The following is a 140,848-nucleotide window of genomic DNA, read 5'->3' as shown; positions in this document are numbered from 1 at the left end:
GGGGTGAAGATTTCTCATCGTGGATGTCTGCATTGCCGCTCAATAATCTGACGGTCCTGAGATTGACAGGCTGCAGCAAGAGCAGACAACTCCCAACACTTGGATGTCTTCCTCGCCTTAAGATTCTAAAGATGAATGGAGTGCCTAATGTGAAATGTATAGGCAATGAGTTCTACAGCAGCAGTGGCAGTGCAACTTTACTATTTCCAGCACTAGAAAAACTCACTCTATCCAGTATGGAAGGTCTTGAAGAATGGATGGTACCAGAAGGAGAAGTTGTTGCAGTATTTCCTCGTCTTGAAAAGTTGAGTGTTAAGAGTTGTGGCAAGTTGAAAAGCATTCTGATATGTCTTCTTTCATCTCTTGTAGAATTTAAAATTGACGGATGTGATGAACTTAGATATTTGTCTGGTGAATTTCATGGTTTCACGTCTCTTCGAGTTTTAAGTATATGGAGGTGTCCAAAGCTGGCATCCATTCCAAGCGTCCAACGTTGCACAGCCCTGGTGGAATTGAACATATATGAAAGCCCTGAGTTGATCTCAATTCCTGGTGATTTCCGAGAATTGAAATATTCTTTGAAGAAACTGACTGTTGATACTTGTAAATTGGGAGCTCTTCCAAGTGGACTACAATATTGCACATCTCTAGAGGAATTACTGATATGGGATTGTAAAGAGCTTATCCATATCAGTGATTTACAAGAATTGTCTTCGCTTCAAATATTACAGATTAGAGGTTTGTGATAGCTCATCAGTATTGAATTGGCATGGTTTACGACAACTGCTTTCTCTTGTTGAATTAGAAATCACCATGTGTCCCAGTTTGAGTGATTTCCTAGAGGATGATTGCTTGGGCAACCTCACCCAATTGGAGTATTTGAGCATCGGTGGCTTGTCAGAGGAGCTGGAGGCTTTTCCTGAAGGAGTTTTAAACTCAATCCAACACCTCAACTCGAATGGCTCCCTTAAAAGACTTGAGATACATGGATGGGATAAACTGAAGAGTGTACCGCATCAACTTCAACACCTCACTGCCCTTGAGGAATTGTATATACTTTATTTCGAGGGAGAGGGATTTGAGGAAGCATTGCCAGAATGGTTGGCCAACCTTTCTTCTCTTCGATCTCTTTGGATTCATAATTGCAAGAATCTCAAGTTTCTGCCCAGTTCAACAGCCATTCAACGCCTCTCCAAATTAAACAAATTGCATATCTGGGCATGTCCACTTGTATCAAGAAATTGTAGAAAGGAGAATGGTTCTGAGTGGCCCAAGATTTCTCATATCCCATCAATCTATATAGAGGGTACACGTGTACAGGTAAGTTGGTATTTAAATACTTTTTTTTTTGTTACTTTGTATGCAAAGGATTGTTTTTCTATGATAACCTAAATTTGATTCCGTACACTATCACATGCAAAGGATGGTATTACTTGGCCAGCACCGTAGACTATCAGCTGTAAATAGATGCATAGAAATCCATAAGAACAAAGAGAAAATTATTGTAATAAAAGAAATGATTATTCATCCTGATTTGTTTTTTATATTATAGAAACCATGTAGAAGCCCCGTTTTTTGTCTCCTCAATCGATATCATCCTTCATTTTGCAGTTTAGCGTTGTTTTTCTTTCCTCCACTAACAAGAAACTGGTTGTTTTAACTATTGTACGTGCAGTGGAACCCCAAATACTGAAGGAAGTCATGGAATGGTTATTCAAAGCTTTTGCAGAATAGTGTTTGTCAGTCTAGATGGTGGATAAATGTGTGAATTCACGAAGATAGAAGAGCTTAATACGGGCATGGATGTGAATTTTTATCTGTATGCAGTGTAACTTCTATTACTTTATATTAGATTTTGTTTTTTAACATTTAAGAAATCTATTTTTATGAGTTTATATATGCTGATAAATGTTTTTCAAAGCTGAATTTTCAAAATGTAGAATGACCATTGTTCTTCATGGATAGATGGTTATGCTGGTGTACTGTAAATTTCTGAAGATTTATTCTACCTTCTACCTTGTAATTCTTCCGTCAATCCGTCCCTCTTTTTTTTCCTCTTCTAAGAACTTAAACAGCTGAAATAAGTCATAAAGGCCATGATAAGAAAAATGTTTCACTTCACAAAGTATATTCAAACATTGATAAGTGACATAAATCTCAAAGTGAAAGCACATGAATCTATAGAAAGGCTTCTGCCGTACAAGTATCGATCACTCCAAATAGACAGAGGTTATTGCTTAGGAACTAGGATTGCTAACTGATACGATCACAATTCACAATTTCAAAAACTAAGGCTTTATAACTACACTACCTGGAAAAAAAAAAAAAAAAAACCAGAAGTGTTTCAAGGATAATCCTGATCGCCATGGTATTGCTGTGGTAAAATACCAAAGACCTACTCAAAGTGGATGCAATGCTCAGCATAATGACACCCAAGATTAAGAATATAAGACGATATAAGAAAATTGCAGAACAATAGCAAAACAAATTGCTAGCATAAAAATAAAGTAACGAAAACTTGACTTGTTAATCCTGAAAACAACAAGAAGAACAGAAATGGTAAAACCAACCCTCTTCAATCGATAGCTCAAGGGTTTCTGAGGATACACCAACCATTCTTATATCTAATGACTTGTGGTCAAAAGGTGGCATGGATCGAACCCACCAACCACCCTTATCAATTTTCTCCCACTTTTCCTGCGGACACATCCCTATCGCACAAGAGGCATTCCAGCAAAGAAAATACATCAATGGCTCTTAAATTTCCAGTTCAATAGCTAGTGCCTAATGCCTAGGTAAGAAAAGGCAGTCAAACACATTGCCATTTTCGTAACAGAAAAACTCACATGTGAAAACATGCCTTAACATGGGGTCTGCGAAAACTGGAGTTAAAAGGTGAGAGTTTGAGCTTCAAAGAATGGGAGAACTTGTTCAAGTGTTTAAGCCTTGGCATCCCATTGATATAAATTCTTTGGTTTCAGAGGAGAATAAATGCAGCAGCAGGAGGGGATCCCCCACAAGAAAACATGTGGAAAGGAGCTTGGAGGATCTTAGCATGTTAGTTTTGGCTTATAAAGAGGAACACAATCACTTCAAAATTGCATTTCAATCTCCCAATATGATGCTTCATATTTAACAACCAAATCAAACCATAGGACAATAGTATTTTCCAAGCTAGAACTGTTTGCACCAGCAAAGTAAGTTTCTTCTTCTGCTCAATGTTCCCTTCAAAAAAGATCCCATGATTTTTAACTTCTAGGTTATTGCTTCTTCCTCATCAATGTCTCATTGTATGTATGCTCTCTCAAGATTTTCTAATAGAGGCTTATTCGCTTCATGCACGACTGAATTTCTTAAGTCTAGTTTTCCAATATCTTTCACCTCAAAGAAACAAAGATCACAACAGAAGCACATGTGCTACACAACAGGCTGGAAAATTCAAGGAAAATAACCAAAAAAAATGAAAAAAGAGAGAATAAAAGCCTCTTAAAATAAGTACATTGATGCAAGTCATATCATTCTATCTTTATATGTTGATGACATGATTATTACTAGTGATGGCATTGATGATATTTTAATTTTGAAGACAGATTTGACTAGATAGTTTGAAATGAAGGATTTGGGTTATCTTCGATATTTCTTAGGTATTGAGGTAGCTTCCTCACCCAGAGGTTATCTTCTTTCTCAATTAAAATATGTTGCAAATATTCTTGAGTGTAATAGACTTAGTGATAATAAGACTGTAGATACTCTCATTGAGGTTAACGCAATGTATTTTTCTTCGGATGGTTTACCATTGACAGATCCTACTTTATACTGTATCATTACTCGTCCATATATTGTATACGTTGTTCATGTTATTAGTCAATTTGTTTCTTTTCCTACCATTGTTCATTAGACAATTGTTCTTTGTATTTTATGATATCTTTAAGGTATAGTCTTTTGGAGTCTTTTACTTCAATCCACCTCTTTCTTGGAGCTGAGTACATACTCTGATGCTGATCATGGTAGTGATCCCACATATCGTAAGTTTATTGCCAGTTTCTATATCTTTCTAGGTGATTATCTTATTTCTTGAAAGAGCAGGAAATAATATATTATTTCTCAATCCTCAACCAAAGCAGAATATCGTGCCATGACATCTACTACCAAGGAGATTGTTTCGTTACGTTGGTTACTTATTGATATAAGAGTTTTCATTTCTCATCATACTCCTATGTATTGTGACAACCAGAGTTCTATTTAGATTGCTTACAACTCGATTTTTCATGAGTGAACTAAGAACATTGAGATTGATTGTCATCTTACTCATCATCATCTCAAACATGTCACCATTACTTTGCCTTTTATTCCTTCTTCCTTGCAGATTGTAGATTCTTTTACCAAGTCGCATTCCATCTCTTGTTTTTATTTTCTAGTTGGTAAACTCTCGATACTTATAGCTGCTGCATCGTGAGTTTAAGGAGAGATGTTAAATAATACACTTACTTTTTTATTTATTTATTAAGGGTAGAATAATATTTTTAGTTTAACCTATATATAATCTCTTTTATATTAGGTTAACTTGAACACTTTAGAATAAACAGATTAACGAGAATTCTAATCTTTTTTTCTTTTATGTTCATATTTTTTTGTGTTAATCCAAATTAATTTAATAGAGATATTTCTCATGTGAAACCAAAACAAGATAAGAAGTCTAAAGGTAAGTATTTCCTGTTGTTTTCAGTATCTTGATTCTAGATTTTTGATGAATTAGGATAATTGCAATTAACCCTTTGAAATAAAAGTATTTAGAAAAATTATAATTTTAATATTATTATATTAAAGTTGATGGAAATAAATTTTTGATTCATATCATATACTTTTCATATTTGTATTATAGAAGAAATTTTTTAAAAATAAAATCCATTGCAAAATAATTTTTAAATATTATCATATAATATTATGTTGGGTAATAAAAGATATTTGGTGAATTGAGATTGGGATCCACTCCCTTAAATCTCTATTTATTTTCTTTATTGTAAAAATAAAATTCCTAGAAAGCAACTGGCCGACCAACTACTTACTTTCATCACAATATGTTTAACTCAAATATATATATATATATATATATATAAAGAAAGAAAAGACTAATTGACTATAAGATTAGTATGGCTAGCTTACTCCAAAAACACAAACATCTAAGAAAATGCAATTAATTGTTTTTTTTTTTAATCCTTCATTATCAAATTCAACAACTTGCTTCATTAAAAAAAAAAACAATAAAGAAAGACTTCGGCAGAGAGTAGACATAAAGTAATTTTTAAAATGAAGGACCCGAGCAATGATGATGGATATGATAGGTTGTCAAACTTATATATGCTTGGGCTCAGCATTTAGCTAGGTCCAAGAATATTGGGTCTAGCAAATTAATAGACTTGAATATACTTGAGATCAACGTTTAGCTAAGCCTAAGAATGCTAGATCTTGCAGATTATCAGACCCATATATGTTTAGATTCAGCACTTGGTTGAGCCAAATAATGTTGGATTATTATCCTGCCTCTAGTCCCTTTAAATAAGGATTTAGATAAAAATAAAACATGTTGATCCATCAAAAGTGTTATCATAGCTTGCTTATTAGGTACATAAACAAATAGAATTTTATCTCACATTGAAAATGTAAGAGGTTTTATTATAACTTATAATATGAGGGACACCAAATCAATTGATTTAGATGTTGGAAGGAAGATTTGAAGGGAAAGCCAAAATTTATATATACAAATGATGATACTCGGCATTTAGCACTATGTAAAAATATATAATTTTTTATTTTTCAGAATTAATTAATTAGACATGATACCTCATGTCAAATTATTCAGTTAATTTTTTTTGAAATGTTGTATTTTCAATTCTATAGACACATTGATCTGAATATATATTATTTTTCTTATAAATATTAGTTTGATACTAACAAAAATCAATTTAGAAAACAATCTTTTTCTCTCTTTATTTTTTCTATACAAACTCTTTATTTATATTTATCATAAAAAAATAGAAATTCTTAAAAAAAATTATAAAAAATGATTTTTATAAGTTTTTAAAACTTTATTATATTTTAAATGTATATTACTTTAACTATAACAACAAATATAGTTAAAGACAATTAATATTTTATAAATAATAATATTCACATCTCAAAACCTATTTATTATACTCCCTAACTTAGCAAAAAGTTTATTATTTGTATAGATTTGATGTACTTAAGAACAATTATAATCAGTGTGTTAATTTTAAGATTCGTAGTCAAGCAAAACTTATCATACAACTTGATAAGCAAAACTTCTTATTCATGCCTTTGAACGACATTAGAGAGGACCATCTCTCATGGAGACTTTGATCTTGCTCTAATTTCGAATAAGATGGAGTGATTGTTTGTTTACGCGGCTGCAGCACCTTGTAAACGTTTGGTTAGGGAACAAAATTATTTACTATTTATGGATCCCACAATAAATTGTGTGTGAAACACAAGAAGAAGGAAAGCAGCTAATTGTTGCTTTCTTGCACAGATGAGAAGTTCAACCATGCTACACTATTCAGTGAACAGTGGAGGCATGCTCCACTGTTCCAGCCAGACTAGGTCCAGACCAACTCATAAAATGCATTGAACTGGGTCCAACCCAGTAAAATAAAAAAATATTTTTTTATTTTTTTTAATTGTGTTTTATTTGAAAAACAAGTGTTTAATGTTATTCAATGACACTTCATAAATTAGACGAATATCACTTGATAATGTAGTATTTGCAGAATTTGATCGCAATCCTAATTGTGTTCCTAATTATATTTTTACGTGATGTTGTTGCGCGTTTAAGAAACCAAGAAAATTGTCTGATGTATTTTAGACATGATAGAATTGTAGATAGTTTAATGGAATAATAAAAAATATTTTATATAAAGTATTATTTATTTCATGATATAATAGCAATAGTTAAATCTACAATATTTAAATTAAAAACCATCAATATTAATATATATATATTTTTAAAATTATTTTGTAGCCTCAATTTCAAAAGTATTCTTAACCAAACATATTAAACTATTTTTTATTCAATCTCAATTTCAACCACAGTTTTAACCAAACATACATAAATACAAAATCAATCTCAATCAAAAATATTTTTTATAAAATAATTTTTTTTTTAAAATCGTTATCACACTATCAAATATACTCGGAGTTTTTAAAATTCTCGCTGCCAAAAGTCAACTTTTTTACTGTTTCAGCAAGGAATTAATGCACTCACTCGTTTCTCTCTCTTTAAGTTCTCGACATTAGAGACATGCATGATCTTCCTCTATATATATTTGTAATTTTGGATTACTTGTTTGATTGTGATTTTTCTTAATGTCGTTCGTGAATCTCATGCTTTAATTTCTAATATAATACTTTGCTCGAAGTCGATAGATAATTTTTCAGAGAACATGCTAATGCAATGTCAACAAAACTAAGCAAAAAATAAGAACAAGGTATGGTGCCAGATCTGCTTATGAAATAAGAACGTATTATAAATTTATAACGCCAAAGCTTCCCACGATCCATGGAGTTTGTCTAGCTTGGCTCCTAAGCTATCGAGTATGAAACATGCCATCAAGATGTTTTTGCCATCAATGTCCGCGAAGAGGCACTGGTTCTATAATTTGTGATGCACTCTGATCTATGCTCTGCATACCATTTGGTCTCTGGTTCAAATGGATTTCTTTTAGCCATGGATACAAGTATAGTGAAGCAATATACTAGGACTAATCTTTGCATAACTTCAGTCACTAATATGGAGGAATGGGTAGACCCGATTTAAGATTGGGTTGATCCAACAAGATGCCAAACATGAAACTAATCAACTTAAAAACTAAAATGTGTTAATGTCATATAACTTTAAAAATAACACAAATTATATGATTTAAGTGTTTTAATTTTTTTTTAAATTCAATTTTAGTACAAAAAGGTTTTTATTATTATTATTTAGTCACTAATTGAGAAAAGTGAGAAAGAGATAACTAGATTTTAGTGATAGAGAAAGAAAAATATTATTGATATCGATTTAGACCATTAAAATGATCGATGTTTTGGTCAAATGGTTCCATTTGACGAGGAGAGTTCATATTAGATGTTTTTTTACTTTTAAAATTTGTGAAAAAACAGATCCAAACTCTATTTGATTTGTGGTTTCGAATTGATTTTGATTTTTGAGATGGTTTTTTTATTATTATTTTTTTTTAAGTCATGGATATGTTTATCATGGTTCATAAGGTGTTTTGAAAAAAAAATGGATTTTTGGGTAAAAAAAACTGAAGTTCTGATTTTTCAATCACCATATTGGCCAAAATCTGAGCAAATCAAATGATATGTTGTCTGATTCTTTAAAAAAAAAAAAACCAATTGCGCACGGGCTTGCTAGGGAAGCCCGCGAGTGGGACTTAGCAAAATGGGCCAAGCGGGCTTGCCTGGCCTTTGCCTTTTTTTTTTTATTCTAAATTATGTTTTTTTTCTATTTTTTTAAATTAATGCTTTTTATATGGTTTTTTTTTCTATATATTTTTTTATATTTAGATTAATACTCCTTCTCTCTTACATTTTGTTTAAAGAGCATCTTTTAAATAATGATTATTATTAATTGTTATGCATTTAAATTTTGAAGAGTTTTTCTAATTCATCTATTTTTTTATGTTTTGAATGTATGAACTTTAATTTTAAAAATAAATAAAAAATTCAAATAATATTTCTAATATGTGCAGTCTTGCATTGTTTTTTTTTATTATTATTTTATTCAGTCAATTTAATTTGTATCTCTATTTCTATTATCATTTGCTTAAAAAAAATATTATTTTAGTAAACAAATTTAGCATATATAACCGAGTAAATGTCACGACTTGCAAAATTAAATATCTTAATTTATATTCATCTCTCAATATTTTATTTTTATTTTTAGTTTTTTTTATGTTTTTTTTTTCATTTATTAACATACATAATTTTCAATTTATTTAATAATATGTATGTATAATTTTTTTTCAATTAAAAAAATTTTAACTACAAAAACATGTTGAAAAAACTTATATATATAATTTTTTTTATTTTAAAAAATATCTAGTCCACGACAAACCGCCGGTCAAGTATCAAGTTTGAATAGATATTATTTTATGAATTTTATTACTAATTTGAACAATCTTCAATGTAATCAAAATTCAAGAATTACGAGGCAAAGGTCACCGAAGCAGGATGAGGCATGCATTCGTGAACGTTAAACTTTGGAGTAATAAGTGGGGTTTCCTATGACAAAAGGATCTAGAGGCCCAAAACGTAACTGTGATGTCGGCCATACCATGGGCCAAGCCCATAAAAGCCTCGATAAATCTTGCACCTAATAAAAGTTCTTGATTTCATCATTATTTTCAGCCCAAAGTCCACCATATGAAAAAAGTATAAAGTTAACAAAAGTTTACATATCTCCGACACCTCCTTTTATTTTTATATTTTAAAAGAATTTTTTTAAAAAATATTTTTTTTATTTTAAATTTTTTTAATGTGTTAATGTTAAAAATAATTTTTTAAAAAATAAAAAAATATTATTTAATACATATACAAAATAAAAACTTTTCTTAAAATAACCATTAATACACTCTCACTCTGGTAATTTCAGCTTCCACTTCCACCAAAAGATCGAGCCACGCAGAAATACCATTTTATGAATAAATCATCAAATTCTCGAAAGCATTTTTCACTGTATCCTATATCATCAGCTCAAAACCACTTGAATTTAGTGCATTACCATTTAATTTCGGCAGCTTGTACTTTAGAACACGTTTTTTTTTTTTTTCTTTTCAGTAAAAAAGCTTTATTACTGCAAAAGATAACAGCATGGCTGTCTTTTTTAAAAAAAAAAAAAAAAATGAAAAGAGAAGCCAGACTGGTCTTCATGTAAGGCTGCAGGGGCCCTTGCTCTGAAGATTGCCTTTGATGATAGCAATGAACACGGCCATATAGAATGCAGTCCTAGACAAGGGCCAGCACTTTACAGGTCCCATTAAACGGGACGAATCTGTTAATATGGATCACAGCAGCCTACTGTGTGAAAAGAGGAAACAACCTTTCTATTAAAAAAGGTACATGTTCTGATACAAGGCAGTTCGCAGTACAAAGAAGAACATGATAAATTTAAGATCAAATAGGGGCTGCTACAGAAGAAAAACATCTACTTAATGGTGATATAGCGATTTGTTCCATGTCTAGCCCAGTAATCCTTGAGATCAAGAGGGATAGAAAGATCATGACCTTCTGCTGCCAGCCGACTAAGCAATCTTGTGAAGACATTACCGCTCATCTTCCGGCCACCAACTCGGGCACGTCGCTTATTTGGCATCTGTGGTAGTGGATATGATGACACGGTTGTTGTGCAACAGGCTGACTGCCACCCACCACTACCCCATTTGTAGCATTGCCTGGGAACTCCAGTGCATGAACACACAGGTGCTGTCATGGTGGTCTCATCAAAATTGATGAGGTTTAAGCCCACATCCTGACTGTCCCACTCAACCTTAATTTTCTTCCCATCAGATGCACCTTGCTTATTCAGATCCTCGCTCACTCTATTCCCCTTCCATGTTGACTTGGCTGCCTTCAATCCAACTGCCTTATTTTCCTTTGATCGCTTTGTCTGGCGTGACTTTGCATTTTCAGCAGGAACAGATGATATAGGCAAGGCATTGGTGACGTGCATTTCCCCCGAGTCAAGAGCTTCTGACATGTCACTTGAGTGGTAAACTGGATGGGGTATGCGCTTTGATCCTCTTTGGCTTCCACCACTCAACGGATAGTTCATTGCATTTTCCTGGTATTGAATCGCCGCTAGAGCATTGTCTCGCTCCATCAAGGCTTTATCCCGTTCAGCAAGGGCCTTCTCCCGCTGCTGGATTGCTTCATCTCGTGCAACCAAGGCTTCCTTCTTTTCAGCAAATGCCAAATTGCGTTCTCGAATGGCATCATCCCTCTCAATGAGGATGGTCATTATCTTCTTATTCATCACTAAGGCATTAGTTTGCTCCTTCACTTGATTTCGAGGCATCATATTCCACTGAAAATTACATTGTCTTAAGCTTATATTCATCTGAAATTTCATGGCAAAACAATCAAAAAAATCTACAAGGATCTGAGGCAAATATCTTCTTACCGGAGGGTGAGGGTGAGCTGTCTTGTAATAGTCTATCTTATACCTTCCATTTTGATGTTGCCCGCCATCCTCCATCTTGAACCCACTTAAATATCAGTTAAGCAGGAATCAGTATCAACCTACCACTCACTGTTGAATGTTCAGTTTGGGCATCCACTAAGCTTCCGGGAAGAAAATATATCTCCTATTTTGGAAAAAAAGAAAACCAAAAGTATGATTTCAAGTCTTCTACAAATTGCATCGAGAAAAAAGAAGAAAGGACCGCACAAAAGTAACAAAGAAATGCCAAAAAGTAAAATATCACAAGGCTTCTTCAAAAAGACGAAAGTAGCTTTAGATAAGTTGAAAAAAAAAATCCAAATAAATCAAGCATTATCCAACTCTACACACACGGACACACATACAAATCAAGTATCACAGATAAAAGTGCCACCATAAATCCAGTTCCACCTAGACTGCTAAGCATTTCAAAACATCACAAGAACAACTACAAGTAGCCTATTCTCCAGCTCAATGCAGCATTGAGATAAAAAGTTCAGGGTGTATAGTGTAAACCGTATTTTCTGCAATATCCACAAACAGACGAGCAACAGCCATTCTTACCACAAAGATCCTACATCAGTAAACAGCAATCTAACAATAACAAGCAGCGACTTGATCAACGTCGAACTCTTGACACTCGAAAGAAAACATCAAATACTTGCAGTTCCTCCTTACGAGAAATAAACACAAAACCCATGCAATCTCCGCACTCATCTTACAATAATTTTCTTAATTAAAAAACTTTCTTCGCCGGAAACCTTAGACCTATCACTAAAAAAAAAAAAAAAAAAAAGATAGCCCTCGAATAGGAGAAAAACATCAAGCTTCAAACATACCTGATTCGAGCAAACAAACCTCAATAGCTTTAGCAGCTGAAAAGAATAACTCAAAATCTAACAACAACCCATTATTAATCTAAGAAAAAAAAAGTAACTTAATTTAAGTAAAGTAACAAACTTTTCTATGGACAAGTTCAAATTTGAAAAAATCTTACTATAAAAATAGGGTTTTTAAGCCAGAGATGAATGTCAAGATCAGGAACATACAGCATACGAAACCTCATAGAAATTAGAATGAATGATGACGTTAAAGGGAGACACAGATCAAAGAATAAATTTATGAACTTACTGATTTATGTTATCGAAGAAGTTACATAGATTTTGAAGAGAGAGTTTCCTGTCTGGCTTGGGAGGGAGGGAGGGAGGGAGATGGCCGATGGGGTTAATGTGGTGAATTTTAGAGAACCGAGATGACCACGGGTTTCTCTCGCGCTCTCACGGCAAAAACTGTCGTATTTAGCGTTTGCTTTATGTCGTTTCAGTACAGAGGATAAAACGCCAATTATGTAATTCACTTTTTTTTTATCACTTCACGGCAACTTGCTTACAATTACGTTCTTATTGAAGTGAATATTGTTTCATAATTAATAATAATAATAATAATAATATCAAATGTAACAAAATGTAAATCACCCGTATTTAAAAAGGAATTATCCTGGATATCTTAATCCTGGCTTGCATCTTACCATGTCGTAATTTTATGGTTTCAAACTCGAAATAATTCTAAATTACGGTCCATTATCTAATAATATTGTCGTATTTTATGATAGTTTTAATAGTATTTTAAATAAAATTATAAAATTTTTCATGATATAATTTAAAATAATATTTTTAAAAAATTAAATTAAATTTGAACATCCATTAATTTACCTTAAAACACAAGCCATGTTTATTTTTCAAGTGTTTTGAGTTTATAATTATACATGGAAAAAAAAAAACCAATGGAGAGTTTCATAACATTTGTAGTACGGTTTGCTTAATGGAATAGCGGTGTAATTTAAATAAAATAATTTTTAAGAGGATAATAATAGTTATTTTTTAAATTATTTTAAATTTAAAAAATATATTAAAATATTTTTTATTTAATTTTTATAAATTATTTTTAATTTAAAAATATGTTTAAAATAATTTTTTTATTTAATTTTTATAAATTATTTTTAACATCAATACATTAATACATCAAAACGATCTAAAAACACAAAAACATTAATTTAAAATAAAAAATAAAATTTAATTTAATTTAATTTTAAAAAAAATATTTTTAAAACATAAAAATAAATGAAGTCTTGGTAAAATCATTATATTATAGAACAATATTAAAATATTATAAATATATATACATGTTTTTTTATTAACATGGGTGTCTGAGTCAGCTTATGTTTACTTAATCAAATATATTATTATTTATAATGTATTTGAAGATTTTACAATCATGATTTGCCGAAATACATGTATAATAATTATTAACTTAGTATTAAGCTCGTAAAAAAAATATATATATATTACTTGTATGGTTGAAAAATAAAGTCACATGTATTTAGATATAATCTCCTAATTTTTTTTCTATATTATTTTTTAAAATATAAAAAAAATTCTATTTTAAAATCAGCTACTTATAAATTTTAATGAAATAATTTTTTTTAATAACACTATTTTAATTTCTACAATAAAATATTGGAGTAAGAGTATCGAACCATGAATTGCATGGCTTCAGCTCTTTTTTTTCCCTTACAAACTCTTCTCAATTGGTTTTTTATTAAATTTTATATAATAAAGTAATGCAAATTTTATAGATTTTTTCTAATATATATATCTTATAGATTTTTTTTTTATAGAATCACACGGTTGAAATTACCTTGAAAATGATTTCGGAAAGAATCTAAAGCTAAAACCAATAAATATTATAAATGACTTTGGACGGTCCTCGTGAATGGGTCATGGACGAGTGCTATTACTACCATGTGAGTCCCGCATCAATTTCTCTTGAACAACGTGATTCCTTAAACTCCCGATTTAAATACCGATTCTCTGTTTTGGTCAGATTAATGGTTCACAACTCTTAAAGCTGAGTTCTTTAATCTGGGTTTCTGTTAAAAAATGGAACCTGGGCTTGTGGAGTTGTTGAGAGCAGCTTGGATTGCTGGGACATTGCCTATACTCATAGCTTCACTGCCATGTTCCCGGCTGGGTTCATTTCATGGACTTGTTTTGGGGTTTGCAAGAAGAGGAAAGATCATGAAATCATCATCTCATCACGTAAGTTCTGAGATTTTCCTGTTTCCTTGAATACTATGATTTGTTTAACCTCTGTGAGATAGATTTGTTGGGTTTAGTTTGGTCGGGTCGTTTTCTTACGTTTAACTGGTAATATAAAGATAATTACTGTTTATGTAGCCTACGTTGCATGTTTTCCCCTTCTAATGCACTGAAAAATAATACAGAAACCCATTTTAAGATGAACGTGGATTGAATTTAATGATAGCTTGTAGATTATCGAGGTTTGTAATGACTGGTTGGAAATTGATTCATCAAAGTTTCTAATTTACTGTTTTTTGGTTTGTAGAAATTCACTGTTCCTCAAAGATTCTTTTCTCATTTCTATGTGGTGGCTGTGGTGTGGACTACTCTCTTGCTTATTGCAACATGGATTTATGCACATAGAATGGCACCGATTGCTTCTGAGCCGTTTTTCTACTCTGATTTAGGCAGCTACTTGGCAGGACGTTCAAACACTTTTTCATTTCATCGATCACAGCTGATTAATTCAGAGAATAAATTCAGGGTTTGGCTTTCTGTGTTTCTGCTCCTGTTAATGGAAGTTCAAGTCTTGAGGCGTCTTTTTGAGACGTTATATGTATTTAAATACAGCCCCTCAGCTCGGATGCACATTTTCGGCTATCTTACTGGTCTATTGTGAGTTTCTTGAAGCCCTCTGATCCAGTTCTTTTGCTGCAGCCTTTCTGCCCATGACATGCACACACAATGTCAAATTGCTGTTGGAAACATTTTTTTCCTCGAATATTTTATACTAGATCCGTGCTGGTTAATATGCTTTCTACCATATTGCCAAACAGCCTTGTGAACAAATCAAATCACGTCATAATCCATGTCTGTGATCTAAGCACTTTCCAGTACAATCTGTTTCTTCCTTTTGGTTTACCATGAATTTGTTATTCATGAAGACATGTTCTAAAATGTTGTATTGGTTTATATTTTCCTTTTGAGCTTAGTTTCTACACAGCAATGCCCCTGACACTCTGCTGTACTTGTGCGCCTAATGTATTCAAATTTGGCACAAGTGAAGTGACGGAGTTCATTGTTAAAGGCAGAAGCTTAATGCAAGCCATTGAATTTGATTGGTGGGACTTTGTTAATCCTTTTTCGAAGCTTGGATGGTGCCAATGGATTGGTGCAGCTATATTTCTCTGGGGTTGGATTCATCAGCATCGTTGCCATGCAATTCTTGTGAGTATCACTGTTTCATGATCAGTCACTAGTCAGATGGCAATATCACTTCTCTTAAAAAAAAAAAGGGGAAAGCAAATTAATTGCTTACTTTTCTGGCAGAATTTGTCAAAAACGTTATGCATGTAGCTATATTATGACCAAGGTGAGGTTCTAAACTGGTGGTTAATAGCTATAAGTTAATTAAAAATGAACGAAGATATAGTGGACACTGGACAGGATACTTCTCCTTGCTTTGGATGGGAAAGTTGGAATGTTTATAACTCATCTATTCAAGAAATATTACCTTGTAAACATTTGTAACTAATTGATACCATAAAAGCTTAATCTGATAGGTTGGTAGTTACAGCTACAAAAAGGAAGTTTGTGGAAATCAGATGATCTTCCGTGAAATGAGGTCAAACAACTATATGTTTTCAGGTGGGCGTCACTTCCCTTCTGATGCTCGTATGAGATATGTGATTCATTTATTGGTAGTGTGTGTTGCTGTTGTCGTGGTGATACCAAAGCTTGAAACGTGGTTGAGTGTTTTGAGTTGCAAATCCAAACCAAATGGCCAAGGAGCTTTGGATATTGGTATTGTTCTCTAGTTGTATGATGAAACATGCTAGTTTCCTGAATGTTCTACCTCTTATCTCTATTAATGCACTGTGGAACTCATTTGACTTGATGCACTGTTTGACTGGTCTTAAGACCATCTGACTTTACAGTCAGCCATGAGAATGAGTTAATAGAAAACATTGTATCTGCATGTGCAGGCCCTGAACTCTATTCTCTGTTTCTTATAATCCTGTTTATCAAATCAACTTGTTTCAAGTATCATCATAAATTGGGTGATATCAGCTTACCAGGCACCCATCAATGTCCAGCTATCTTTACTTTTTTTTTTTTTTTTTTTTTGAGGAAAAGGGAGGCCAAGTTGTTGCAAAATTAAGAGACTAGCATACATTCTCACCTTCATTATCATGATGGTTAATTAGGGCTCACTAAGGGAACATGTGGGAAAGGTTGATGAATATGTAATACCCCGTGGTGATTGGTTCGAGATTGTTTCATCTCCACACTATTTGGCAGAGATTGTACGTTCCTCTCTCTCTCTCTCTCGAGCTCATTTGTGATTTACACACAGTAATTGAGTGAAATTGAGGTGCAGAGGGCTCACACTTCATTTTTATGCTAATGATACAGGTTATATATGCTGGCATAGTTTTTGGTAGTGGAGGGGCAGACCTCACCATTTGGTTGCTTTTCAGATTTGTGGTATCTTCCTCTTTACATTCACAAGATGTCTCTCTTTTTTCCCTCATTGTAGCTTTCCTTATGTTCTACGAGAGCTGAAAGTTTGTGTAATGTGTTGGATGCAGGTGTCAAATCTGATATTTGCAGCTGCAGAAACACATAGGTGGTATCTTCAGAAATTTGACAATTATCCAAGCAACCGTGTTGCAATTATTCCATTTGTATGATAAAATTTCAAAGAACACGTTTCCCATTGTTGCATGTTGTTGCCATCATGGCTACCACAAATTCTTGACATGTGATGAGAAAATTTTCGTAGAGAATCAAATTAGTTTGATTGGTGAGTATTTGTATCACTTGAAAGACGGGGTTTTGGTGAGTGTTCATGGGATGCCTAGATGTCCTTGCAGAAGCATTGAATTCTATTTGATTGTGTTTTTCCTGTAAGCTGCTGACATCTCGTCCAATTCGATGGTGCAAGGACTAAAAAATTGAGCAATGTGATTTCCTGATCTGTTCATACAAATTGTTGCTCGACTATAATTTGATAAAACCACCAATGAAGTGAATCAAGCAGGCTGTAAAGGAAGAGGTCATGTAAATATATGCTATGAATCTTCCCTTGACCACGATGTCAACCACAGTTTCACAAAACCAAGTACAGTAAGGAAAATATCCGGACTGCTATTATTCTGAGCAGGACACAAGGGAACGTTTTCCAAGGATATAATCATGGACATGATTAATCTGACAAATTTATCCCCCAAAACTTGGCAAGTTGGTTGGTCCTGTAGCTTCTGTCCAGCTCTTTCAGCAGGTCCGTATCCTCTCTGGATAATTCAAAGTCGAAAACACCATGATTTTCCTTCAGTCTCTCGACGACTGTGTTTCGTTGGATGCCCACAGGAGAACAATCCAGGCCATGGTTTTCTTATACTTTTCTGCCAGACCCTGATCACAGAAACAAAAACAGAGAATTTAAGACTGTTGATGAAAAGCACCAGAGAAGAATATTTTCTTCTGAGGTATTGATAATCAGTAATCCACCCGAAAAGAAATAACATGCCTTCAGAACATGATCATCCAAACATGATAAAGAGCCAAACAATTCAGTATTGGCTACAGCACCTCCAAGAGCAGTATGAGCCGTCACCCAGATGCCCTGCTTCTGACAGAATTTGATAAGCGAATCACGCTGGAAGTAGGGGTGAGTTTCAATCTGATTCACAGCAGGCTTCACTTTAGAGTAGGCTAAGCAATCTCTAGTTAGAAAGATGTCATAGTTGCTGCAGTGGAAACTTTGTATCGGACCACAATTCTATAGCAGCCATATGAACAAATTCAATTTTTAGACATATCCATACGAATGATAAAGTGAATGATTAGGATACCACCTGCAAGTGCTGCACTACAGATCCAGTCCGTAATTAAGTTTCAATTAATGTAATTCAAGCAGACGCGACAAGAAGAATGGATATATTCAAAATAAGGTTCCAGGTTACGGGTATCCAGCTATCCATAGTATTTTTTTGATGAATTGTATCCACAGGTTAGCCTTATAGGCTGTGTCAACTCACCTGATTCCAATGCTACGAACTAAGACCGTGGAAACCAGATCTTCCATGGCCTGCTAGGTGGTTTCCATGGATATGATTGTGTCAATGCCCTGCACTCCATCCTCATCCGTTGCACTGCCAGTCTTACCAACTCCTGTGTGCATGCAAACACAGTAAGAAGTTTGGCATTTCCTTCCAAAAACTGGAGTCTACATTTAGAGTTTCATCCATTTCCTTCCAAATTCAGTATTCAAGACAACATCTTTGGCATTCATATTTTCATCATAAGAACCTACTGTCATTGTCTTAAGGAAATATAGACTGATTTGTATAGATATATGAAGTAACAATAAAACAGAGTGTTATAAGCACCGATATGCTTTGTGGCTATGGGGAAGTGAATAAGGTAGAGATCAAGGTAATCAAGCTGAAGCTTCTTTGAACTATCCCTGCACGCCTCAACAGCATGTCCTTGGTCTGAATTCCATAGCTGCACCCATGTTCAAAGCGAGGAAATGACAGCAACATAAAATGAGATGTTAGCCAACAAGAAATTGCATTTGTCCTCTTGAACCACAGATCCTCTTTTTTTTAACCCAAGAAATGGGCTAGGAAAACATCTATGATTAAAGTAAACCTTGGTGGTAACAAAAAGATCCTCCCTCTTGACAAGTCCGGTTTTTATAGCTTCAGCAAGTGCCTCCCCTGCTTCTGCTTCACTCTTGTAAGCGGCTGCAAACAAACACATTAACTGGTCAAATCCCACTTGCCTGTTAAACACCTTTTAAAGCATAAGAATATATAGCAACTAGCAGTACCTATTCATGTAAGAAAACAAAAACTTCAGCATTGGTTCACGCAGGCAATCAATCAAAACTTGTTTGTTGGATCATTTTTGGGTAAAACAAATGTATAAATGCACATATAATATGTATGAATTAAACTTAATTTCATTCAAAAATGCTTTTATATATATATATATATATATATATATATATATATATATATATAGCTACACCTTTTCTTGTTAAGTACTCAAAACTCGTAGTTTTTAATTTAGTGTTCGATGTTATGATAACGATTGTTTTTTAAAGTGTTTTTTACTTGAAAATGTATTAAAATAATATATTTTTTTATTTTTTTAAAATTTATTTTTAATATCAGTACATCAAAATGATTCAAAAATACTAAAAATAATTAATTTAAAAATTTTTAAGTTTTTTGAAAAATACACCACACCGTAATAACAAACACTTTGGATTGCTATCTTTCAAGTATTTCAAATTATTAGATTGAATTTAAACTTAAACAAATGTTGGGGACTAATTTGTAGTTATGCCCATTTTCTTTAATGGACCCATCAAAATTGGCCCATGCTACACCATTAAAAAGCCCAAGACTATTTATTTTCTTATAGCAAGCTCAATCCAATAGATCCGATTGGGCTTCATTTGATCGAAGCTTGGATTTAAAACGCCGACATTTTATATACTTCTATTTATTTATTACCTTCCTCTCGCTCGTTTTTTCTCTAGCAAAGCACAGAACAGAGAGATCCAAGAAATTTTCAACTCCAAGAATCTCTGTTCGGTTCAGATCTAAACGACACCGTCTCAGATTTAGTGATCAATCATGTCTACTTTCAGCGGTGACGAAACTGCTCCGTTCTTCGGCTTCCTTGGCGCTGCTGCTGCCCTCGTCTTCTCATGTAAACAATTGCATATCTTCCTTCTGCTTCTATTCTATTTTTTCATTATTTCGTTATTTATTTGCTTTAATTTTCATGTCCTTGATCGGTTCCCGAGAAATTGAATTGCTAGGCTTATGATTATCAGATCGATCTTGATGCAATTTTACGAGTCTCAAGTGATTTAATTTTAGTTTGATATTATATCAGTTGCAATTATTCGTTAAATTTGAAGATTAGCGGTTGTTTATCCGTAATTAATAAGTGCTATTGATTTTAATATTTTTTAATGACCCTGGAAAAGACGTGCTTGATTTAAATTTTGATTCGATAAGCTTTATATTACAGAACCATTTTGCTTAATCAATATTAGATTTTTGACTAATTACTTAGATCTGGGGAACTTTTGAACCTATCCATGTGTTTTGTTTGTTTGGTGTAAATATTGGTGTTTGTATAGGTATGGGAGCAGCGTATGGAACAGCTAAGAGTGGAGTTGGTGTGGCGTCGATGGGAGTGATGAGGCCCGAGTTGGTGATGAAGTCGATTGTTCCAGTTGTTATGGCTGGTGTGTTGGGTATTTATGGGTTGATTATTGCGGTTATTATTAGTACTGGAATTAACCCAAAGGCCAAGTCTTACTACCTTTTTGATGGGTATGCACATCTCTCGTCTGGTCTTGCTTGTGGCCTCGCTGGGCTTTCTGCTGGGATGGCCATTGGCATCGTTGGTGATGCCGGTGTCAGGTATGTTAGCCATCTTTTTTTGTCTAGAAGATATGCTACAGCGTTTGATTTCTGTTGTTAACTAATAAAGTGTTGGTATGGTTAAAATGTCTCAACCTGTATTTATTTTTGACAAGCGTGGTACATTGTTATTTAGTTTTGTTGCTGGGGTGCTGTCCTGTTCTTCAGTTTTTTAACTTATGATCTGGGTGCAACTTTTATTCCCTTGATATGATGCAGTGGTTCTTAAATCTTTGAGATTTGTTGTCTAGTTTTGCTGCACAAACCTTACAATGTCTGGTTGTTTTTCTGTAAATTTAAGACCATGAGAATTCTTGGATGAGACTGCATGGTACTTGCACAGGCAAATTTTCTGTTCTTGTGTAATATCTCTTGTACTTGCAAGATTGCTGTTTAGGGAGAATAATCGTTTGATTCGCAATCCATTCTGATACGTTTTGCTGTTTTTTTCACAGAGCTAATGCTCAACAGCCTAAACTTTTTGTTGGAATGATCCTTATCCTCATCTTTGCTGAAGCGTTGGCACTGTATGGCCTTATTGTTGGCATCATCTTGTCATCCCGAGCTGGCCAGTCCAGGGCAGAATAAGAAGGGTGATTGCTAACTACTGCTATTCATTTATAGCTTGTCAGTGTCGCTTAGGAGAAAAAACTGTGGTTTGCAGATTATTGAGGGTTGGGCAGCACTTTCAGCATCCTCAAATATCTTCTCATGGAAGTGTCTGCTCTGCCAAGCATTTGGTGGTTTCGTTGTGCTGTTTGCAGGAGTAGGCTTGCGATTTATCCGCAAAATAAAAGCTTTTCAAGCTCGCCATGTTGGGTTCTGTCAATGATTGTATTTTGCAGACCATAAAACTGTTATACAAATTTCCAATCTTGACTTTTGTACCTGTGATCATATTATTTATTGAAGTCTTATTTTACAACTTAAAAGTTTGGTTGCCTGCAAACCTAGTGTGTGCTTACATAACTTCACTCCTCTTCTCCACGGAATGAGAGGCTCGAGGCAGTGTTTTTCCCTACAATCATTCTCATTATTGACAGGTTTTGAGATAGGAAGTTTCTCGATATGATTTAACATGCTAATGGCTTAATGCTGAGTTATATTTGCATGTCATATCACTGTTAACTTTGCAAGAGTAGATGTGATCTGTGATGCAATTGGATGTTTCGTGGAAATTTCTCAAGGGAAAGTTCATTCGTGCCAGGATCAAGCCGTCAACTGTCGACAGGACAAAACCTGTGCACGTGATGTTATACCCAACATGTTCCCAAAGTGTTGTTCAGTGTAATGGGCTCTGCCAGTAGAACATCTCATCTGTAAACAAAATACGTGCAAACGCAATCTGAAAAGCAATAATTGAAGGAAACGTGCATCCAAGTAGGGAGTTGATAACACAGACTCAAATGGTGGTCATGATGGTTTTGGAGCCCATTTCCATAGCAATCTATCTCTGATTCTCACCAGAGATTGTTAATTATACAGCTAAACTGCCCCCGCAATGGAAAACTGTATTGAGATTTTACAATTGGGCTCAAGTGAATAGAAATTGTTCGATTCCTTGAGATTCGATTTTACATTAGAGGCCCAATATATACTCAAGAGGGTGAACTACCCGGCCCAGGAAGTAAAACGACCCAACCTATCCAAATGACGAGCCCAAAAACCCGCACCAGTCACCAGGTTCGGCATGGAAGATTTGAATGCAAAAGGATCCCACGTCGGATGTCAAATGCACTAGTTACCGGTCATTTACAGTACCTTAGAAAACGCGTTTAAGGAAACATTAACCAGCAGTTTCATGTACTTCGAAAAGTCCAACTATTTAGAATTCACATAAAAACGTGTAAAATGGGCTTTGACTGAAGCCGAAGATATTATGTATTGTACTCCTAGAAGAGACTTCGAAACTGGTGCCTTCAAAGAACCTGTATTAGTGATTTGTGCAAGAACCCTAGAGTCAAAACGCGTTTATGTGCTGATACATACACATATCAAAACAATGCGAACGACATTTATTGGGGGAGGGAAGTTTCCGACCGAAACAAAACTGTGCTTTCACAAGTTTGTTTCGAGGCTTGGATCAACGTAAATTTGGGGCAGATAAGGATTAACTGTCACTGCTACATCGGGCCCGCTATCACCAGCCCGTGTTTTAAACACGGCTCGGGAGGGACCTCTCCCCTTCCAAATAACTGGCGAGAAAAACGTCCATGTTTTTTTAAAAAAAAAATTGGATTTTCATGTTTAATGTTGTTATTTATCTTTAAATATTCATGTAAAATTAACCATCAAATTAATGGTACATATTACAAACAGGATGACCCGAATTGATGAACTTCACATTACGCCAGCCATTATATATTTAAATTGTTAAAAAGAAAAAACTGCAATCGGATTAGATGTTTTAGGATGGATAACATTAATTTTTATTTCATGGTTTTCCTTTTAGCACTTTTTTTTACTTTTTAGGAAGAAAAAATGCTCTGTTTTTCTTTTGGGTGGACAAATAAAGAATGATCCAAAAGTCGTTTGTGGCTGAGAAAAATCGGAAGAGGCACATGATTCTTTTTGAAGGATTATGTTCTTGCCCACCTCAGGATTCATCTTGGTTTGGAAAGGTCCAGCGGAAGATGCATAGCGTTAACCTTTCAAATGATTGGGTTTTGATTAGATTATTGTTTCTATATTGAAAGTGCCCTTTAAAAAGATTTATCAACTTAGGAAAAGTGAGGTGAAGATGCCTAATGCATGAATACGACATGGGCGTCTCAAGTTATGAGATGTTATGGGTTTTCCAATCTATCTCATGAAAATGGTTAAGTATTTCTCGTTTGCTTGGTAAGAGTTTTGATTTTTCATGAAAAAGACGACTATATTTTTATTGATGGAAAAAAAAAAAAAAACGATTGCGGGACCAGATGGTGATAAACTAACAGTTAATTTGATTTTTTGGAGTTGTGTGAATCTGTGTTAGATTGCTCAATGCTATTGAAGAAATTAAACTCAGAACCTAACATAGAGGAATCAAAAGGAAGAAAGAAAGATAGAGGTCACCAAGAACAAGAGGGGGGAGGGGCTGCATTGAAAATTAAAATGTAAGGATGAGAGGTTGGGATTAAATTTTGATTTCTATGATTTAAGGATTCGATTGATGTTTATCCTAACATGAGGTTGGATTCTTGCCCTCGGAAACTTTGTTTGATTTTTAATATATAAAAAAAAAACCCGATTCAATTAAGATCCATCAACATAATTCATGCTAAAAAAATATTTTTTATAAAAACTCTTAACTAAAAGAACCAGATTAAAAAATTAAAAAAAAAAAATTCAGTAAAAGCCTAGGTCTAAGATAAAAAGATCAGACAAAGATATTGCCTTTTTTTTTTTTGGCTATATGCCCAAAGCATATTTTGATCTGAAATCTTGCTGGACTTAATTATCTTGAACTCGGTTATGTATTAGGCTCAAATGTTTGTGAATCTAATACTATGCTAGACTCAATTTTATTAGGCCTAGATACACACCAGGTCTAAGTGTCTGTGGATTATTATCTTGTCAGACCCAACTTTCTCTAAACCAGAATTTTTTTAGGAGTGAGTGCTCAAAGTGGAAATATATGGTCATCTCCATGATTCCTAGCAAGTCAAAAAGTCATTGCTTTAAATCAATATTAATATTGATTGTAAGGAATGATCGTATTGACATTAATATTGTGTACATATTAATATAGAATGTCTTTCATAAAACAATGTAATATTTTAAATATTGGGTAAGAAAACACTAACCATCAATATTAATATTGATTATAAAGTTTACTAGCACTTAGCTAGTCATTGCTGTATCTGCACTCCTTGTTGGTTGCATCTTTCCTATCTCTTTGTTACAAGCACTTTTTTCAGAGTAAAAGACAGGCTTCTTTTTTTTTTTTTTTTAAACTTGGTTAGATATATAAAGAATGACCCAGGGGTCGTTTGTGGTTGAGAAGATAACGAAAGAGGCACCGATCCCTTTTCAAGGATTATTTACAATTACTTTCATCACCGCCGAAAAGAACAAAAGGATGCACTTAATTGCCCCCCCTTAATTTGAAAGGAGCCTATGGAAACTTTGTAGATGCGCATCGTAAGCCCTCTAAATGAATGGTTCAATAAATTTTTTATTATAATGTTTTCAGATTAAAAGTCCCATAAAAAAAGAAAATAATTTAGGAGGCCTAATGCGTGATCACGATTGGAGCATATCATTTTGTGATCAAGACTTGTGGGTATGGCGCCAAGGCTTTCTAATTTAGCACTCGAGATGCGTATGATTTAGCAAACGTCAGGTTCGAGAAGATCAAGTTCGAGTTACTGATGAATCGGCAAAGAGGGATAAGCTATAATAACTTATCTTACCGCAAGATGGAGGCAGCATCTTTCGAGAAGTCATGTTCTCGAAGTAGGTTACCAGAAAAAATTAGGTAATGTTTTTGGAAGCCAGTGAAGTTCGAGCTCCTTAATGCCAATCCAGCTCCATCTCCTTTCGGCCTTTTGCACATGAAAGTGGAACTCTCTGTTTTCAGCACGGGGTCCTTGGTTAGTTACAGACACGTGCTTTTGTTTACAAGACACCAACGTTAGCAACCAAATTTCTCCATGTCCTTTATTGGTCGACTAGAATCTTTATTGGATTCTGCGTATCATGTGTTGTTAGCTCGAAGAATAGATAATTAGAGAATAATTAATTAGTTAATCGAAGGGGACGAAAGACCTAAATATACATGTCAGATGACGACCTACATGTACCCCTTTTCGAATAAAATACAGACCCTTTTCTTCGTGCATGGAACAAGTCCAAGCTTTTGCCGACCTCGTTTTAGAGCTATCAAATTTCACTCTTACAACTCCGACTCTTTTTTTGTTTTTATTAATGTGGATTTCAAGCAAATTTACACAAATCTTAACTAATCTCATGAATTTTAAAATTAATAATTATATAAATCTTCAGTGGTCTTAAAATTTGTAAAACTCGAACTAGTAATTTCTACAAAACAAATCTAAAATGTGACTAGTTAAGCAATTGTTCTCCGGATTTCAATTTCTTATCAAATTATCAAAAACGCTCAGGCCAGGTAGTGAATTGCGTGAGGACTGTGACGTTGGAAGCCATTTCTGCCTCTTTTCTGGAACATGCATCGAGTATGAAACAAGGAGGTTGAAGGGATAACATTCCTTTTAAGAGCTGAGGTAATTTTAGTGCTCTTTTTTTCACGTGATTTGCTAAGGTTTTTGGCTTCTTTCTTGTAAAGTGCCTTTAAATATTTGTGGTCCAGTTAGGTCACAGGATCATGCCACGAAGAAATGCAATTTGCAAATGGACTGTATGGCCTCAGATCCTGAGATCAAGCTTATATCATCAAGCTTTTTTACTCTTAATCAAGTTTTACTCGCTCCTCGGTTTCAGCAACAGAAGTTCTAAGCAGGCTTTGTGAGATTCAAGGGCCGGGATAACCATGCATGGCGTCCCTTCGGGCTATCCATAAAATTGAAGCCATGCCACAGCAGGACGGCAAATTTTGTTGTTTTATATATCCATTCTATATTTTAATTGTAAAAGAATTGATTAATTTGTACTCTTTGATAATCACCTGCAATCAATCAAGGTTGAAATTACATCACAGGTAGCCAATTGTCCACCGCTATGCTGGTGGCTTGTATTCTTTTATTGTTTTAAAAAATTATATTTCTTCAATCAGATCGATTCCAGAGTGCCCGATCTTTCAAAGATGCTTACAAATACTTAATTTCATGATTTTTTTTATATTTAGTTGTCCAATCCTACTATCTGATTGATGATGCTGGAAATATCCCCGGTAGAAATATTATGATGTTTTCCATATGCTAATAAAGCTAGATTAGAAAACTTTGTGGGTCCAGTGATACCCGTAAAAAACACTGCTGTTTAAGTTGGTATAATATTTGTACAAGTACCAGGAAAAATGGTTGTATTTGTGTATAAAGAGAAAATAAATTTTTCTCTAGACTTAAATGTTTTTTATTAGACTTGTATTGAGTAAAGTGTTGACTAGAGAGATAATAAGTTATGCCCTCCTATGCTCGTAGATAAATTGATATTTTTTTAAGATAAATATCTTAAGAAATATCTAAGTTTTAAAATATTTTATATGAATATCTAAATTATAAGATATTTACTAAGATATATACATTATATAAAACATCATAGTTTTTTCATATATTATCAGAGCCCCCAAGTCTTGCAAACATATATATTTGAAGGACTTGACATAGCAATAGTGGAAAAGAATCCGTTTCGTAGATAAACTTATTTTTTATGTATCATTAGAGCCTCCAAGTCCTGACGACACCTTTTACGTGTACAACCAACCATAAGAGTAGTTTGTAGGTGTAATTGTGGAGCTTAGTCATGGGCAAAGTTGGGAAGTGTAACCATTGACGTCGTTACGGGTGTAGCTGCTAGTATACCCATGTGGAGCGTAATCAGGGCAAAATCAGTAGGCGCCCACATAACCATGTAGAAGTAGTCATAGGCCTAGTTGTTGGCATGTCAGTGGCGTAGCTATAAATATAGCCACCGTTGTGTTTGAGTTTCATCATACATAAAAAAAGGTTTTGAAAAACAAAAATGAGCTGGCTTTTTGTTCAGTTCCCACAAATGACGTCAATGGTGAAGCTGAAAAATATCCTCAATAGAAATATTAGAGAACCTTTTCATAAGCTAATAAAACTAGATCTAGAAGACTTGGTGGGCCAAACAAAACCTACAAGAAAAACACTAAGATGCTTTAGTCAATATAGTTTTTAAACATGTAATAGGAAGAGTGAGTTATATTAATGTGTAGAGAGAGAACAAATAATATTTTCTGACTTAAATGTTTTTCAAGTTTTATTTAAGCCTTATATTACATTTGTGTTGGGTCTTTTGTTATCTATAGAAATGAGCTTCCCTCCACGTATAATCTTAAATAGATATGTTAATATAGAGTTTTTTAAGATAGATTATCTTTAAAAATATATTTAAATTTTAATATATTTTATGTAAATATTTTATAATTATCTAAGTTATAAGATATATATATATATATATATATATATATATATAAACACTCATAGTTCCTTTCATGTATAATCACTAATTCTTCCTTATAAATTCTTCACATTTCATTACAAAAAAATATGTGCAAAAAAGAAAAGACTGAAATAATTTTAATTGATTGGTTCTATTCGGTTGCATACAACAAATCAAAATATTAACTGAAAAAATACTTACAGATCAAGAAATAGTTTTTATAGCAATATGTGGTCATAGAAATAGACATAAAGAAAATTCTATAATCTTGCGAAATTTCATCAAACTATATATATAGGAACCTTGTATCAACATAAATAAATTGTATCCATCAAAATAAGTAATTGTGAACAGAAATCAAGTATATATTTGGTAATGTGATATAAAATAATTTAAAAATCAGATTGAAGAACAAAAATAATGTATCCGTGAACGGAATAAATAATTTAGGGATCTTTGAATATTTTTTGAACTTTTCGAGACCTCAGAGGCCAGGAATATTGAAAAAGAGATCGCCGGATCTTGAGAACCAAGATATTCATTGAGAAGGAAGGAAGGAAGGAAAGATGGCCCTGCCTTGACGAATACTTTTGTCAAAATGTTCCCTCAGCTACAAATAAAATAGCGATTATTATAAGTTATGAATGTTGTTTTTTGCAAATTAAATAGTCAATGCTATAAGTAGCTAGATATATTCACGGATATCAATAGATTGCTAGAGGAGACATGATCACATATATTTCGTTAATTGATTGCTAGAGAAGACATGATCACATGATTGATTCTTTGAAACTCCTTTGCAGGAACAGAACGAGACTACCTAGGTTCAAAGATTTTATATAGCTGTTGATATTATTTTAAAAAAAATATTTTTGATATCAGTACATCAAAATATCTAAAAACAAACATTAAAAAATATATTAATTTAAAGTAAATAAAAAGATAAAAAAAATTTAAATTTCTTTAAAAATATTTTTAAAATGTAAAAAAGCAAACGGGAAATAAAAAAAATGAAACACCCTGTTTTGTTTTGTTTTAGTTATAAATATAAAAATATTTTACATAAAATTTATTAAAAAATGTTCTTAAGAGTGCCCTCGGTTTTTGGATTTAAGAGCACACGTTTAAACAAAAACACCATGGAGTAGATAATAAATTAATCTTTTTTAGTTTTGAAAAAGATGAATTAAATAGTTTCTTTAAAAAAAAAATAAAAAAATTAATTAGTCTCTAACTATACATGATTTAGTAATAATTTATTAGAAATATATCTTATTTTCTCATCAGTATTTCCATTTTATTTACTTTTTTCTCCTTCTCCATCTCATTAAAAAAAGAATAACTCCCTCTCGATCTCGCTGCTTGAATAAAAAAAATCACAACAATTCAATTTATCTATTCAACATGGTGAGTTTCTTTTTTCTCATTTCATTTTATATATATTTATTAAGACAGTAAATAAATAATAAACTAACGTGAAATGGATGGAAAGATTTCAATTATAAATAGATTTGAAAATGAAGGAATTTAATAGATGATTTGTGGATTAGTTTAATAAACTATAACTACTAAGTTATAATCAACTCTTGGTTGATCTCACTCACTGAACCAAAGAAATCACAATAATTCAATTTATTTATTAAACAAGGTTATTTAAGTCGTAATCAACCCTTGCTTAATCTTTTTTATTATTTTTGGATAACATAGCAGGCTGTAAATAAGAATTACTCATTTTTTCTCAAAATAATGGGATGATTGAAGTAAAAAAATATATATATATTACTTATGTCCTGTTTGTTTGCTAGAAAATAGTTTTTTTTTAGTGGTTTTCTTGGAAAATAAATTCATAAAAAGTAAATTATTTTCTGATATTTAGTAATATTATGGAAAATAAATTAAAAAATAATTTTCAATGTTTAACTATTCATGAAAAATGAGCTGAAAAATAAATTATTAATATATTTTTTTAAAATTTATTAAAATATCGAGGAACAAATCTTACAAATTAAAAAGTTGAATGTAAATAAAATTGAAAAAAAATCTTATTTCATAAATTATCTTAAATAAAATAAATAACAATCAAAATAATAGAGATCAAATCTAACAAATTAAAAAATTGAAAGATTATGAAATTAAAAAATATATATAATTTTATAAATTATTTCAAATAAAATAAATAACAATCAAAAGAATGAGGACAAAATCTGATAAATAAAAAATTTCAATTAAAAAAATAATAAGAGAAAAAAAAATCATAAAAATAAAAACCAAAGTTGAAATAAAAATTAAATTAAATCAAATTTTAAAAGATGAAATTGAAAGAAAAAAAAAAGAACCAAAACAAAATATATAGAAATTAAAAGTTTGAGAATTAAATTTGATATAATCAGTAAATAACATGACATTTCTAAATTTTTAACAACTTCTAGAATGTGTTTTTTATTCAAAATAAAAGAAAAACACTTTTATGAAAACTAAATTAATTTTTTTTTAATTAGAAAGTAGTTTTTATTGATTAACTTTTTTAATAACAAATAAGCACATGAACTGATAAAATTTTAAAAAATCATTTTATGTGAAACAAACATGTTTCGGTACTTAATCTCAAATTATCATCTAATCATTTAAATCATCACTCAAACAACACTTCTATTATTAGCGTTGTTGCTATGGCCACACCAAGTTATGATCTCCATCGTTTTTTATTAGTATTTATTGCTACTAAAAGTATTATCTCCATCTTCTTGGTCGTCGCTGTAAGATTACAAGTATCACCAATATTCCATTTTTCAATATCATTATTTATCAATTTATTGTAAAATGTTCTATCCTAAATAAATACCCTTAATATTTTTTTATTCTTCTTATCCAGAAATAATTAAATATCATGTCGCACAACTAATCCCAAGCGGTGAATGATTAGTCCATGTCTCATTTCAACTTATATATATATATATATATATATATATATATATATATATATATATAAGTGAGACTTGCAAACAGACGTATTCCATTACTCACTTCCATGAAGCTTGGGAACTGGGACAACAATTTATATTTATTAGTTTAATAAATTTCTTCCTTTTGTTTTAATAATTAAAGAAGTTGCCCGTGGTTATTCTGGTGGTGGTGGTTGATGCTGTGGTAGTGAATATTTTTTAAAATATATTTTATTTAAAAATGTATTAAATTAATATTTTTTATTTTTTAAAATATATTTGTTTGTATTTGTTCTTCAAAATAATTAAAAAAATATTAAAAATATAATTATTATTTTTTTAAAGCAAGGCAGGACCGTGATATCAGACAAGCCTACACATATAACCATAACATGGCAACCATAGCATGGAAATCGCCAATTATGTCATCACAGTAACAATATATATATCATCTCTTTTCATTACATGCGATCAAACAAAGCACTCTTATTATTATATATAAGTGTAGTTGTAATTATTTTTTAAAATATTTTTTATATTAAAATAATAATTTTTATTTATTTTTAAAATCAATGTATAAAAATAACCTAAAACATATAAAAAAATAATTTTTAACAAAATAATTCTTGAAAACGATCTAAAAATAGTTTTGAATGAGAAAAATATTAGAAGGAAAAAATGATTATTGGATTAATTAACAAGTGAGAAATTATTTGAGAGTTTATAAATAGTGGTTTTTTTAAAACGATTTGTATGATATTATTTTAGTTTTTTTTTAAAAGGTCAAACTTGAAAAATAAAACTTCCTTTTTGTTTTCGTTAAAGAACTTATTAAAATATATATATATATATATGTATTATTTTCTATAATAAAATAAAAACTAACACGTTACCGAACCGTATTAAAACACCTCCTGTGGTGCGTGTAAAGACTTTGGGAACAAGTGTTCGGACCCACAACGGAACAATTATCGGGACCATATTTATTGAGAGAGGATACGCACGACCCGGTGGCTCTTACTTTGTTTTCAAGGCAGGGATGGAAGGAAAACGCATCGTTTCAGTAAGCAACAAAGGGCATGTCTAGTGAGTCGCACGCACATGCATTATGTCTAGAGTGACAAGTCTCCCTAGGCGAGCATATCTAATCAAAAGTAAGGGAGAGTAGGTTTTGAACAATGAAAAAACCAAAGGTTGAAAAGTAGATGATTAAGAATCTTGAAGACTCTTCGCCGTCGCTACATTGCTCCAAATTTGAACAACTGAAACTAATCATTCAGAAGTCTCAGCATCCCTCCATGTTCAATGTGGCTTTAATATTGTATAATTTCTTCTAGTACTTACATTTAAATCATAAAATAATGATGTCTAATATTTTTAGAAATGAGATTTTTTGAGTTTTTTACTTCAATACACCTTCCTATAAAGTTTTAGAAGTTGATGATTAGTGATAGAAAACTTCACATCAGCAAAACAGTCTTTTTTAGTGGGATTTAGAGACCCTTTTTTAATAAAATCAGTAATTTTTAATAATTAATTATAATAAATTAAAGAATTAGTTTTAAGTTCTAAGAACAATAGTATTTATTCTTAGTTGTGTATGATAAATACTCTGAAAATAAAAGTATTGATACTCTAGAGAATAAAAAAGGTGTGAACTATTTACCTGGATGGTTCAAATGGTATATATACAGCCTATGCACTTTGTCATTTTGCTTAAATGGAGGGGTTGGAATGTATTCTCCACCTGACAATATTAATAAGAAATAAATATTCCTTACACAATATTAATAAGGGATATATATTTTCATCAACATTAATATTGTGTAAAGGATATATATCACTTACAGAATATTAATGTTGATGAAAATATAATAGGCCCTTAGAATACTTTTATACACCTACAGATGTAGAGAGATTGTTACTCTTAACTTTTAATATTTTATATCAAGAAACATAAGAATAAACAAACAAACAAATCCGCGTGACCTATTATGGGGCCTAAAAAGATTATCAACTCCATATGTATTTAGTTCATAATGATTCCAAGCTCAAGGGTAATGGATCTGACATGATGCTAAACTCATATGCATTTGGGCTTTGCACGTAATTGAATGCAATGATATTGCTCGGCACCCTACCAAACTCACATGCACTTGGGCTTAATGTGTAATTCAATATAAGAATGTTGGGTCTGGCACCTTGCCAGACTCATATGCACTTAAGCTCAACGCATTGTTGAAACCAAAAATGTCTGGATCTAGCACCTTGCCACACCCACATGTACTTAAGCCCGGTGTGTAGCTGGACCCAAGAATAACAGGCTTGGCATCTTGTTAGACCTACATGCATATGGATTTAACGTGTAACTAGAATCAATGATACTAGGTCTGACACCTTGTCAGACCCAGATACACGTGGGCTTAGCAAGTAGTTGATCCTATATATATTGGGCATGGCACATTTCCATACTCACATGCATATAGGCTCAACGCATAGTTGATCTCAATGATATTGAGTCTCAGACCTTTCCAGACCCACATGCATTTAAGGTCAGCACGTAGCTGAACCTAGGAATATTAAAACTGACATCTTACCAAAACTACATGTAATTGGGCTTAGCATGTAACTAAACCCAAGGATATTGGGTGTAGAAGTAGGTTAAGCTCATGTCATCAGGGCTTAACGTTCTGCCAAATCTAGATATATTAAGTTATTACCCTGCTTTTAGCTCTTTTAATCATTGGTTTTTAAACAAACATCAAAAATATATTGATACATCATAAAATGACTGTTTTCTATGTACCTATATATTTTTAAAATGAACAATAATTGGAGTGGAATGACAAGTTTTCTAATTCTCAATCAAAATAGAGTGAGTTAAATTTAAAACTTTAATTTTATTATAAGACTATCATGTCTCCTCCTTTTCGAGTCTATTATTATAAATTCAAATAGCTATTAGTTGAAAAGGTATTTGTTGTTGTTGCATTTTGAATTATGTGTTGGGTGTATTTTAAAAATGCATTTAATTTGAAAATATGTCAAATTGATTTTTTTAGTATTTTATGAATTATTGATGTCAAAAATATTATTTTAACATATTTTCACATAAAAAAATCATATACACCACAATACACACATAAAAACTTGTTAAACTAGGTAATGATTCAGTAAGGTGTTTTTTTTTTCTTTTTCATGTTAAGAATGAAAATAATGATAATCCATTTGAATCGTTAAAGATCACAAAAAATTAAAAAGATGAAAGTCAACTAGCCTTATATTAGAAAAAAAAAATGCAAATATAGAATCCTTGATCTTTTTGTAAAACAAAATTACATCTAATTTTTTTAGGTAGTGATTGATATTGTATTAGTAATTGCTTTTTAAAGTATTTTTTACTTGAAAATTCATCAAAATAATATTTTTATTATTATTTTTTAAAATTTATTTTAAATATCACCACATCACAATAGTTCATAAATACTAAAAAACTTATTTTTAATTAATTTAAAATAAAAAATAATTATTTTTAAAAGTACGGTATCACCGAAAATACATTGATGCTCATAATCTTCATCCATGCTTTCACCATTCTCCAATCAAATGGGAGTCTAAGACATCCAAACCATTAAAGGTATCTGTATCTTTCTATCCTCTACAAAGAAATCTTTTTTAGTCCCGTTTGTTTTTGTGTTTTAAAAATATTTTTGAAAAAAATTAAATATTTTTTTATTTTTTTTATTTTAAATTAATATATTTTTTTGATATTTTTTATTATTTTGATGTACTAATATTAAAAATAACTTTTTTAAAAATATATATATTTATATTTTTTTTAAATAAAAAACACCTTAAAAAATAATTATAAAAGGCAATAAAGTTACAAGTTGAAGAGCCACTCAGCAATCTATAGATTCCATACAAAAGCCACTAAGCCCCTTCCACGTCCTTGCCTGCTCTAGAGTGGACCATCCTATGTTCATGCAGTCCCCCATAAAGGTTTGTGCAGATCCTCCATGAACATTCTGGACCCACAAAAGTGGGCCCGTTTATGTGGGTCCTTGTTTTAGTGGGCCCGTCCGATACATAACCCCGGAATAACCGCTTGTCTAGCACCAAGGCCTAGCACTAATCAAGCAGCTGAGTTTGCTGTCCTTAGATTTATGCCGACCAATAAGATTCTGCCATCTCAGAAAGTGCCGTTAGGTACTCTCATAAAGAACAATATCACATTCTCGTTATCTTAACATGGGTTGTTGGTCGGCTAGCTTAAAAGACGGAAATGCCCTCTATCACTCAATATTCTGGTCAATCATTGAATTCGAGACGTGGCAGCATTTGGGAGCATGATCAAGAATGTGTGATCGTTTTTAGCTAAGAAGTGTTTATTCCGTGTCTTGTCAAGAACTCTTGATTTCCAAGCAATTGCCTCTCTTTTTTTACGTCACGATGATCTTGCAGCATATCTCGGACATCAAGATCAAGCCTCTATTTAGAGGATGTTGGTTTTATGAGCTTCAAAATATCCTGACATCCTCGTATAATATTTTCCAGCAGAAAAACAAATATTAAAAGCAAATTCACAAACACAATTTTAAAGGTTAGCGATGGCAGAAAAAAAGTTGAAGAAAAGGGATGGTTGATAAAAGTAGTTTTTGGTGGGAAGAATGAAACAGTTGAAGAAAGAAACATGTCTTATGTGTAATCATAAAAAAATTGAAGAAGAAAAAAAAGCAGCATATTATTGATGGATTATTTTGTTGGTATTTAGATATTAGGTTTAATACTTTTACTAATAGATTCACAAATAGTTATTGTTAATCATTAGTTATTTTTATTCTATCGTTTATTACATCAATAATATAATTATTGATAAAATTATAGATAGACAAAGCGTGCAAAAAAAAAAAAAAACTATGGGCATCATTTCTTCGATAATTCCATCGATGAGTGTGGCATATCACAAACATCAAATATCTCTTGCAATTCTATCAATATTTTACTTTTATATGACCGACGAAATGAACCTGTCGGTGAGTACATTTAGTCAATGACATTTGCTGTAATTTATTTCAAACTCTCTGGAACTCCTTAAGGGATATTGTATGTCTGTGATTTCGTATGCAATAATGAGTGGCATTTCATTCGATTTTTTGTCAATTCTCTAACACTTTCTAACTATACTTAGTTAGTCAATAAGTTTATCATTGATCAATTTAATTTTATTTTTTTTAAAATCTAATCAACAAAGAAAGAAAAAAATTAAATTAAATAAAAAATCAAATATTTATTATAAATTTTAAAAATTCATCAATTTGAATACAATTCATCCAAAAAGAGCGGGGCTGAAGGAGAAGAAAAAGGACGGATCTTCGCCTGAACTAAGGGTGATGAAGTGGACAACATGTACCATCCATGTTTGATATCAGCTCCATGTACAATCACTAGAGTTCGATCGTCTCAACACTAAGTTGTTCTGTCTTAACAGCAAACCAAGTCGTCTAAGCTTCAACTTGTTGGTTTATAATCATCTGGAACTTCGAAGATTAAGTGATCGGAATTGATTGCAAGCATTCAACGATTGAAACTCTATGGGCCATCCGCAAATCCTCGACTATAGTGTTTAAGAAACTATAAATTCGATTTCTATAATCTCCACCAGACAATTCAGTCTCTAACCACAAATCCACATCGAGTTTTAGATGGATCGAAGGATCATTCATGTATTTTCTTGCAACCGTTTGTTATATGTTTCTTGAAAAAAACTAAAAAATAATAAGTCAGTAAATTTTTTTAAAAAAATATTCATAACTTGCAAAGAAAAAATTATTGAAATTCAATTTGTCATGAACTTCTGAGCTTCACTATCCACGTGCTACCACACCTCTTTTTGACGATCATCATTTCAAATATGAGTTTGTACAAAAATCGTCATCTCTCTTTGTTCATGTCTAAGAGTCACGACCTTCAAAAGAAAACTATTATTAATTAAAAAATTTCATATCAAACAACAATTTTAGAAAAATAGATGTAACAAAAAAAAAATTATCATTAATTTCCCATGCGAAACAATTGAAATGGATGTACTGATGTGCATTACAATTGAACAATGAATCTTCTTGTCTCGGTTTTTTGCACTAGATTGCAACTGTCGCACGAAATGCTTAGGCACTTAATATAATCTATCTATATATAGCCTTTGAAATGTTTGCTAATTTTTTCATTTTTTTTAATCGGAATAAAATTTATAAAAATACATGAACAATAGCAGAAGCGCGGGGTTCACAATGATACCTTGCAACTCTCGTTAAAAATTCATCAGTATTACATGGGGATTGTTTTATCTATAAATGAATTGAAAATAATCTCAACTACTCAAGCGCTCTTTCATGTAACTCTTTATCTCTTCTTTTATTTTTGTCACACCGTGTATTGAAAACTAAAAGTATTTTTTATTTTTATTTTTTTTTATAATATTCCTGTTTAATTATTTATTAAAAAATAGTTTTTTTGGAAAATAATTTTCAAAAAAAGTTAATTTTTAGAAAGTTAATTATTATTTTTACTTGATAACGTCATGAAAAACAAGATTTTTCACGTACAACAGAAATGATTTTCTTTTTTATCAAGATAAAATCTCTCCATATTAATTATTTATTACTTAATTAATTCTTATGATACATGATTTTTCTTGCTCTCATATTTTAACCCAAAAAATATATACTAAAAAATAATATAAAACTATTCTATCAGATAATAACTTCTTACGCAAGAAAGACCTGCATAAATCAAAATTTGTTACACTTAAAATTGATGAAATTATGCTGTGAACCATGGGATTTTTTTTCTCCTTCCGAACACGCTATATATCTACCGGTTAGGCTACCGAATCTGTAAGAAAATCTCAATATTTTTTTCAACTTTTGATTTCATGGATGAGATATAGCAGCCCTCATCTATGAGGTGTCCGTGCATCTGATGATTTTACAAGAGCCTAACAAACACGAAAGTAGTGTTCGAAATGAGGAAAACAAGCAACGGCAAAGCCCGGTGAAGAAAGCTCAATATTCCGCTAATTGTTTTTGTATTTTAAAAATATTTTATAATTTTTTTAAATTAATATTTTTTTTATTTTTTTAAGTAATTTTAATGTGTTGATGTCAAAAATAATTTTAAAAAAATAAAAATAAATATTTAATATATTTTCAAGAAAAAATACTTTAAAAAATAACTATATTCATACTCGCAAACATTACGTATCAATGAGAACACAAGCTATGGTTTAGTTGTGGCCAATGATTAGACGGTTCAAAAACCTTGGCTTTAGCACATGAAAAATCAACATCAACAACATGGAAAAAAAACCCAGCCCGGTTGATACCATGTGACATGTTGAAACAAAGAGAAGAAAAAAAAGGAATCTTGATTCCTAATTTCATGACATTTTCAAGCAAACAAAACCCACAAGTTTTTCAAGTCAAAATAGCGTTCGAGTTACGGGTAAAAGAAGCACATCATGTCTACTTCAGCTAGTTTTTGCACGTGTAGCCAATGTCTCCCTGGTCTTCAAGTTCGTGTCACCATTCCTCGAAAGTCCAATTTCTATTATTGTTATTTTAACCCATTATGGTGCAAATTAACCCTGGCCAGGTTTCTTGATCAAGAATCAAAGTGACATAAATAGTTTAGTCATATAAATAGCTTTTATGGAGATGTTTGAGAGTGTGACAGTGGTTATTTTTTAAAATTTTTTTTAAAAAATATATCAAAATAATATATATTTTTTAATTTTTTAAAATTTATTTTTGATATTAACACATTCAAAATGATGTATAAACATCAAAGAAATATTATTTTGAAGCCAAAAAAATAAATAAATTTTTTAATTTTTTTAAAAATATTTTTAAAATATAAAAAAATTGACCATTTATCCAAATCACGAGACCTCTTGATTGTGATGTAAAGCAATGCGATTAGGGTTAAAGTCGTGTCCACTATTCGGTGTTTTTATTAGAAGATTTAGACTGGAATTGCTATACTTATTAGAATTAGTCAGTGACAATATTATAACTATAAACTAATTATAGTCTTTGACACGAGTAGAAGTGCCCAAATCTTCTAGTTGGTGGGATTACCTTACATGGCATCATTCAGGCTGACTATGGTTTGATTATTTTCTCCTTTTTTGATATTTATTATTTTCTTTCAACTTGACACGGTACCTTCGGCAATAAAACACTCATGTTTTCATGGTTGCAGCCCATGATTATTAATAGGATATCTATAATTATTAATTGTAAAATTTATAAAATTAATCGAAATACATGTAGTTGGATATTCATATTAATTAAATAAAAAAAAAACTCTCATATCCTTGTTTAATATTTTTTAATCAATTTCCCATAAAAAACAATTCCGCCTCTCGTATTTAGTGGAAATAAATTGTCCAAACAGGATTAAAATATGGGAATTCCAAGGCATTGATTGACCGGGTTCTTTTTTCCCGAGATGCTTTCAGGATAAGAAAAGCAAGGAGCTAAAATCAAATTTTGCCATGCCGCTCGAGTCCAACGCTGTCCATTCGAAATGTTAATGATATATGGACTTATGGACCCGACAAATGGATATGTAGAGCCCCTGTGATCCTCGAGAATCTCAAGTGTATGTGGAATGAACTCCCAAGGGATAAAGGGTGACCCTGTAATTTTGCCCCTCAACAACACGCAAGCTATGGCGTCCTCGGAGAGGAATTTGAACAGATCTTCTTGTGACCACCGAATGTACCTAACGCTACGCTTTACTAATTAGTCGCTTTACTTTTTTTTGCCGCATTTGTTGTCTGCAGTGGCGGAGCGATAAAAAAAGGCAATTGCCCCCCCTTTTTTTTATTATTTTTTTATTAAAATATTAATATAATAATTTAGTGAATGATTGATATAGAAAAATTTTTATTGCATCTCGTTTCTTCTTCTTTTTTTCCCTCATATTTTAACTATGCAAATTTCTCTTTTACTTTCCCTCTCTCTTTTACTTTCTTTGGCTCTCTCCCATATATACAAATTTTTCTTCGAGTACAGTTAAGTAATTAATTTTTTTTTCTTTATATTTTTTTTTTAATTCTTCATCTTTTTTATTTATTTGTCTAATTTTAATTTTATTCTTTGTATAATTATTTATTAAAAATATTAGGGTTTATGATAATTTAAGGGTTTTGATATAAATATATTCAAAATAAATATTTAAATCTGCTAATTTAATTAATTAAATATTTATTTTCTTATTATAAATAAATTAAATTAATATTCATGCAAAACCACTATTCTTGATATCTCTTGCATTGTTAGAATACCTTATTGAAATTTAATATTTTCACATGATTTGGTTGTAAGTAAAATATTAAGTAGAAAACATGTTTTTTAAGCATTGTTCCTCTTACACGGACACTAAGTATTGTTTCTCAATTAAATATCTAGAAATGATTAAGTATAATTTAATCAACATACTTATTATATGCATATAAATATGTAAGTTTTATGAAGCAATTTTAAAATATAAAAACTCGAAGAGAACAATTATAATGTAAGTTTTTTTATTTTAGCGTTTACAAGGCACATCATTTTAGCGTTTACAAGGCTAATATTTGAAATGCACTTATGTGTGAGGTCCAACATAAAAAATTATAACAAAAGCTAAAAGGATTTAGGGTTTCACGGTGAATTCCCACGATAAAACTACTATTTTGTCGTTGATTGGTAAGATCATTTAGCTTTGTTTTAGAGACACAAATATATTTTCCACATGACACATTAGTCATTATAAGAATAAATAGGGTTAACTATTTTTATTATTATTATTTCACCGTGTAATTGCTTTCTTTATAACAAAAAAAACATTAAACTTTGATCAATGAGATTTTTAGTCTTTGACTTAATTTTAGAACAGTTAAATTAAATCATTTCCTTTGAATTTTGAAAAGCTTTACCTTTGATTAAGGAGTTTTTTCAACTTTTGTATTTTGTTATTTTGTAGTTGTTAGATATCATTGGGAGTAGCATGTTATTTTCATAAATAAGCAAAAAAAAAAAAAATTGAAAGTGCGTGAACAATGTTTGTCAGGTTCAGACATTATGCAATGTCATTTGGTGACCAAAACCTTACTTTTAGGGCGGTGGCCGAAGCGTCTCAACATCCCCTCCATGTACAAGGAGTGTGTGTAGCTTGGTTGTTGCTGGTTTGGCGCGTATGACTTTTTTTTACAAGGTTTATTTAGGCTTGATTGTTTTTTTTTTTTTAAAGCCCTTTTTTTTTTGCAATTTCATCTTCCAACATTCTTTTTATTTGCTTTCTATATGATTTATTTTTCTTTTAAAGTAACAAGGGTTGCCTCATATTTGTTTTTGGTCTTTGTTAAATTTAGCTTTTAAAAAAAAATAATTAAATTTTTTTTATTGATTTCATTCTAAACAATTAATTTAACTGGTGTTTAGCTTTTTAGTTTAGCTTAGATATATAATTTAATAGGTTATGAATTTAAAATATCATTTTTTATATAACACAAATATTATTTTTTATGTTCATAAAAAATTAGTTCAGCCATCAACATAACATCAGCCATCTATCTGATATAAATGATGTGGCTAACTATATATTCTTTTTTCCTATGTAATGGACAAAAAACAAAAACTAACACGAAATCAAACAACTTCTTAGTCATGACCCGAATACCAAAATTAACCTTCCATTTTCATTTGGCTAAAAGTTACGGTAATGATGCTTCTTTTCCCTATCCTTTTCGCTATATCCCAGATCAATCTTAACGTGTAATTTAATTTTCAATTTCCATAAAAAAAAAAAAATGAAATAATTTTGATCCCTAACATTTCAAATGTTTTCCAATTGGGTACTTGTGTCCACCTTGTTGATATTTCCTTCGAAATTCTCCTCATAAATGGTGTTGTAAGACACACACACACACAGAGAAGGCTCGATTGAGAAATGTGTGAAACATTAGAGTTCCAATTGATGCAATTTGTTTAGTTCGGGGACGAGATTGAAAATACTGAGTACACTAGAAACAAAATAGATGCTTCCTTCTTTGCCTTTTTTTTTTTTTACCTAAAGAAAGATCTGGGGGTTGGGTTACGTGTGGGGTGCGCGTCAAAAATGAGAGGCGAGGCACTACGTGTCAAGTTGTCAACATTTAACGGAGCGTTAATGCCTGCCCATTCTATAGAAGATAAGATTTAGCTTTGCCAATGCCAGAGAAGGGCGACTGGTCTTGGTCTTCATCTTGAAACCTTCTCGATCCAAGCTTACCCCAGTCACCACCCCCCCTTCCCTCTTTTTCCTTGTGAGATATCTAGTGCCACGTTAGATAAGATTATCTTTCTGTGCTTAGTACTGTTATGATTGTTGCTTTTTAAAATTTATTTATTTACAAATTTATTAAAATAGTATTTTTTATTTTTTAAATTTAATTTTAACATATATATGCATATCAAAATAATTTTTAAAAAATATTAAAGCTCTAAAAAAAAAAAAAAAAAACACACTGCCCAACCATATTGCCAAACGCACCTTAAAGGCTTGGAGACCGAGGAGGTCACCTTTTTCAAAAAACTTCTCCATGCAAAACACCCGGCTCAACCCCACACGCCGTTTCAACTTCTTTTTATTTTTCCGTCGTCGCGTACTGGGCCCGGAATCTGATCATTCAATGAAAAACAAATTAAAAAAAAAAACTTCCTGATCAATCTCTACTCTTCTGTGCTGTGAAATAATTTACTGTGAGTGATTGAAAAAGTTACCTTAAAGAAAATATTATTTGATATATTAAATTCTATTTTTAATAACTTAAACTTTATTAAACCTGGTGATATGGATTTGATTAAAAGGCTGGGTCTAGGTCACATAGGTTGATATGGATAGATCCCCAAAAATAAAACTTTTTTATATAAAAAGTTAATAAATAATTCATATACAATTCACGTGGATGTATATTATATATATATTATAAATAATAAAATTTAAAAAATTATTTTAAATTTATTTTTATTTTACATTGAAAAACACATAGTTTTTTTCTTGTGAACATAGAATACATATATACTAATAGACTTCCAATCTCATATTTAAAAAAATAAAATTTTATTCTTGTATTTATATAGTATAAATTTTGATATGAGTTCATAACCTACCAAGAAAAATATGGCAGAATTATGCGTATAAAGTTGGAATGAGAAAAAAAAAAAACCCTTAATTGCCCGACTTGTGTAAGGCAACACCTACCTTTTATCTTGTTAGGGAAAAAAATTAGGTTGTTATGAGAACACTCGTCCATTAAAAAATTGTTTCTTATAAGGATAGATATATTTTTGGAACAATCATTAGAGATCCCAAGTTGATTCGATAAATTACTCGAGTTTTTTTTTTTAACCAACTGGAACCTAGTTTCCTCTTCTTCAGATCTGGTCAAGATCCTGGGCCTGTAACTATGATTCAAACACAAGAAGTTTAATAAATTCTCCATATTAAATTATATCCGATTGGATATCCTGAGATTTAGGTTTTACCTATATAATATGCAGCTTGTATTGCATCGTTTTTTATCATCTAAAAATGCTAATAACTGAGGAAAAAAGAAAGAGAAAACGAATCTAATTACGAATTCCAAGAATTTAAGAACTATTTATTAATTAGATTTATTTTTTATTTTTTTTATTGTTTATTTTATTTAAAATAATTTTTTTAATTTTATTATCTTTTAATTTTTTTAATTTATCAGATTTAGTTCTCCTTTTTTAACTAATTTTAAAAAATAAAATATTAATAAAATATTTTTCAATTTACTCTACATCATATAACTAAACACTAAAATTTATTTCACAAATTACTTTTTATAATATTATTAAATATTAAAAAATAATTTATTTTTTTTATAAAATTTACTTTCTAGAAAATAAATATGTGAGCTTTCCTTTTACGGCGATTGATTGCAATATCACCACGCGTCAATGTTTTATGAAATACCTTTTGATTTTGATATACTTGTCACAAAAAAGTCATCTATTAATAATGCACAACTAGATTCCGGAATCTAAAATAAAAAGCATCCGACACTGACGTGGCAAAATCACGACTCTAGATGAAAATCCTCAACTCCAAGAAACTTCCTGCCAGTTTCCTTTGAGGTCCAAAACCGCACGCACTTGAATTTATCGTGGTATCTAAACTTACTCCAATTTATCGCCAGAAACAAGACCTGACCATGGGTCCCAGGGTCCCTAGGCCACGCGGCAACCCGACGCTGATTAATCGTTACTAAGGGAATCTAATCTCTAGACGTTATATATAGACCAGTCCTCCTCCCTGAAAAATCCTCGAGGACGGAAACGGAAGAAACGTTTCCTTTGTGGTTTTATTTTTCCAAATAAATTATTTCCAAATCAAATATTGTTAAAGAATAAGAGTTGATGGGATTGGACTTTGACTGTCAATGCGTTCAAACATTGCAGGAGATTACACGCTTTTATTAATTGTCAAGACTATTAATTATTTAGCTTTGACTGTTAAATTAAATTATTTAGCTTTAAAAACAAAACGGGTGTCCTCCTTTAAAAATACTTAATTATTTTAACAAATTAGACATATACTAAGAATTCTAGTGTTTTATGTAATTTAATTTCAAAATACTTATTTTGGATTTTTTATAATAAAAATAAATTTCTTCTCATCAATTATTTTAACACAAGAGTACTAGTGTTTTATATAATTTAATTTCAAAATGCATTCTTATTAATATTGTTAACCGTATTGATTTTTTTTTATTGAAATTACAAGTATATATGTAAACTCCTAGTTAAAGTTTTTTGAAATATTAAAATTTCAAACCAGAGATAAAATAAATTAAATTAAATTAAATTAAGGATATTGAATTTAATTACAATGGATGAAATTAAAATAAATAAAAGGAGAATATAGCACGAATTGTTAGAAAAAAAAAAGTGGGGATACAATGAAATAACTAAGCAATATAGGGTTAATATGTAAATATCAATAGATTTAAATACAAATACCACATTTTTTTTCTCTATAAAGCCAGTAACAAAAGAGAATAGAGAGGGGATAATATTTCTCAATTTCCCTCACCAAAATTGTATGGAAATACTATAAATTAAAGGGTTCGGGTAAGATCTAAGCTAAGCAGTTATGAAACAACATCAAAGCAATAATCTAAAGAGAATGAGTGAAAGAAATTTGGAGATTTAGAGAGAGAAGGGAGTCGACCAAGAGGAAAAAAGAAGGAGTGTCAAAAAACTTTGATAGATTGAGAACGACATCTCATTTTATCACTAGGTAAAGAGCTTTATACCTGGTTATGCAAGTTAAATTGAATACAATTAAAAATTGATGTCTAAATTGTAAATTGTAATTAGTATTCATGAGAAAATTTAAGGGAGATGAGAAATTTGCTTGGTTTGATGTAATTGAGATGGAAATGGACAAAAACAACTTATAATAATAAAAAAAGTGAAGAAAAATTCCTAGTGTTGTTGAAGGTGGTGGTGTTGACTATAAAAGAAAAAAAATGGAAAAATAAAAAGATACATGAATGATATTTGGTTGTACTTATTATACATATGTTAAGATGTGGAGAATGAATTAAAAAGAAACATAATTCTTGTGTTTAATTTGTAATTGAAAGATTAGTTATGATTTGAATCATGAACATTGTAATTTTATGGGGAATTGTAGAATTTTTGAGTCATGTTGAAGTATAATGAAGGAATGTTAAAAAAAATAAATGTATTTTCGATGAGAGAGTTTTGGTTAATTTTGGTTATTTCAAGTAGGATGTGAGAAAAATTTGTTGATTGTTAGGGTGTTATGTTTACTAATGTTATAAGATATGTGGATGACAAATATTTTTTTTGAATGGTAAAAAAAATAAATGAAAGTACTTTGTTGCCTGTTAAGAGCAAAAATTGAAAAACTAGAGAGCTTCATCACCCAACTTCCAATTGAGTTTAGGGCTTGAAAAAAAAACTTGTAACAACCCTTAATCTTATGACCAAAATCACAAGAAAAAACAAAATAATTTAGCTAAGATTAAGTATGTTTTTTAGCAATCAATCAAAAATTGGCAAAATTTTCTTTATATTATACTAAATTATCGATTTTTCTTTCATATTTTCTAATTATCAAATTTCACATCCTTTTTGTAATCTAGGACTTTGTCCTCTCATCGCAATACCTTTTTTCAATCGCACATACATATATAAATTTAAACAATTCAATATAATATGTCATACATTAATGCAATAAATGAATTATTTTACCAATTATAATTAAATTACAGTACATAATTAAATTTTTTTTTACAAATAAGGACAACTAAAGAAATGATAATTGAATTAGATACATAATTAAAGAAGAACTCATAATTAAAATTATACTACAACATAAAAAAAAAAACTTTTGATTAATTATTAATGCGTTAAATTCTAAAATTATATTACATAACAAAATAATAAATCCATTCATTACAAAATGACACCCAACAAAATATAAAGAAACAAATTTACTGCTCATCCAGATATGGAGATATACCTGAAAATTTATTTAATACAATAATTCAATTATACAAGTAAAATAGAATATCAATAAATTCTTTCTTTTTTTTTAAAAAAAAAATTGTTCATAAGATCATTAAATTAATTCATCCATCTAGCATTATATCTCAATTAAATCTTTGATGTGATACTTCATAAAAATCCAGACACAAGTTTTCAAACAAGAAAGAGTAATTCCTTAACATTGTACATCAACTAAAAATATAATTATTCTCAACACCCATTAACTAGGGTATTAATTCCATTATTAAGTGATTAGTTTCTCAATACCTTATTAAATAGGGCACTACTTCCATTAATCTGAAAATTTGTTCAACGAATCGCCCACTCATTAGGGCACTAATCTCAATAATAAGAGAATTAGTTCAATGTCTCGCCCATTCATCCTGACACTAATTTTAATAACCAGGAAATTAGTTCAACAACTCGTTTATTCACTAGAGCACTAATTCTATTAATCCAAGAATTAGTTCAATGATTTGCTCATTTATTAGGGCACTATTCATTGACCATGAAATTAGTTTCTCATTACTCCCATTCACCATGGCACTAATTTCATTAATCTAGGAATTAGTTCGATACATCACATATTTTATTTCCTCAAATAAACAATATAATATTTTCTAATTGATTTACCATAATTTATCAAATAATAATACATATTGACTAATAATAAATTCAAGGCACTACATATTTACTTGATTTGATGATTGAGCACGTGCTAAAGTTCTTTATTGTAGTGTTGGTCTAGCAGTCACTTCTACATTGGTAAGAACATCAAATCATTTTTTTTCTTGTGTTATACAAGAAAATTACATTTTTTTTTTAATTTTGATTCAAGTTCTCAATTAGATCAATATCAAAACTTTCAACTTATACCATAAACAATAATTTTTATTATATCAAGTTTCTTTTTCTCATGTACAACAAATGTATTTTCTTTCTCACTTAACTGTCTCAATCAAGTTTATTCATTTATATTGAACTTTAACTATTATCATTTATTCTACTTTCCATATTAACATAATCAATAAATGAAATCCCTCAATTTATTCTTACATTTGTTGAAATTAGAATTAAAAAGGAAACATTAAAATTCCTTCTTTTCTTGTTAATTTTCTTTTTTCCATTCATCAATTAATATTCTTTTCATTTTAATCAAACTGAATTTCATCAATTATGTCAACATTCCTAATATTTCAATTTCTTCCTATTTTTTGTCTAAAACATTCTGAAAATGGGAAAAGGGTTTGATTTTCTTTCTATTCTTTAAATTCCCATATTTTGACACAATTAATTTCATCAATTAAATAAAAAATATATCTTTCTTTAATTTTCTTTGTTATTGGCCAAAAATTAAAATAAAGGAAAACATAAAAATTTCATGTTTTATTCACTCTTTAACATTAATTTCATCTTTTTTCTAGACAATTCTAACATCTCATCAAAATTTCCATTTTTTTTATTTGGATGAAAATTCCTTCTTCAAGAACACCCTAGATTTTGCTTCAATTACAACAATTTCTTATTTTCTCTACTTACTTCAACAATCTTAACACGATTTCACAATCAATTTCAATTTTCTTCAAAATTAACCAAGAACCATAATTTTAGTTTCACAAACTTTAATCAATTCAGAGCATGAAGTCTTTAAGAATCTTATTTAAAGTGTTATGGAACCTTACAAGTAAGAGTCAAAACTTTAACACTTTTAAATTGAAGAATTCCCTAGCTTTGAAGTTTCCTCTCTCTTTACCGAATGCTTTCCCTTCTCTTTTGAAAAATCAATTTTTTTTTCGTCCCGCACACATACATACAAACAAACAAACACACACATATAACTAGGTCCTTGAATGGTAACTTTTATAATTTTCGTGTAAAATTTCTTAAACCTTGACACCTATGTATACTAAATTTTACGTGAGTTATTTCAAATTTCACTAAGTAACATGTTGGTGCTTTTAGTTTCTCGCAATTCACTGTCATTTAAATTTTATTTATGTTTCTATGTTTTCTTAACACCCTTATAAAATATTTTATTTTAAATTCTCGAATCTATCATAATTCTCATAATTTAATTTATCATTTACCCCCATTTTTCATAATATTAGCTTTTATCATTATCAAGAATTTTACATTGGGGTTTACAAGACTAGAATAAGTTTCTTTATAAAAGTTATAGTCAATGATGTTATCTTTTCAACGAGATTGACTTTGTTTATTTTGTAGTTATAAAATTATAGGTATTGGTTTAAAACTAAAAGAGGGTTAGATTAACTCTTACTGGATAATTTTTAAATGTTGCAACAACTTTGTAGTTTTGAATTTATTAATGATAGAACTGGGTTTTTTTTTTTCCCTTTAGTAAAGTTATAGCCTTGCATCTTAGCTTTTGGAAGGAATAAACTATGAGCAAAACCAAATTATATAACTTTAGATATAGTTATAATATTGATCAATGTTCATAAGCAATTAAGTTAAGTTAAGTTGGCTAAAAATAGCGAACTTTAAAATTTGTTTAGAATTGCTCTTAATGTAAGATTTAAATGTTGAATATTATAAGAATAAAATTATCAATATGGATTAAATGGTTCATGATGATTAGCTCAAATGATGAAATCATGTTAAATCATTCTAAGTTAAGAATAAAATAAATTGAGAATTGAATAAGAAATAATATTGTGTTTGCTGATACAAGAGATGTCATATGACCTACTCAGCAGCAACAAATTATTTCACATGTTCAAACATCGAATAGGTTCTTGGCACCTTAAAACTAAATTATTATTTAAATTATGATTGCAATTTCTCTTAAATATAACTTAATGTTATTTGATAAATGTTAAATTATCAGAGAAATTATCGATTAAAAAACATTTAAAAAAACCAGTTACCTTAATAAATGAGACTAGTACCCTGATTAATAGGCAATTAGAAAAACTAGTTACCTTAATTAATAAAACCGATGCCCTGATTAATGAGCAATTGGAGATAACAGTTTCTTGGTTAATGAGACTAGTGTCCTGGTTAATTGGATTAGTGCCATGATTAATGAGCTATTGAAGAAACTAGTTAATGTGGTAATAGAACAAAAGCCTAGTTTGAGCTAGGTGTGTGTGTGTAAAAGAAGCAATAATAAATACTCATTGTGTATAAAATGATTGTATTTTGTATTAAATAAATTTTTAGGTACTTCGTAGCGTCATGTCGAATATCAAAACTTGTATTTGTAATTTTTGTTTAATCAAATGATTTAAATGAAAGAAATGAATGTTTTGCTCTAGAATGTAATTTTGTATAAAAAAATATGTATAAAACTAAATTAAATATGAATGATGTCTAAAATAGTTTTCTCTTAAAAACAACATGTATGTAATTATGTTGTACTCATTTTTAGATTTGCTTTGTTTTAAAATAAACGAGTGTCTTGATTTATGTTGTAATTAAATTAATTATCTTATTATTCATGAGACTTCTTGAAGAATACAATATTTGATTTATTTAAGTAAATATTGAAGAAAAAGAAGAAGTTTGTTCTTATGATTGGATTCACTATAAATAAGGAAGTCTATGATGGTAGGATAATGTTTAATTTATTATTTGCAAGTTATGAAAATTGTTGGAATTTATAATTTAGTATTGAAACAATCTAAGGAAACCATGCCGTTATTTTTATAAAAATATTTTTCCCCATACTTTCAATGGTATAATATATATACATGCATATACACACACGCACATGGAATATTGTATAAATAAATTGAGTTAAAAGTAGGGGTGATTAAATTCGGTTTGGTTTTTATCAAAAAAAAGTAATCAAACCAAATTTTTTTTAAAAAAACCGAATTGAAACCGGTTGGTTTTGGTTCGGTTCGGTTTTTTAGAGAAAAAACCGGTTTGATTCGGTTTTTCTGGTTTTGGCTCGGTTTTTTTAGGTTTGGCTCGGTTTTTTCCAGTTATTTTTTCGGTTCGGTTCGGTTTTATAAGCCTAAAACCGATACCGAACCAAACCGGTCAATTTTTTCAAAATTTTAATCGGTTTTTTTTCTCAGTTTGGTTTTTTCGGTTATTTTTTTCTCGGTTTCTCGGTTTTTTTGCTCATCCCTAGTTAAAAGACTAGTAATTATTAATTGTGTAATAAATAAAGTATATTTTAGATAATTTACGATCTTTCCCAATCATTTTATATTTTAAAACACAACATTAAAACTTAAATAAAAACTATTTATCAACATCAAATGTTTATAAGCATAATGCAATTATCAAATATCAAACATTATTTATCCTTCCTGATAGCCAAACAATAAACAATACAGCACAGCACATCGGATCCAAAATTACTATTCCCTTGCTTTTCCCTCCGGTGACACAAATAATTCTAATGATCGTTTCACGAGGAGAAAAACCCGAGAAATTGAAAAGATATTTAAAAAGCCCAAGACCCTGGCCCACAAGCCCACTAGCCTCCCTGCCGATCTCCCCCTATATAATCGACCTCAACCGTTCATGCAATTCTCGCCACTTCCACCTTCGTGTCTTCCTCCATCTCTTCTTTTCCTCCGCAACCCTAAATCCTTCGCTTCCCATTCTTCCTCCTCTTAAAACAAAAACCCAGATCTGCATGGTGTGGTCTCTCTTCAGCTCTTAGATTTGTTGTTTCTTGCATTTGTACAAGAATCTTAAATTATCAAATTGTTACCATCTTCTGAGTGGTGGGTCGGGATTAGAGAATCAAGTAGGGTTAAGAGAAGGAGGTGTTGTTACTGTTTCAATAGATCCCCTTACTGCTTCTTTTGAGGGGGTAGCCGGGGCCTCGCGCCTCGGCGGGTTTTAAAGCCCCCACCTATACAAAAATAGTGGAAATAACATCAACCAACAATTTCTTCCTAGTTCTAACAAACTTCTTCTTCTTCTTGTTCATTTCTTTGTTATAACAACAAATCTTTGCGGAAGAGGATGCCTGCCCTGGCTTGTTGCGTTGATGCTGCGCATGCGCCTCCCGGCTACGCTTTTCCTGCCGGGGATAGCTCTCTTCCGTTCCCGGTGCCATGTTCGCCGGGCGTACCTCTTTCAACAACCTCCACCCATACCGCCGCCGCCGCCTCTGAAAATTCCTCTGCTCATTGGTCACCTTCCCTCTCTGCCGCGCTTTACAAAATCGATGGCTGGGGTGCTCCGTATTTCTCTGTGAATTCCTCCGGCAATGTTTCCGCCCATCCTTACGGTGCGGACACGCTGCCTCACCAGGAGATTGATTTGCTAAAAATAGTGAAGAAAGTTTCGGATCCAAAATGGGTTGGTGGGCTGGGGCTCCAGCTCCCAGTAATTGTACGCTTGCCTGACGTGCTTAAAAACAGGCTAGAATCTCTGCAGTCTGCTTTTGATTTCGCAATCCAGTCTCAGGTCTACGAGGCTCATTACCAAGGTGTTTATCCTGTGAAATGTAACCAGGACCGGTTTGTTGTTGAAGATATTGTGAGATTCGGATCTCCGTTCCGGTTCGGGTTGGAAGCTGGGTCAAAACCCGAGCTTCTCTTAGCTATGAGCTGTTTGTGCAAGGGAAACCCGGAAGCGCTCCTGATTTGTAATGGGTTCAAAGATGGAGAGTACATTTCTCTCGCGTTGATTGCCAGGAAACTCGCTTTGAATACAGTGATTGTTCTTGAACAAGAAGAAGAGATTGACCTGGTTATTGAACTGAGCAAGAAAATGTCTATTAGGCCTGTGGTTGGTGTTCGAGCAAAGCTGAGGACAAAACATTCGGGTCATTTCGGGTCCACTTCAGGTGAGAAAGGGAAATTCGGGTTAACTACGACCCAGATTTTGCGGGTCGTGAAGAAGCTTGAACAAGCAGGAATGCTTGATTGCTTCCAGCTGCTGCATTTCCATATTGGATCTCAGATCCCCTCTACATCCTTGCTTGCTGATGGTGTAAGCGAGGCTGCGCAGATCTACTGTGAATTGGTCCGTCTTGGTGCTCGTATGCAAGTCATTGACATTGGAGGTGGGCTTGGTATCGATTATGACGGGTCTAAATCTGGTAATTCAGATCTTTCCGTGGCATATGGGCTTGATGAGTATGCTCTAGCTGTCGTGCAAGCTGTCAAGTTTGTCTGTGACCGTAAGAATGTTAAGCATCCAGTGATTTGCAGCGAAAGCGGGCGTGCTATTGTTTCTCACCACTCAATTTTGATATTCGAGGCTATATCTTCAAGCTCGACTAGTGCCGCGTCAATGACTTCGTATGAAATGCAGTATTATCTTGGCGCGCTTACTGAGGATGCTCGTGCTGATTACCGGAACTTAACTGCTTCAGCAATAAGAGGTGAGCATGAGGCCTGCTTGTTGTACGCTGATCAATTGAAACAAAGTTGCATTGATCAGTTTAAAGAAGGAAATATTGGTATGGAACAATTAGCTGCTGTTGATGCATTGTGTGAATTGTTCTATAAAACCATTGGTGCATCTGATCCAGTTCGCACTTATCATGTGAATTTATCTCTGTTTACTTCAATTCCTGATTTCTGGGGGATTGGACAGTTGTTTCCAATAGTCCCTATTCATCGACTTGATCAAAGGCCTGGCGCGAGAGGAATTTTGTCTGATCTAACATGTGATAGTGATGGGAAGATTGATAAGTTCATAGGTGGTGAGTCCAGCTTGCCACTTCATGAAATTGAAGGTGGTGGTGCCGGTGGTAATGGTGGGAAGTATTACCTGGGGATGTTTTTGGGCGGGGCTTATGAGGAGGCGCTCGGTGGAATTCACAACCTGTTCGGTGGCCCTAGCGTCGTGCGGGTTTCACAGAGTGATGGGCCACACAGCTTCTTAGTCACGCAAGCTGTGCCTGGCCCGTCATGTGGTGATGTCCTCCGAGTTATGCAGCACGAGCCTGAGCTCATGTACGAGACCCTGAAGCACCGCGTCGAAGAATATTGTCACCATGATGAGGATAGCGATGATGGTGATAGCGATCATGGAATGGGAAGCATTGCTAGTTTAGCCAACAGCCTTGCTAGCTGCTTCCATAACATGCCTTATCTGGTGGCTCCTTGTTCAGTTACTGCTATGAATAATAGTGGCTTCTACTACTGCAACGAGGATGATTACAATGCTGCTGCTGATACTTCTTCCTGCGAGGATGAGAAGTGATCCGATGCCTGTGCTTGAGAGTAACATCCCCGTTAATGGTTGGTTTTCTGTTGGAGGTCGTCCTGTCAATTTTTAGTATCTTAACTTTTATTTCTGTCCATTTTTAATGTTCATCAAAGAGCAAAAGATGTAACGATCAGGACAGTATCTTTTGCATTTCCTTGTGAAAGAGGGGATGGAGAAACCGAATAATCTACCCCTTTGTAAATTCGGAAACTTGTCCCCTCCTTTTAGTAGACTTTTTTCAAGAGTTCTAGTGCAATAGTTCTGGCTTTTTTATTTTCCTTGTTCATATTCTTTCGAGTTACTCATGCTTGGCACGAAGTTAAGTTTTCAGTTAGGCCCAATTGAATGCGCATTCATGCTCCGATGGCTGCCCTTTTTTTTTAAAAAAAAAATGGGTGTACTTTCTGTTCTGTTTTACTACTGTCTCCCTGATCTTATGTAGGGCCTTTTCCTTCAATGTGGTTTTGATCTTATGTGGAAAAAAAATGTAAATGGGGTCTTGTCTTTTGATGAAAGGCTAGATTACACGATTCGGTGCTCATGTTTTGTGGGGTCTCATTGTCTTTATGCTTTGTCCGGGGCCTTGACAGTTGATATGAAAATTAGACTTGAATTGTTAGCTGCAACGATTACTGTTTGTTATGTTGACGGACCAAACATTTCCTTGCTGAACAATCCTCAGATTCTAGTGAGAACTTGTTTTCTTAGTTCATACTTGACGGCTTTGGCTATTGAAGTGGGGTTTCCCCTGTGTGTTGGCTTTGTATTTGCTAGGAGTGAAAGTGCAAAGTGGAAGTGTGTGCTTACATACTTTGGCTCGACGGTGTTCTTTCTTTCAAAGGAGTCGCCTTTTTTTGACCACAATTTCGTGGGCTTCTGTACAGCCTCAATGACAACCTGTGGTCAAAAGTGGAAGAAGGGCGTGCTTATTGTATTATGAGTGAAGACTGGTGGTTGGCTGTGAGGCACACAAATAGTGTGATGGATATTTTTCTATGAATTGTGAGATAAAAACATAAGATCACATTACTCGGGAGATGTTTCTTCGAGTCCAATATATTCAACGAGATGGGAGAGGATAATAGAAACAAAAATAGTGTTGCTGCCAGTTTCTGGAGGTTGATTTGATGGTGTCTCTAATCTAATAATAAGTCAAAGATCCACTTGATGCTCGTCTAATTAATTAATTAGGTTTCTCATGTTGTATGAGATATGAACTTCATCATTGACTTTGGAATCCTATGAAAAACTGGGAATCGGGGGATATAATGCACAGTAACCTTTCTTTTGTTCCTTCTTCTCTCCTCCTTTATTTTGGAACTTATTTGTTATTCTAGCAACAGGTAGTGGCATTCAGAAAGAGGCTGATATTATGTCCACCGCTGTTTGTACATGCTTGGTGAAAACCAGAAGCACGAGTAATTGAGTATATGTTCTTGCGCAGGCGAATTTTTATGGTTCAGGTTCTCTTTTCTTCTACTTTTAGAGAGACACGCCTCTTGAGCCTTACTCGAAGCTGGGGAATTGTAGGGGAGTTGACATGCATCAATTTTTTTCTTTCTTTCTTATCTTTGATGTCAAGGAGAATAGAACATCCCTGTTCACCAGACATGTAGGAGAAGTGGACATTATGGGTAGAATAACAACTTTTCTTTGCTTTAGAGTTTAGTATTGGCACTCTCTTATAAAAAAAGAAAGGACGAAACTAAAGAAAGAGGCATAATTATTGTTCGTTGCTAAATAATCTTTCATGTCCAGGATGCATGATGTGCTCCCGGCTCCCCCAGCAGCTGATTATTACTACATTTTAGAATAAGCATCTTTAGTGCGGAAGATTATTTATGAGCTCCAACTGGATTGAGATCTTATCTTCGGATGCTGGATGTAGGTTGACCTTCTTCTACAAGTCTCAGGATGCTTGCCGTGGGCAAATCATGAGGGGTTAATTAGGACTGCAGAATCAAGCGTATACTTGGTGTAAAATAGCTTAATCTGTAGCGAAGACGATGTACATATTGGGATTCAAGGAATAACACAGTACTAGGTTGCTTTGGCTCAACCGCATTCAACATGTTCTGTGACTGTCTTGTAGGTTACTCAGAAGACTGCTGTGTTCCTATTACCTGGGACCAAATTTCTATGTTGTTGCATGTATATGACCAGCTCTCATGGGGTTGATGATTAATTTAGCGCTGTCTAATTAGCATAACTATATATTTTCTGAACATTGGCTCGTCCTACATTTGAGTTAAAGATGCTGGCATAGAAAATTAAGCTACATGTGCTCTCAACTGAGCGGAACGAGTTCAATTCACGGGACATTAATGCCATGAAGAATGAGACTTCTTAAAATGTCTATTTCTGTTATGTTTGGAATAAGAACAAAGCACAGGATGTATTTACCTTAATTTCTTTTCAGGTCGGTCTTTCAACTGTTGTGTCCAAGTAAGTCAATTTCTCAAGAACATGAGCTCTTTCGAAAAAGAGCAGGGAAATCTCTGCAGAGACGCTAATTGTATTCGGGTTTAGACAGACAGAATCGATGGAGTTAATGTACTGATGCTGTGGATGACTAAGAACCACGCAGGTTGTTCTTGTGATTGTAGACAGTGAAGCGTTTATATATATGAATAGAGATTGATTTGGTGATTAAAGAAAACTTGCCCTTGAGATTCATCCGAAAAGAAATGTAGTTTTAATTATGTGCAAGATAGTTCGAGAGTTTCTTTCACCAAAAAATTAAAAGAATTGTTTACCAAGATGATTGGCTACTGTGACAATTGTTTCCTTCGGTTGCATTTTGAACATTGTTCAAGTTGTTTTATCTTGTTTTACAATGAGTGTTGTAATTGATTTTTTTTTTAATTTTATTATTTAATATTAAGTTAGTCGAGAATTGAGTTTTATAATTTATTTTAATTTGTTTTTTTATGGGAATATGTTGGTCTCACAATTAAAGTAATGAGCTTTGACATTTTAACCCTGATTAAATCATGTATTTTTAAAAAAATTTTATTTTTAAAAGGTTATATTGGTCTTATGACCAGGATCACGAGTCCTTCAACATTGGCCTTGCTTTTTATTGGCTTATCGTTGTTTTATGAACTGGGTTGCGAGTTTGACAAGTTAACTGAATTGAATTATTTTTTTTTATTTGACTTTTTTTTTCTAATTTTATCAATTAATATTGTATTTGATTAAGAATTAGGTTTCATGATTTATTTCAGTTTATTTTTTTATTAGGTTATTATAGTCTCATGACTTGGAAATAGTGCTTAACGGTTAACTCAGGTTGAATTGGCTTATTTTTATGTTATTTTTTTTAATTAAAATTTTTATAAATTTTATCATTCAACATTAGATCTGACAGGGACGATTGAGAATCGAGCCTTATAATTTTCTATGTGGTTATCTCAACTTCAAAACCAAAGTCGCGAATTTGACTAGTTAACCAGGGTCAAATCCTATATATATATAAAAGATTATCTCGGTCTGATGAACTAAGTCATATGTTTTTGTTCTTTTTTTAATTGATTTTGTTTTTAATCTCATCTTTTAATATTGGGTTAATCGAGGATTAGAATTCATAATTTGTTTTGATTTGCTTTTCATGGGATTATCTCAGTCTTATGATCCGGGTTGCAAATTTGACATATTAACTTAAGTTGTTTTTTAGTTCCTTTTTTAATTGAATTTTTTTTAAAATTTCATCTTTTAATATTAGGTTTATTAATAATTAGACTTTATATTTTATTTTGATTTGCTTTCTATAGGGTTATTATAGTCTTATAACCTGAATTATAAATTTGATACGTTAATCCGGGTTGTCCCAGGTCAATCTAATATCTAATATGTTATTATTTTAATATTAATATAAGATATCATTTTGAAATTTTGTTTAGTTAAATATTATTTTTACATGATATATGAGTTATTTTTTAACCAGTAAAGTCAACTGGGCTATATTGAATAAACACTTACTTGATTTATTTTTTAATTTTTAAATATTAACAACATTCAAATATTCTTTTTATATTTTTTAAAAAATTAACTTGAAAACATACCACAGTCAATCATCTAGGGACTGCAAAAATTTTGATTTATTTTTGTTTAAAATTAATATTTGTTTAGTATTTTTAGATCGTTTTGATGCACTGATATAAAAAATATTTTTCAAAAATAAAAAAATTATTTTAATGTATTTCTAAATGAAAAATACTTTAAAATCAACTACAACCACATTCTCAAACACACATTGATCCTTCCTTCATTGGACATCTAACAAGGCAACAAATTAAATCTATGCATGTTTTCTTTATAATGATAATCGCATTCATACTTTTTTGAAAAATGACCAAAGAGATTGTCCACGTGTCTTTCCCTCTCTTGCAGGGTTTATATTTTATGTGTGTTTAGTTTAGAGGTATGATGATTTTTTTTCAAGGATACAACATTTTTCAAGCACAAACCACATCTTCAAAAGCTAAAAAAACATGCTTTTTACTTAATAAAAACACAAATTACCTCCCATCTAAACACACTTTTTATACTAGCCAATTCAACCAACTCATGTTTCTGTAGTTTTTATTTTATTTTTACACCAATTATATTTCAAATCAATTTTAATATTTCAAGACTAAATTATTTTCATCAAGTCTTAAAGGAGTCATTGTACTATAAAAATATTAATTTCACAATAAAATCCTTCTTGAAAATCAATAATTATTTTTTAAAATCTACGCTCATCAAATAAATTGTATATTTGACAAAATTGACACTTCTAAAAAAATTAAATAAACAATCAGGGAAGCACAAGATAATTCTTGTTCTGAATGTGCTTGATATTATCAATTTTTTAAAATAATTTTATTTTTTTTTATTTTTAGATTGTTTTAATATGTTAATCTTGAAAATAAATTAAAAAAAAATATTTTAATATATTTTTAAATAAATAATATTTTAAAAATAAGATAATAAAGAACCAGACAAAGGCCGACGACAGTAACATACTCGTCGCAGACAACGACGTGGCGTTAGCAATACGCACCGAAGAGCATCTGTCTTTTCACCTCGTAAAAAAAAAAAAATTATTCGTTTCCTTATTACACAATCGTTAAAATTCCTTTCGTCTTCTCCAATCCAATTCTGAATTCCCTTAAGGAATTCTTTTTCCTCAGGTATTCCATTCAATTATCAATTCCATTCTCTCTCCTTTTTTCATCAGCGTCTTTTAGTTAATTAAGTTAAGATCTCTAGCTACTTTACAGTTACTTGCTCTCAAATCCAACCACAACCTGAGTTAAGGTTGTCTTTCTAAAAGAATTTGGCTTATAAATTCTCTAACTCGAGCTAAATTTTAATTTCTGTTATTTTAATGCTATAAATTGAAACACGGGGAGTTTCAATTTTGCTTTCCTTTTTCTGTACTGTTTATTAGTAGGGGAAAAGAGGTATTTTTTTTAAAAAAAATTTGAAACTGTGATTGATTTTCTATTTTGAGCTCCGTATTTTGAATGAAATTCAAATGCTTGACTATAACCCACTCTCTATTACTATTTAGCTTGTTCTGGGTTTTAATAAATTTTGAAAAAGCTGTGCACTTGATTTGAATTGAATGTGCACTTTAGATTTACACATTTGTTGCTGTCTTGTTTGAATAGGGAGCGGGAAGGTTGATTGATTGCTCGTTTTTTTCTATTTGCTTTGCTCAAAGTACAAAATGGTATGTTTTTCTTCATGATGGTTATGCATTGTTCAACTCTTAATTGAAAATTGTTGCTTGAGATTAAATTTTTTTTTTTTGGTGTTTTGTGTGCGGAGCAGCAGTTTTTCGATGGATATGGATATCACGGAACATCGTTTGAGCAGACATATCGATGCTACCCTGCTTCATTTATTGAAAAGGTTGGGATATTTTTTTCTCCTTCTGTTGGTTCAGTTCACTGAAATGATTTTGAGGTGTTCAATAGAAGAATGGCTGTGATAGTTTGTTTATTAATTGGCGTTGTTCTGAGTTTTGGGTTACGAGGCTTTAAATTTCATGGCAACTGTCTACTTATTGGGAAAAAAGCTTTGTTTCTAGTGCTGCAAAGGACTATGTAGATATGATAAACAGTAGCTGAACTAGCGTTTCTTCCAAACTAGTAGAACTTAGGATAGTCTATGTGTATTAGTCTTCCACTCTGCTTTATTTTGAGCCAAGCATTATATCACCAATTGCCAGTGTAACTCTCTGATGACACTGATTTGATTCTTTTTAACCGCCATGCAGCCACAAATTGAAAGCGGTGATAAAAGTAAGTCTTCAAATTCATATTTGGGTATACATACTTCTTTCTTTTACACTTTAACAATCCCTTGACGTTGCTCTTATTTCTGTTTTTTCAGTTATAATGCCTCCCTCAGCTCTTGACCGTCTTGGTTAGTTGTTTTAATGGTGTTTTTAATTTTTATTTTGGATTGGAATTGAGCCACGATTGAGATCTATAATGCCAATTCTGGATAAAATCCTGCAGCATCTCTGCATATAGATTATCCAATGTTGTTTGAGCTTCAGAATGCTGCTGCGGAGCGGGTGTCTCACTGTGGGGTTCTGGAGTTTATTGCAGAGGAAGGCATGATTTATATGCCATACTGGGTAGGGATTGGATTTCTTTTTGGAGTATTCTTGGCATATTTATTTTGATTTTTTTGTATCCCAATTAAAGAATAAGACATCAAAATCTTCAATAGCTGATTTTTTTTTTCTTTTGCCAGATGATGGAGAACCTGCTTCTACAAGAGGGAGATATAGTGCGAGTGAAAAATGTTACTCTTCCCAAGGGAAAATATGTTAAACTGCAACCTCACACAAAGGATTTTTTGGATATATCCAACCCAAAAGCTATGTGAGTTCATTTTTTTTTTTGAATATTAACAATAGAAAATGTATGTGCACACTAGTCACCGGGGACTGTAGTGCCTGTAATATGAGGGGTGTTGCTGTGCTAGAACTTTCAACGCAACATCTTTAGCCTAAAAATGTCTAACCAGCCCAGTTGCAGGAATTTTTATTTCTTATGTAGCAGATTTAAATAAAGCAGTTGATATGCATTTGTAATATTCAAATAAAAAGTATTTTTCCATTCTGAGGTTTGAGCAAAAAGAGTTTGTTACATAAGCTCCACTTGTATCTTACTTCACATTCTCTATTGACTTCATGATGTAAACTCTGGTCCTCTCTTGTCAAATTTGCTTTTTGGCTGGAAACTCTAGGATTAGTGGACGGGTTCACAGGATCAGATAAACCATTTTTGTTCATTCTCGCACTTCCTTATTTTCTTTTTCTTCTATGTTTCATGTATGCCTATCTTTCTTATGTATTTCCTTATATAAGGTGGATATCCTATAATATGATTGGACTTCCTTTGGCATGCAGCTTAGAGACAACATTAAGGAATTATTCCTGCTTAACCACTGGGGATAGTATTATGGTGGCATATAACAACAAGAAATACTACATAGATATTGTGGAAACAAAGCCTTCAAATGCAATAAGTATCATTGAGACGGACTGTGAGGTGGACTTTGCACCTCCCCTGGATTACAAGGAGCCTGAAAAGCCTGTTGCATCTGTTCCTCCAAGCAAGGCAACCTCCCAAGGTGCATGCATATCTTTATTCTTCCATGAATTCATTTTGTAGTATTGAATCAGTTAATTTGAACAATTACAGTAGCCGTATAGAGTTAGGCACCGTTTGGGACATATTTTGCACCGCATTCCATGAAATTTCAATTTTTTTTGGCTTAAATTTAATTTTTTATATATATTTTCAGATCGTTTTGATGTGTTGATATAAAAAATGATTTAAAAAAAAAACATTATTTGATACATTTCTAGACGAAAAGTACTTTGAAAAGCAACCGCTACTATATTCCCAATATTTAGTTAAAGAACATAGAAAGCGATCAGAAGATTTTTTTTGGGGGGATGAAAAATGCTTGATTATGACATGGAATTTGATCAGCAAGTTGTAAAGAAGGTTGCATTTTTCATTTTATCAAAACTTATATTTGATTCTTGCAGCTGAAGAGGTTCCAGCTGAGACTGAACCAAAATTCAACCCCTTTACGGGAACAGGTAGACGCTTGGATGGGAAACCGATGAGCTATCAGCCCCCACCAGTTTCATCAGGGTCTAAAGACAAGCAACCTGCTGTTGCCAATGGCAGCAGGCAGCCTTCTCTCGGATCTATTTCAAAAAATACTGCACGCCAGTCTCAGGGAAAGCTTGTGTTTGGGTCAAATGCAAGTCGCTCTCCTAAGGAAACGCAGCAGGTGCTATTTTTCTTCCACTAAGAAACTGCCAACCACACTGAGCCAGTGTGGAAAAGACGTTAACAACAGATCTGCAAATTGATTGTTTCTTTGATTTTGCAGGGAGCTGGAAAAGAGACGAAACAAGAGCAGCCCAAAAAGGAAGAACGGCCAAAATTCCAGGCATTCTCAGGGAAAAAGTACTCATTGAAGGGTTGATTGTATTTTCCAACAATCAACGTGGTATCCGTCATACCTGGTCTGCCCTTTCTGGATCAGGAAAAAACAATAGAATATATGTTGATCGGAGATGTTGTATCTACTGTTCCATCATCTGGAAAAAGGAGTGGTGTGGTAAGCTTCAAAGTGGACTTGCAATTGTGCCTCTTCCTCTGTATCATCGTGCTAGGTAGAAACATTTCTCGCCACCCATTTTCGTAGTCTGTTCCAGTCACTAGATTCGAAAGGTTTCCTTGGTTTTGCACGGGGAACAAAAATGACATGTTAGGGTATGACCTAATCATGTTAGATGCTCGTAGTCTTCTGCTTCAAGTTTAAACACACAAAACATTTTTTTTTAAAAAAAACCTAAATTAAAAAAAAGACTAAATAAGTAAATATATATATATAGAATTAAACTAAAAAATAGAATAAGAAAATAAGAAAAAGGTAGTGATAGCTTTTAAAAGAAATAAGAAAAGCAAATGAGTTGGGTTATAGGCATGATTGAGTTTAAGAAATTGGTTCTATTTAAATGATAAAAAGTGATTTAGTAAATTGATTCTATTTGAGTTAGATGATAAAAAAAAGCATGACAACTTAGAAAAAAAAAACATTAGAAGTACAAAATTGAATATAAAAGAAAACAAATGATCTAAGTTAATATAAGTTAATGTGATAAACATATAACCTGGATAATTAGGGATAAGTTAAATCAGGTTAACCTATAAAACTCGTGATTAGGATCATAACATAATAATAATCTAATAAAAAAAATTAAAGATAATTACAAAACCAATCTTAAAAAAAACAAATGTAGAGTGATGAATCCATAAAAGAAAATTAGCCAAAAAAATGATGTCAACCTGCATTAAAATTTTAAACTTGTGACCTGGGTTATTAGATCATAAAGTATCATAAATGAAAAAACATGAAGCCTAATCTCTAGCAAATCAAATGTTGAATAATAAAACCAGAAAAAAAAATTAATTACAAAAAAAGATCTAAAATAAAAAATTATAATTAAAAGAATGAGGGTGAAAATCAAAATAAAAAATAAATTAGAGGACAACAATTTTTTTTATTGGAGGGTTAAATTGAAAAGGAAAATTACTTTAACAAAAGGAAAAACAAATCAAAAGAATGTGGGCATAAATGAAATAAATAATACACCATAAAAATTGATTAAAAGATGAAATTGAAAATTAACAAAACTTTAACAAAAATGCCAACGATACAAATTAAAAATCAAAAAAATAAAGACTAAATTGAAAAAAATAATACATGACAATTTATAATTGAAGAACTAAATTCAAAACAAACAATTTTTTTTATAAAAAAATAAAAATAAAAAGAATAAAAATTGAAATTGAAACAAACAAAACAAATTAAAAGGATCAATATGCACTTTTAGGGGAGGAGAGTGAAAAGAAAGAATTAAAAAAATGACTACAGGTGACAAATCATTCATGTTTTATTAACACACGCTTTACCAAGAGAAAGAGAAGACGCTTCCAAAGAGATATTAAGAGGTGGCATTTGACAGAAGAACGTTGTCATACGTGCCTCTTGAAAGGTGCAGTCGCATCCACTTATTGGTGCCTATGTCATGCACCAACAACTTTTTTTTAATATTTTATATAATTAAAAAACAAAAATGCCCTTGTACCCACTCAAAAATTAAAAAAAAAAAAAAACCCTAAGAGACAAATGAAAACACCCTTCAAATGAAATTTTAAAAACACTCAATCCTACGAGTATTTAAATCCTTTTATTGTTCATTTAAAAAAAATTACCACAAAGCTCCTATACAAAAAGCCTTCTTTTTTTTTTGTCTAAAAAATTATTTTAGTAATTTTACTATTTAAAAATAAAATAAAAACGTGTGCCCCAATAATGTCATGTAAGAGATTTGTATCCCTATGAAAAGACAAAAAAACACCCCTATTGCAAGGCTTTATTTTGTGCTAAGAGGGGTAAAAAGGAGAAAACACCGTGGGTTCACTTTGACATTCAAAGTGTTTTCCCACACATTTTAGAGTTTCTTTTAATACAATTTTTAGCCTCGTTTCCTTCAACATGATTAATCGAGGAGTATAGATTTGGATTTGTCAAGCTGCCCATTATGCCAAAGTGATGGAATGTTGTTAGCTACCATCCAAGCAATGTCTCGATATTCCTTCCCCTACCAGCATTTCGACTGGAAATTTTTCATAATCTTTAGGCCTGGAACCATGAGTGTTGTTTTCTCGTGTTCTTCAAGCTCGGCTGCCTGCCCTGGAACAGTTCTTACTTCAGCCTCGACAATCAACCTGTTAATGCTTAACAGAACATCATTGTGAGAAACAAATTGCTCAGTTCCAGAGGACAAAAAAAAAAAACATGCTTCAAATGCAGATAACTTCTTTCATCCATCTCTATATTTTGAGTCTATGCCTCTCTGGTGTTGGTAGAAGCTTGATTCTCAGATCAAAGAATAGCCATGCAAGCCACAAATGAGCTGTCTGGATTCTCATGAAAGAATGGTTTTAGGAGCATCTTTCACACGGAGATATTTAAACTGGAAACCCAACTCTTTGGCTCTAGCAGGAAGAACCTCTGTCCATCCAATACCTGCAACGAACTCAGTATATATGCCTGTTTCAGCACTGTGCCATGTGGAGGAAAAAGAGAAGAAACAGAAGGCGTGCAAGTCCTTACAGCCGTAGCACCTTCTCCGAGGACTGCTTTGAGGTCAAAATCGGGTGGCTGCAGGAAGCCACGACGGCCGGCCATAACATTTCCCAATCGTTCACACATTTCGGCCAATCGAACAAGATTTGGTGCAGCTCCATTGATGACTCCTGGCATTAGGTTAATAGAGCTGATTTCAATTATTGTGAAGCTCTACATTGAAGAGTGCTGAGGTTATGTCCAACACAAAGACTCCATTACCATGGAAAACAAGCTCATATGGGAACGAAGTGCAACTGCTTTGGGAATGTACAAAGATATCCACAGAGAAGCATGACTTCATAAATCTAACGCTTCTCAAGATTCACTGAGGGAATATAAATCTCACACAATCGATTCATATGAATAAAGGACCATGTCCGATTCCAAGTTTATATGTGTAGCACAAGAACCCAAAATGCCCGATTATCTGGTATGGAATATTGTGCAAGACAAACATATCTGTAATCGCAAGGTTGAGATTGCTGCTATAAATGTGCAGTTGAGAACAAAAGTATAAAAACCATGCTTGTTAGACCGATCCAGTGTTCTAATCTCGAAAAGTATCCTTCATTGGATTGTTGAGTCAAATCATATGATAGGCTAATTATTTTATTTTTATTAAAATAAAGTTGTTTTAATTTTTTTAAAAAAATTATTAGTATTAATCTAGTTGGATTTAAATAAATTAATCAAATTACAAGTCAACCTATCAGGATAATTAGATGAGTTATGGAGGATAATCCACTGACAAGTTTAACTATATATATATATATATATATATATATATATATATATATATATATAAAAGCTCATCAAAAGAAAACTATTTTTTGAAAAAAGAAGAGTACCTTAATAAGAGGGTTTTGTTAAGGCTTCTTGAATATTGTAAGAAGAGGAGAAAAAAAGTGGACCTGCATGCAGTCTCTTTGCACCAATCTTTTACCAATAAAAACCAGTAGCTCTTGTTACTGATACAATCATCTGTTTTCCCTTGATCAAACTCTCCAAGAAATCAAACCAACCATCCTACATTATTATGTGAAGTCCTTTTTCCTTACATTACATAAAACCAGAGCTCATCAAATTGTCATTTAATTTGTTACTATAAAGATGGCAAGTTTAGTCCCTGTTGTCTTTGGTTCAGGATAGAAGGCTGGAAGCAAGGTACGATAAATTAAAATCAAGAGGTTGTTGACTACTAAAACTTGAGATCTTAAATTCACAATATAATGCTTTTTAAAATATTTATTAGAACATATTCTCTAGATTGTGAAGACGTTAAGATTTAGAATTCAAAATATATTTATTAAAAATTATTAATGTTCAGATAATTCCTTTGTTATAAAAAATAAAATGAATTAAAGCAATAAATGGTCTGATATATGAATCAATTCAGCGTGGATTATTGGAAAAAATAAGTTGGCCTATCATAATCATAATTTAATTTAGATTAGATAAGAGCAAGCAAGCGCACAAATGGGAACAGATTAGAAAACAAGATAAGCTAAATAAATAAAGACCTGATAGGCCCATAAAGCAAAAATGAAACCCAGTAAGAAATAATCTCTCACTTTTAGATTGGCCCATGAAGGACCATTAATATTACAAAAGGTCCATCCATCCTGATAAACAAACTAAAACCCCCGCAAACTTCACTTCACAGTAGAAGGGGATAATCAGTGAGAAATGGCGACGGTGATGCAGTGGTGCGGCGCAGTAGCGAGGAGGGGGATGGTGGGTCAGAGATCAGTATTATTCTCAACATCATCAGAAACATCAGTATCAACCGGTGCAGCAGCGATGTCACCAAACCTTTGTGGAAGAGGGGACAAGAAAACGAAGAGAGGAAAAAGATTTAAAGGAACGTATGGGAACGCGAGGCCAAAGAAGGAGAAGAAGATTGAAAGAATTAAAGATAAAGTTGAGGTTCCCAGGTCCACCCCTTGGCCTCTCCCTTTCAAGCTCATTTAATAAAAATTATATAAATTGTTATTTCTAGCAGCTGCCCCCCTTTTCTTTTCAGGATTTGAGGTAGTTAGGATCGTGTACATTGGATGTGGGCTTTTAATGAAATTGTGTTTTGTAGTGTGTTTTCGAGAAAAAAAAATCTGTTTCTTTTGAGTTCGGTTCAAACGTTAAATTTGTCTTCTCTTCGGATGTTTTGGAGGGTTTTTTTCTTCAATTTTATTTGGATTCCTGTTAATTCGAGGGACTTGTAGAACTGGGATTTGAGGTTTTTCGGTGTTAGGAGAATTTATCTACAAGTGGATTGATCTGTTCTTTGTTTAAAGATAGTTAAAGTGGCGAAGAGTCTGGCTGAGCACAAATGTAAGTCAATTTAGCCTGGAAAGAACAAAGAAAGGTGGTTATGTGGAGAACTGTAAAATGGACTTAATAAGATAGTTATCAGACAACTCAGTTTCTCCTTAAAACGAGTGTATTGTCTTGAAGATGAAATTGGATAGTTTTAGCGATGGTAAATATTAGTTTCTGATACTTATCAATGCAGATTCCTCTTAGTGTGAAAACTTACATAACTTAGGTTCGAACATTTTTGAGATTTAGAGAAAAATCTGATGACAAGAGTACTGAACTGATCATGCTCAGTAATGTAGTAGTAGTAGTCACGTGGAACAGAACCTTGGCACCACTGCTTTAGCCTTGATGAATGCAAATTCCCTTTTTTTTTTCTCTTTTGCTGCAATTGGCTTAGTAAATCCAGCCCTAGCTCTGCAAGTGGAGCAACTCCAGTGGCCAAATAAATTTACTGCCCGCAGAGCGTGGGCAATTGTAATCTCTAGATTTTTCATTCTAGTGAGATGTGTCTAAGTGGGTGAGCATATACATGAAGGAGATCTAAGATAGGATGGTAGAACAAAATGACTAGATATACAAGTCTTAAAAGAACCTTTCTTGATTTCATTGTTTTTGCGTTTGAAGACAGTTTTTTGTATTCTTTTTACATATCTCAACCATTCCCGTTGGCATGTATAATTGGTGGAACTAAGATAGAGTTCAATTGTGCAACCATCTGAATTAGATTTGCCCTTAGTTTGATATATGGTTCTGATCCTTGTTTGCATTTACTTCAAACCATGCCTATAACCTTGTGAGTCAACAGATGAAAACTCCCGATAAGTATCACTTATCAACATAAGTTGTCAAGACTTGAAGTTTATTGTCTTTTCCTGGACTAGGACGATCTAGTTGCATCAGAACAAGCTCCCCTCGGAGCAACTTTAAGAGAGCCTAACTAGACAAGATCCTTAATACAATCTGCTTTGTTACCTTTATTACTTCCAGCTTCCTCCTGCAATTGCTCTGAGAGATTTAGAAATAAGTCCGCTACTATTGGAATCCCCAGTATCAGAAACAAGCAGGCGAAGAGCATAGTTAGAGTTCCCATACAAAAGGCCCAGTCGGCATCAGCAACATACCTGCTTGAATGTTTTGCTAGCTTGAATCCACTAAAGATTGCAAATAGGAGCATTAAAATAGCAAGAATCGACAGGGTTATTCGCATTATTGTTGCATGTACGGCAGCAGTACCCCAATGCTTCACCTTCCACATACTTGCCCTTGCCTCTTCGTCATCCATAGGACAGGGCAATAGAAATAACCGAGCCAGATGTAAGGTTTGATAAAGGAGCTTGCCCAAATTTCAGCCTAAAGAAAAATGCTGCTATATGCATATAAAAAGCCTGTGTTTCTGTTTGATCCAACAGATAAGTAGATCATGCGTTCTTTACATTTTTCTGCAGCATTGCACATCCATTGCCTCTTGTCACCCAACAAATTGGAAAGCCATGTTCTTCTCATTTTGTTTTTATTCCAACTCTCGAGACGCACCAACTTTTGTTTCTTGTTTCATGCGTGACATGGCTGAATTTTTCGGCACCGGCCTTATGATGGAGTAATTCTTAGCTATCGCAAGTTATTTCCTTCCCATTGTTGGACAGTTTACAAGCTTTCAAGGCTCTATAAAAAATTTTGAGGACTCTCCCCGTTAAGAAGATTTCAAGGCTGTATAAAATATTATGATGCATGATTCTAGTGGAGAATCAGCCTGTGCTTTTGCTTTTCAAAAGCAAAATTTGGGGAAAAAATTATTTTTTTATTTTAAATTAATTATTTTTATGTATTTTTAAATTATTTTAATGTGCTGATATTAAAAATAAAAAATATTATTTCAATATATTTTTTAATAACTTTAGGAGGGTCTCAATCGGGTAGCTGCAAAACAATCTACTTTGCTCTCACATTGCTTCCAAGGATAGCCGCAAGCACAACAATATGCTCGGTTATAGAACTTGTATTCCATAACTAAGTGCCAGTAACAGGGAGACAGGACACAGGTACTAAATTTGTAGGCGATAATCAACGACCTTTCTTGTAGTTTAAATAGCATTCATACCCCCCTCCCCCCGAGCCTCTCAGCTTTGAGACTCTCCTAGCTCCCCTCCTCAAACCGCTGTTAGACAATCACTAACCAGTTTCAGACGATCCAGGGCCGCTAATGAGAATATTAACAATTTACTACTGGCTTATCAGGAACAGAGAATCGTGTTTTAACTAATGTACTGTCTGTTTTGAAAACGCCTGTCAGTAGGCTCAAGCAGAGCGTACGAGTTTTTCCAGATTCAGCGCTAGTCAGTAGTCTCACTCCTTGGAAGTTCACGCTCCATTCTAGCCATAACAGGAATCCAGTTGCTGTCCTATGCTTCAGAGCTCAAACACGACAAAATATGAAAAAGACGCCAATTAAACAAGTTATTATTCACTTTAAGGATCCACTGCCTTAGCAATCCAGAAATGCACCATCTCATGAATGCTTGGTACTTCAAGAGCACATATCCTTTCTTCATAGAAAAAAGCCAAATACATTAAGTGAAAAATGGGAACATGCATAATGTCCAATATCTGCCTTGACTTGAATAGCACAAAGCGGATGTTGGCTTCTATCACATTATCTCCAGCAGCAGTCATAGATCATCTCAATCTGCACAGGAGACAAATTTGCAGTTGTTGTAAGAACAATAGAGCTCCTCCAACTTCAATGTTAGGGAATGCCAAGGAGAGGACAACTCAATCCAATACTTCATGCTAGTTCTTCAAGAAGCAAAATGCTAAGTGAAAAAAAAAATTTGTAGGAGCCAAGAAGAGGAGATACTATATACAATCTCCCAATTCATAAGCACATCACAACCACGAGACTCCAAACAAAACCACATGCAGGTTGCCCAGCAAGCCTCATTGATCTCTTTTTTAATCTTTTGATCACTATGTTGCATAAAGTGATTGGAACAGATAAAAATTGCACCAATACTAATTTGGAGAACAAGAAGATGCCAATCCCAGATACATTACCATGAGTCCAGATTGGGAATTGGATCAATATAGATACAACCAGGTGCAAGTTTCTTGAGAAACTAGAGCAGGCAATAACACTATATGTCAAGAGAATGATTAAAGTGCTAACCTTTATTTTTCGCCATGCAAAAAGAAGTGGGTTTTAGTCATTATCTTCTCGGCCATAGTTATACACTATCTCAATCTGCAATACTATCAAATTATTAGAAAGGGAAAAGGCACAAAGCAACTGTTCAAAGATGCACTCAAAATAAACAAAACAGTGGAATTCCTTCTGGAAGAAGCCCAGGCGAAACGAAGGGATGTGAATTTTTAAGAATATAGGACAACCTAATAAGATGATACCTAGCACCAAGGCATAATGTTATTCTTAAGAACCAAATACACCAGTCTTCTAGTTTTCTAATTTGGACCAATCTGTGTTCACTGGGCTTAACTTTTACTAGGGTCAATCACATATAAATCCCCAATACAAAGCTTTGCAATGATGGACAATGTTCTTTACTTTTCACATTAATAGAATTTATCCAATTTAGCTACTAAACAAGAATGAGATATTAATGCTCAGCTATCCAAAAATTTATGTGCGTGCATGTATTTACACGATGCAGATGCACAACACAAGAAGCCAACGAAAAGTAATTGACTGCAAAAGTTCCATGTTGTCTGCCACATGAACAATAATAAATTAAATAAATAATCATGATCGTTACCCCTTCAGGTGGAGTCGGGTTCCGAGTGAACTTGCTACCGCCAGGAGCCCAAGGTACTGAAAACAAATAAGATCAGAACCTGAGAATGCTATCTATAAGCTTGAAAACTAAAGCATTACTGTCACAAAAAAGCTTCATAACTTCTCAAAACGAGATGAATCAATTACGCCTACAAAGGGGAAAAAGTTATTCAATTAATTTAACACCTTCTCTTTTCACATTTTCATTGCACATTGGAACCTGTCATTCAAAAGCTGCGACTAGAGAAGATGCTACTCTTTCTTTTTGTTTGAGTTTAACTATATACTAAGACCCAAACTTGACGCTGACCAAATCACCCTCTTCGCTCACACAATTTGCCCATCATTTTAACACTTGTCTTAATTCAACCCTACCTTCCCAGGAAACCACAAAACAGTAAACAAAAAAATTAAATACCAATATAAGGATCAGGGTGCCGCCACTTATTGTACTGCGCCTCGCCATCAGCTATCATTCTATCAATTGTATCTGGATCTTCCTACAATTCCAATTACAGTTCCAAGAGTAGGCAAAAAAAAAAAAAAACTCAGAATCCCTGAATAAAACGCCTAATTAAAGAGTTCAAAAAAAATTAACAGTCTGAATTAAAAAAATATAAAACCAGATTAAGATGTCAAACATAATCCTAGGCATTCCAATTTCCAACGAACCACGTGTTTGCTTGTTTCGAACCTCGCGCGCAGAAGATCGGCCTGGTCACAGAAATTAAAACAAAATGGAGTTAATTAGTAAGAAAACAGAGCAGCAGGATCTGATCGAAGAATGAGAGTGAGAGATTAGAAATGGGTACGTCTTCGTAAAAGAGGTGGCGATGGACTGCCCAGTTAAGAGTGTCTTTGAGAGCACGGCGGTAGAGGATTCTCACTCTCTCCTTCTGTGCTGCTCTTCGACCCAGGTAGCCCGCTGCTGTTGCTGCTGCGACGCTCATCTCTCTCTCTCTCGCCTCCAAAGGTTTCTACGTTTCTCACTGCAGAAGCTATGAGGAGAATCAAATGTCAGGCAAGCACTGTGAAAGTAAACCAACAAAACGGCATCGTTTTCTTAAAAATTTAGAAGCCAGAAAGTACTATACTTTCATTCATAGACCTGGGCCTCGAGATGAGACCTTGCAATGTAAACTGCAAGACCACGTCCATCAATAATTTTCTGAACTCAAGGATCCGGGCCCACCCTATGAACAGATGCGAGCGTTTGTTTATAATTTTACACCCATGTATTTACATATCTTTTTTCATCATTTTAATCACATATCATGAGTGATTTTTGATACCTCAGTAAATTTTTGTATATATTCTTTTTAAAAAAAATTAGGATTGAGAAAAACACATAGCTATTTTCCAAACTTTTAAATGTATTGGATTGTCAAGTTCGACGAAATGACCTAGTACTTTGCCAGGCTAATAAGGTAGAGCTAAAATGCATCTCTCGTGGGTTCAAGCCCAAGGATTTTTGCAATCACACCCTAGACGTGGTTGAGCGCTCCATCTTCACCTAAATCTATCTTGTGGTCGGATCCACTACATTCATGAATTCAAATATTATATATGAATTTAATATCACACCTGTATAGATTTTATATAATCTTTGAGGAATTATTTTGTAATAAATAGACTTAATTAAATAAGTTAACACTTCACCAATACCATTAAATTTATTAAAATCTCTCATGACACATCATGTCTCCATTTCTTTGCTTCATAAAATAGGTGGAACACAATTCATAATATAAATTTAATTTATAAAGGTAGAATAACTCTTCACCCTCTCTACTCTAGCAAAATAACAAGGTTTAGGAGCTACAAATACCCCATAAAACACTTAAATAAAAGTTTCATGATATATGTATTCTCAATATTTTTAGTACATATATTTTTAGAGTCTATTTTTTAAAAATATTATTGTATTCTCTCTCTAAAAATTAATTTAATTAAGCATCTGAGAATTCCTAAATCTACAAAAAGAAACATTTTACAGGTACCAGCTCTCAACCACCTTAATTATGAAAAATAAATTAGATTGTTAAAATAAAAAGATTAACTAATTATTCAACGCATAAGTTTTGTTCTTAAATTGTTTAAAAGCATCATCAAATTGTTAATGAGAAATCATTGGATAGGAGTAATCTCAAAATATTCATTTTGAGATTAATTTTTTAGAATAATGTATTATTTGTTGATGTTATTAAAATAACTCATTTGAAATGAATAATCTTATCCATCCAATAATTACGAGATAATATGCTCACATTCATTCATGTGGAGCCACATTATCATTATCATTATTGATTTCATATGAATGTGTGATAGGGAGAGAATTACCTTGAAAATATCCAATAATTTTCTTATATATTTTTTACTATCAATTTGCGATGGTAATTCATTGCAATACAGTGACAATTGGAAAGAAAATCATTGATTTTTCCGTTGAATACGTTCCACCCAAAAGAGCAGTTGCTGAATTTTGCTCTAACCCTAACTAAATTATTCCTTCAAAGTTTCTGGTCGATCTTGAATCTCACGAGAAGGGATCAGCATTCCGAGAGTATATTTAAAAACGTGCTCTAGAAATTTTACCATCGACCAAGTTCAAGCGACAGGCCCAAGGCCAGCACTTGACCTTCAGGATTTTTTTTTTAAAAATATAAGGATTTCAAATGCACAAACATGAACAAAATGAGCAAAACAAAACCCGCTTCAACTTTGAACACGATTCAAACCCTACAATTTTTACAACTCTAACAATCACAGAAGTTATTTGTTTATGATTTCATTCATGAAAACAATGATGAAGGGGCCTATCTAATTCAAGAAATCACAGCTCTCGGTGTAGTATATATATATGGGGCACAAAAAGAAGCCTATAAAAGGGATGACTTGCTGTATGTCCATCCCAAAGACCTTCGCCTTGTGCTTGAGGTTGGGGGAGTAAAGCTAAGGCCAAACATCTCCTTGAGAGCTTGTCCCTGTTCTACAAATCTGACCAGCTTTGCAACAACGGCAGCGCTTTCCGTTACATGGTTGATGTCCTCTGTGTTGCTCCATATGCGGTTAGCCAACTGCAGCCTTCTTCGCTTTGAGCTCAGCCCAATACCCCACTTCTTGTAAAGTCTGTTTCTCTCTTCTTCTGAAAACCTCTTGTTCATCATCTTGCTTAGCATCCCTCTCTCACGATGAAGAGCCTTGATGCTGTCTCCCCGGATGAACATGGTTAGTGTTACAAAACTTAAAAGCAAATGTATATATATTTCACTAAGCAGCCTGAAAATTTCAGCTCTAGTCAAACTGCTTTTCTGGTAGGGCAAGGAAAACAAAAGTTTGCATCCTTGAGCTATAAATTTGTAAGAAAATTACTTTCAAATCGAAATATGTCATGCTTCAGAAAAGGCAACGGAAGTTTCTTCCCCCCCCCCCCCTTTAATTCTCTTGGTTTATTCACAGATCATGTGAAATATACATGCTTGATGCAAGTATATTTCACAATACAGGTGAAAACATATGTGGATACATGCATGCATGGATAAGAAAGAGAGATTACCTTGAAGCTAGTGTGAGAGTCCGACCACCTCCCACACCCTGATTACCTTGAGAAAATGTTTCCTTGAGGAAGGAAAGTCTCCTAAGCTCCACTTCAATGTATATGGAATCAGTCGGATCGCCTTGAAAGAGCAAGAAAAAGTAAGTTCGGTGGACCAACGAGACATTGCAAGTTTGCCAGAGTTCCAGTATTGCTCTCTGCTGTCTCTCAAATTCAAGAGGCCAATTGCGAGGAGTTTCCAATGGTTCATGCATAGGATCCAACCCTATGTCCTTTGAACTTTTATCATATTCACCAGTCATTGCCTCTGTCTCCTGAACCTGCCACACGACCAAACCGAGCCAAAAGTGAATCTTGAGAGAAACTCGATCACTAAGAAGTAAAGACACAACTTCAAGCAATGACAATGAAGACAGTAGTATGTAAGGATGTTCTCACCTGAGCATCAACTAGTTGCTTCTCATACTCCTCCTGGGCCATCTCCTTCAATCCTGCAACAAAAGTGTGGATGCTAGGAATGTCCTCATCTCCAGAAGTTCTGATGCTCTGTGCTCTGAAGTCATCTGTGCAATCACTTCCAAGAGATGACTGGGAATCATTTCTCGACAACATTGTACCACTGGTACCGAAATCTAGCGGGGGAATTTTCCTTTGAGATCCTGCTGGCCTCCCAGTAAATTTTTTCTCGAATCCATTTGGTGGTGTGCTCTCAATTTGTTCTGCCATCTCAAATCCAGGAGAGGAGCCACTCATGAAATTCTCTCGACAACTCCTGCTCCTTGTTAAGTTAGGGCTTCTAGAAGTCGACAAATCAGCTACTGACTGTGGAGATGATTCATCAGGGTAAGGACTCACAAGAGCATCAATTGTCCTTTGCACATGATGCAGTCTCTGCTCTAACACATCATATGTAAATCCATTTTGCATGTGACTTCCTTCTCTATCTCCATTAGCAGCAGTAGATATTCCTTGCCCTATGGCTCCGTCCCTGAATGCTGTCAAGGTCAAAGTTCCTTCATTTTCACCATTTGATACTGAATGGTGTTCAAAATTGCTCCTGATCCTTGTTTCTTCCATTTCAATACACTGAACTTCCTTGCAGTAGTCGTCAGCATCTTCTGCAGCATCCTCCAGACTCTGAGATGAATTGTATCTGACAATCTTCTTTCCTATTGACATTGGAGGAGAAGTGCCATCAGATAAGCCATGGTCATCTGTATTGTCATGAAGGTAAGGTTCCTCATCATCATTGCTCCCAGTGTCATAACGAGCATTGTTGAACCTTCCAACACCTCCATTCAGATAACGAGGACCACCCATGCCTGATGATTCAGATATTGAACATTCATCTTCCCAAGCATCTCCTGTTTGTGGATTATGATGATGACTGATCCCATTCTGAATTGATGGAGCAATATTTAGCAATTACTAATGGGAGTAATATCATCAAACATATAGTGACACTCTGATTAGGAAGTAAATATACCTCTTTTCTTGATTTCTGACCATTTCCAACCACTCGCAGCAAATCCTCTAACCGAGACTGAGCTAGATCCCTTTGCTTAGTCAACTCTTTTATCTCCTTCTCCATCTGCATGGAAGGAACCATTTAATAGGATGAAGTCAATGCATAACGTGGCACTAAGATAGATGATACAGCATCTTTTTACACTACATGTCATAAAATATCTTTAAGTCTTTTTCATCCGTATAAGCTCATTTATACAGCAGGGAGTAGGGAATGCTGACTAGGACCATCTATGCATTGAGAAAATTATATACTGGTTTGGGCCAAATGATAGCAATGGGTTGGGGTGGGTTCTTGAGTACCCGGTACCCGGACCTGCCCCCAACCATCAGATGTGCACTATAAAGAAGCTAGCTACCAACACATTATTGATTGAGAGTTAATTGTCATACTTCTGCTGGTGGTAAAATTTATCTGCGAAGTTCAACACTGAAATAATTGATTCTGAATTGAAAAATCAACTCTAGTGCCTAAAGATTTTGGTTACTGTTAAAAATTTTGTTCATCTTTCACATAATTACCTTTTGAATTTGAAGATCTCTCTTTCTCAGTAGTGATACATAATCACAAGTTGAGGAAGCAGGGGCAGGACTTCTTAACTCACTCTCCAACCTAGCCACTTCTTTTTGCAAATGCTTAACCAATGCCTTATCAGACATGACCACATTGACCTGTGCTTTTGTGGTAACTTCCTTTGCACAACAAGCAAACAAAAGAGTATTTCTAGATTGCTCAACATGGCTGCGTGCAGGGCTCAATGTGCAGATGATGGCAGTTCTAGCATTGCCACCCAATGCCGGCTGCAATAACCGTGTCAGCTTAGAATCTCTGTAATTGATGTGTCCCTGTCTCCCCTTACTGCACAAATCATAGCACCAAATAGCTGAGATATGAATAGTATAAATCTATAAATTGAAAAGATTTCTACTTTCAATTTAGAACAGTGGCAGGGGAAAAGGAAAAGGCAACAAAGAAATCAGTAGGAATAGAGAAAGATAAGATAAAGGCAGCTGTCATGATTCATGAGCAGTTCAAATAAACAGACAACATTAACGAAATGCTCTGAAACCTGTCTTTTATCACTCGGTATAGTTCTAGAACAGCTCACTGTGAAATACATATGCCTCCATGTGGATGTGTGTGCATGTCTTTGTACTTTCATGACATGCCAACATGGTTAATAGCCTTTGAGTGCATGCATGAGACTAGCCCAATCTTCCTATATTCAATTTTAGCTATCTGCATGACACTGTGCCATTTAGTACTTTCATAAATGACTAGCAACATGGTTGATGTCAATATTTCAACACAAATCATCTAAGCTTGTGAATTTTTATTGAAAAATATACCAATGTTAAGCATCTTCGGAAAAATATTCTTTAGTATCATGAATGACCATGACAGCAAATTGAGTCCTAAGGAAATGCTGAAAGGAACTAGATTTGATCCCAATGGCAATTAAAGATTAGTTAGTGAATATCAGTGGTGTCAGAAAATCTAGATGCAGATGAACAAAGTCAAATTAACCACCACATTGAAATAAGCATGCTTAACCCATGACTAATTTTGTCACAGACACAAAACCTAAAGTTAAAAAGAAAATATGAAATAACAACCTTAGCTTGCGAATAACCGTTCCCAGAGTCAGCAAACTGCGATTAATGTGGCAGCCTTCTTTCAATCTTGCTCCAGTGGATAGTGCCTGAGATGCACGCTCACTTCCTGCCAAATCAACAAAATTCTGCACAAAAACAAGAATTCATTATAGCTACTCATCTGTTATTAATATTTTATTCCTACTTTATTAATTTCAAGGGTATAAATGGTCCTTACAACAGTGGCAGAAAGAGTGGTCGAATTTTCCTTGCCTAGAAATTCACGAGCAGAACTTTCAATTGTCTGCAAAAATAATTAAAAAAAAGAAATAATCTCAATGATTCCAATTCAATTTCTACACATTTTCATCTGCAACTAAATGCTTGTACATCTGTCCTAGGGAAGATTTGAAAGGAAAGAGGCATACCAATCTAAGGATTTGATGGGATCTGGAGCTTTTCTCATTCAAGGAGGTCTCCCCTATCCGTCTTTGAGCTGTTATAATACTTCAAGATAAGTAGAAGTACGAAACCCAATAAAAGCACCAGGACTTTTTACAATGCTTTACCTTCACAAACAGAAAGAAGCTCCTTCAGATGATCCCAGTCCTTTAGTGTTTCCTCAGTGGCTTTTTCCACTACAGTCCCTTTCTGGCCAAAAAAAGAAGAAAACAAGCAAATCAGACAAATTCGTCAACATATTTGTGGAAGCTAGACAGGATAAAAGCTTTTTCACCTCTGGATCATCCAGCAGTCGAAGTGGGGTGTCATCTGTGCTAAGAAGATCTCTAATAGCTTCATTGTATATCTCAATTGCTGAGAACTTCAAAACAAATGCTCTTTCTTCATGCTGTAATAATAAAAATTGTTATATATAGGTAATAATTTAAAAGGAAGAAAAAAACAAAGAGGAAACAAAAACAATTCTAAATTAGAAACTTTTATTACCTTATGCATGTAGTCAAATATATCTGCCACTGTATACTCAGTAATTCCCATCATCGTGTATGTTTTTCCACTGCTTGTTTGCCCATAAGCAAAGATACTTGCTGGAAAAAGCAAGAGTAGGTGAAATGTCTTCAATTATTTGGCAAATAAGGTGTTAAAAGATATACGAGCATCATACTTACAGTTAATACCGCTGACAACAGAAAGGGCAACTTCCTTGGCTCCTGCCTCATACACTTCCCTTGTAGTGTCGTTACCTCGAAATACTCTGTCTATCCCCAGAGCACGGGTAAACGATAATGAAATGAAGCAATTAGGCAGGGGATTATGTTTCTGAAAGCTAGCTGTTAAAGTTTGATGCACTGAGATGTACAATGAGCTAATGGAAAAAGTTATAATCAAATGTATATGGAATAGATATGAACCAAAAATCAATGCTTTCTAACATAGTGTACATAAGCACACCACTGTTCACAGTTCTCTAACTATCTGACAGTGGACTGCAATGAGAATACAGTTCAGCACTTCTAAGATCAGGGATTACTCAAAACCTTCAGCTTCCCAGAATGTTAACAAAAAACAAATGATCAGGCAGCTGGTAAATGACATGCGAGGTAGAAAATCCACTGTGGGTTTCCCTTTTGTTCATTGACAATTTGAATGAGCCTATAAGAAAATCGAATTGTTCCGGTCTTAAAAGCATCCTAGCTTTTGTTATGCAAGCATTACAAAGTATGGTGAGCTGAAAAGCTCTCCAGGCTACCGTATTAAGAACATGCACAGGATTAGCTATATTTTGAGACAATGATTCCTGAGATATTAAAGGCCACCTAAAAGCTCAATCTGACCAAGCAAAATAATTGCCAGAAAACAGTGTTGCTCGGGCACAAAACATTTAAGGCCTAACCTCATCAAGAGGGACACGTATCATCTCATTTTCAATTTTGACACCAAAAAAAAGTCATGGAGCATCTCCTTACCAAAAGTACAAGCTGATGGAAAAGTGGAGCCTTCACGAAGGGTATTCCGGTACAAGATGGTGGTGTCATTGATGCATTCCCAATCTGCAACTTCATTTGCCAAAATCTCCTTGTCGCTCAAAGGCCTCAACCTCACCAAAACAAGAATCTTCTCCTCACGGGCACTCGCCATTTGCATCTTCGCCATCTTCAGCAGCTCTTCCTTACCAATTGATCCCATTGTCCACTCTACACTTGTTCTTCTCAAGCCCACCAACAATTAAATCAAATAAGTACCATAATTTTCAAATGTTCTGATTAAAAGGAAAATCTAAGTCAATGAGTCAAAAAAACTCACTGGTGCACTTGCTTTCCTGCAATGTAAGACGGTTTAGATGTTAAAAACAAGGTTGTTGTATTTGCCTAAAAGACAATATGCCCATCATTTTACTCGACAGTGTCTGCAGCAAGATGGAAAATCATAGGTAAGAATCTAACAGACCCCAAAAATAAGCATAATACACGCTAATTATATGTCATATCAACAACGACAACAATTACAACTAATCATCCTTTTTTAACCATCCAACCACCCAAAAAAACCTTTTAAAGTCACCTATAAATCTAAATTAAAAAAAAAAGGAGAGAATGCCAACAAAAGATAAAGACTTCAAAACAACAACAATGCCAATCTTGGATTTCAATCTAAATCACCCTCCAAAATAGATTAAAAAAAAAAAATTATAGGCATTATTTAAAAATTGTAAAAACAAACATAAAGGTAACTAACCTTAACAACCCATATCCGAATTTCTAGACCTTACCTTAAAAAATGGTTCCTAACCAACTTGAATGCTTGAAAACTAAGTAATAGAATTCCATATTTCTAAGAACTTTCAATTCACAACCCCAAAAAAGCCCATCTCAGCAGCGACTTATACAGTGCATGGTCCCCATTGACACATCATATACATACACATGTCAGTACATCCCCACGTATAAAAATTCATATACGTATGCGATATACTTACAAAGCATGGGTCATTGTCATGAAACGGTAAGTGAACACAGTCGAAGCAAGCAATGCAGCTCAGGTAAGATATCCTCCACATTTTCTCAAGCAAAACGCCATCGTTTCTAATTCTCTCTCTTACTCTCTGATCTGAAGGTGAGAGGTGGTTACCTTCTTCTTCAAATCTCGAGCTCTCCAAGACTGCAACCGCAACACAGAAGCCAAAAAATTAGTACCGAAACACAGCTTTTAATAACACCACTTACTAGTCAGTTGAAAAATTATTTAAAATCCCCGAATTTCACGCATTTAACCGTTACCAATTAAAAAAATACAACGGTAAAAGCAAATTTAATTAAACAAGAAAAAAAACCTCGAATGATTTAAAATTAGTTATTAAGCGTAAAAGAAATTAAGTGATCGATTTAGCTTTGTGCTTGAACATGAACTGAAGCGTAGCTTTGACGAGAAGAAAAAATTTTGAATCTACTACTTTACGCGTCGAATAAAGCACGCAAAAACGGAAAATGTGAGTCAAAAGGAAGGGTAAAATTGGTACTGAAAGAACAAACCGAATACAACAGTAAAAATCGGCGAGGTTTTTCACACTCCACACACAAGATCTCTTCAACAGAGAGGGGGAGAAGAGGGAGTTTTGTTCAGTTTTATTTGGCTTGGTTCTAGCCGTTAACGGCCAAATAAAATGTGTACTTGCGTCTCCCTCTCTCTGCAGTCTGCAGCTTCTCTGTCAGATGTCAGTGGAGAGCAAATCTGATGGAGCGTCGCCTTGAAGGTTTATGCTGTGAAGGGCAAAAAACATTTCTTCCGCTTTTAGAATAGCAGTGTCACAAATTTGGTCGATATTTGATATTAGCTCCTTAGTTTTCTATAAGATTACGGTATAGTCCTTTACTGCTATTAAATAGCTTATGAAAGAGAATAGCGAGCTCACCTCTTGAATTGTACAAGTTTTTATCACCTGTGTGAGAGCTTGGAAGAAAAAATATGATTTTCTCTTATTTTGTAAAGAGTAAGCTTCATTTTCGCTTCACTAATTGTGATTTTAAGAATATTAAATGTCTAGTAAATATAATTACAATAATCCTTATCATTTCTTCTTTTTTTTTTCTATTTTTCTCTTTTTTTATTTCACCAATGGGCTCGAAAAAATAAAATAAAATAAACTGAGAGAGGGTCCATCGTTAGACTTTGTTCTGTCAGCTATTTATAGATGGCCAGGCTGATCTTGTGGTTTTTCATAGCCTACAAGGGCATTATTGGAAAGATCTCAAGTATGAGTGTGTAAGTGAAGTACTGGTGAGACTCCAAGGAGGAGTTGAAGTGACCCTTTAGGAAGGCTGGAAGGGAATCACGTGGGAAGAGGACTTTTTCTTGTTTGGCGCCACGTGGTACTTGTCGTTTTCGAGAGGCGCCATATCGTTTGGTCACAGTTGGAGCTGGACCACCGATTGATGTTTAGGTGAACGGTTGAGATGTTGAGGGAATAAATAGTTGAGGTGAACAGAAAGTGATGAGTTGGCTACTTAATTACGTTAATTAATACAACAAAACAATTAGACTGCAATTAATTAAGCAATGAAGGAAAATATCTCCTGCACTACTCTATTGTACTCATGGTTGTGGGACTTCAGCGAAAAGACATTTGCCTAGGGGTTTCCGTTAGTTGTGAGATAAGCTTTAGATTCTTGTTTTTTCTATTTAAAAAAAAAAAATTAAATATATTTTTTAAATTAATTATTTTAATTTATTTTAATATATTAAAATAAATACTTTTAAAAACGCAACCGCAAATCATACTCCGTATAAACTCTTATTATTAAGAGGTAACATTTTTATCTGTAACAGGGTGTTTGCAATGCCATCAAAACATTATTTATTTAAAATTTAATTATTTTTTGTTTAAGAAATTAATTTTTTTAAATAATTTTTTATTGTGTTGATATTTTAATATCAAAAATAAATTTTTAAAAATAAAATAGATATTATTATAATATATTTTAATAAAAAAAAAACATTTTAAAACACAATATTTACGCAACTCCTTCCCAACAGTACAGTTACATTCTAAACTTCAGCTATAATTAGCGAAGAGTCTGTGTGCGTGGGGGTTTGAAGTACAAAATGTTTATATCCGATCATTATTATACGAGTTTATTTTAATGATAAAAAGAATATATCGTGCTTGATGAGTAATTATATTTTTTTTTATGAGAAACAAATGAAATTAATATTTAAAATATATATATTTTTAAAAAAATGAAATTTTTTAAAATTTTTTCTTTATTTGAAATTAATATTTTTATTATTATTTTGATGTGTTGATATTAAATAATTTTTTAAAAAAAATAAAAAAATATTTTTAAAAAAAATAAAAAATATTTTTTTAATATCTATTTAAATAATAAAAAATACTTTAAAAAGTAATAATAATTACACTTTCACTCATGCGTAGATCCCACTTATGATGCTCGGAACTTAAATTAATTTTTGCATTGCATTGTATTAGTTTAAGGAAGAATTACCAGTTCACATTCACGGATATCCTTACTGGATGTAAGAACCGAAAATTCGAAGGAGGAGTACATAAATGATGGAAATATTTGAAAGATTTTATCAAGTTCGGAATTAACATTTATCTATTTTTAATTCTCCATTAGTTATATGCCCCGTGTGGTTGACCCGCGGGTCAATTATTTTTTGTATTTCAAAAAAAATTAAAATTTAAAAAATGCCGGTTAAGTTTTTTGCAAAGCTATACCCAAGAGTCTTAAGTCTAGTTTGCAACGTCTGATCCAAGAGTAATATTTATAATATTAATAATAATATTAACTTGAGTTAACCCTTAGCATAAAAGTGTTTGAACTGCAATACCAGACCTAATAGCATTGGACGTGGGTCTGACTACAAGGTCGTGTTATAAAAGTGTGATAATTAAATAGATTAGTTAAAAAGAAAAAAAACAAAGAAAAAAAACCAATAGAAAAAAAAAACTAATGAAAAAAAAGAAAAAAAATATGAATTAATTGGGTTAATCCGTCATACCTTGAATTTGCATCGTGAAAGTTTGATAATTAAAAATGAAAAAACAAATTAATGGGCTAACCCAAAATTAACTGAGCTAACTCGTTAAACCAGGTTAACCTGTTAAACCCGGAATCTGTGTCATAAAAGTTTGATAACTAAATAGAAAAAAAATTTAACATGAACAATTTAAATTAAACGAAAAAAATTAATTTAAAAGAAAAAAAAAAGCAAAAAAAAAAATTCAGGTTGAATAGTCAAACCAAGTTAACCCGTTAAACCCCGGATCCGTGTCATGAATGTCTGGTAACTAAATAAAAAAAAAAGTGAACACTAACAAACTGAACTAAACGAAAAAAATTAATTAAAAAGAAAAAATCAAAAAATAAATCCGGGTTAACTCGTCAAATCATGTTAACCGTTAAACCTGAGATTGTGTCATGAAAGTCTGATAATAAATAAAAAAATTAACATTAACAAACTAAATTAAACAAAAAAAATTTATGAAAATAAAAATAAATAAATAAATTGACGGGTCAACCCACAATTAACTGGGTTCTCTCGTGAAACTAGGTTAACCCGTGAAACTCGGGATATATGTCATGAAAATCTAATAACTAAATAAAAAAAAATTAACATTAACAACTAAACTAAACTAGAGAAAAATTAATTAAAAAGAATAAAAAGCAAAAAATATTATTAGTAGGTTAACTTGTCAAACTAGGTTAACTCGTTAAATCTCGGAAAACGTGTCATGAAAGTCTGATAACTAAATAAAAAAAATTAACATTAATAAACTAAATTAAGAGAAAAAAATTTGCTAAAAAAAAAAGCAAAAAATAATTTTCCAAAGGCATAAAAAAAAACTGCCCAAAGAAACATCTTAAAATAAAAAATAAAAAAAACCATTAAAGCAACATGGATAAGAGATCAGTGTTTTTATTTGTGGACTGCACTGTGCAATTCACAGTAAAACACTGATTTTTTTTATCTATTTATAATAATGAATAATAATAATAATAATAATGTGGATGATATAAAGGATGGATAGAATATTTCTGCTGAGAGGGGACGAGAAATTTAATTTCAATAGATGGGGACTGATTTACTACCAGCGCCGCACTGAAAAATAGTGTCGGTGTGAGTTTTTCTTAACAATTAAATTAAAAAACTTAATTTTCTAATTAATAAGAATTATCTCCTGCTCATTAAATTTTTTATTGAGGTATTGGGGAAAAGTGATCATTTTACCATGACATGACTGTACTTTACAAATTATAAAGGCTGGATTGGTCTTTTTATTTTTTTCATAATAAAATTATTAATTTAAAATCATATTAAAAATTTATAATGCCTATTATTATGTGGTATTTTGATATTTTCAAATTATTTTGATGTTTTTAAAGATAAAATCAATATAACTTTTTCACACATTTTTTTTTAATTTTACATTTGTTTTATTGTAAATTTAAAGGTTACTCAAGGTCATTATTATAATAAACACATATTATTATTGCTTTAAAAATAATTATTGGCGTGTGCAAACGCGCCAACGTGTGAATGACCCTTACGTCGTTAAGAAGTCACGTGTTGTCTAGCCACTAAACACAACCATTGGGGATGATATTTGGAAGTTATCATCACCTCTAATGAAATGCGGTGGCATATGTCGTGGCATATGTCGTTAATGTATATAAGGTTTGGTATCAAAGATTATTTCTTTTTCTCTTTTTCTTTCTCTCCACATTGAATTGAGTGTCAGTCCCTTAAAAAAATTCAAACCAACTCCTACAAGATTATTTATCATTCACATTCGGCCCTTGTCCTTTTAATTTTTAATTTTTTTATTTTTCAATAATCTTTAAAATCATGAATATTTTTTTCTATTTCACCCTCTATTATTTTATTTTTTAATCCATAGAAATCTATAAAATTATTTTTTTTTTAAGTTTACCCTTATGATTTTTTTTACTCTTTGAAATTTATTCTTATTATTTTGACTGATATTTGTTTTATTTGGATAATTTAAAAAAAATAATTGTTTTTTTTTTTTACAATTTCAACCTCCTTGGGTTTTTCTCATTAAATTTCATCTTCATTCTTCTTGTTGCTGTATTTTTTGCCTTTGCAAGTTTTTTTTTATTAATATTTTTTTTATGATTTCACCCTTCAATTATAAATTAGTTAGGATTAAGCTTTTTTATTGAACTTGGATCCGGGATTTCACAAGTTGCGAGTTTTAGAGATCAAACCGGGTTTTAAAAATTTTGTTGGGTTTGCTTGTGCGTTTCTTCCCTTCTTTTAAACTAATGTTTTTTTATTTCTTATTTTTTTTAGTTTTGCTTTGTTATTTTTTGTAGGTTGCCTTTTATTGGGTTAGTCCCGAGTTTGTAACTAAAATCATGGATTTCTTAACGCGGGTTGATTTTTTTTTTTCAAATTGATTTATTTTAATTTCTTTATTCAAACTTTTTTTCTTGTTTTTTTTTGTAAAATTATCTTCATCTTGTGTTTATAGTCATGAAATTTGCGAGATCACCCAGTTTAAGAAGGCTTCTTTGAAAAAAAAATATTATTTTTATATATATTTACTTTTAAATATTGAATTATTTGATAATCCGAATAGAATTTGATATTTTTATTATTTTTTTTTGTCAAATTTATTTATTATTTATATTAATTAAATATCAATTTAACCAAAGAATAGGATCTCCTGGCTATTTGATTACAATACGAGCGTAAAATATGTGATGGTGCTAGGCTACTGGCTGACTATCTAGCTAGATAACATTGAAAGAAGACTAATTAACTATACCAGGCATAACTACGAAAGCATTGTTGCATAAAAAAAAATGGTGGGAATAATCAAGCAGCAAGACTTGTAGATGCACGCCCATGAAAGTTTACTGTATACTCTCCAAACATAGCTGTACTTCTCAATGGTAGATTTGACTAAATCATGAAGAAGGGTTGACAAAAATGCAGTCTCGTAAACCAAAACACCGTGATCATTGGTTTTAAAAAAGCAAGAAATTTCGCCTTTTCTTTTCCTCTAATGCTGATGCTCGTGAATCACGGATCACCTTTTCGGTGGTGATGAAGGGGATCTAAGAGAACAGAACAATAAATTTAATATATAATATCGATGAAAGAGCAGCAGTAGTAGCGCTCACACCTTTTTGTCGGTTAGATCAACTACTAAAATGATGCTAGGCACAAAGTGTAAAGAAACAGAGCTGTTCAAAGTATTCATGGCCATCCACCTTGTATTGTCTTAGGTCTTCTAGGGTTGATAATCAAGCTATAGAGCGAATCTAATTCTTGTTTATTCTTCTGAACTGGTCAAATTATGCTGAAGTAGTTTAATTTTTCCAGCGATTGTAATTACCAACAGCAATATGCAAGTAAATTCTTGTGTTCTCCTCTTGATTTGGTCGAGATTCTTGTTTTTTCTTGAATTTTATCAACCATGTATAGCAATATCCCTGTTGTTCTTGTTAATATAATTTTTTCGTGTCAGCCAGAAACAATACTATTTAAATTCTCGCCGTATCTCAGTTTTGGTCAACTGGGGGCCGGTAGCCATGATGGAAGCACTTCAGGCGCTGACAAAAGGGAGCATCCGAGACACTAGTCAGCAATACAATAATAAAATTTGTACATCAGTACATGGACGTCTCAAGGAGCTGAGTTAACACTTTTGCTTGGCAATTATTATCAGGTTGCACGCCGGCACCTATTATTCTATGGGTCCATCCATCCCTCCCGACCAAGGAGGTGGAAGGATCGATGGTCCAATCAAATTTATAAGTATATAAATAACGACCGATCCCCCCCGACCAAGGAGGTGGAAGGATCGATGGTCCAATCAAATTTATAAGGATATAAAAAACGAATTATGGAAGACTTGCTTAACAAGAAAGTTCAGTGGCTCTAGCTGTCGTTGATGGTATAGTTTAACAAACTTGCCAAACTATACAAGGGCAAGCCCCATGGTAGCTGATCTAATTCTGCTGTGCATTTGCACTCTCTCCTGGATAAATGGAAAAAAGAAAGGCTGGAAGAACAGTGCTCCCGCCAGAGAAGAACCTGTAAGAGAACATGTAAAAGAAGAAGCGACAGAGAACCTATAAAGGAGGGAGCTCCAGATATTTTCTAGGACAACTCAAAGATCCATGTGAATAAAGTTAACTGTATGTCCCATGTCCCGGGTTATTATATTAGGAGCTCGATCTAGATCACGTGCCACTGCCATGGTTAATCACTTCAATTACTGCTAATTTACCTAATTACTGCTGTAAACTCGAGGAACTTGATGCGAAAGACGACAGTGACTGGCTGACTGACCACATTAATATGATGGATTTGCTGTGTTAGCCGGGAAAGTTGCTATTTATGTGATAGAATATTTCTTGCTTCCATACCACGGTAACGCCACTCAAGAAAAGTGAAGGGCCAATGAGTAGCTGTGGACTAGTTGCTGGTGAAACAACTCTCATGTATGGCAGTCAATTTAGAACCTTCCTTCTCTCTCTCCTCATTACTCCAATATCCCATCACCAGCAATAATTACTCTAAACCAATGAATTAGTGTTCAATAACGTGTGATTAGTTCGCACATTTCTGTCATAAACAAACTGTCATGATGATGATGAAATATGGATTAAATTGCTTTCTGTAAACTGCCTCAGCTGAAGTTACGCCACTGATACCGGGTCAGCCAGTACCCAGTAGAAGCCCCGACCATGTTTTCATCAGTACTGTTATAAGAAAACTTGATAACTCGCCGATCTATGGCTGGTCCGGGCAAGGTCAGTATCAAAACCCCATATTTCTTTCTTTCTTTCTTTTAGTCGTGGATATCGGCCGGTTTATAAACACCTTAATTAATTTTTTAAGATTTTAAAATTAATAAATATGTAAATTTTTAATAGCATTTGTGTCACTTTATGAGTCATTCTATTTAAGAGACAAGACTTGGGTCAAGTCGGTCTTATAATTATAAGCTTTGTTTATTTTATAGTAAATAGTTTTATGCAAATCACTTTTAAAACTGTTTTTATATTTTATGAATTTTTTAAAAGTTAGGTTAATAAAAACTGAGAAACGGTTTTCAATCAACTTAAAAAGTAAATCTTCTTTCTAGGAAAATGTTTTCCTCCTCTCTCGAAAAAAAATACGTGTTTTAACTTTATCTGTTTGATAAAAAATAGTTTTTTAAAAAAAAATAATTATTTTTTATGTTTTACAGTATCATATAAAATAAATTGAAAAATACTTTATAATACTTGATTATACCATAAAAAATAAGTTAAAAAATAACATATTAATATTTTAATTTTTTAAAATAAATTATTTGACATATATAGAACATTAAATGTAACTATTTAACCACTCATAAAAAATAATAAGATATAAAAAGTGTAATGGTGAAAAAAAAGAATTTATTGTTTTATTTATTTGTATATAGTTTATTTTATAATATATATATACACACACACACCTATGATATAAATATTTTAAATATAATATTTTATCCATATAATCATTTTTTTAGTGTTGGACGAACATTGAAAATATAATTATTTTCTATGGTATTCTAATTTTATAGCACAATTTATATGATTTAAGATGTATGATTATTATATGATATAGCATGTTTTGTATTTGAATGCATTTTCTAGCAATATTATCTAAATTAAAATAGTACATGCACTAGCATATCAAATTAATATATTTTTTATACTATATATTAATAAATCCTAATATGTTGTTTCCTATATAAATATATTATTAATTTTTTATTTTGTAATAATATTATACTTAAAAGTATTTTATTAATATATCATTACACACACACACACCCTGCTTTATGTTTAGTATCACGGTTGCTGTTGTGGTTGTGGTTTCAAATAAATATTTTTTATAAAAAGTACTTTTAGTTGAGGTTGGTTTAAAAAAAATATATATTTGGTTAAAACTGTAGTTGAAATTTGAGGTTGTCTAAAGAGTAGTTTAATGTGTTTGGTTAAAAATGCTTTTGAAATTGAGGTTATAAAATAATTTTAAAAAATATATATTAATATTGATGGTTTTTTATTTTAAATATTATAGATTTAACTATTGGTATTACATTATGAAATAAATAATACTTTATATAAAATATTTTTTATTATTACATTAAACTATCTACAATTCCATCACACATATGAAATACATACAACAAGGACTACAACTTTTACAAAAATTTTAAGAGCGCAACAACATCAAGTAAAATATAATCATGAACAAAATTGAGATTGCGATCAAATTTTACAAATGCTACGTCATCAAGTGATCTCCGTCTAATTTATGTAGCGTCATTGAATAATGTTTAACACTAATTTTTTGAATAAAACACAATTAAAATTTTATTTATTTATTTATTTTGTTGGGTCGGACCCAGTTCAATGCATAGCTTTGAACTGGACCGGTCCGACCGGAACAGTAGAGCATGACTCCACTGTTCATGAGTTTTCTCAGCATAAAAAGCAACAAGAACTGCTTCTTGTAAACCTGTGGTTGTGTCACAATTGGTAGTGGATTCCACTAATAAAAAAATGATTTTGTTGCATTACCAAATAACAATAGTTATGGCTGTGGGTGAATCTCACCGGCAACAACAATACCAAACAACGTGCTTTTTAAAAGAACTGCTTCATGCCAGGTGTACGTGAATGGGTATGAAAGTTCTTTCTCACATGAGAAATTGTTTCTACATAGAACACATAAAAACTTATTCTAATAGTAAAATATTATTTTAATATATTTTTAAATAAAAAAATACTTAAAAAATAATAATTATTATATTTTAAAGCATTCTTGAAAAAAATTTTTTTTTTTTTCATTTTGTGTCGTTAGATTTAAAATTAAAAGGTGTGCCAATTAAGGATAAGCAAAAAAAATCAAAAGACCAATTAAACTGAAAAAACTAAAAAAAAAAAATAAAAAAGCCAAACAAAAAAAAAACAGATTAAAGTTTTTTTAAAAATAATCGGCCCGGTTCGGTATTATAAATCTAAAACTGAAAAAAAAACCAAACTCAAATTGAAAAATACAAAAAAAAACCGAGTCAAACCGAAAAAACTGAGTCAAACTGGTTTGAACCAGTTTTTATCCTAAAAGACCAAACTGAACCCAATCAATTTGAATTAATTTTATTTTTTTTAATTTAATTATTTTTTAATAAAAATCAAACCATACTAAAAATAATTACCTCGAGTGCATTAGCATTTTCCTTCCTCCCTTGCCCGCTCCCTTTCTATCTTTTTTTGTGGAGGTATAGTCCTGACTGACCTTTCTCTGGGCTTTGGTCTCTTCGAAAGAAAATGCTTTAGGATTTTTTATTTTTGCACAAATCATGGGCATGTACTTGCCTGAAAAACGATCCCATCAATGCTTCGGCCCTTGCCAGGGAGGGCCTATAATGGACAAAGATGCCAGAGTTAATATCCATTGCCTTAACCATTTTCAAGGTCAGCCCATATGTTCGGCCCAGATGATCAAATTTAGCTTGATGATTTGTTTTTACGTTTTAAAATTATTTTTTAAAAAATAATTAAAATACTGGAGTGCAGGCTGTGTAGCCCCTATCACAAGTCAACTATACTCTCCTCCATTGTTATTTTATACTGGATGAAACTTCTGGTATATAATATGAGAGTCGTGAAGGGGCTAATTAAAAAGAAAAGGAGGACTGCTTGAGATTGGGATTGGAGTTTCAACTGTATGTTTCTTATTCTTTTTTCTTAGTTTTATATTATTTTTTTATATTTTTGGATTGTTTTAACATATCAGTATTAAAAATAAATTTTAAAAAATAAAAATAAATTATTTCAAATATTTTCAAATAAAACATATTTTATAAAATAATCTTTACCACAAATATAAAAAAAGAAAAAGAAAATGATGTTTTAAAAATGTAGTTCAAGCCATGTTTTTTAAAAGTTTTAATTTTTTTTGTTTAATTTTTTTTTTTATATTTTTAAATCGTTTTGACGTGCTGATATCAAAAATAATTTTTTAAAAAAATATTATTTTAATATTTATTTTTTAAAAATATTTTAAATAGTATTGTTATTGTAATTTTAAAAATTCTAAAAAATATAATTATTTAAAAAAAACTGTGAAGATTAAAAAAAAAAAAAAAAACTGTGATGTGCGCTCGGGGGGGACAATGTATGATATAGGTGGGTGAGAATGAGATAAGGTGGAGCTTTCACCGCACACCATCTCAGAAGCCTGTGGCCATGAATAAATTGCTGAGTCAAATTTCTTTGACTATTCTTGGGCTCGGTGAGGACTCAAGATAACTACTTCATCGGCTACCCATTTTGGGGCTTTACTTGTGGGTCCACCTAAACGATTCCGTGTCGCCCCCCATTACCCCAGCTTCTCGAACTTTCACGGACCCATCCTCTCCTGGCCTCCCATTTTTATTTTTTCATAGCTCGCACGTTGTTCGTTTCTTCAACTTGGCGACCTGAAGAAATGCTGACACGTGTGAGCCCCCACACACACACACGATCAAAACCAGGAAGTAAGAGAAACCAAGCAAGAAAGCGTAGTGCTGTAAATTGGAGTTTTCGAGAGGGACAAATATCAATATACTCCTCGACGACTCTCTCCCTCTCTTTCTTTCCCAGAATCCGTGCTGTAGAGTAGTACTACGGTGTCTTTAATTTCATTTCATCTCGATTTTTTTTGGTATTGTAGTAGGTTTTGTGGTTGCGGTTAATAAAAAGCAGTTTAAAAAAAAATACTTTTTGTGAGGTTGATTTTAAAAAAAATTGGTGTTTGGTTAAAACTGTGGTTGAAGTTGTGGTTTTAAAAAAAGCACCTTTTGGTGTTTGGTTACAAAACTGTGGTTCAACAATTGTGGTGGAAAAAAAACATTTTTGTGTTTGGTAAAAACTGTGGTTCAAAAAAAAAATTTCTTAATTTTCTTATTATGGTTTGTGTTTTATATTTGATTGGAATTAAATATTTGATTGGAATTAATTAAAAGGACATATATAGACACATGTATATAATTCCAAAACATAGGTGTTTTGTAATTATGATTACATAACAAAATGAAAAATCGTTATACATTAATGTACTCTTTTATTGTTCCATCAAACTATTTGCAATTCCATCGCGTACAAAATCCATACGTGAAGGCCTCTGTGAGACTTGAACGGCCGAAACCTGAACAGTATCAGGCAAAAAGTCATCTGGAATCAAATTGGGGTTGCGATCATACTCAGAAAAAACTGCATCATCTTGCGATCTCCTTCTAATATAATTATGTAGTGCCATTGATGCAACTACAATCTCAACTTGTGTTTTGTATGGATAAGCAGGCATGTTTTGCAAAATTTTCCACCTCTGTTTCCATACCCCAAAAGAACGTTCGATCACGTTACGTAGTGACGAGTGTGCACGATTAAACACTTCTTTCCGACCACTTGGTTGTCCACGACGTCTAAATTCTTGGAAGTGATACCTCTCGCCTTTGTAGGGACCCAAATATCCATACTCGTTTGGGTATCCAGCATCAACCAAATAGTATTTTCCTGAAAAAAATAACATTGTAATTTTAAACAAAACTTAAAAAAAAATTATATTCCTTCAATTACCCAATCTTTAATTTAGTCAAAATCGCAACCTTCTGGAGGTTTTGGAAAGTTGATATTGCTATTGTCAATAGCCTCCAAAAAAATACGAGTATCGTGTGCACTGCCTTCCATCCTGCCCACACGAACATGAATTGCATGTCGAAACTACAAGCGGCCATTACATTTTGTGTTGGTACACCTTTTCTTCCAATAAATGGAATTTGATTTGCAGCTGGTACGCAGGCACGAACATGTGTTCCATCAATTGCACCGACACAATTCTACATGCCACAAAAACATTTATAGTACTCATATAAACTCTTATAATATATTTCATACTCCTCTGAACAACTTAATTTTATATATATATATATATATAAATTAATCTTACCTTGAAATGTGGCATAAATCTTGGATTCATAGCAATTTCTCTTGGTGTGCTCGTAAATTGTGAATCTTCTGGTTTTATGATTTCCACAGCAAACAAACGTAATGATTTAAGCACTTCTTTAAAACATCGACTAATAGTTTCACCTGAATGCTGGAATCTTTCCTGCACTTGTCTATTTGACGCCCCAACTGCTATTGTAAATAGAAATATCGCTACCTTTTCAATAACGCTCATTCTTCTTGACGGTTTTAAGCCATAGCGCGTTTCCAAGTCGGTGCACAAACTCAAAAAAGTGGTTGCGTCCATCCTGAACATGTTAACACTTCGTTTCCAATGCCCTCTTAAAACCTCCGTCAACCAACGCATCCCTGTGTTATATGAAACCATACATGGTTCTTTAAACATATAATTATTATAATAATAATTTATAGCTCCAGCTACGCAAATAATTAATTTTTTCCTATCAAGATGCCTCCTTATAATAAATGCATCGTCACCATCACTGTCACTGTCACTGTCACTGTCATTACTATCGTCGGAGTCGTTTCCATTACTGTCATCTCCAGCACCATCAACTGAGGCACCACTACCTTCACAAGGATAATTAATTTGATCTACAATGCGGTTCATTATAGTATCATAATTACCATCGAAATCTTCATTAAATATGTCATTAAATCGTGGATCAGCCATAACTTCAATTACATGTAAAAAAGAAAAAAAATTATATGTTGTTAATAAAGAACTTTAAATAATTAAATATCATTCAATAAAAAAACTATCAAAGAGTTGGTTCAACATAAGTTTTTTCCATACCTGTAAAGCCAACAAAAAAGAAGTATTCTACTTGCTTGTATTTGGTGCAACTGAGAGGTTTTTTGAAGCTTGTTATGAAGAAAGCTATTTCATTTAAAAATATGATGCAAACATTCCTCTTTATATAGAAAATTTCAATGCTCTTTACGTCTATTTTACAATTTTTAATCTTTCAACATAAGTACATTCATTCACATGTATGCATGTGCTGTAAAAGTAGCATATAATGTTACTTTTACAGCTCATATATGTACACCATCCTGCCAAAACAGAGTTCACAGCTCATATATGTACATCCTGCCATTCAAATAAATAACAGCTCATATATGTACATCCTGCCATTCAAATTAACAGCTCATATATGTACATCCTGCCATTCAAATAAATAAAAACAGAGTTCCAAGTTTTCTTCAGCAGTAGGATGACCAGCAACAAAGAAAAGTAAGAAACAGCTACAACATTAATCCCATCACCTCACGGCAACAATGAAAAAAACAGAAACAGTAACTGCAAAAGGGGTTGCTTTTTCAGACCTCACAAGATCACAGTAGCTAGCAAATGGAAAAAAGTAAAAACAGAGTTCAAGGACTGAAGCAGTAGGATGACCAGCAACAAAGAAAATGAAGAAACATCAACAACATTAGTCCCATAACCTCACGGCAACAATGAAAAAAACACTTCTTGACAGTAACTGCAAAAAGGATTGCTTTTTTCAGACCTCACAAGATCACAGTAGCTAGCAAATGGAAACAATTACAGCCAATGAAAAATTCACCTGCAACATGTCAAGCTCATAGTAGCTAACCAATTGAAAAAATTCTAGTATCAAACCTCATGGCAGCAAAGAAAAAAGGATCAACAGTAAAGGTAAACAATGCAGCAAATGTCATCTTCTTACTCTCGACCCTCTCTCCATCTCATACAAAGCTTATCTCCTGGTTTCTACATTCATGCCTAATGTTTCCAGAGTTAGATGTATTCCTAATCCACACAGGACATACATGAGCATCTAGCTAACAACCTAATGGAAAAAAAATACAGCCAAGGATGGAATGACCAGCAGCATGTCAATCTCACAGTAGCTAACCAATTGAAAAAATTACAGCTAAGAAAAGAAACACAGCAGCATGTATTATTATTCCCAGCAGACCTCACGGCAGCAAAAAAAAAAATAAAGTTAACAAAACAGTTAAGGTAATTTTGAACAACCATTTCATGTAAATTAACAACCAATTCCATTAAAGGGTAAACCATTTAACATTAACCATTGAACATTGTAATTCGTAGATAAAATACAACATCACAACCACCAATTTCTCATACAAGTTTGTTTACTCCCGTAAAACAGTTTAATAAATATAAGAGTACATAAATTACCGCAAACGCATATGCTCATATGCCTTAAAATCAAATGTGGAATAATACAATGCCTCGAACAAACTTCGGCAAATGGAAACTACTCTTTTAAAAACCGGCATCCCATTACTCTGCAACAAAAAAATAAACATGTATAAATATCGTAAGAACTTGAACATACTTTAATTGATTAACAGTTAAGATAATTAAATCATACCATGTCAGCTAAGCACGTTTAGTTCGTGCATACATTCGCTGCAACCATCTCAACTTTTGTTGCTTATCGCCCATACTGGCCCACATTTCTCTTTTCCTTCTTGAAACGAGAAACTCCGTAGCGAAGTCGTGGAAGTCATCTTCAATTGAAACTCCAGGAATTGAGTGCAGCTCAGCCATCACCTCGGGGATGCTACAGCCTTCGCGATCCAAATTAATAGACGTCGAATCACTCTTAGTCGACATACTCTCAAGAAGATGATTGCACCTTGTCATCAACTGAACACCAATTCCAGATGTTTTCTTCTTTCTACATCGCACATCGGCATGATCTCGTCCTTTTCTTTTGCCGCTGCTTTTTGTATTGCTGCTGGTTGACATATTTATCTCTCCAACCATTCGAGCCATGTCAGTCTGGAAATCTGGAATCATATCTTCCTCCGAATCACCGCTGCCCTCTTCCAAACCATCATCAGCAATGTCGGCATTGCTTGTACCAGGAGCAACACCACTGCCCGCATGTACACCTGATGAAGGAGCCCATGCAAACGCTCCAGTTGCGACAATGTTGGAATACATTCGGTCAAATTTATTCTTCAAAGATGGCTCAATACCGACATGTCTGAATTTTTTGGCTCCTCTAATTTCCTGCATATAAATTAAATCAAGAAATGAAGGATCAAGACTAGTAAAATTTTAGGGCTGGAATTTGACAATAATAAAAGAAATTGTTAGGATGACAAGGAATGTACCTGAATTTTTTGTTTCCACCACTCATCGCTGGCTGCAATTGTGCCTATTTCACTATTCCAGCCAACACCAGTTTCAGAAACCAGTTTATTCCATATCCTCCAATCCTTTTTGCATCCATCCCATTTGTTTTTCAATTGTGTTTTAGTGAATGCATGCCCAGTTTGTTCTTTGAATGATGTTATAAGAAATTTTCACCCCGTTTTATCGAAATGAGTATTAGGTCTCATTCCCATATCAATTGCTTTAATGCATATATCACAAAATATATGCAACATGTCCTTTGTCCAAGCAGCCTTATCAAAAGATTCAAGACCTTCCATGATATCTTTTAACACATTTAACAAAAGTTTGAAATCAGTAAATGATATCAAATAAATTGTGGCACATACATAGGACTAAAACAATAATAAAACACTCAATGTTCAACATTTACAAAAGCTGTGTGGAGATAAGGCAGGTATAAAGACATGTAATTTTTCATCTGAAAAAAAGAAAATAAAGATGGAGATAAGGCAGGAACTTACCTCAGTCTATCTCTTTAGGTGTCCAAACCAGCACAGTTCTGCAGCTATGTCCTACAAACAGATACACAATGGAGACCCAGAAGATAAATTAGATTTTGAGCTACAATTACTACAAAATTGACATGGGTAACACAGTACACAGAAGCATCACAAACATGCAGGATTTCAAGTACAAAAAATTTAAAAACACATGCAAAGCAGAAGACAAGCAGAAGAAGCAATGAAATTTGTTATAAATTCAACAAATTTGAAGCAGGCACAGTAAATGAAACACAAGCAACAACAACAATGAAAGTTTTTGGAAGTAGCTAGTTCGGAAGAGATATAACATATTTTTTAGTTTATTTCATGAATGGAAAATAAAACAATCCAAAGAAGCTGATTTTCCTAGCATAATCAAACGATATGAGGGTCAAGTCTCTCTTGAAAAAAGAAAATGAATTATCCAGAGGAACACAAAGCACAAATATTCTAATGGAAATTAGCGAAAATGTGAACACGTTTCAGCCGTGTAAAAGGGTATATATTTGGTGGTTGCAGCTCTAAAAGCAGTTCCACCACACAGAGATTTGACAGTAATCTAGATTTTGTAATTCTCGCAAGTATCTGCTCCAGCAAAGACAGACCAAAATAGATGGAAGAACAAGCGGCAGTTATTAAACTTCCAAATGTATATTCATTAGGTTTCAGACTTAAACCTGAATCTGCCATTTGCATGCTTGAGAAAAGTTCAAAACAAGAAGTTGCATCTCCTCTTTGTGAGTAAACTGATATGATTGAATTCCAAGATATAGAATTCCTAATCTCTATCTCATCAAAAACACTAAGAGCATAGTCAATATATCCCAGATACTTCCCGTAAATGGATATCAGTACATTAGATAATGACGCATCATTTGCATAAGGTCACTTCACAAACAATCCATGAATTTGCATCCCAAGTTGAAGCCACAACTTCAATTTTATTATTAGTGTTTTTTGATAGTTTATTCAACATCAATTTGCACTTCTAATATTTCAAATGTTTGGAAAATAATGTGTTGGTGTCTACTGCTCAAATACAGACATGTTAAATTAATTATTGAAATCGTGTATCTTCTACCAGGAAAAACAGGAGGAACAAGTGTTGGTTAATAAACCATAGTTTGCTTTTTCTTTCTAATTTCTATAAATCAAAAGTTAATGCGTTTGATCATATCTTTTCCCCTCCTTAACCAAAAGTTTCCTACATTTCCATATAATTTCAGACACTATCAGCCTCTGATCTGCATGATCCAGATATATCTGCTCTTATAACAGCTAAAATGAAGGAGTTTCATGGTCTTGAGATGCCAGGTCCAAAGGATGTCTCTCTGTGGCACAAATTGCGGTTGTTTTCTTTTATTTTCTTTTCTAACTCCTGGCAAGCTCTAATAGCACTGCCAAAAGCAAAACGATTAGGCAAAAAACCATAAAAAATCATCTCTTTTAAAACTCCACATGCATCCTCAGGCATCCCATTCTGATTATACCCAGAAATCTAACAAGCCCACGTAACACCATTTCTATCCGGCATTTCATCAAACAACTTTCGAGTCGAAACCCAATCACCAGTTCTAACATACACATTAATAAGGGTGTTGCATAAGAACAAATCAGAATCAAACCCATGCTTAAGAACATTTAAATGAAACAAATTTGCATCCTTCGAACAACACGAGTGCTTATAACTAGAAACTAAATGTTCAATCAAATCATTGAAAGAATTAAAATTCGAGACTTTTAGGAAAATGGGTACTGTTTTCAGGTGAGAATGAGATGATCTTTTGTAGTGATTGAAGATGGAGATGAGGGAGGAACTTACCTCAATCTCCTGTCTTTTTGTTCTGCAAACCCCAACGTGTTGCAGCTGTGTTCTGTAAAATAAAAAACAATAGAAACCCATGATAGAAATTAGGTTTTGAGAAACACGTTAAACAAAATTAACAAGGGGAACGCACAGTACCTGATATCTAGCTCATGGACCTTTCCCAGCACGAATCTCTTGGTTTTCTTCTGCAATTGTAACAATGGAGGGACAGTATGTAACGGTTTGTGTTTGAATGGACAGAGGCTCTGGCGTTGGTGTTAGGGCAAAATAGAAACGGGGTTATAGCAAGAGAAGAGAGAGGAGAACAGTTTGGGGAAGGAAATTGGGGTCTTTTAGTTCGTTAAATTGATCTGCAACTGTAACAGAAAGTTTGGAGGTTGATGACCGTAATTTTGAAGGTTGAGGTTACTGGGAAAGTTTGGTGGTGAGAGAGAGGTAAGGAACCGAAGGTTGAAACTGGGCGTAACATTGATCTACAACAACCTTCTGAGAAATTTTGGGTTTTTTGTGACCGTTGGGAAATTGAGTTTTGCAAATTGATGAGGGACAGAGAGAAGTTGGAAAAGTAATTGCATATTGATGAGGGACGACAGAGAGAAATTGGGAAAGTAAAAAAAAGCAATGGCAAATTGTCGGTGATGAGAGAGAAGAGAAACGCATGAAAAGCAAAATATAATTGCTTTTCACTTTTTACAATTGAACCGCAGTTTCTAATGGGACCCACATGAAAATAAACTGTGTTTTGAAGTTAACCAAACATGTGTTTTACTGCTTTTCTCTCAACCTCAGCCGCAACAGCTTAGCCAAACGTCATCTTATTAAAGCAGGTGAAACCACGATTTAATTAATATATAAAAATATAATATCAGCTAAATTTATATTAAATTTCTTGACCGCAAGATAAATTAAATATCACGAAATCTAAAAATACGCTATTTTGCCTTGTGCAGCAGTGTTATTTCAGTATTTATTTTTATTTTGTATTGTCTTTGTTGTGATGATACTTTGAAATGACTGCAAGTTAACGGCGACATGACGTGGATTCATCCTTTTCAGATTTGACATTATCTTTCCGACCAACCAGTGCTCCAATGCCACGTTTTTAATTCTCTTTATCGCACCATTTTCATTTTATCTTTCTTTTCTCAATCTTTCTTCAACTCTAGAAATATGTTTTTTTCACTCTGCTGTTTTTAAAAGTAACTCCTGGCTTCGAAAATGAAGGTTAATAATTATATCATGTTTGTTTTGATATTTTAAAAATATTTTTGAAATTATTTATTTATTTTAAATTAATATTTTTTAAATATTTTTAAATTAATTTAATATGTTAATATTAAAAATAATTTTAAAAAATAAAAAATATTTTAAAAAATAACCATAATACACAATAAAATATATTATAAATCATTCGTATCAGCAGATCCAAGTCTGTATTGAAGAAATCTCAGTGGCATTTATTTCCATAGCAAGAATGCTCCAACTCATTATTGTTTGGCTGTGACATCAAATCCAGTCTAATATAGTCACCTGTCATGTCATAGCTAGGATTTGACCAATAACATCTCGACACGTAGGCGTCCACTGAGACCCTTATCAGTAGTTCATGGTCTACGGAGGTATGATGATGGCTAACACATCAATCAAAGTCCAGGATGCGCAATGCTTGATGTGTACGAGCCTGATTGGCTCTGCATCTGTGTTAGGTTAAAATTTAATTTTTTTTTATTAAAATTAAATATAATTTGTATTTTTCTCGTTTTGATATACTAATGTTAAAAATATTTTTTAAAAAATAAAAAAATATTATTTACATATATTTTAATACAAAAAACTATTTAAAAAATAAATATTATCACACTGGCAAAACACGTAGTGCGTTAACAGAGAATGCACCCTTCTGATTAAAGTGATTGTTCATGGAGGGTTACGACAGAGTTATAATTTAAAGATTGTTTTTTTTAAGGATATATTATAATAATATTTTTTATTTTTTCAAAATTATTTTTAATATTAATAAATTAAAATAATCTAAAAATATAAAAAAATTAAAATTAAAAAAAATTACAATTTACAATGTATTTTTAAAAAGACTTTAAGTTATTATTATTTTTATTATGTAGTTGTTTTTAAAGTGATTTTTACTTGAAAATATATTAAAATAATATAAATTTTTATTTTTTAAAATTATTTTTAATATTAATATATTAAAATAAATAAAAATTTAAAAATTAAATTAAAAAAAAAACATCTCCATGAAAGCCACTTGCCCATACCCATCACGTTTCCCGCTTCTTGTTGCAAAAGTTACTACTTTCAAATACCCAATTTGAGCTCCTAATTGGATGCTGGAAATTAATTATTCTATAAAAAAGATAACTTTATTGTATCTCGTGTACACATTAAATATGATTAAACTGGACTATGTATAATGTTTGCAGGACACTACCCACTGGTAAGCATTTTGATTTTTTTTTGTGGCTTTTCCTTCTGTTTGGAATTTTATTTCAAATAATATTTTAAACGAATTTGATTTTTTATTTAAATTTATTTTTAAATTATTTTGATTTGTTAATGCTAAGGACAGTTTTTAAAACAAAAAATATTACTTTAATATATTTTTAAGTAAAAATCATTTAAAAAATAACTATTAATATAACTACAAACACCCTTTTAGTAAACATTATGGATAAAGTTTGAAAAAAAGGACCCCAAGGGAATTGTACCTGGAGTCCTTCCGATAATGTTTCGAGAAAATAAGGGGGGGAAAGAGAGAGTTTAAAAATGATGGCTCATGGCTGATGATGAGGGATAATATTGGCCCCCTTCAGAGTTCAGACAGCAGAAACATAGAAGACCGCTAACTCTACTGTTCAATCAAACAATCAACAAGACAGGGATCATGTATGATCGTGGAGCCCACGTGCCACGAACCCCAAGTAGGCCCGTGGTCTCTACAGCGAACGTGCTACACACTGCGTGAGATAGAGCGTGTGGCGATCCAGTCACTAGCAACAGCAGCGGAACAGATCACAAACATGAACAGCTCAGCTTTTAGAAGTATACTCTTACCACGCGCTGAAAACACCATACTCTTGTCTCACGTGGCTACAGCTCAAATTACATGGACCAAAAAGGGGATGCATCTTGTGTAATTAAAGTAAATTACAAATTAATCTTTTAAGTCCTGTAAAAAGAATTAAATATCTTTATAGTTTTTAAAATAACTCCATTTTTTTAATATAATAATAAATTAATCATTTTAACTCGTTTCACTTTTCCAGTTTATTTTTTAAAAAAAATAAAAAACAGAGAATATGAAAAGATTGATAAGAAAAAAATTATTTTTTAAAGTAAAAAAAAAATTCAATTATCAATAAATTAAATAATTACTTTTAAAACTAAAAAATATTTAATTTATTTTAAAAACTAAATGTATTGGTGTGTAATTCATAATACTATCATTTAGAAATATATAGAAAATTTTATTTTTAAAAATTTAAATATATATATATATATATATATATTTTTTTTTTAATAAAAATTAATTTTTTTTATGTATTTTAAATTATTTTAATGTGTTAATTTTAAAAATATTTTTTTAAAAATAAAAATTTTATTTTTAACATATAAAATATTTTAAAAAATAACTATAACTATCTCCCGAACATACCTTAAGTATGAAATTATCCTTTCAAGTTTGTACTCGTGCACATGTTGTCGATCCTTCCCGTATTAAAAAATTTTGTTCCCTGCGAGAAGAGGAAACGTTTTCCTTTTCGACTTAAAAGGAAAAAAACGTGTCAGCCAGACAGGGAGAGTACCAAAAGTTAACACAAACCAGAGACTTGTATGCGTAACAGAAGGCAGGCAAAGCAAGCGACGAATATCACTCCATTTTCCTTTCTTCTTCATCGTCTCCAGTTTCATAGACTCATAAACAAGTCCTGTTGTATGCTCTCATGCCCTCTCCTCTCCTCTCCTCTTCACCATTTAAATCTCCCTCTCCAATCTGTTTGTCATTGACTGTTTAACTTAATAATCTTAATCTCATGAAATATTGACAAATGATAAGATGGAGAAAGGAGAAACAATAGGAAGTAGAGATTGAAAGGTGAAAGGATAGTAACAATAATAAAGAAAGAACCAAAACTGATTCTAAAAAACGGAAATGCGAATGCTTTGTGATGTGTGTGAAAGCGCAGCTGCGATTCTTTTCTGTGCTGCTGATGAAGCCGCGCTTTGCCGCTCCTGCGACGAGAAGGTAAATCAATCACTTTCTCCTTTTTCCATTTTTTTCTGTTAATTGTGTTTATTTCTGTGCTAGAGAATTATATTAATTGTACTGTTTAAGTGAACAATTTAAGCGCTAAGGTAATAATATAGCTCTGTATGTGATAAATCGAGACGGGCTTCATTGGATTTGTAAAAAAAATATTTCTTTTCTTTTCTTTTTTTGATATTGGAAGTGTGAAAATTGTTATTTCCTTGTTAAGCCTATAAAGTGACGATCTTTTATTGTGAAATATCAAGCTTGATAGTTTTCTTGATGATGGTTCAAATATTGGTCTTTTTAAGTAAGCATGATCGAATTTGTCATGTTTAAGCTAATGGGTTTCTGTTTTTTGTGTGGAATTGCAGGTTCATATGTGTAACAAGCTAGCTAGTCGGCATGTACGAGTAGGACTTGCAGATCCCAGTGATGTTCGACGGTGTGACATATGTGAAAAGGCACCAGGTTTGCAGGCCTGTCTTTGCTGACATTTTTGGGTTTTTTTTTTTCTTTTCACGGGACGTGAATTTTGAAGTTTTTTAAAGGATTTTTTTTCCCTTGGCTTGAAATGTACATGTAGCTTTCTTTTACTGCGAGATAGATGGCAGTTCGCTCTGCTTGCAATGTGATATGATGGTGCATGTTGGTGGTAAAAGAACCCATGGGAGATATCTGCTATTGAGGCAGAGAGTTGAGGTTTGTATCTCGGGATTGAAGTGTTTTGAGTTTTGTATCAAATATGTAAGAAGCTTTCTGAATTAACATGCTTTGTTTGATTGTCTTACTTAGTTTCCAGGGGATAAACCTGGCTGTACAGAGGAACAAGGACAGCAACCGCTTGATGATAATGAAACAAGAAGGGACCAAAATCAGCCGCCTAAGCTCACAGCTAGAGAAAATCTACAGAACCACAGGGCCTCTCCAGTTCCAATGGTAGAGAATAACACTGACAGTGACGGGAAAATGGACAACAAATTGATTGATCTTAATGCCAGGCCTCAGCGGGTGCATGGGAAAAATCCAGCTAACCAGGTATTGACCTTTTCCAACACTAATCATGCTTTCTTTTTACAGGTTTATATTTCTTTAAACCACGTGCACATGCATTGCAATTTTTTATGCTTTAATTTTAACCTCAACAAAATTATGTCCGTCTTCTGTTCAGGAAAATCATGAATCCTCTAGTTTGGCTCCTTTTGGATTCTTTAGAGGAGAGCCACAAAAGTAAGCAAGGTATGATCTGCATTTAGTAAGCCTAACTCATTTCGTTTTCTTTTCTCCATTTATTGTTTCATAAAGTTGACATTATGGATGGTTATGCGGGAAGCTTCAAGTTTCCATTGAAGTCGATTTTCTTAAAGCAGCTCTTGGATGACTTCTACATGCAAGTATGCATAGGACTCTAAATTCCGCTGCTTGTAAGATGGTGAATGTAATCTTCTTTTATTCAAACTGCGGTTTAGATATCTAGCTATATGGATCTGAAATGAAGATAAACAAATATTGTTATGGCCTTTTACCGTGTTCCATGTTTGTAAGGGCATAGCAAACTGTGGTTTAAATATGTAGCTGCATGGATTCTCAAAAGAACAAAAAGGGTACATCTGTTATTGAGATGGAGCCTAGCTAAAATTTACTATACTATTTTGGTTTTCAAATTTTCGCTTTAGCTGCTAACTTACGAGATACCATTTGAGGGAAATGTCAATCCTAATGTACACTAAGCGGCTGTATATGCAAATCCACAGTTATTTGAGGGGGCAGTCTTCTTGTTGCATGATCAACTGTTTGAAATAGCAGGTTAAAACAGTGGAACGAAGAGGTTAAGGTAGCTGTTCCATTAGCCATCTATCACGTTTGCCATCAGGCTCCACCTTTGTTTTTTACCACTTGTAATCGGGAGGATAACATAGAAGCTCTAAATCTTTGAAAAAGAACAGCTTCGCCCAAAAATGGCTTCTCATACTGGGCAGATAAGTTAGCTGCTTTGCTGATAACCATATATTATGTCAGATTTCAGAAGGATGCTTGTAATTGAACAGGAAAATTCTCTAGTGGGCACAGTTGTGATGTTTTAATGGCCCTATGTGAAGTCAAAATTTAGTGCTCTTCATGCCACTCATTATTAAAGGATTAATAGCATTTAACTGGCTATTAATGGACGTGCCAGCATTTCACATTTTCAATGATGGAGTGGACATATCTTCTTGGTTGCTGGCTCTCGTTGATACGCTCAGACATACTGAGTATGCCCATGTAGTTTGGCCTTGTTGACTTGCAGATTGGTCCATGCAGTGTGTGGATGGTACTTATTTGCTGATCATAGTTACGGGTACTGCGGGCAGAACTTGAAAATCATGGAATTTTCATGTTTCTCTTACCCTTGTGCGCATTTGTTCATAGTGAGGATAGGTCTAAAGCCAGGCCATGTGCAGCTAGTGCTTTCAGAAAGGGACATCCAGGTTTTTCCTTTAATTTAAGTGGTTGCTTTGCAAATGTCTGTCATTCACTTGTCTCAGTTTCTGGAATTCCCAACTTACAGAACAAGTGTTGTTCTAATTGTCCTAATAAACACGGGCCTACATTCGTTGCCTTGTTTTTTTTTGTCAGATTAAGGTGCTGCAAATGCTAGGTAGTCTATCTATTGTTTAGCAGGTACGGTCGACAGATGCTTATAAGCCATTGGAGACTGGACTGGCGTGCATTTACATTGTTTCCAGATTCTGTAAATTATGGCATATAGAAGTTGCAGTTGAAACCCAGAGGGACCTTATATTCTTATTTGTGGAAAAGCAGAATGCTACCTGATATGAGAGCCAAGGCAGATGGACTATTGCATTATCAAGGCCTTTATTTTTCCATTTGATTTTGGAGATGATTTGATCCAAGTGAACGCAAGCCAAATCCTTTGAAGCGATCACAAGTAAGTCCGATGGATTATGCTAGTTTTGAAGGGAGCTTAAGCAGGCTGTCAGTCTAGAGAGGCTAAAGAAATGTAGGGAAATGGTGTTTAGCCATCACTGGATGCTTTGCCTGAATTAGATGCGGCGAGAGATTGCGTTGCGGATCAAGTCTTTAAATTTGGAAACGAGATGCCGTCTTCTACATGCCTGCCGTAGTTCTAGAATGTCCGTCTCTGTTTTAGCCGTTGTCAAATTAGCGAGGACGGAATTGTATTGGTTGTCCAAAATGAAAGCAAGTTTACTCTCGTTCTTTGATTTTCTCTGGATTTTGAGAATTTATTAAACTATTTTGAATGCATTACATCTATGCAGAGGTCACAGAACTTCTTTGTAATTGACGCACAAACTCGCTTGAGGACACTCTTTACTATCAAATGAGAAAAAAATATAATCATTATTGATATGAATACATGTTCTTGTGCATAAAAATATAGGCCAAAGAATGATTGTGCTTATTAATTAGTCTCCCAATTGATTTTTTTTTTTTGAAAAATCATTATGGAATAATTGAAACCTTAAACTATAATTTCTTCTTTGAAAAAAAAATGACCATTAAATATCCTTAAATGATTTTGAAAAAAAAAAAAATGTCATCAAAACATATTTCAAATATAATTTGGACTCAGGGCAATTGGTTGCAGGGATAAAAAAATAAATTCTATCGACTTAACCAAAAACCTTATGTCTCGTCTTCAAAGTCTTATCTCCTGGTGCCCATTCTCCATAATTTCATTCTCAAATCAGCTGAGAAGGGAAAAGGAATTATTACAGGAGATGGAGATGACCGATGGAAGACTTGAAAACAGAGAAGAACGTTGTATGAAACGCTAAGTTTCATTGATCCTCCAATGCACACCGTTTCAATCAATTACTCCCCTTGCTCTACGCTGCGTTTTGATTTAGCTAAGGTCTCTCTATCTTTCAGAAAAGGGTGCTGTATTTAACCTGATGCTGTATCAGAATGAATATTATAATGATGATAATGAAAGAATTACAAGGAGGAGGTTTGCTCATCACACCTCTTGTCCTTCCAGAATCTCTCTGTTAACTAGTTAGCCTGTTTGTATGACAGCTCTTCCTAGTTTGGAACGTTAATGCATCAAACTGAAGCATATTAAATATTAAAATAAACACGTAGTTTAGTGGGCCGAAATCTGTTGGGCTCCCTGGATGAAAGTATGAACCAACCTTAAGGATGAGTTTGGAACGCGTTGCAAACCGTGTTCCCAACAAATTTGAATTTTATTTTTTTTTTATCAAAATTTAATACGGTTTATACTTTGTAGATCATTTTAATATACTGATATCAAAAATAATTTTTAAAAAATAAAAAAACATCATTGACATACATTTCAGTATGAAAAATTATTTGAAAAATAACTGTTACCATACTGCAAAACATGCTATCAAGGATACTGTAGCTTACCGTAATAGAAACTATTTTTTTTATCTGCCGCATAGACTTGTTTTCCCGCGTTGAAACCCAAAAAAAAAACGAAAGATAATTAATTCCTCACTTTACAAGTTAAAACTCAAAGTAACAAAATATATTTAAGATGCGCGCATCTTCAAAGACTGCATGGACAAGGGGGAATGCACTTCCACTCTAACTGAAGACGTGTTCTAAAATTACGAACTTGAAAGACAAAACGGGTTGAAAAGGTGCCTGGCCTTCTTGTTTAGAGGCAGAAGATTTTGAGAATTTTGTAGAAATTGTTTTTTTATTTTAAAAAATATTAAAATAATAATATATATTTTTTAATATCTTGATTTCAAATAATAAAAAACACATTAAAAAAATTTAATTTAAAGTAAAAAAAAATTAAAAAACACGCGCAATGCTAAACGGTATATTTGTCATCTGTTGTAGTCTGAAGGCGCGTCACAATTACTGTAACTCACAAATTACAGTGCCTCGGAATTGGTGAGGAATGCTTAATGATTTATTGTTTCTAACCTTAAATTTCCTTTTAACATATTTTTATGTTATTTGCATGAATGCACAACTCTGATTTAGCCAGCTCGCATGACAGCTTCTGCTTGTAGTAAGAAAATCTAAAACCCTAGTACAAAGAAAGGCACTTTTGTTTTTGCATTTAGATATATTTTAAAAGTGAGTTTAGCTTAAAAACACATCATTTTTTAAAACTTTCTAATAATTATGATGTACTAATATTTTTAAAAAGCACACATACAGCAATGCCAAACACATACTAAAGGCTATCATGAGTGGAAGGTGTTAGGATATTGTCATGCAAACCCGTCAAGTCAAAAGACAAGGAATAGAATAAAATGAGAAATAACACAAGAATTTACGTGGTTCACCCAATTAGGCTACGTCCACGGGCAAGTATAGAAGGATTTTACTAAGTAATGTGGAAATTATAACATCTCTCTAATAATAGAAGAACAACTAAAAATCTCTCTATTACTAGGAGAAAACACCTCACTTATTTTCTCATAAATACCTCACAACTTTGTGGTATTACTTTCCATCTCTCACTGTTCTCTTCCTCTCTTTTGTGTTATGCAAAATAAGTTTGGATGCATTGCCTATTTATAGGCAAGCATCCAAGCAATGGGCAAGGCGAAGTGCCTACATTTATTGACTAAGGTGGAAAGGATGGCTTCACCTTCTCCCACCATTGTTGACTTAGGTGAAGGATGGCTTCACCTTCTCTATTTCACATAGATTGGTTTCAATCTTGGTAGTTGGCTTCACATTCTCCCACTTGAAGACAGGAGCCTATAATTGAAACCAATCTATGTGAAATAGAGAAGGTGAAGCCATCCTTCACCTAAGTCAACAATGGTGGGAGAAGGTAAAGTCATCCTTTCCACCTTAGTTAATAAATGTAGGCACCTTGCCTTGCCCATTGCTTGGATACTTGCCTATAAATAGGCAATGCATCCAAGTTTATTTTGCATAACACTTTTTGAGGAAGAGAAAAGTGAGAGAGGGAAAGTAATCCCACAAAGCTGTGAGGTATTTGTGATAGAATAAATGAGATGTTTTCTCCTAATAATAGAGAGATTTTTAGTTGTTCTCCTATTATTAGAGAGAGGTTGTAATTCCCACATTACTTAGTAAAATCCTTCTATACTTGCTCGTGAACATAACCTAATTGGATGAACCTAATAAATTCTTAGTGTATGTCATTTCTCATTTTATCCTATCCCTTACCTTTTGTCTTGTTGGGTTTGCATGCTAGTATCCTAACAGAAGGTGCCGGGGGGGAGGGGTGGTCATTGAATTTTAATTTATGCATATTATGACAAAAATCACATTTGTGCAAGTTTAGCTAGTATGACCATGTCTAATATCTTAACATCAAGAGTGTCCTCCAACTTTACAATTCCATCAGTGCCATCCACACCAATTAACTTGCCAGTAACACCACGATGTGCACCACCCAAGATCTTGATCTTGTCTGATTTCCTAGGCACTACTATCTCAATTTCACTAGGAAGTGCAGTTATTGTCTCGCCGTTGCCATTCACCCCCAGGGCTATTTTACAAGAGCCATCCTGATCCCATGAACACCATCATTATCATTAGTATAGCAGCTGCATGAATCAATTCAGACAAAAATTCTACTCTGTTCCCTCTTCCCTCTTACTAATGACAATTCTACTTTGTATTCCTTCCATATAAACTGGTGCAACTTCATCAAAAAAATAATTAAGGAACTTGACGTGGATTTCAAACATCTAGTTAATAGTTATCAGCAGAGAGATGCATATGAAAACGTTTCCCAAATTGCTTTGGAAAGACATACCTGAAGCACCTCCCTGATGACACCAACAGTCGGTTCATCTGTGGTCCTGTGTACGTTCACCAATATGTCGGGTATGAACCATGGTCCTTCACCATCTCCACCTGTAACAAATGGTTTTTAATACCAAGCCTAGATATTGTAAAGATCACAATAGGCATGACAGCACAAAGATTTTGTAGAAAGCTGATCAAACTCCATGCATCTTATCTATTTAAATGTTCTGCCCATTCAGAGAAGCTTCACCATGAAGATTAAATTCTAACTTCTAAACCAAACCACTGAAAAACAGAAGGAACAGAAAAGAAAATTCATGAAACACCAATTCATTTTCTGGAATTGAAAGGGGGCAAACAATACATGTGCTCCTGAAATATCTATTTCATGAAGAAAACAGAATTAATTTTCTTCTTTTAATATCTCCCAGCCTCACCAAACAAATACTTGATTCAATGTGAAAACTGGATTCACATAATCACGACACATACAAACCAAAAACTGAACCATGAAAAAGGACATACTAGATATATTTTATTTTATATAAACTGATAAATATCAGCAGGTCCAATACATTAAGTATGACTAATGGCAAAATAAGAAAGTGCAGAACAAACCTATAACAGGAGACATCATATCAAGACCATTAGTTCCAGGTGTCATTAGTTGCCCTCCAGGAGTGCCAGGGAGGTAGGATGCTGAGCCAGGTGTCATAGGCTGGCCGCCAGGAGTTGATGGCAGGTATGGGCTTGGAGCATTGGCTATAAGAGGTGCACAAAGTTAGCTACAGAATCAAATAAACGCTGGAAGTATCATGTGAAACTGAAAGAGAAACTACCATAGGCAGAACTGCTATCTCTTGGTGTTCCAGCTTCACTATAATTACCACCAGGAGTGCTAGCCCAGCCTGAACCAGGAGTTGGAGCTTCATATGTTCCAGAGGGAGGGCTTCCTGGCTGGAAAAAGAACAATTTCTTTATTATAACATAGAATAACTTGTACTATTTATAGGGTCAAAGTATACAAGTTCTTCACCTGATACTGTGGACTGGTTCCCCAAGACCCAGGATTCCCATCTTCCCAATTATCCCTGCATTTTTGTGGATACAATTCCAATGACCATTTATCAGTTACAATGCATAAAGGTGACATAGTCAAAAGTTCATTATATTTGTCAGATGATACTCTCATTGAACTTATGTCAGAGTGTCAAAATACAGGAAATGCAGGACACTTTTCATTTTAGTATCAGATGTACCAGAAAACAGGATTATGCAATGCGAAACATATGTTCTAATTTGGCAATGTTGGTTATGAAAAATTGAAAGGAACAGATTGGTGGGCCAAGGAAAAAAAGGAAAGATTAGACCAAACCACAAAGCAAGATAATATTGATCCTTAAGCACTACTAAAATCTGCTTAATTTCATCATACTAAAGTTATCCATCATGACAGAAAAATCACAAATTGGAATAAAACTATGTAAAACGATGTAGTAGGCCTCCAACAGTTTTAAATTAAGCAAAAGAAAATAACTTGTTAATAACTAAAGCAAGAGTGTTAATTTAAAGACAACAAAAGGAAAAGAATTGTCTAATTCTAAAAAGCAAAATGGGACAGATGAATGACATAGAAATAATTTTAAGGGATATGATTATAATTCATGATCAATCTGGTGAGATAATAGGCCGCATAGATGGGGAAGTAACTATTAAAGATGCAAAGAAATTATTGCAAACAGGTAAGTAACTTTTAGAGATGCAGTGTTAAATTGGTTCTCTTATTTCTAGTTTGTCCTTGAATCGTTATTTTGACTATTTAGGTGAAACAGCACTATTAAGACCAATTCATTAAGGATTAAGGAACCAAAATAACTTTCTATATTAGTACATGAATATTGATACAACTACTACACATTCCTCTAGGCATGTGCAAATTTTAAATTGATATTTGTGCAAAAGAGGAAAAACTGCTGAATCTTCAAATCCAACCCATTCACTGTTTCTGCTGCAACTGCCATTTTACCAGTTTCTGTTTCTCCATTTTATTTCCTATGAAGTTGTGTCCACCAATTGAAGGTCATATTTTAGACAGATTGTAGTTAAGCAAAACGGTATCATCAACAGTTCTAATAAGCAAGTAAATATGCCCGTGACAGGGGATGGCTAAAACTAAATGAAACCAAAAATTCTTAAAAGTGATGCTATCAATCAAAATATTCATCAGAGAGGATTCAGGATAGATATCTAAATAGGAAAAGCATTTGTATTTACAAAATTCATGGTCAAACCTTGGAGGACTCATTGGTGCATAAGGATTCCAGGCCCGATCACGCATAGGTGTCCTCATGCCATCATGAATAGGTGTCGCTGCAAACATGAGGTATACATAAGTATAAATACCAATCACTTCTAACCAAAATGATGATTGATCAAAGGATTCCAAATCTGAATATACCAGAGTAGTGATCGAGTAAAGCATCCAAAATCTAAATAGACTCGCATACAAAGAACAAACCTCCAGCATCTCTCATTGGTGTCATGTATGGACGCAATGGAGTCCGAGAAGGATGCATTGGGGTTTCACTTCCCATACCATATCGAGGTGTATCGCTGGTAAAACATGTGAAAAATAGTTAATCAGAAAGATAGAATCATAAAACCAGTTCAAACAATTTTCAATGTGTGTATTTACCGGTATGGAGTTGAAACAACCACATTATCTGAGATGTGGCTCCGATCAACTGCAATTGAAACAGCATTCATTTTCCAAAAAACAAACAGGAATACAAGGAGCTAGCTTTTCATTGTATGTAGATAGGTGAAGACTTGCCAGTAACAACTTTCATTTGCGATTCCAGTTCAACTCTAACAAGTTGACCTTTGATATCTACAACACGCCCACGGTAACCCTTGAAAGGACCCTGTCGTACCTTTATTGTGGTACCAACCAAAGCATCATGCCCTCCCCGTCCACCTCTATTTCTTCCTCCAGCTGCAGAATTCAATTAGCAGTTAATATTAGAACTCGACTTGAGAAAAATATGACACCATTGTAACAAAAATGTCCTTTCCTTTCTTGGGTAAATAACAATTAAGGAAGCCCAATTATGATACAATTTATTTAAAGAAAAGAGTTTTCACTTTAAAAAACTTACACTCAAATGGAGGACCTCCTCTAGAAAATCTCTTTGGTGACGGGGCTACTCGGGGAGGAGTTTTAAAACTGCTCAATCTTGAATAGGAATCACCCTGAAAATTTAATAATGAGTGAGAAAAGGGACAATTTGGTTTAAATTATTTCTGCTGATTTGATCTGAAATTGATATAGTCAGTTTTCACTTTAAAAATCATGTCCTGCTAACCTCGACAGGTTACTAACAAATAATGATTGTAAAATATTTTAACAAAAGTAAAATAAAATTAAGCAAAATGATAAATCTGGCAATAGCTTCTCTAAGTAATTAATTACAAAGATATAAAAACAAATCTGCTATAACAAAAGTGACAGTGACTATCAATCATCTGTTTAAGCTCCTATTCAAATAGCAATTATCAGCAACTTTTGATAATTATGAACACCAATCCACTTCAAACCAAACACACCTTAAAAAAGCCTGGATAATTAGAATTAAAAGCTGCACGCACAAAAAACTCAGCTAAAACAGAAATTTTATTCCTAAAATAAGACAGAAATGCTTACATTTCTATCTCCATTGGAGCGTGATCCACCGACAACCACACAGGAATGGGATTTAGCACAAATAAACCCAGCATGCTCAAGGTGATGCCGATCATAGATGAACAGAACTCCTCTATATATGTGTTCTACAGGACCTTGTTTTCCCTAACAAGACAATAGGGGAGCTGTAACCAATGAACATGTGGTAGTAAGATAGATCATGCAATGGCTGGGAATCTTACTTTGCAAGGACCATCAATGATCCTAACAACATCTTTCACAGATACAGTGTTCTTGTACCGATCTTGGACATTGGTTTTCTTCTCAATTTTGCATTTGATCTCTCTCAGTCTAACAAGTGCAACATCAGGTCTCTCTGGAACTCCCTTGAGAACCTGGAGAAAAAGGATGGATCTTGAGCCAAAATAGGTGGCAGGTAAACCTAGCAATGTAGGCAGTTCAGTGATGACTAACCTGAAAGGCTTCACTTTCTACACGAATAATTAAACCAAAGCTCATATTACTGCAATAAACACCAAAGAACAAATAAGGCCTCAAATGATAAGGACAAAGATAACATTTTTAAGCAAACAGGCTTACTCCAATAGCACAAGATCGTGAAGCTCATAGCCCCCAATGTTGGTAGCTCCTGTAGTTACCTCAGAACTTTCCACAACATCATCAGCAAATACACGGATCTGAAGACAACAGATATTGACATTGGCTCCACACATTAGTTTCCTTGTCAAGCAATAACTAAAGCAGAGAATTAATTTATGCAGCAAAAGCATCACTCACATGTTCCTTTGTTGTATCAGACAGAATAATGAGCACATGCTGCTCAACCTTAACAACCATGCCAGTTGCACCTTCATGTGTGCCTGAGACAACCTTCACGTGATTGCCGGGTTCAAAATACTTGCACAATTCCTTTTCATTTACTGCAAGTGTTTTCTGCCAATAAATAGTTTGAATACCAATAAATGAAAGGATGAGACAATAAGCAAATTCAACCTATTCTTAACAACATACAAAAGACAAATGATTATTTTAAATTTACCAACAAATTCTTACCGGAAGACCCTTCATTTCAGGTCTAATATGTACATTTTCTTCATCAACTTTCTCAACCCATCCCTTTAGATTTTTCAGATCACCCTTGACAACAATAACTGCATCACCCTTCATAAAATGGCCCTTCTTTCTGTTTGCAAACAAGGTTGACAAACTGGCAATATCACCATCTCCATTCTCTCCAGGTGTACGAAACTTCTCAAGCTCATCAAATGATGGCTTAATGTTCTGAGCACTAATTGACTTCATTGATACAGTTTTATACAAGAAACCATCTTTAAAAAGCATCCCGCCAATATTTTCAAAATAATCACCGGTCATTGGATCTCTTCTGCGTTCTACACGAATATGTAATTCCCTGAAAATTTACAGGGACAACAAATAATCATATAATAAACAAAAAAATTCAGTACTATTGATATTTGAATGAAAAAGAAGCAATCGGTATTTACCTAGCTTCTTCAACATTCATAAAACGTGGAGGAGGTACAAATGCCTTCTTTTTTGGCGCTTCTCTGCCTTCCTGGAGAAAAAGGGGTAACAAAATCCATCTTCTATTATGAAAGTGCACGACCATAATTAAGTTTCACACCATCTCATGCATCGGCAAAGCAATATTGATGATAAAAAAGGGAATGCCTAGTGCATCTACATGAGGTCACCAATTTGATGAGACATGACCTTGAACAAGACAATTTTCTCAGTCGAATGTCTACTATCAACCAAACAAAGGGCAATAATGGAAGTGAAAACTTACCAGTTTGTTTGCAAGAGCCTGCAAGTCAATCCTTGGAATTAACTTTACTGTAACTCTCTGCCGGACATTATCTACATCTACAACCTTCAAAATAAGAGAACGAAAAATCAGCAAGGAAAAACTGAGAACAAGAAGGTGAATAGGAACAGAAGTTATAAAACATACTTTAGCAAGGTCCCCTTTGTAATTCCCAATCTTCATTCTGACCCAGGTGTCCCTTGAAAGATCAATTGCTTTGCTTTCAACTGAAAGAACATCAGTCATTTCTTTGATTGGAACAAGCATGATTTTCTGCCCAAAAATATTGCGCAAGCCTTTACAAGCCTGAAGCAGAAGCAAATCAATAGATCACATATTCCATCCATCACAGCTGTAAGCATGAAAACGCAAAAAGTTGAGTGATTCGGTAATCACTGGAAAGCCCCAAAGCAGAAGGATACCTCTCTCACATGGGCTTCTTTGTCTGCTTCAATATATATATAGTTTTTAAGATGATCAAGAGCAATAGCAGACCGAATTTGCAACTCCGATCCTTTATCAATGTATTTTTGCATTAAACAAACAGCCGTCTCCCGTTCACGGCCAATCTGATGAATATTAAAGAACAATTAAATAAGTACATGAACACATCTAGTACCACAAATAAGAAAACCATGCCCATTGACGAATGATAGACATACCGCACACTTAACCATCCATAATTTCGGATCCCGAACAGATGGCAAAAGAGCTTGTTGCTCCACTTCCGTAGTCTCTTCATCATATTCTGAGTGCATTGACTTTGCATATCTTGCTTGAATACTTCTCTCAAGTGCTTCAACATCTTCTTGATCCTCTTCTGCAGGCAGTAACGGCCTACGATGCATCCTTCTACCACTACCCTCATCAGGTAAATCAGCTCCGTGATCGTCAACTATAAAATCTGCATTTACAAAAGCACAATTAAGAGCATTGAATTCACCACCATTACTAAAAAAAAAGGGCTTAAAATTTAAACAAACATACCGTCCTCGCCATCATCTTCATCCTCCTCGTCATCACTGGCAACTTGAGCAATATCATCAAAAAACTCTGAGCCACGCCGCTTCTTCCCCTTCTGCTTCCTACCACCACCACCTCCTCCTCCACCACCACCGCCACCATAATCCTCATCCTCATCATCATCGTCCTCCTCCTCCTCCTCCTCCTCCGCAATATCATCAAAGAAATCTGATCTCCGTCTCTTCCTAATCGCTTCCTCTTCTTCACCCTCATAATATTCCTCCTCTTCTTCATCCATTACTTGCTCTTCCTGCTCCTCATACTCTTCATCTTCAAGGTCGTCGTCTTCGTCTCTTCGACGAGACATGGTTAATTGAATTGACGGCTATAGTTGTAATCTGATCCAATAAATCGAAGTCAGCAGGCAACAGTTCATGCTAATTTCAAGAAAGAGAGAAAAAACAATAGGATAGAATCTTGTACCTGCTGAAAGTAGAGGATTAGGGATTTTAAGATTTTCTAAGCTCAGTTCGATCAATCGGGGAGCAAGATACAGAGAGAGAGTGTGCTAACCCTAACAGAAACAAAGCAAGAGAGGAAGACGTCGAGAATTTTAGTGAATTTTTTTTTTTATCTGAAAGGAAAAACAATATGTTGTTTGAAGTCGGATCCCCCGCCTATTAGAGTTTGAAGCCGTCTTATCCATCAATGTACGGGTTTAAAGTTGGGTTTACCATTTAGTTGTTTTAATCAAAAAAAACTTATTTTTAAAAAATATTATTGGAAATGTAATTCACACATGAAGCAAGCATAAAATTTATTTGTGCTAAAATTAAAGAATTATTTTAATATTCAATAAATCGTGTTTGAAAAAAAATAATATTCTATCCATGTATAAATTTAGGTAACCTATATTAACACCCCCGTACAATTCTATTTCTTCTAAAGTATAAAATTTTGTAACATTAACAATATCTAAATGGTGTGGGGGAATCACTATTCCCCCACACACAAAGCACTGTGGATTACAACAGTAATCCACAGTGCTTCTTTTCTTTTCTTTTTCCTATTTTTTTTTTTTAAATTTTTCTAACTTTTCCTCTTTTTTATTCCGTTTCTTTTTCTTCTTCTTCTTCTTTTCAAATTTACTTTTTTTTTTCAACTTTCCTATTTTTTTTTTTTTTCTTTTTTTATTAATTTTTTTTCAAAATTATTTTTGTTGATTTTAACTTTTAAATATTGACTTGGTTAAAATGTTTGCTTTCTAATTTTTTTTTTTTAAAATGGAGTGGGTGCTGCGATGTTTTTTCACATATATTTTTATTTTTTTATTTTTCAAAATTATATTTGTCAGCTGATTGAGAGTTTAGTTTTGTAATTTTTTTCTTTAAAACATTGTTGATTTCTACAATGTTTTTTTTCTCTGAAATTATCACCTCAAAAAATTTGTTTTCTACAGTCACATTTTTTTCATGTTTTTTTTTTTTTTTCCCTAAAATTTTTTTGTCAATTTTTAAGCTGGTTAAGAATTGCAATTACAAGTTTTTCCTCACAAAACACTATGGATTAATACAATTTTTCCTCATAGTTTTTTTTTCCATTTTTTTTTTTTCCAGTCCATTTTATTTTTTCTGGGCTAATTAAGAATTTAGCTTTATATTTGTTTTTCTTTAAAACACTATGAATTGTTTCAGTGTTTTCCCATGTGATTTTTTTATTATTTTTTTCAAAATTATCTTTGTCGATTTTTTTTTTTTTTAATATAATTACAATAAAGCTAAATCATATGAGGAAAGCGTTGTAGTTTTTCTCACAAAACATTGTGAATTGCTACAATATTTCTTTAAATAGTTTTTTTATTTTATTTTATTGGGAAAAGCGCTATAGTTTTCCTTACAGAACATTGTTAATTGCCGCAATATTTTTTCTCATGGGTTTTTTTCCTTCCAAAATTATCTTTATTGGTTTTTTTTCAATATTAAGTTGATAAAGAATTTAGCTTTGTAATTTTTTTTTCTTTTTATTAACTAAAAAGCTAAATCATGTAGTGAAAGCACTGTATCTTTCCTCACAAAACACTATAGATATCTACAAATCATTTTGTTCAGTCTCTGAGTTTTTTATCACCAACACAATCTTTTTTCCCGTCATGAAATATTTGCTCTATCATACCTTTAATTTCTATTACTTATCTAGCATTGGTTCACAATTATAACACTATCAAATGTATTTATTTTATAAGCCCGCGGCAGCGCGCGGGCATGTCATCTCGTCAAAAATATTTTAAAACTTATTTCGTAGTTATGAGAGGAAAAATAAGGAAATTTCTCATTTTTAAACATAAAATTCATCAATTAGGAGATGCTATGCTGATGAAAAATATTGATTTATAAAGCATCATAAGATTAATTAAACAATTTAGGCATTTATACAATATTCTATCATTTTTTTTAAACAACTCATTATTTAGGGTTTTAATTCTCGTTAATCCAATAAAATTTTTTCATAATTATCCATTTAACAAGGTATCAGTTTCAAACCAGGAAACTGGTTTTACTAATTATCCATTCCAATAGCATCAGTCCTATCATAAAAAAAAAATGATGCAAGTAATAACTTATTTACAAGGCACTAGTCTTATCATCAAAAAATTGGTTTAATGAATAACCATTCACAGGACACTTGTCTTATCATCAGGAAACTGGTCTAACCAATATTTTCATAATAAATTTGCATAATAAAAATGTTAACATCCATTTTACAACAACATCAATAATCTAAAATGTCGAGTACTTACCTGAAATCTATGCTCTACTAATTGTCCCCCGTTGTCGTTTAACGTCCACGATCTCACCTGTACCAATAGGTACACTTTATTAATTTCAAGCCTTGTCCGTGCATACACACACTTTTCATTTTCATTCCCTCAATAATTCAACATTTTTAATCAAGAACAACTCTAAACAAGAGTTCACATTTTATAAATTTCAAGTGGTTCAACGTAATTAACTCAGAACACTATTTAATATTGTGATTATAACTAGATTTATAGAACTTGATTTTATAAGTGGTTTCTTTATTTGAAAAGCTAAAACATATGTATAAAACTTTGATGAAGATGACTAGACTTAATTTTTCCATCTATATGCCTAAACTCACAAATTACAGTAGAAAAAAAACTACCATGTTGATTTTAGTTTAGACCATGCTTTGGTTTTTATCTCATATTTAGTGTTTTCTCATTTGGATTTAAGCAAGGTTAGTATTTTTTTTGAAATGTATCATCACTATATATAACTTTTATGAATGAAATTATCTTAAGTTCCATCATCCTAGGTCCTAATCTTAAAGAAGAAATTGAGAGACAAACTGTCCAGTTTTTTATTTCTAAATTTAACAAGTTTTTACTTATTTCTCTGTGTATTTTCCATTATTTTCAGCAATAATAACATATAATACCTTCATATATCATTATCTAACATAAATATTAAACCCATCAACTTTATCAATCCATTCATTAAAATAAAAATTATCTCTACTAACCTTTTTTTTTTTTATTCATCACATGTATCAAATATCATCAAAACACAATTTCATATTCAACTTCATAAACCATGAATCTCTACCAAATAGTCCAACAATTCAAGAAAAACACAAAACAAGTTAAAAAAACTTATTAAAGGAATTCATTACCCCCTAAAAACAAGAAATTAAAGAATAAATTCCAAGATGAATCAAATTTCTTTCACCCTATTTTTCTCTCCTTTGTGCTGCCCCTATCAAGGTTGAATTCCTTGGAGTTCTTCAAAAAAATTTTTTTGTGTAAATCTCATTTTAACACCCTTTAATTCTCTAATATAACTTTTTTTGTGTAAGATTTCTAGCTCATTTTTTCTTCCCACTTTTTTCCCTTTATAGCCGGCCATTTCAAGAGATTTCTAAACAATTCTTTTTTATTTATAATTATAACTTTCTTTGTTTGCATCTTACCCTCACTTACTTTATTTACATACTAGCCCCTTATGTTTTCTTAATTTCCATATTAACCCCTCACATTCTCTTTTATTTTTATTTTTATGTTTTTACATTGACCTTACTATGTCTTTTATTTATACATTGGCTCCAATATTTCTCAAAGCATATTTACCAATTTAATTTAATTTATTTTTTTTAACTACTTCAATATAAGATTTTTATCCAAAGGTTTACACACGATGTCTTGGGCTCAGCTCATGGCTGAACTTAAGCATATTGTGTCTGACAACTTGCTAGACCCATGAAGACTTGGGATCATTTCATGGCTAAACCCCAGCATATCGGTTTAAGCAACTTGCCAAACCCTATATTTGATTATGTTATCATCTTATTATAGATTTGAGCTCTTTCAAAACATAAAAAAATATTGAGTAAAAAAGACTTCCTCATCAGTTTAACCCTAAGTCTTTTATGCATTTAATGCATAAGGACTTGAAAAGCCTCTTGGGAGACAACTAGTAAGGTTCGTTTTATCTTCCCTTAAAAAGAGGTATTTAAAAAAATAGTTAAAGGAAGGTGAAATGATCTTTTTGAAAAGACCATTTGGTTACATGCAACCAATATAATAGGTGTTTATCCTTCCTAGGTTTATAATATAAGGTCACACGTCCTTCATTCATTACTTAGAGTAGAAGGCGGCGATGTATATAAACCCTCTTCTTTTGTAATTTTACTTTTGCCAAAAATTTCCTTTGAATTCTATGTATTAGAAGCCTTATATAGGATCAAGTTTCTTTGTGTTTTTTTTTTTAACAGAAAAAGAGTCATCTTCTAGGTAAACACATAATACATCTTATCTTTTTTTATTATTATTTTAAATCATCAAAATGACTTCTAGAAAATGCAAAGAAATTTCATCCGCTGAGGGAAATTTTAGTTTTAGGCCTAAAACTGAAAGTACTAGCCATGAACCTATAGCCATTGAAATAGGTCCTAGATCTAAAAATGGCATTACTAAACCCTCTTCTACTAGAAGAGGGAATGAGAATGTCCCCAAAGAGGTTTCAAACCTCAGGGGCCAATAGAAACTTGCTCGTATAGTCTGAGCAGCAAGATCTCTAGAACTTGTATGTAGACTACATATACCTTTATATATCTTTCTTAAAACATAAGTGCTTTCTTTTAGAGATAAGCATTTTAGTAGTGGAGTTGAGATAGATCTTCGATATAGTATATTTTCAATTATATAATACCCGACTGCTCGCCCAGTTAGATGAATGACTTGATTTTTGTTGAGGGTAATTCTTTAACAAGTTATTAATGCATGATCAGGGTTCTCCAATCTTTCTCAATATTGATGGGAACACCCATAAGCTTTTTTTTACGTACACTTAATTTTTCTACAGTTTCAACCCAAATATCCACAAGGAGGTCTACAAGATTTAAACTTGCTAACTTAGACATAAGATTTGTCTGGTGGTTGTCTTCCCTTATAATACAAGGGATTAAAATACTTTTATCTCCAAGTTTTAAATAAGGCTGAACCTTCTAAAGATATTGTTGTATGGTTGTTTCTTTGGCTTTATATACTTATTAGCTTTGATTAACCACTAACCAGGATATACTTTAAATTGGTATGCATTCAAGGGCCCTGTAAGGTGTAATCTTGCTAAAAAAGCTTCATACTTTAATACATTATTTATGGTTAGGAACTCAAAATAAACTCTATATTCCAATACTTGTTCTTCAAAACTGACAAGCATTATCCTAGCTTTACTTCCATTAATATTGGAAGAGCTATTAACATATAATCCCCAGGCAGGGAAAATCAGAGGTTGTTTTACTAGAGCTTCTAGTTTGGCTCAGGAAGTTATGATCGAAAATACAGATTCATATGTATCTATAGGACCTTTAAACAAGCATTCAATAATGAAGTCTACCAAGGCTTGACCTTTTATAGTTGGTCAAGGTCTATATTGAAGTCTAAACTCTCTTAAGTCAATAGCCATCTAATTAGACGTCTAAACATCTCTGGCTTATGAAGGGTTTATCACACACGTTGTGATGTAGGTAGAAGCTAAAGAAAGTTATTAAATAAGGAACAAAAAATATTTTAAATGAAAGAAACTATAAGTGTGAGTCTTAAATTCACAAGTTTATTCTTTTTTAAAATAATGATAATGAAGTCTTCCTCGCTAGAAGGTTTATAAACCCTTAAATAGTCCAAAAACCTTACTTCAACTAGAAAATAAAAATAAAAACCTGAAATTACAAAGAACAAAAAAACATAAAATCCAAAATAAGTAAGAAATCCAAAAAAAAGTGGAAAAACACAAAAGTTGCCAAAATTAAGAGGCTTTGATGAGATTTTTTATATTTATAAATCCAATGGTCCGTGTAGCAATGCAATGGATATTATAGAGAAAATAGTCTTTGTAAAATTTTGTAAATAGTTGAACACAATCCAACAAACAAATCAGAAGTTATGGACCTTTTGAGTTGTTATTCAATCTGGTGCGACCAGATCACTTCTTGGGTTTTGACTTACCCACCAGTCCATAAATATATTTATTAGGCCATCTATGTAATTTGTCTAGGATAAATCTTTATTTAGTTATGATAAACACACACGTGACGGCTTAGAATCACTCGTTATCGCAGGCCCGACTACATCAAGTTGATTTGTCAAAACTATGACTTTGTGAGCTTGGAAATATGGTTTTATCTTCCTTGAGGCGCTCACCAGAGCAAGGGCTACTTTCTTCACTTTAAGTATCTCATTTCAACATTATGAATAGTTTGAGTATAGTAATAAAATGGATATTATATTATTTCATCCTTCTTTACCAAAACAAAGTTTACTGCTGAGTCAACCATCTTTAGGTAGAGAAAGAGGTTTTCACTCTCTCCTAGTTGAGACAATATCTTGGGAGATGAAAGATAAATTTTAAACTCTTTAAAAGCCTTATGACAACCTAAAGTTAACTCAAAGTTGGTTATGTTTCTCTAGGTCTTAAAAAATGGTAAAGTACGCCCCTCTAAATGAGCTATAAACTAATTAAGGGCAATTAATCTCTCTATAAGACAATGAAACTTCTTTATTAACCAAGGATGAGTCATGTTTAAAATGGCTTAAACCTTTTCTAGATTAGGCTTAATTCCCTTGTTACTTACTAGAAAACCCAAAAACTTTCCTTTTTTGATGGAAAGACATACTTGAAAGGATTTAGTTTTTTTAACATGTCATCAACATATCCCTTCTAAGTTAATTCTTGAATCTTTCATTAACCATTCATTAGTAAGTAGCCCTAGCATTCTTAAACCTGAATGATATTGCTCTATAATAAAAATTTCCCCCTTCAAATATAAAGTTTTTTTTTTCTTATCATCTGCATGAGAATTTGATAATATCCAAAATTGGCATTAAAAAAACTCAGATATTTAAAACCTACAATGGAGTCAACTAAATGGTTAATTTTGGGAAGAGGATAACTATCCTTTAGGCAAGTTTTATTTAAATATATGAAGTTCACACACATCTATTACTTACTGTTGCTTTTCTTAACCATTACCATATTTGCTAACCAAACAGGGTACATCACTTCCATAATAAAGCCAACATCTAGAAGCTTATCTACCTTTTGTGTTATTGATCTCTACCTTTCACCCTCGAAACACCTCTTTTTCTAGACTGGATGAACAGTTAGGTTATTCTTCAACTAATAAGTTGCAATTTCAGGACTGATTCCTGGCATGTTAGAGGTTTTTATCATAAAGTTAAACCTTTAGATATAGATGAGCTCTGTCGGTGATTGTTATTGTATTGGTGTTAAGGTTAACCTCACTTTCATGACAACTTAGTCATTTTCTTTTAAAAGAGTATTCCTTCAATTCTTCATTAATTTTAGCTCTAACCTCCAGTCTTTCTTTCAATAACCCTTATTGGTTCAATATCAAGGCCTTTTTTCCCTTCAGATAAGTAAAGGTGCATTGCTTTAAGGTTATTTTATTCTTCTTCACTGTGGACATTATTTTCAGAGTTATAAATTTCAGTGTCAAGCACCTAGTGCTAATGACTGCATTAATCTAATGCAAAAGAGATATACCTAAAATGACATTATAGGCCAAGGTCATGTCAATAACCATAAAGGTCTGCTGGAGGGAAACTCATTTAGGGGGAGTGCTAAGGGTGACTGGGAGTTTTAGGGCACCCTTCACCGGTACACCTAAACCTTCTATCCTAATAAGAGCAATTTTTATTGGAATCAGTCTTGTATAGGATATCCTCATCTGGGCTATTACTTTATGGGAAAGGATATTGATTATATTGCCATTATCCACCAACACCTGATATACTTGATGATTAGAAAGGATCATAAAGATGAACATGTCATTTCATATGGGAAAGTTATTCCCTCTCCATCTTCTAGGGTAAAGACAATAGGCACATGCCATTGGTTTAAAAGACGAGTTGTTGTAAGTGACTCCTTCCTATACTTTCTTTTCCTAGTGCGAGAATCATCTTCCGAAGAGGTTCCACCTTAAATCATGTTGATTTCAGGTAGTGCCATTATAGATTGACTAAGCACTTCCCTTTTTGGCTCGAGATGGGAATCCTTCTTCAAAAATTGATGAAGATAGCCCTTAATTATGAATCTTTCAATTTCCTTTTTCAAGGCGTAACACTCCTTTGTGTTGCATCCTTTATCTTTATGAAATAAACAATCCTTACTAGATGTACAAGTATTGGGTGGCGATTTCATAGGAGGAAGAGGGTATTAGACAAACTCTTTACCTTGGATGGCTGTACGGATTTCAAAGATACTAGCATTTAGTAGAGTAGTATGCATTTTAGGATAGTTTGAACGTTCCCTGATTTGTTTCTTTGATTTTTTCTAAGGTTGTTGTCTATCATAAGAGAGCAATCTCACTTAAGAGACCTTCTAGCCAAACTTTCTTTTGAGGAAAAAGGGAGAACCATGGCGCAACTCACTTAAAACAAGGTTCATGTTTTTTTTTTCACCCAAAAACTCGTTTCAACCTATTTTTAACCTAAAACACCTAGAAAATAATCTAGAAGCCTTGTTAAACCAATCATAACCCTCAAAAACACCCAAAAAAAAATCTCAAAACCCAAAATCAACTCAAAACTAAAAATCTTTTCAAGCTTAGATCTGTTTATTTAGGCACTTTAAAGGTAAAAACATTGAACTTGAACTTCTCTCATTATATAGAATCATTTAACACAAAAATTGATTATTTTGGTGGCCATAATTATTGTCAAAGACAATTTTCTCTCTCTACGCCTAAATTCGATGAGTCTCTTTCTCTCCCCCTATAAAAAAAAGACTAGAAAATGAGAAAATAAATAAAATTGAATTTTAAAAAATTAAAAGGACTAGTTATGGAAGAGCTAAAAAAGATGGGGGGCTAAAATGAATTTTTTAAACAAATTTCAAATCCGCCACTTATTTTACTTGCTTTCACTTCAGTCTTTTTTCTTTTAATTCAACCCTCCCTCTTAAAAAAAATACAATTGGGTGATAATTTAAACTCAAAAAGCTAAATTATATAAAATAGAAGTTCGAAAACCAAATTGAAATTTTTCAGTAAATTTGGTGCCTCCGTCTCATTTTGGTCACAGCCTTATATATGGCCCTTATTTAAGGTTGCTGGGCCTTATGTTCTAGTGGCTAAGGATGTTGCTCTCCATTCCATGTGGCTGGCTGGCCGATGTCATCGCCAGCAATTGTTGGAGCTTACGAATTGCTGGTTCCAAAAAATGGGTAGATATAACGTTTCAATTTGCCTAAAATCTCGAGTGTTTTTATGGTGGTCACATAGGTCTTAGTTTTTTTTCAATTCGCCAGCAATTTAGCCTGCTTGGATGATAGATTCTTCTCCTCGTCTGGAATTATGAACATTTTCAATGCATCAACTAGAGTTGATTTTTCTTCTTCTAATCAGGACCCATATTAAGATTTGAACTTTGAAATTGCAGATCAAAGCATTTCAGTGCTTAATGCATACCAAATCTCATTGGCAAAGAGGTTTTTTATGTGACTAAAAAGTGCATGTAACAAAGAACAAAAATAGTCTCCATGGCTATAAAATCTTTTCAACATTGAGATAAATTAGTGTTGCATTTGCTCCCTCGGATCCCCATCTTCTTCATCTATAGATTACAATCACAACAGAGCTTAGTAGGCGTAGTTCTTGACGAACATTCCTTTCTTGGCTTCATCTGACTCTCCCTCACCGGTGTACTTGCCAAGCTGAGCAAGAGAGTTGGCCTTGGCACGGATGAGAAGTGCTTCCTGAGCTGCGTTCACGTTCTCCGGCCTGCCTCCCCATGTCTTCAGGCAAGTGTTCTGGAGAGCTCTAGCATATGAGAAAGACACGTGCCATGGGTTTGCAGATTGGTTCATTGCGTTGAGGTTCAGGGTTGCTTCAACCTCGGATTGCCCACCAGACAAAAACTGCTCAAAAAATAATCCATGATCAGTACATAAACTCACTATTATTGCAAAAAACAAGAAGTAAAGCTGTGAATGAAAGTTGAACTGAAACTTGCCATGATTCCAGGGACGGCTGGGGGGATTCTCCGATGAAGGAGCTTGAGTGTGTACTCAGCAACTTGCTCAGGGGTGGCCCTGTCCTTGCACTCTGCACCAGGAGTGACCATACTAGGCTTGAGAAGGATACCCTCAAACATGACATTGTTCTCTGCCATGTAGAAGAAAACCTCAGCCCAAACCTTCTGGGCTACTTCGAAAGTCCTGTCAATGCCATGCTCACCATCAAGCAAGATTTCTGGCTCCACAATTGGGACCAATCCATTGTCCTACAAGATCCAAGTGACAAAATCTTCACAATCAGAAAGTAGAGATTATAAACAACAGGTAGCGATACAGCAATTTTTTTGGGGTGCTATACTTGAGAAATGGCTGCATAGCGGGCAAGACCCCAGGCAGCCTCCTTCACTGCCAAGGCAGATGGACCGTTGGGAATGCTCACAACAGTACGCCTGACCGATGAAAGCAAGCATTTAGTTAATTAGTTTCGTTGCAAAGTAATGGTTACAGAAAGTTGGCATTTTGCGAAACATAGAGAAACAGATCTCATACCATTTGGCAAAACGAGCTCCCTGTTGGTAGTAAGCAGCTGTGCGGGAGGCGAGTCCATCGAGACCTTGGCACCATGACTCATCATTGGAACCAGCTAGAGGCACCAAACCCTAATGTTTTCATTTTTCAAACTGTATGTTACTAAAATTTCGTTCAATAAACAATAAGATGTATGCTCTTTTGCCTATACTATCAAATTTAGTTAACTCAATGACAAGAATAAAGCAAGAGTTTAATTTCAATAAAAAAAGTTTGGAATTCGTGAAAACTTAATGTAAGGAGACATGTGTCGGAGTATTACCTTGTCAACTTTGATACCGGGAACAATCTTTTGCTCAACAAGAACATCAACCATCTTCTTGCCATCAGTGGTGGATTGGTAGAGAGTCTCCTCAAAAAGGATGGCACCAGAGACGTAATCGCCTAGGCTAGGGACTGTTACAAGAAGGGTACGGTATGCCTGGCGGTTAGCCTCGGTGTTCTCTAGCCCGATTGAGGCGAGACGTTTTCCACAGGTAGCGTTGGACTCATCCATGGCCAAAATACCTCGGCCAGGAGATGCAATAGTTTTCTACAATATCCAGAACAAGAACAGATAAGTGCGGTCTCATTTACCCAAAAAAACTAAAAGGGCAGTGTCTTATATCATGGACTTAAAGCTGGCATGAGAAGTACTATCACCTTCTACTTAAAGCCTATGCTTCACACTATATATCATGTATGAGAAAGTCATTGCATGTCATATTTTTTGCAAGTACTGTCGAGTCTAACTCCAGTTAAAGTGATTGAAAGATGTAACAATATTACATACCGCGGTTTTGACAAGCTCCTCCGCATAGGAACCAGCACGAACGGTAAGAGCAGAAGGGGCGGTGGAGCGGCACCGGACAATGGAGGCAGAAGGCAAGCGGAGGGTCTGGCCCTTAACAAACTCAGACTTGTCTAGAACTGGCGATGACTTGAGAAATGATGCGGAGGCCATCTTTCTTTTTTCTGTTTTTGATGATAGGAGACTACACTAACAGTGCAAGATAGCCTATAACAAGTGTCTATATCTTATCTCCTCTCTATCTTGTGCCTCTTTACCACACATGCATGCACAATTTATATTTGGCTTCCATGTTATCACAAGATGTCACATTTGAGGCTGTCCTTCATCGACAAATAAAAATTTGCCACGTGGATGATATAGAGCGCGGTACACTTTGTTTTGTGTATGCGTGGTTGAAATAGATGGTTTTATTCCCACCTCGTAAATTAATGAAATTATGGAGTCATAAAGCTGATATTTTCTCTTCTATGTCAAGAAGAACAGACAACTGCATCCCATTCACTATGTTACGGATTCCAAATCAGTGTCGCTTGGGAGATTTCTCTGGAGAGTAAATATGAGGTTGTAATCTCTCTTGTTTTGTTTCTTAGCTTCATTTGATTAATGGCCATTGTTTAATAGCCAGATTTGATGGTATATGATTCCCCTCTCAACGGTAGATAGCTTGCCATATCAGCTTTCTATGTGATGGGCTCGAGTTTCTATGCCCTATAGTGGGTCTAAATATCACTGGGTGGTTCCACTTGAAGGACCCACTAAAATAGCATAGATTCATGGCAGAGGCACCAAAATACCAACGTTTTTTGGTTAAAGGAACCCCACTACGTACGGCTTTAGACAAATTAGAGCCTTAATTCTTGATACCTTGCCTCAACGTGGTCGTTGGTCAAACTGGTGGTTCTGAACATCGGTTGCAGAAGCCTGAAGAACGAGAACTGAGAATCAGGTGAGTAGGGCTGCGGATCCTCACAATTAGTACAGGATTCAATTGGACGTGAGATTTCAGTCATGGAAAGCCCCTGTCAAGTTCAATGGGACGGTAATGCATTGTATAATATGAACATGAGAAGTAGATATAAAATCTTTAATGTACATGTCAGTATTTCAGAGACAACAACTAAACTTAAGGTTGTCCGGTCCATCATTCATTCGGTTGAATAGCGTGCTTATGTAAAAATATTTCACACTTACGCAGAACTGATCTAAACCCTACGTCCATCACAATTAAAAGCGGTTGCTAGAAGCAGGAGATGTGCAACGAAGTTGAAATTATAAAATGTACAATGTTCTCAAGTAAAATCAAGAATGTTGATCCAAAGACAGGTCAGCAATGCCATGAATCAAAGTATCAAGGGACTCCTCTTTCAAATCTTTCCATGCTCCGGAAACATCAGATGATGATGGAGTGGATTGAACAGGATTTGCAGCAAGCGCCTTGTTCAATTGTTTGATAAGCTCATCTTCCTCATCTGGAATGCCCGAACCCCAAACCTTAAAGATATCCTCAGTTGATGGCTCAGTATCAGATGCTGTAAAACCCATATCAAGTCCTGAACCTACTGGCAGACGCATCTTTGAGTCATCATCTTCCTTGTAATTAGGCGAGAAGGCATGTTCGAGAGAAGTTTCTGAGAGATCTCCCTGAAGGAGTTGTGATGATGAAACATCAACCTCCTCGTTGATTGGAAAACCGTTGCTTCTTGTTTGTATTTCTTTATCAATTGTAGAGACCTTATCTCAGAATGCCTGTTCCTCTAGGCAAGTCATCATTTCCAGGTTCAGAAGAGTCATGTGACTCTGGCTGCAGACTGAGAAATTCTAGGAAAACATCTTTCAGAGAACTCCAGTCACCATCTGAAATTTCAGGATCTTTAACAAAGCAAGAATCAACCCAAGCTACATCTTCAGGTGAAAGAGCATCTCCGTTCTCATTAATTAGACTCCCAAGAATGAACAAGAACAGAAGATATAGAGCCTTGTACCGTCTCACTATCACCAGCAGTCATGGCTAAAGATATGTAGGAAGCAACGTCAATAAACAAGAAGGAAGACAGGTTAATCCACAGCCATAAAAACTCAAGAGGCAGAGATAAATTGATTTTCTAGTGAGGACATGCAAATTACATTTTGTCCTCAGCAATGAGGCCTCCATGGTGGCATTGCCCTGCACAATTATCTAGTCGAAGAGCGCTTCCATAACAGTTCAAAATATGGTTCAAATAAGACATCGATCTAGTCCACCGGAGGCAGAAAACTCATTTTCTCTTTCTATTAATGATAAGCGTACTGCATTTCCTTCGAATAAAACCATCTTTCCCAAGAACACAGGCCAGCTCACATGCTGAGAGAAACGGATGTCCTAAAAAAATTATTGCAAAGGGGAGCTTTCTTATTATCTTGTCCTACGATGAGAGTATGCGGCAAGCCGTCACAACCCACAGTAGCCACCGGAAATACTCAAATCCAACATTTGTCCAATATCAAAGAATACAGAAGCCAAGACAGAAATAAAGCCACTTGGAATCCTAACCATTCCAGCAATATAATTATCTAGAACCGTAACCATATATACCTTTACCTATGTTAATCATAACATTCAGCCCCCTTGCAATGAAACTCTTCATCAGACAATTACAAGCATTATCATTCAGTCATATCAGACAGCAATTCCCATTCCTAGTTAGCAAGCATTCTACTATCAAAATAAATAAATAAATATGTATATATATATATAGACACACACACACTCTAGCATGACCCTACGAAAAAAGTTTGCATAGACAACAAATGCATCATAAAAAATAGTTGTTACAATCAGGGCAAAATAATTAACAATAACATGAAATTTGTTGAATTTCTAACAAACTAGAGGCAAGATTTTAGCATTGTTACTAACTAAGCTCGACGATTAAAGTTGGTGTCTCTTACTAGAAATCAACTAGAGGTTTCCAATGCGGCAATTTTGAAGTAAGAAACTATCAATGATTGATGCTGATAAGTTCCAAATTCTGTTCAAGAATAAGGTTATTATGTTGTATAACTGGTTGATCTCTTGGTTCAAGTAATCTAACTTATTCTTTATAGTTAAGGTATCTAATAATTTGAAATAAAAAGTCTAAATGGTCGGTAAGTGGTAGTAGGTAATGCCTGATAAAACAAATTACCAATAGTTATAGTAGTAGTAAGTGGTGCTTGATAAGTCAGGTAACCGATAGCTAGTACTTATAAAAGGTTATTTTTTACAGACATGAAGACTCTTCAATTGTAAAGTCATTAAATTTATAGAAAGAGAAAGTGCAAGAATATTTTAGAGAGATAAACTATGAAAATATGTATGCTAAAAATATTGAGAATAGAGAGATTATGAATCTTTGACTTAAATGATTCATGACATATTTATAGTCCATAAATCTTGGTCTTTTTATGGAAAGAAAGAGGCGAAGTATAATTTCATTCTTCTGATATTTTGAGTTGTATTTTAGTTAAAATAATATATATTTGATCAGTATAAAATATTAAAAGATCTATATGAGCTCTAAAATTTTTTTTCTGGCGAGCATTGGGCTCAGGCAAAGTACTCGTGTCCCTAGTCCTTGGGCTCGAGCTCCTTACTTGAGCCCATGCTTTTTGGTACCTGGCCCAGGCTACCATGCCCAAGCTCAAGTTTTTTTAGAATTTTTTTTGTTTGCTTTATTTTTTTTGAAGGATTTTCTTAGATCCATTTTGGAGGAATTTTTTGATCTACTTTATATATATCCATCAAATGCCTGTGTGAGATGAAGAGAGAGAAAAGGAGAGTTGTGAAACATATTGTTTTGAAGAAAAAACCCTAATTCTTAGTTGATAAAATTGGTTATTGTAATTGAAGTTTCTAAAAGGAAGAAGGCGAAGAAAGAGTCAGTGCTTGATTCTGTTGTTGTAACGCCTATGACGTGTCGTCATTTGATTTACTGGTTTAGTAGCTTTAGTTATAACTTACAAGTTGGTTCAAATAGTATTTTTGGGTCAATGATCCATTAGCCCAATAACTAAACCTTATGTTAATTATATTGGGTCAACCGCCCAATAACAACCTGAATAAGAGGGAAAAAAAACCACACTATAGAGTAAAAATCGATAATTTTTAGAGTTATTTGTTTTGTATCTTTAAAAATATTTTTTTAAAAAAATAAATTTATTTTATTTTTTATTTTAAATTATTTTTTAATGTTTTTAAATTTTTTTTAATGTATTGATTTAAAAAAAAAAAATTATTTTAATATGTTTTCAAATTAAAACAATTGGACTTGAACTTCAGGGAGAAACCCACGATTTTAATCTCGCTGCGAGATTCGCTGACTTTAAGCAATTCGTGGAAAGGGTTGTTTTGCTCTTGTCAAGATAAGGGTTTTCGGCACATAAAATGCAGTTACATATGAGTACACTAGTGTTCTTGTCTATGAAAAGGGAGGATCTTTTGCACTGGATTAAGTGGCCCCAAGAGCAAGAAATTTAAGATTTCCATGGAAAAAAGTTATTATAGAGATATTTAAACTGAAGAATTGAAAGCGAGCCAATTTTTTTAGTTTATTATAGAGATATTTACACCAAAGAATTGAGAGCTGAGATATGCACGCTTTGCAGTAGCGCCTGGAGAAGCGTTGTGGGTGTTCTTGATCAATTTGGGCTCTTGGGTTATTTTCGTGCATTTGTTAATGGATCTGCTCATTTTCTTGTTTGTCAAAAAATGCGAGCCTATTTTTTTAGTTTATTCTCGTTGCCTTCTGTTTTTAGGGCGTATATAAGAATAGAAGGCTGCATATTTGTTGTTTGCCCGGAAAAAGAAATTATTTCCGTTGCCGGGACTTGAACCCGGGTCGCTCGGGTGAGAGCCGAGTATCCTAACCAACTAGACTACAACGGATTGTTGGCAAGTTGTTGGCAAGTAAATATATTTATTAAGAACTTATTCCTATTCATTGATGTTGAGCGAATTGGACATTCCCTTTCCAGCTTTTGGAATAGATCCTGTATTGAGCCCAGTTAATTGAGCGGTTCAAAAACGCCCATAAAACCTTTTTTAGGCCCAGTAATCCAACTCCATTTTTACTCAGCTACCCGGCAAACGTCTGTTGAAGACCTGAAGTTCTTGAGAGAGGAGAGCGGAAGGATAGCTCTCTCTCGTGAAGCTTTCTTGGACCAGCTTCTCTTACATCCATGTCCAAATTGATTTATTTATATATATATAAATTCCTCCTTTTATTTATCTTCTAAATCTTAACCAAAATGATAAGCAAATGAGTAAGTAAATCTACAAACCATCCAGGCTTAACACCTCGAGAATCCCATTAACTTGTTTACCAGATCAAAATAATAAAAGAACCTGTGTTGGTTTTCACAGTCCATCAATTTCTGGCAACCACGCCTCATTGTTTTGATAAACTTGCAAGTTGCCTCATCTTCCATTTTCTTGATATAATGGCGAGTTTTGATTATAATGGTGAAACCACCAGTTGAATACGGTAGATAGGGAACAAAATGACCGGTGTTCGGCCAATAAATGAGCTTCACTAACGTTAGATGATCCAAGAAATCAATGTCTAACCATTCATAAAGAGAAACTTGGTTCATAACGTGAAATAAGCCAGCCATGTTCTGTAGGTGTCAATGTCATTGCTCTTTCAGCCTTTCTCCATACGATCTTTAGCCAATGAACATCTGGCCATTAGGCCAATTTTGCCTACTCTAGGAAACATTTCTCACACCCCGACGTATTATACTTTGTCGTATATTTATCCTAGTATCTGGAGCACAAAATATATAAAATTAATTATGAAGTATTAGAGATATGATTCATACTACGTGTTTTAATTAGCAGGATAAGAAAAAAAAAAATGAATAAGATTAAGCTGAAGAGTATTGATTGGAATGGACTGAATAATACTGGACTGAACATATAATTATCCTATGTTTAGTGTATTTTGCATTGACCAGATAATTTGTTTTCTTTTATGAATGATAGACACTAGAACGGATTTGGTAGATCAAATATCTGGATTGATCCGAGTTTAGAAAAAAAAAATTATTTAATTTGACTCGATTAAAAATTTAGATCAATTCATGATAAGATTTATCTAACTTGACTCGGTCAAAAACTCATGTTAATTTTATGATCCGATTAGCTGAAGATAAAACTCAAGTTATTATTTTTTTATTTGTTATTTGTTTTATTTGGGATTGTTTTTAAATTGATTTTTTTGTTTTACAATTTCAACTTTTTTAAATTTTTTTTCTATCAAATTTTATTTTTATTTTTTTATTGCTACTTTTTTTGCTTTGGTAGTTATTTTATTTTATTCTGTAGCACAATTCCAAATAAAAATTTTATTTTATTATTTTTTTTATTCATATTATTTAAATTATCAATTAAATCATTAACTCGTATCTCAAATTTTTCTATCTTTTACATTGAAACTGTTTTTGTCCACCTGGAGTGGACAACGGGCATCAAATCTAGTTAATCTCAAAAGCTGACCTCCGAACACACAAAAATAAAAGAGAAGCTAAGTGGCTTTTGAGTCAAGAGCCCACTTAAAAAGTGGTAAATTGAACGAAAGCTTTTCAAGAGCGGAATTAAATTTTCACATGCAGGAATCTGTAAAGGGAATGCCTATAAAGTCACGAAACACATCACATGTCTTTCAATTGATTGAAAGCCGGCCAGCGAATGCTCTGTTCTTACAACTAAATTGAAAATGAAATATCAAGAAAATGGATGATGAGGCCTTGCAAGAAAATTGAAGATTTCATTTCCTTGTATCAGATTAATTAAAGCCAGAATGGGATTTTACTTCTCAAAATCAGTTCCTTATCCTTTGTAAGAAGTCACGACGATTCTTCGTGATCCAGTGCTAGCAATTCAGCAGCTACCAAGCCTCCACCCTCTCTGCTTTCGCCGGGACGAGAGACATTCCTCCGGCTTTTAAATGCCAATAAACACTGTTTTATGTGCAAAACTGAGCTCTGTTTGTCTCAACTAAAACTGGGATTTGCTGCAAAATAAGCAAGCACACCAACAAATGGTGCATTAATATACGTTGTTGGCTCGGATTTTCTAAAATCATCTCGACTATCTTCGTATGAATCATCTTCGCTAGGTCCACCCACAATAGCCCCAACATGAACGTTAGGGTTAGGGTTTGATGAATTGCAGTAGATTGAGCCTTCTTTGCAAGCTATAAGATCAGGATGATCCTTAACCGACGGCAACGATGAGCCACGGTGATGAATCCGTTGAGGATAATGATCGCTATATCCGACCATATAAGACAATCCCAGAGGGTTGTCTCCTAAAATGTAATCAACTTGCCTCTTAGCCTGTTGCCGAAGTGAATAGGGACCGACATTTACATTTCCACAGTTGACAGATTGCGATGTTCTTTCCAGGTAATTTGCATAAGCAAGTAGCAAAAATGAAATCGTCGTTGCGTGCTGCAGGTTGCTGCCTCCTGGCTTGTAGATTAGGCCACCTGGAGTGTATTCTACGTGAGAGGATGATGATTCAGGTATGAGGGTGCACATGAAGCTATCAGCTGATTCTTTGTATGACTGGAGAGAGTACATGTTTCCTTCTAGAACCTCCTATGACACAATAATCAAATTTACATAAATAGCCTTGGGAAAAAACTATAGATGCAATTAAAAAACTTAACACTAGCTTTTAAAAACATTAAAGTCTGCATTAATTATTATTGAATTGATTAAAAATAAATAAGTTTTATTATTTTATTTTCATAATAAAACGACAAAAACACTATCAAAAGCAAAGAATTTAAAACTAGTATTATGTTTCATTTTCATATATCCACAATAATTTTATTTGTTATTCTAATATCAACCAAGGAATAATTTAACATTTTAATCAAATATAAAAATAATAAACAATTAAAAAACATGGTAAAGCAATCAAAACATTTTTAAAAACAAAAATTTTAGAAGTAGAGTCGATGAGCTTTTTCATCTTTTTACATAGTATTTTTTGTTATTACTTAGCTCAGAAGTAATTTAATATTTAATTAAATATTAATAAAAAAAAAACAGGAGCGTGTATCTCAGCACCATTTTCTCTCCTCTTCCTCTCACATGTATGCCTTAAGTTAATTTTGTTATATATAATATGTTTTCACTGTGTCAAATAAAACGAATTTCATATTTTTAAAACCCATTTCAAATAACAAACTTTGAAATCAATTATAGTATAGAATTGATTCAATACTGGTGCAAAGAATCAGGAGTGCAAGCTTGTTCGAATTTACTACTAACCTTTGAGACAAGAACATTAAGGCCAGCATGCTTGTTGTCCCACCCAAATTCATTAATATTTTCATCAGCTCCCAGGGTCTCCCCATTGTTTTGTAAGAAACTAAGGTAAGTGTCATCGTAAGATGCCCTCCTAAGCCATGCTGCTCCCCATAGCAACTCATCCTGACGAAACCAGTCAAAATAGAATCAGATCAGTCTGAATTTAATAATTTAACACATCCTTTATCCAGACTACTTAAAATTGTCTGATTCCTACAAATGGTAAGAAATTAGCACGCAGAGAGCATTGCAAATTGATCAAATCATCAAAGAGATGTCTACTCACTTGATAACCATCAAAATCGCAATAGAATGGGCATGCACCATCTTTAATATTGGAGTTGTCACTATAAGCTCCTCTGTAACTATCAGCAAATTGGAAGGCATTAATGGCGTTTCTTAGTAATGTTTCTGCATATCCCGGGTCCGACGATCGAAATGCCATAGATGAAGCTGCCAAGGCTGCCGCAGTCTCACCGGCAACATCAGATGCCGGGTTTGGTGCATCCACAGCATAAACAATCCTAGGAGTATCCATGTCCTCTGGTCTTTCCCAGCAAATATGGTCTGTATTTGGATCCCCCACCTGCAGCTTAAGAAATTTAGTGTTAATTAAACAGCCAAATCAAATTATTATGGTCAAAATAAAACATCAAACAAAATGTATTTATGTTTTGATTCTTATTAATTATCACTATGGGCTTAATTAGTCCTTGAAATTAACATAACAATCATGGTAGATCAATCGTCCCGTCAAGGGAAGTGAAGTGCAGTCTTAAAACTAAGTCAAGTGACTGTTTATTTTTTATGTTTTAAAAAGGTTAATTTTTTTATTTTTTATTAATTTTAAATTAATATGTTTTTAATATTTTTAAATTATTTTGATATATTGATATTAAAAATAATTTTTAAAAAATAAAAAATATCATTAATATATATATTTTAATATAAAAAAAAATATTTAAAAAAAGTAAGCGTAAAACAAATTCTAAATTCCTTATTTTCTACTGAATATAAACATGATGGGCCCAATTTCTTGGGCCATACAAGTCCTGGGCCTTTAAGGACAACAGAGTACTGTCATGCATCATTGCGAACCCGTGATGACAATGAAAATTGGAAAGGAAAAGGAATAGAAAAATTGTTTAGGATGGGTTTAGATATGTGATAATAATTATAAACTTATAAAAAATGAAAATCTAAACTTATAAAAAAAAAATTGGAATAGAAAAAATTCAAAAAGTTTTTTTCTTAAAAAAGTAAAATAAACACAGCCAAAATAGATAGATATACATTTAGGATGGGTTTAGATATGTGATAATAATTGTTTACATTAAAATAATATATCTTTATTTATTAATATATTAAACCAATTTAAAAGTATAAAAAAATTATTTTTAAAGAAAAAACGATGACAAACATACCTTGAAGGCAGTGCAAGCAGGTGAAATCTTAATCTGGTCAAACCTAATATTTCACCGGGTGATGACTTGTGGGGGCCAAAAAGGTCGGTACAGGACAATCTGTCTAGCAAGTTTTACACAATTGGCCACATATCTACATTTCTTCACTCACTCCCAGATTAGTTCAACCTCGCCGGAAGCAACTCACATGCCCCAACTCCCCAGACTACCCCTACCCATCCCGAAAATCACAAAACTACCCCCTGGCATTTACCAAAAAAGAGTGTGTTTGGTATTGCGGTAGCTTTTGTGGTTGTGGTTTGAAAAAAGTTGTTTTATAAAAAGTACTTTTAGTTGAGGTTGGTTTGAAAAAATAGGTGTTTGGTTAAAACTGTGGTTGAAACTGAGGTTGAGTAAAAAGTAGTTTAATGTGTTTGGTTAAAAAAATGCTTTTTCAAATTGAGGTTATAAAATATATATATATATAATATATATATATATATATATATATTGTTTTTTAATTTAAATATTGTAGATTTTAATTATTGTTATTACATCATGAAATAAATAATATTTTATATAAAATATTTTTTATTGTTTCATTAAACCATTTACAATTCCATCACGTATAAAATACATCCGATAAGGACTATAGTTTTATTGGTTTTGTAAGCGCGCAACAACATCAGGTAAAATATCATCAGAAATAAAATTAGGATTGTGATCAAATTCTACAAATATTACGTCATCAAACGATCTTCTTCTAATTTATATAGTGTTATTGGATAATGTAAAACACTAATTTTTTTAAAATAAAACACAATTAAAAATAAAAAATATTTTTTTTTACTGGATCAGAACCAGGTCCGGTATTCACTGTTCATGTGAACAGTGGAAGAATTCTCCACTGTTCATATGAACAGTGAAGGAACTCTCCACTGTGCACTTAAGTGAACAGTGGAGAGTGAATTAATTTCACTCTCCACTGTTCACTCAAGTGCACAGTGGAGAGTTCATTCTCCAACATGAGAAGACGCAGGTAGGATCGCAGGAGAAGCAGATAAAATCTACTTCTCATGAGCTGAGGTTCGACCTCAGTTATTAGGTGGGGCCCATGTAAAAAAATGAGAAGTTTGGATTAACCAAACACTTTACTTCAGCTTTTGTTTTCAACCGCTGCCGCAACCGCAGCGCCAAACGGCCACAAAGAGAGAAAGAAAACTAGTGTCCCTGCGGCCACTTGTGACTTACCTGAACAAAAATCCGGTTAGGCTGAGAAACAGTCTTGAGCAGATAATCGGTGGCCCAACGAATGGCAACTAAGCTATTTCTCAACTCATTTGGAGGCATTAAGTCTCCAAATTCATTAACACTCCACGCCAACATTGTAGTTGTGAATGCCATGGGGAAGCCGAACTTGACATTATCACCGGCATCATAGTAGCCACCGGTCAGGTCTGTATTATATGTCCACCCGTCACTTAGGCCTGAATTAGCACGCCAAGTTACGCGTTGGTCTTGTGGCAAATAGCCTGACCTTTGACCCTCGAAGAAAAGAATGGACTTTGATAATGCATCTTGGTACTCGTGGTAGCTTGACTGAAACAGGGGTAATTGAGCGAGCAGTGCAGTGAAAAGAAGAGCGTGATGGGGAGGAGAGAGGTTCTTCATGGTGCTGAAGATGGGTTGTGGTGGTGGCTTCTTCTTTTAGTATATGCAAATGTAAAGTGTGGTGTGGTGTTGAGGTTTTGGTTTTGGTTTTTTTTTTATGATTATTTTTTAATGGTGCATTTAATCCTTTTATTTTTTTAATTTTATTTTATTTTATTTTATTTTTTTATTAAAATGAATGTCCGGACCAGCTTGCATATACCTCAACTAATTCCATGAACTTTGAAGTTAACGACCATGTAATTCTTCAATGATCATTATATAAACAATTACAAGACTCGAACCTAAGATCGTGGAAGAAGCATATCTCAAATTATTTTTACAGTGGACATGTAAAGTGGATCATGTCATCCAAGTTTAATTCATATTTACAATGTACTTTTACAAAACAAGTTGTTTCATGTAGGCCCATGTTCTATAATCATGTTTGTTTATAATCAAATTATTTTTTAACACAACCAATTGTGAATGTTATTTTTTTATTTATTTAATTTTTTTTTAACATAAATATTCGAGACAGCTTATATGCATTTCAACTAATTCTATGGATTTTGAAGTGAACAATCATGTAAATCTCCAGTGATTATTATATTAACAATTACAGAATTTGAACTTGAGACCACATGAAAAAATAAACTTCTTGATCTCGAATTTTTACCACTAAATCAGTTGCTAGATGGTTTTATGAATGTTGTTTATTAACATGTCGTGTAATTGTAATTTCAATCATTATGTCTCTATTTTAGTCTTCATTCTACATTCAATTAATCATTCTATAAATAGTTGTATTTAATTAAATCTCTACCCTAAGTTACCCAAGCTACATGTATGAAACTTGACTCCATTTAAATAATATTTGTTATTATAATAATATTTATTTTTTAAAAT

The 140,848-nt window shown here is 33.1% G+C and overlaps 14 protein-coding genes, 1 long non-coding RNA gene, 1 other non-coding gene and 1 pseudogene across 28 annotated transcripts; 7 read left to right on the top strand and 10 right to left on the bottom strand.

The window, feature by feature from the left end:
• Positions 1–23: 23 nt before the first annotated feature.
• On the top strand, positions 24–1,734 carry LOC118050605 (uncharacterized). The gene is made up of 3 exons (XM_035060984.1): positions 24–738; positions 806–1,320; positions 1,612–1,734. Exons 1-3 carry the CDS (start codon positions 24–26, stop codon positions 1,732–1,734), a joined length of 1,353 nt encoding a protein of 450 aa, XP_034916875.1.
• Positions 1,735–10,096: 8,362 nt separating this feature from the next.
• Positions 10,097–12,538, bottom strand: LOC118050616 (protein BASIC PENTACYSTEINE4). The gene is made up of 3 exons (XM_035061001.2): positions 12,368–12,538; positions 11,198–11,381; positions 10,097–11,101 (listed from the first exon to the last, which is right to left on the bottom strand). The coding sequence occupies exons 2-3, from the start codon at positions 11,270–11,272 to the stop codon at positions 10,223–10,225; spliced, it is 954 nt and encodes a 317-aa protein (XP_034916892.1). The 5' UTR covers positions 11,273–11,381; positions 12,368–12,538; the 3' UTR covers positions 10,097–10,222.
• Positions 12,539–14,011: 1,473 nt separating this feature from the next.
• Positions 14,012–17,207, top strand: LOC118050615 (polyprenal reductase 2). Of its 5 annotated transcripts, none has more exons than XR_012169614.1 (6): positions 14,012–14,334; positions 14,642–14,991; positions 15,309–15,543; positions 15,879–15,963; positions 16,524–16,622; positions 16,732–16,803. XR_012169614.1 is itself a non-coding variant. In XM_035061000.2 (6 exons), the coding sequence occupies exons 1-6, from the start codon at positions 14,176–14,178 to the stop codon at positions 17,007–17,009; spliced, it is 948 nt and encodes a 315-aa protein (XP_034916891.1). In that variant the 5' UTR covers positions 14,012–14,175; the 3' UTR covers positions 17,010–17,207. The 5 variants fall into 5 exon arrangements, 2 of the variants coding, with proteins under 2 accessions (XP_034916891.1, XP_034916890.1); XR_012169612.1 differs by having other exon boundaries at positions 15,879–16,119; XR_012169613.1 differs by having other exon boundaries at positions 16,453–16,622; positions 16,732–16,782.
• Positions 17,208–17,366: 159 nt separating this feature from the next.
• LOC118050604 (NADP-dependent D-sorbitol-6-phosphate dehydrogenase-like) lies at positions 17,367–19,188 on the bottom strand (annotated as a pseudogene).
• Positions 19,189–19,845: 657 nt separating this feature from the next.
• Positions 19,846–21,703, top strand: LOC118050614 (V-type proton ATPase subunit c1). The gene is made up of 3 exons (XM_035060997.2): positions 19,846–20,046; positions 20,486–20,771; positions 21,227–21,703. Exons 1-3 carry the CDS (start codon positions 19,971–19,973, stop codon positions 21,357–21,359), a joined length of 495 nt encoding a protein of 164 aa, XP_034916888.1. The 5' UTR covers positions 19,846–19,970; the 3' UTR covers positions 21,360–21,703.
• A 29,243-nt stretch (positions 21,704–50,946) lies between these two features.
• Positions 50,947–53,868, top strand: LOC118050613 (arginine decarboxylase). The gene has a single exon (XM_035060996.2). It carries the CDS (start codon positions 51,394–51,396, stop codon positions 53,587–53,589), a length of 2,196 nt encoding a protein of 731 aa, XP_034916887.1. The 5' UTR covers positions 50,947–51,393; the 3' UTR covers positions 53,590–53,868.
• A 4,756-nt stretch (positions 53,869–58,624) lies between these two features.
• LOC118050610 (uncharacterized) lies at positions 58,625–62,318 on the top strand. 4 transcript variants are annotated; one of them, XM_035060993.2, is made up of 10 exons: positions 58,625–58,772; positions 59,256–59,317; positions 59,422–59,499; positions 59,867–59,891; positions 59,983–60,015; positions 60,111–60,232; positions 60,352–60,482; positions 61,013–61,236; positions 61,661–61,911; positions 62,014–62,318. In XM_035060993.2, exons 2-10 carry the CDS (start codon positions 59,315–59,317, stop codon positions 62,107–62,109), a joined length of 963 nt encoding a protein of 320 aa, XP_034916884.1. In that variant the 5' UTR covers positions 58,625–58,772; positions 59,256–59,314; the 3' UTR covers positions 62,110–62,318. The 4 variants fall into 4 exon arrangements, with proteins under 4 accessions (XP_034916884.1, XP_034916882.1, XP_034916883.1 ...); XM_035060991.2 differs by having other exon boundaries at positions 59,419–59,499; XM_035060992.2 differs by lacking the exon at positions 58,625–58,772 and adding an exon at positions 58,835–58,899 and having other exon boundaries at positions 59,419–59,499.
• Positions 62,319–69,570: 7,252 nt separating this feature from the next.
• Positions 69,571–71,970, bottom strand: LOC118050612 (NADH dehydrogenase [ubiquinone] 1 beta subcomplex subunit 9). Its single transcript, XM_035060995.2, has 6 exons — positions 71,740–71,970; positions 71,600–71,641; positions 71,346–71,427; positions 70,908–70,963; positions 70,304–70,378; positions 69,571–69,823 (listed from the first exon to the last, which is right to left on the bottom strand). The coding sequence occupies exons 1-5, from the start codon at positions 71,875–71,877 to the stop codon at positions 70,337–70,339; spliced, it is 360 nt and encodes a 119-aa protein (XP_034916886.1). The 5' UTR covers positions 71,878–71,970; the 3' UTR covers positions 69,571–69,823; positions 70,304–70,336.
• A 1,652-nt stretch (positions 71,971–73,622) lies between these two features.
• On the bottom strand, positions 73,623–81,346 carry LOC118050617 (kinesin-like protein KIN-7E). 4 transcript variants are annotated; one of them, XM_035061007.2, is made up of 16 exons: positions 81,098–81,346; positions 80,545–80,726; positions 79,872–79,974; positions 79,535–79,776; positions 78,737–78,826; positions 78,555–78,655; positions 78,343–78,456; positions 78,176–78,257; positions 78,035–78,102; positions 77,845–77,910; positions 77,628–77,752; positions 76,533–76,869; positions 75,970–76,074; positions 74,922–75,881; positions 74,484–74,803; positions 73,623–74,134 (listed from the first exon to the last, which is right to left on the bottom strand). In XM_035061007.2, exons 4-16 carry the CDS (start codon positions 79,752–79,754, stop codon positions 73,807–73,809), a joined length of 2,916 nt encoding a protein of 971 aa, XP_034916898.1. In that variant the 5' UTR covers positions 79,755–79,776; positions 79,872–79,974; positions 80,545–80,726; positions 81,098–81,346; the 3' UTR covers positions 73,623–73,806. The 4 variants fall into 4 exon arrangements, with proteins under 4 accessions (XP_034916898.1, XP_034916895.1, XP_034916897.1 ...); XM_035061004.2 differs by having other exon boundaries at positions 79,535–79,773; XM_035061006.2 differs by having other exon boundaries at positions 79,535–79,773; positions 81,108–81,346.
• On the top strand, positions 74,132–75,985 carry LOC140955493 (uncharacterized). Its single transcript, XR_012169676.1, has 2 exons — positions 74,132–74,286; positions 74,387–75,985. It is a non-coding gene; the product is annotated as an uncharacterized lncRNA (long non-coding RNA).
• An 11,365-nt stretch (positions 81,347–92,711) lies between the features above and the next one.
• Positions 92,712–94,289, bottom strand: LOC118050603 (uncharacterized). The gene is made up of 4 exons (XM_035060983.1): positions 94,094–94,289; positions 93,597–93,964; positions 93,405–93,486; positions 92,712–93,163 (listed from the first exon to the last, which is right to left on the bottom strand). Exons 1-4 carry the CDS (start codon positions 94,287–94,289, stop codon positions 92,712–92,714), a joined length of 1,098 nt encoding a protein of 365 aa, XP_034916874.1.
• Positions 94,290–95,645: 1,356 nt separating this feature from the next.
• Positions 95,646–96,922, bottom strand: LOC118050611 (uncharacterized). Its single transcript, XM_073408432.1, has 2 exons — positions 96,737–96,922; positions 95,646–96,632 (listed from the first exon to the last, which is right to left on the bottom strand). Exon 2 carries the CDS (start codon positions 96,561–96,563, stop codon positions 95,994–95,996), a length of 570 nt encoding a protein of 189 aa, XP_073264533.1. The 5' UTR covers positions 96,564–96,632; positions 96,737–96,922; the 3' UTR covers positions 95,646–95,993.
• A 6,018-nt stretch (positions 96,923–102,940) lies between these two features.
• Positions 102,941–106,599, top strand: LOC118050606 (B-box zinc finger protein 19). 2 transcript variants are annotated; one of them, XM_035060986.2, is made up of 6 exons: positions 102,941–103,374; positions 103,752–103,848; positions 103,964–104,079; positions 104,173–104,415; positions 104,549–104,616; positions 105,994–106,599. In XM_035060986.2, exons 1-5 carry the CDS (start codon positions 103,282–103,284, stop codon positions 104,609–104,611), a joined length of 612 nt encoding a protein of 203 aa, XP_034916877.1. In that variant the 5' UTR covers positions 102,941–103,281; the 3' UTR covers positions 104,612–104,616; positions 105,994–106,599. The 2 variants fall into 2 exon arrangements, with proteins under 2 accessions (XP_034916877.1, XP_034916876.1); XM_035060985.2 differs by lacking the exon at positions 105,994–106,599 and adding an exon at positions 104,711–105,041.
• Positions 106,600–109,589: 2,990 nt separating this feature from the next.
• LOC118050608 (putative transcription elongation factor SPT5 homolog 1) lies at positions 109,590–117,280 on the bottom strand. Of its 2 annotated transcripts, XM_035060987.2 has the most exons (23): positions 117,096–117,280; positions 116,637–117,010; positions 116,312–116,553; positions 116,072–116,218; positions 115,797–115,955; positions 115,632–115,715; positions 115,327–115,397; positions 114,875–115,232; positions 114,599–114,754; positions 114,401–114,498; positions 114,275–114,323; positions 114,043–114,195; positions 113,822–113,965; positions 113,277–113,370; positions 112,952–113,113; positions 112,814–112,862; positions 112,637–112,731; positions 112,410–112,488; positions 111,155–111,209; positions 110,958–111,075; positions 110,737–110,880; positions 110,126–110,226; positions 109,590–109,874 (listed from the first exon to the last, which is right to left on the bottom strand). In XM_035060987.2, exons 2-23 carry the CDS (start codon positions 116,977–116,979, stop codon positions 109,629–109,631), a joined length of 3,147 nt encoding a protein of 1,048 aa, XP_034916878.1. In that variant the 5' UTR covers positions 116,980–117,010; positions 117,096–117,280; the 3' UTR covers positions 109,590–109,628. The 2 variants fall into 2 exon arrangements, with proteins under 2 accessions (XP_034916878.1, XP_034916879.1); XM_035060988.2 differs by having other exon boundaries at positions 116,637–117,280.
• A 9,384-nt stretch (positions 117,281–126,664) lies between these two features.
• On the bottom strand, positions 126,665–128,800 carry LOC118050602 (fructose-bisphosphate aldolase 1, chloroplastic). Its single transcript, XM_035060982.2, has 6 exons — positions 128,526–128,800; positions 128,016–128,285; positions 127,715–127,824; positions 127,524–127,614; positions 127,162–127,431; positions 126,665–127,066 (listed from the first exon to the last, which is right to left on the bottom strand). Exons 1-6 carry the CDS (start codon positions 128,694–128,696, stop codon positions 126,788–126,790), a joined length of 1,191 nt encoding a protein of 396 aa, XP_034916873.1. The 5' UTR covers positions 128,697–128,800; the 3' UTR covers positions 126,665–126,787.
• A 4,576-nt stretch (positions 128,801–133,376) lies between these two features.
• Positions 133,377–133,449, bottom strand: TRNAE-CUC (transfer RNA glutamic acid (anticodon CUC)). Its single transcript has one exon. It is a non-coding gene; the product is annotated as a tRNA-Glu (tRNA).
• A 1,970-nt stretch (positions 133,450–135,419) lies between these two features.
• Positions 135,420–140,004, bottom strand: LOC118050609 (endoglucanase 24). Its single transcript, XM_035060989.2, has 4 exons — positions 139,541–140,004; positions 137,173–137,472; positions 136,848–137,009; positions 135,420–136,166 (listed from the first exon to the last, which is right to left on the bottom strand). Exons 1-4 carry the CDS (start codon positions 139,958–139,960, stop codon positions 135,558–135,560), a joined length of 1,491 nt encoding a protein of 496 aa, XP_034916880.1. The 5' UTR covers positions 139,961–140,004; the 3' UTR covers positions 135,420–135,557.
• Positions 140,005–140,848: the final 844 nt, after the last annotated feature.

Source organism: Populus alba, chromosome 4 (assembly GCF_005239225.2).
Source record: "Populus alba chromosome 4, ASM523922v2, whole genome shotgun sequence".
NCBI classification, from domain to species: domain Eukaryota; kingdom Viridiplantae; phylum Streptophyta; class Magnoliopsida; order Malpighiales; family Salicaceae; genus Populus; species Populus alba.
Note: the sequence above shows the minus strand (reverse complement) of the source record. Positions and strands in the feature narration are given on the sequence as shown.

Excerpts from the sequence above, each read along its gene's own strand:
- LOC118050605 (XM_035060984.1), top strand. The coding sequence starts at position 24 with ATGTCTGCATTGCCGCTCAATAATCTGACGGTCCTGAGATTGACAGGC. Across the intron at positions 739-805 it reads TCAAATATTACAGATTAGAG|AAATCACCATGTGTCCCAGT; the intron begins GTTTGTGATAGC and ends TTGTTGAATTAG. Across the intron at positions 1,321-1,611 it reads TAGAGGGTACACGTGTACAG|TTTAGCGTTGTTTTTCTTTC; the intron begins GTAAGTTGGTAT and ends TTCATTTTGCAG.
- LOC118050616 (XM_035061001.2), bottom strand. The coding sequence starts at position 11,272 with ATGGAGGATGGCGGGCAACATCAAAATGGAAGGTATAAGATAGACTAT. Across the intron at positions 11,102-11,197 it reads CAGCTCACCCTCACCCTCCG|TGGAATATGATGCCTCGAAA; the intron begins GTAAGAAGATAT and ends TGTAATTTTCAG.
- LOC118050615 (XM_035060999.2), top strand. The coding sequence starts at position 14,176 with ATGGAACCTGGGCTTGTGGAGTTGTTGAGAGCAGCTTGGATTGCTGGG. Across the intron at positions 15,544-16,523 it reads ATCGTTGCCATGCAATTCTT|GGCTCACTAAGGGAACATGT; the intron begins GTGAGTATCACT and ends ATGGTTAATTAG. Across the intron at positions 16,804-16,907 it reads GGTTGCTTTTCAGATTTGTG|GTGTCAAATCTGATATTTGC; the intron begins GTATCTTCCTCT and ends TGTTGGATGCAG.
- LOC118050614 (XM_035060997.2), top strand. The coding sequence starts at position 19,971 with ATGTCTACTTTCAGCGGTGACGAAACTGCTCCGTTCTTCGGCTTCCTT. Across the intron at positions 20,047-20,485 it reads TGCTGCCCTCGTCTTCTCAT|GTATGGGAGCAGCGTATGGA; the intron begins GTAAACAATTGC and ends GTGTTTGTATAG. Across the intron at positions 20,772-21,226 it reads GTTGGTGATGCCGGTGTCAG|AGCTAATGCTCAACAGCCTA; the intron begins GTATGTTAGCCA and ends TTTTTTTCACAG.
- LOC118050613 (XM_035060996.2), top strand. The coding sequence starts at position 51,394 with ATGCCTGCCCTGGCTTGTTGCGTTGATGCTGCGCATGCGCCTCCCGGC.
- LOC118050610 (XM_035060991.2), top strand. Across the intron at positions 60,483-61,012 it reads ATATCCAACCCAAAAGCTAT|CTTAGAGACAACATTAAGGA; the intron begins GTGAGTTCATTT and ends TTTGGCATGCAG. Across the intron at positions 61,237-61,660 it reads AAGCAAGGCAACCTCCCAAG|CTGAAGAGGTTCCAGCTGAG; the intron begins GTGCATGCATAT and ends TGATTCTTGCAG.
- LOC118050612 (XM_035060995.2), bottom strand. The coding sequence starts at position 71,877 with ATGAGCGTCGCAGCAGCAACAGCAGCGGGCTACCTGGGTCGAAGAGCA. Across the intron at positions 71,642-71,739 it reads GCCACCTCTTTTACGAAGAC|GCCGATCTTCTGCGCGCGAG; the intron begins GTACCCATTTCT and ends TTCTGTGACCAG. Across the intron at positions 70,964-71,345 it reads GCACCCTGATCCTTATATTG|TACCTTGGGCTCCTGGCGGT; the intron begins GTATTTAATTTT and ends ATTTGTTTTCAG.
- LOC118050617 (XM_035061007.2), bottom strand. The coding sequence starts at position 79,754 with ATGGGATCAATTGGTAAGGAAGAGCTGCTGAAGATGGCGAAGATGCAA. Across the intron at positions 78,656-78,736 it reads TGTTGTCAGCGGTATTAACT|CAAGTATCTTTGCTTATGGG; the intron begins GTAAGTATGATG and ends TGCTTTTTCCAG. Across the intron at positions 77,753-77,844 it reads CCACTCTTTCTGCCACTGTT|AATTTTGTTGATTTGGCAGG; the intron begins GTAAGGACCATT and ends GTTTTTGTGCAG.
- LOC118050603 (XM_035060983.1), bottom strand. The coding sequence starts at position 94,289 with ATGGCTGATCCACGATTTAATGACATATTTAATGAAGATTTCGATGGT. Across the intron at positions 93,965-94,093 it reads CAGTGACAGTGACAGTGATG|GGATGCGTTGGTTGACGGAG; the intron begins GTGACGATGCAT and ends CATATAACACAG. Across the intron at positions 93,164-93,404 it reads TCCATTTATTGGAAGAAAAG|GAAAATACTATTTGGTTGAT; the intron begins GTGTACCAACAC and ends TATTTTTTTCAG.
- LOC118050611 (XM_073408432.1), bottom strand. The coding sequence starts at position 96,563 with ATGTATTCCAACATTGTCGCAACTGGAGCGTTTGCATGGGCTCCTTCA.
- LOC118050606 (XM_035060986.2), top strand. The coding sequence starts at position 103,282 with ATGCGAATGCTTTGTGATGTGTGTGAAAGCGCAGCTGCGATTCTTTTC. Across the intron at positions 103,375-103,751 it reads GCCGCTCCTGCGACGAGAAG|GTTCATATGTGTAACAAGCT; the intron begins GTAAATCAATCA and ends GTGGAATTGCAG. Across the intron at positions 104,416-104,548 it reads GGAAAAATCCAGCTAACCAG|GAAAATCATGAATCCTCTAG; the intron begins GTATTGACCTTT and ends TCTTCTGTTCAG.
- LOC118050608 (XM_035060988.2), bottom strand. The coding sequence starts at position 116,979 with ATGTCTCGTCGAAGAGACGAAGACGACGACCTTGAAGATGAAGAGTAT. Across the intron at positions 113,966-114,042 it reads TCATTGATGGTCCTTGCAAA|GGAAAACAAGGTCCTGTAGA; the intron begins GTAAGATTCCCA and ends TTGTCTTGTTAG. Across the intron at positions 110,881-110,957 it reads AGATAGCAGTTCTGCCTATG|CCAATGCTCCAAGCCCATAC; the intron begins GTAGTTTCTCTT and ends CACCTCTTATAG.
- LOC118050602 (XM_035060982.2), bottom strand. The coding sequence starts at position 128,696 with ATGGCCTCCGCATCATTTCTCAAGTCATCGCCAGTTCTAGACAAGTCT. Across the intron at positions 128,286-128,525 it reads AGGAGCTTGTCAAAACCGCG|AAAACTATTGCATCTCCTGG; the intron begins GTATGTAATATT and ends TGGATATTGTAG. Across the intron at positions 127,825-128,015 it reads CCGGTATCAAAGTTGACAAG|GGTTTGGTGCCTCTAGCTGG; the intron begins GTAATACTCCGA and ends TGAAAACATTAG.
- LOC118050609 (XM_035060989.2), bottom strand. The coding sequence starts at position 139,960 with ATGAAGAACCTCTCTCCTCCCCATCACGCTCTTCTTTTCACTGCACTG. Across the intron at positions 137,010-137,172 it reads GCGATTTTGATGGTTATCAA|GATGAGTTGCTATGGGGAGC; the intron begins GTGAGTAGACAT and ends TGGTTTCGTCAG. Across the intron at positions 136,167-136,847 it reads TTAATGTTCTTGTCTCAAAG|GAGGTTCTAGAAGGAAACAT; the intron begins GTTAGTAGTAAA and ends ATTGTGTCATAG.